This window comes from Micropterus salmoides, unplaced genomic scaffold (assembly GCF_014851395.1).
Source record: "Micropterus salmoides isolate LMB-PRFRI ecotype aquatic unplaced genomic scaffold, ASM1485139v1 Ms_hic_scaffold_11, whole genome shotgun sequence".
In the NCBI taxonomy this organism is placed as follows: domain Eukaryota; kingdom Metazoa; phylum Chordata; class Actinopteri; order Centrarchiformes; family Centrarchidae; genus Micropterus; species Micropterus salmoides.
Window position 1 is genome coordinate 930,259 of NW_024040152.1, and position 124,995 is coordinate 1,055,253.

At 40.2% G+C, this 124,995-nt stretch overlaps 4 protein-coding genes and 1 long non-coding RNA gene across 11 annotated transcripts; 3 read left to right on the forward strand and 2 right to left on the reverse strand.

The window, feature by feature from the left end:
• The first annotated feature begins 4,943 nt into the window (after positions 1-4,943).
• tcaim (T cell activation inhibitor, mitochondrial) lies at positions 4,944-37,340 on the forward strand. Of its 4 annotated transcripts, XR_005443315.1 has the most exons (13): positions 4,944-5,041; positions 6,005-6,105; positions 8,232-8,364; positions 11,020-11,170; positions 11,262-11,517; positions 21,219-21,341; positions 25,948-26,045; positions 34,321-34,412; positions 34,498-34,730; positions 34,830-34,961; positions 35,974-36,274; positions 36,501-36,567; positions 36,923-37,340. XR_005443315.1 is itself a non-coding variant. In XM_038710327.1 (11 exons), exons 2-11 carry the CDS (start codon positions 6,041-6,043, stop codon positions 36,197-36,199), a joined length of 1,509 nt encoding a protein of 502 aa, XP_038566255.1. In that variant the 5' UTR covers positions 4,944-5,041; positions 6,005-6,040; the 3' UTR covers positions 36,200-37,340. The 4 variants fall into 4 exon arrangements, 1 of the variants encoding a protein (XP_038566255.1); XR_005443314.1 differs by having other exon boundaries at positions 35,974-36,567; XR_005443313.1 differs by having other exon boundaries at positions 36,501-37,340.
• Positions 11,524-18,591, forward strand: LOC119896905. Of its 2 annotated transcripts, none has more exons than XR_005443317.1 (4): positions 11,524-15,567; positions 17,439-17,545; positions 17,658-17,830; positions 17,978-18,591. It is a non-coding gene; the product is annotated as an uncharacterized LOC119896905 (long non-coding RNA). The 2 variants fall into 2 exon arrangements; XR_005443316.1 differs by having other exon boundaries at positions 11,524-15,076.
• Positions 37,341-46,263: 8,923 nt separating the features above from the next.
• On the reverse strand, positions 46,264-84,217 carry LOC119896906 (aldehyde dehydrogenase, mitochondrial-like). Its single transcript, XM_038710328.1, has 13 exons — positions 84,001-84,217; positions 81,934-82,038; positions 70,389-70,529; positions 69,574-69,653; positions 69,260-69,371; positions 65,978-66,106; positions 64,144-64,257; positions 61,735-61,837; positions 58,781-58,965; positions 58,403-58,567; positions 55,042-55,199; positions 47,399-47,513; positions 46,264-46,572 (listed from the first exon to the last, which is right to left on the reverse strand). Exons 1-13 carry the CDS (start codon positions 84,118-84,120, stop codon positions 46,540-46,542), a joined length of 1,560 nt encoding a protein of 519 aa, XP_038566256.1. The 5' UTR covers positions 84,121-84,217; the 3' UTR covers positions 46,264-46,539.
• Positions 84,218-88,391: 4,174 nt separating this feature from the next.
• rbm42 (RNA binding motif protein 42) lies at positions 88,392-101,249 on the forward strand. Its single transcript, XM_038710332.1, has 12 exons — positions 88,392-88,535; positions 89,034-89,090; positions 90,475-90,610; positions 90,783-90,852; positions 92,523-92,585; positions 94,141-94,295; positions 94,493-94,663; positions 95,073-95,204; positions 97,468-97,585; positions 97,913-98,010; positions 100,228-100,324; positions 101,046-101,249. Exons 1-12 carry the CDS (start codon positions 88,411-88,413, stop codon positions 101,156-101,158), a joined length of 1,335 nt encoding a protein of 444 aa, XP_038566260.1. The 5' UTR covers positions 88,392-88,410; the 3' UTR covers positions 101,159-101,249.
• Positions 101,250-101,625: 376 nt separating this feature from the next.
• On the reverse strand, positions 101,626-114,474 carry ppox (protoporphyrinogen oxidase). 3 transcript variants are annotated; one of them, XM_038710330.1, is made up of 13 exons: positions 114,318-114,474; positions 113,232-113,318; positions 110,617-110,751; positions 109,902-110,017; positions 108,452-108,584; positions 108,185-108,329; positions 105,112-105,305; positions 104,319-104,379; positions 103,890-104,008; positions 103,352-103,465; positions 102,388-102,537; positions 102,201-102,243; positions 101,626-102,113 (listed from the first exon to the last, which is right to left on the reverse strand). In XM_038710330.1, the coding sequence occupies exons 2-13, from the start codon at positions 113,313-113,315 to the stop codon at positions 101,977-101,979; spliced, it is 1,431 nt and encodes a 476-aa protein (XP_038566258.1). In that variant the 5' UTR covers positions 113,316-113,318; positions 114,318-114,474; the 3' UTR covers positions 101,626-101,976. The 3 variants fall into 3 exon arrangements, with proteins under 3 accessions (XP_038566258.1, XP_038566259.1, XP_038566257.1); XM_038710331.1 differs by lacking the exon at positions 114,318-114,474 and adding an exon at positions 114,076-114,094; XM_038710329.1 differs by lacking the exon at positions 114,318-114,474 and having other exon boundaries at positions 113,232-113,450.
• Positions 114,475-124,995: the final 10,521 nt, after the last annotated feature.

The following is a 124,995-nucleotide window of genomic DNA, read 5'->3' on the forward strand; positions in this document are numbered from 1 at the left end:
TCTTTAATCTGCAATAACAGCGCCACCTATGGGCATATTTGGGTCAACTTTGGTCCCTGTAGTGAGGAGACCATGCTGAACAATTCAATGTGTGTAGTGGTTCAACTTAATTTTTATGTAGCGCCAAATCACAACAACAGTTTTTTCATAAAAGAGCAGGTCTAGACCATACTCTGCAATGTTATAGTGGAACAAATTTTTCGCGTTAAATAGCGGCACCTAGGGGCTAGTATGCACCAAATTTGCACAGGCCCTGAGGGGGGCATGCCACATTAGCACTCCAAGTTTCATGTCAATCGGTCATTCCAAACCTAAGATATGACATCACTTCCTGTTTTTAGCAAACATTTGTTAGCTTATATTTTGGACATTTTTTGTCAGATCAAAATTTCCTCTACAAACTTTTATGAGCTTGATCCAGAGATGGTCCATGTCAAGTTTGGTGCCGATCGGACTTGCGGTTTCAGTGGAGTTAATTAAAGTAGGTTTTACAGTTTTTGCAGTTTTGCGGGGAAAAATTAAAGACGGAAATGGGCATGGCCTATACCAAGACCTGACCTTTGAACTACGTTCTTACTTAGGTGTTTGACCAAAAGACAATTACATGACCTGTCCTGACACATCTTGGGGGGAAACTACATGCCTGGTGCTTTGTTGTCCTGTTGCTTATTTTATACTATAGTGGCTTATTGCCAGGTAGACATTAGGAAACCTGCATATTAGTGTAACGTTTATAAAATTCAAACATAGTAGTGAAGTTCATGATTTCTGTAACACTCCATATTTAGACAGACAAAAAACTGTGTACATGTACATTTGCGCCTGGAAACTTTGGCCTGAAGTGAACCTTAGTTGTTTGGATAACAAGAATCCGAGTCTAATGATTTAGAACCATTTGTGACAAACAACAGTTTTGCAAAAGGAACAAAACAATAGAGCTGTTGCCAAGGACAGGATACGAGTGAGGTTAGCCAGAGTTGACAGAAAGGTTATAGATTTAACTTAAACTTTTCAATAAAACAAGAATGTTTCTATATTAAGTTTAGATTATGTGTATATAGTAAGTTAAATGTAAGGATTAAATCCATGTTCATGTTTTTAGGAGTGTGGTTTTTGTGTTCATGTTTCCTGTTTAAGTCCGTTTTGGTTCTGTGTTTCCCTGTGTAGTCTTGTGTGTTAGTTCTTCGTCCTGTACATTAGTTTATGTCTTAAGTGTTTACTCTTGGTCTGTGTTCTTCTGTTGGTTGTTATTTTGCCCCAAGTGTTCCGTCTGTTCCCCCAGTTATCTCTCTGCCTGCCTGTGTCTCGTCAGCCTCATGTCCCTCACCTGTGTGTCTCCTCCCAGCTCGTTAACCCTGTGTGTGTGTATACAGGTGCTGGTCATATAATTAGAATATCATCAAAAAGTTGATTTATTTCAGTAATTCCATTCAAAAAGTGAAACTTGGATATTATATTAATTCATTACACACAGACTGATATATTTCAAATGTTTATTTATTTATTTATTGTGATGATTAAAACTGACAACTAATGAAAATCCCAAATTCAGTATCTCTGAAAATTAGAATATTACTTAAGACCAATACAAAAAAAAGGATTTTTAGAAATGTTGGCCAACTGAAAAGTATGAACATGTACAGCACTCAATACTTAGTTGGAATGCAGCGTGGCATGGAGTCCATCAGTCTGTGGCACTGCTCAGGTGTTATGAGAGCCCAGGTTGCTCTGATAGTGGCCTCCAGCTCTTCTGCATTGTTGGGTCTGGCGTATTGCATCTTCCTCTTCACCCAATACCCATAGATTTTCTATAGGTTTAAGGTCAGGCGAGTTTGCTGGCCAATTAAGAACAGGGATACCATGGTCCTTAAACCAGGTGCCGGTAGCTTTGGCACTGTGTGCAGGTGTCAAGTCCTGTTGGAAAATGAAATCTGCATCTCCATAAAGTTTGTCAGCAGCAGGAAGCATGAAGTGCTCTAAAACTTCCTGGTAGATGGCTGCGTTGACCTTGGACCTCAGAAAACACAGTGGACCAACACCAGCAGATGACATGGCACCCCAAACCATCACTGACTGTGGAAGCTTTACACTGGACATCAAGCAACGGGGATTCTGTGCCTCTCCTCTCTTCCTCCAGACTCTGGGACCTTGATTTCCAAAGGAAATGCAAAATTTACTTTCATATGAGAACATAACTTTGGACCACTCAGCAGCAGTCCAGTCCTTTTTGTCTTCAGCCCAGTCGAGACGCTTCTGACGCTGTGTCTTGTTCAGGAGTGGCTTGACACAAGGAATGCGACAGCTGAAACCCATGTCTTGCATACGTCTGCGCGTGGTGGTTCTTGAAGCACTGACTCCAGCTGCAGTCCACTCTTTGTGAATCTCCCCCACATTTTTGAATGGGTTTTGTTTCACAATCCTCTCCAGGGTGCGGTTATCACTATTGCTTGGACACTTTTTTCTACCACATCTTTTCCTTCCCTTTGCCTCTCTATTAATGTGCTTGGACACAGAGCTCTGTGAACAGCCAGCCTCTTTAGCAATGACCTTTTGTGTCTTGCCCTCCTTGTGCAAGGTGTCAATGGTCATCTTTTGGACAGCTGTCAAGTCAGCAGTCTTCCCCGTGATTGTGTAGCCTACAGAACTAGACTGGAGAGACCATTTAAAGGCCTTTGCAGGTGTTTTGAGTTAATTAGCTGATTAGAGTGTGGCACCAGGTGTCTTCAATATTGAACCTTTTCACAATATTCTAATTTTCTGAGATTCTGATTTTGGGGTTTTCATTAGTTGTCAGTTATAATCATCAAAATTAAAAGGAATGAACACTTGAAATATATCAGTCTGTGTGGAATGAATGTATACATTATACAAGTTTCACTTTTTGAATGGAATTACTGAAATAAATCAACTTTTTGATGATATTCTAATTATATGACCAGCACCTGTATATCCTGCCTGCCTGCCTGCCTGCCTGCCTTCCTTATTAATCGTGTGTCCCTGGATTTAGATTTCTGTTGGAATTAAACCTTTTTTGAACTGTACCTCCTCTGCTCTGCGTCCTGCATTTGGGTCCCACCTGCTCAACCACCACAACACCCTGACACATGTATCCAAGCCTGCAGTTTGCAATCTTACTGTGAACTCCAGCTGCAGGTTTTGGTTGACCAGATGTCAGTCAGGAATGTCTGGGTGTATAGCCAGTTTTAAAAGCAATTATGTAAGGTCATGATTTATCATAGTGTTTTGACAATCGTTGGGAAACTCCAATTTGAGCCAAAAAGTGACACTGGTAAATTTGAGTTCTTCATGTGTGTGCGTTCACTTGAGGTGTAAAAATGGAGACAGGTGAGAAAGAGTTAGACTTCTCTTGTAGCTAATCAGGAAGGTACCATTGTGGTTCCCAGTGGGGTTCCAAATGAATTCAAGGCTAGAAATCAGATTACAGCTGGGTTTGAATCAAGTCTCTGTTGAAGTTGTTGTACAATTAACAAGAATGTGGAGAAACTGGACGCTTTTATTACGATTAACAGTCAAAGCTAGTGACAGTTAAATAGAGATATTAACATATGATTGTCAGAAAATCTAATTGACATCATTTTAGGGAATTAATTTACAAATAAAGACCAAACTCTCTATTATAAATTTCTTTTCTTTTCTTTTCTTTTCTTTTCACTTCACTTGACGCTTCAGAAGAAAGTAAGCTACATCTCTAGAAACATTTTTCATCGTTTCTTCTCTCCTCGCGTCTCTCTGTGGAAGCGAGGGAGGAACCTCTCCTATATATCTGGCCAAATTCAAGCTGCACTGGAGAAAATAACTGAATAGGCTAATGATTGGGGCTTTAAAATATCTACAACGAAATCCATGATATTTGGACATAGGAAAATGCCAACACAGCTGTTAAAAACATATACTAGGACTATTGAAAAAGTGATAAACTACCTTTTTAGGAATGTGGTTAGATGAAAGAATGACATGGGGAAAGCACATTGAGATGTTTCTTTGACGTGTGGGGAAATAATTGTGGCTGGGTCTGATTGGGGGGCTGATAGTGAGACTATGATGATGATATACAGAGCTATGATAAGATCAACTATTGATTATAGCTGTAGTGATTAGTCAACTTACTATAATATAGTCCAAGCAAAAGGCCTTAGTGTGTAGTGGGGCATTTCGTACAACCAATACCGACTGGTAGGCTACTTTTTTTAGGTTTTTTTTTCCTTTATTGAAAAGTACAAAATATACAAACAAGTTAGTGAATGGGTATACAACTAGTAGAAAATGAGAAAATCTACAATGGTGGAAATTATACCACAGCACACTCGAACATAGCAGCAGACAATGTAAGTTATAAATTGAAAAACAAGGATCAGGATAATTGAAGTAAATGGATAATTTAAGTAAGATATTTCATAAAAATAAATAAATAAAATCTAATCTATGGCAGATGAAATTGGTATTGAGAATTTGAATGTATGTCCACCAATATGTCGTTCAGATATACCTACATTGTTAATCCCAGATCTTGTTGTTGACCTATATTTTATGAAAACAAGCAAAAGAAAGATGTCATAAAACATGCAGTAGTTTTATCCAGATTGAGGTTTGGGCATTGTGGGCTGAGGAGTGGGCTGGCTCTGATTGGTAAACATCCTGACAGAAAATGTGAATGTGGAGACAAGGAAACGGTGAAGCATTTCATTGCAGAAGTACTCTCGTCAAAGGAGGACATTGTTCAGGTACCTGGGAGGAACTGGAGAAATTGTTTTTAACTTACGCACTCCACTTAATTTGGACAGTTGGAAATGAAGAAAATTATCGAGTACATACATAAAACTGGATTATACAAAAGGATATAGGCAATTACCATTAAGTAAGATGTGAATAGCGAATCACGAACAGTGGAGGGCAGCAATACGCCATAGACGTGTCTAGTCTGCCGGTCCAGCTGGTGGCGGAATAGTAACCTACTGCTTGTGTTAAAAAAGGAACAGGTGAAGGGAAATCAAAGCAGATCAGCCAACCTAGCAGTCCTACGGTAAGGGCAGAGTTACCTCGCTGTTTGTTGTCAGTGGTCAATTTAACGACCACCCTTACTTGTTACTAATAGCTAGCTTAGCTGTTAGTAGGTAACAACTGATAACGATGCTAACGCTGTTTATGCTAGCTAAAATAGTTTACTGGAACCATGACGTTGAGTAGAAGTCACATAGCAAACAAGGCTGAAGCACTAACTTTGATTTAGCCACTAATTTACACCAACATGTGTACGGAGATGATAGTACTGCTATTGTTATTTTGTCCTAATTTGATATTTGTGTTGATGAGCTGGGGCCCGGAGTCTGTTCTCCGAAGCAGGGTTTGATGTTAGCGAGGTCACTTCGGGGTTAATCCTGGGTTTTCAGTCCTGTGACGGTGGTTCAATTCTTACCGGTGTTGTAGGCCTACTGTGTTGTGGGCAGACTATTTCCACTTCTAATGTTACTCTTCCTCTGGCTCAGTGTGGTCAAAAATTTCATGTTTTGAAACTATTGGAGATAGATCATTAATGGATTATTTGTTTTGTTGCTTTATTAAGTTAAGTTAAGTTTGGAACATTTCTGAATGTTTTAAATAAATTAATTTGATGTTTGAAATGATGCGAAGTTCTTAAAGTTAGTTGAATGACCACCTTTTCAGTGCCCCAGGAGTTTAATGTGAAAATGCCGACATACAGCGGCTGAAAGAATAAGGCTCAGACACGTCTTAGTGGAACGCACAGACGTGATTACAGTCAGATCTACTCGTGCCCTATGTCAGAGGTCATACGTGTCTGGAGCAACTAGGTTAAGTCTTGCTCAGATTGGTGGATGCTTCACGATGGGGAATTGAACCCGGGTCTCTCACACCAAAGGCGTCTTATCCACTATTTCAACACCATCCCACCCAATACTGCTGAAAGCTGTTCTTCGATGACAGATGCTGGGTGACACTTTAGTAAAATTATGTACTTTGATACTAGGACTACTGATGGACTGGATGCAGAAGCCATGATTCAATGCTCATCTGGTGGCAAGCAGCATCAGCTATGTCTGTCACCTCCTTCCTGCGATATGCCATCAGGTAACACTGCTTTGCTAACACTGTGTGCATGGTTTTGGCTGGAGGTGCATCATCTTCAGTTTTAAGCTCAAGAATAGTTGAGGCTGAAATTATTTCAATCATCTCAGAGGGATGATGCTAGACGAAAAACATTAAAGTCTGTACCAGATTTCATGGCAATCCATCAGATATTTGTGGTAAGGTGTTGGAAAGACATACTAACTATGCCAATTTGTCCATTCTTTGACTAAATATCCAATCTGATAACTCTGACATTTCACCATACATGTAAGAGAGGCACAATAAATGTGAGTAATCTTATAGAAAATAGAATACTTAATACATTGTGAACTCTTCTATATACAATACAAAGCTGAATATCTGCAGTGTACTTGGTACCTACAAAGTGTATTGAAAATTGAACTTGTATGAATATAATTTGGAAAGGGTAAAGCGACTAACGTCTGCAGAAATAGTTTTTGTTGGAGCAGACAGACTCCAAAGGACGTCACTCTCCTCAGCAGTCCACTCTGTCCATGTTTGTTGGGCATCTGTGTTGTCAGTCCAGTCCCTGTTTGCTGCAAACACACTGATACCTGTATGCCCGAACTACCTCTGTGTCCACATCCTGGATGTTCACTGGTGTGATCAAGGGATGTCTTATCCTGAGAAACTAACCCTAACCCAGCACCAATATCCCCTGTCTTGTTTGCATTGAGCTGGAGACGTTTCTGCTGTATCAGGCCCATGTATTCACCTTCATCTCCAATAATAAAATATGGTTGATGGATTTTACATTAAAGGCAAGGCAAGTTTATTTGTATAGCACATTTTAACAGCAAGGTAATTCAAAGTGCTTTACATAAAACATAAAAGCAACAGGGAAATATAAAAAAGTTTAAAAGCAACATAAAATATAATAAAAGTTACAGTGTTACAATCAGGGTTGAAAGAGTTAAATGGAAAATAAAAACAGGCTGAGGGGTTGAGCAAATAATTGAGCTACAGTTATTCTGAAAAAAGAATAAACAGAGAAGTACACTTAATCTACTCTCTCTAGCTAGTCTGTACTCGGGTCCATAGCAATCTTTGGGTCCACTGAAACTCCAAAAACCCTCGGACACTACAGAGAAACCAGGACATGTCTGTCCGCAGGCCGCTTTGATCCAGTTATACTCTGGACCCACCTGCGCGTTTACAGGTGGACACAGGTTCCTGCAAATCAATCAGGCGTGAGATTTAAGACCACTTCCTTCACTCTGTTCAGTCTCACTCTCATTATCTTTTCACTCAACTACCTACTCATTTCTCACCGTGTAAATATTTAATTAAAAGCAATGATAAAAAGCTAAAAACAAAGAAAAAGAAAACAGGACAGTAAAAGTTACAGTGCAGTGTAAGTTATCAATAAAAAGAAAAGTCTTCAGTCTTAATTTAAAAGAACTGACTGTTTCAGCAGACCTGCAGTTATCTGGGAGTTTGTTCCAAATATACGGAGCATAATAACTGAACGCTGCTTCTCCTTGTTTAGTTTTGACTCTGGGGACAGAAAGCAGACCTGCCCCAGATGACCTGAGAGGTCTGGATGATTCATAACGAAGCAGAATAACAGAAATGTATTTTGGCCCTAAACCATTTAGTGCTTTATAAACTAACAGCAGGATTTTGAAATCAATTCTTTGACATACAGGAAGCCAATGTAAAGACCTCAGAACTGGAGTGATGTGATCCACCTTTTTGGTCTTAGTGAGGACTCGAGCAGCAGCGTTCTGAATCAGCTGCAGCTGTCTGATGGATTTCTTAGGGAGCCCTGTAAGGACGCTGTTACAGTAGTCGAGTCGACTGAAGATAAATGCATGGATAAGTTTTTCCAGGTCCTGCTGAGACATAAGTCCTTTAATCCTTGATATATTCTTCGGGTGATAGTAGGCTGACTTTGTAATTGTCTTAATGTGGCTCCTCAAATTCAGTTCTGAGTCCATGACTACACCAAGATTTCTGGCTTGATTTGTGGTTGAATTGATTAGTTGATTGACAGTAAAGTAACTCACAACAACGTGTTATAGTGTGAAGATCTGTGTGTCTGTTCTACACAAGATGGAATACAACTACAACAATAGTTAACTTCCATATCTTTTTCTCTGTAGGCTGGAGAGGAAACATGTGGCCACACATTTAGTTCAGCAGAGAGCTCTATCAGGGGCAGATGCTGTCAATGCACTCAGACCGTTTTATTTTGCAGTCCATCCTGACTTCTTTGGTCAATATCCCAGGGAACGGGTAGGTCTGTTATATATGATGAATTGTTAAGAAATTCATGAATCCAAATCAATATATGGGTGTATACTGTATATCAGTACAGTATCTCACAAAATTGAGTACATCCCTCACATTTTTGTAAATATTTGATTCTATCTTTTCATATGACAACACTGAAGAAATGACACTTTGCTACAATGTAAAGTAGTGAGTGTACAGCTTGTATAACAGTGTAAATTAGCTGTCCGATAAATTGTTCATGAGAATTTTACTTTTTGATACTATAATAATAATATCAATTGCTTTTTCAGTCCACGAGAAAAAGAGTTTTCCTTTTGGGGACACAATTTGAAGTTGAGGAAACAAGTAATGAATTGCAATATATCGCAAGATGCATAATATCATATTGTGACTTAAGTATCGTGATAATATTGTATCGTGGGGCCTCTGGTGATTCCCACAGTCTTTAACTGCACTCCCTGGAGAAATATTGTCTAATTTTTGGAAAAGGCGATCTCAGAAAGAAGCAGACAGTTTTGCAGTTGCATTGTGCATTTGAAGGTTGTATTCAGGCGGTCAGACAGACTCAAACTGACATGAAAAAAATAAAGACAGAAGCTAAAGCCTACCGACTCACAACTCGCCATTACTACAGCTGTATGAACCCAAAGTAAACACTTTTCTGTGATTTAAATAGCAATAAACGGATCAAACTGATGTTGAAATAACTACAATATGATGCAGATTTGTTAAACATATGAATTCATGCTTTGTCAGGTCTGTCAGAAGGACAACAACTTCTAAAATGTTTGTTTTCTGAATGGAGTTCGGATCGATCAGGACAATGCTATGCTAACTTGTTCACAGTAAAGTACAATAATAGGTGGAATAAAGTTACAGACATATTTTCCACCAGGTAGTTCAACCTCCTCGCTTTCTTTTCTCCAAGTAATGTCCAGTTTTGTCCAGTCTTTATATAAATATGAAGTCGTAGTCCAACAGAGCTGTGGGTGGAACCGGATGTGCACAGAAGCTTGCTGTTAAGAAGCTTCATGATTCGAAGATAAATAAACGTTGTAATCTAAATTAAAAAGCTAATTTAATATAAGCAGTTTACTCCGAGCGTATGGCGTAGTTGTCAGAGCACAATCCAGACCGACTACTGGTATTTATTGGTCCATCCTCTGGATATGACGCTGAACATACGTGCACTCAACTTCTTTGGTCAACTATGGCAAGGCCTGTTCTGAGTGGAACCTGTCCTTTTGAACCGCTGTATGGTCTTGGCTAGGGTTGGCTGATGTCTACAAAATTTCCTTCAGACGATGTCTACAATGAAACATCGGGATGGACGATGTCATCAAGGGCGCGCGCACGCACACAGGGTGGCAGCAGTAGTCTTATGTGCGTGTTCTTGCACAGACTTCACTTGGTAAAAAAAATTGGTAGACCATTAACTAACGTTACAAGTCGCAGTGGATATTTTAGGCACGGACCAGGTAAAGCAACAGTGAACACACTACGTCATTAATAAGCCGATGTGTGGCTCACCTGCTGCCGTGATAACGGATCGTGGGTGGAAATATACGGAATAAGTTCGTATAGTTCTCAGTCTTTAGGTAACTTTATGAAACATACTGCTGATGGAGAAAATGGAGCAGACAGCCTCTCTGTCTCTGAGTGAGACAGAGAGGCGGGGCAAGCCGGGGTGTTTACCTGAGGTGTAGGTGTGTGTGAGTGTGTCAGAGTGTGGGGAGAAGAGAACTCCGAGATAGGTGCAAAGCATACTTAAAAACAATAATAAGAATGTTCGTGGTCATTAAAACCTGCTTTCACAGGGTGGTATAATGTGGAAATTAGACTCTTTTTTTGCTGGGGTTTTACAATCATGATGCAGGCTCAACGTTGTGAAGTCTGTGAGCCATCGCCGATGGACGATGCCTTCGTCTACCGGCCCAACCCTAGTCTTGGCCACCGTACTGCTGCTCAGTTTCAGGGTCTTATAGCCTCGGCCATCTTTATGTAGAGCAACAATTCTTTTTTTCAGATCCTCAGAGAGTTCTTTGCCATGAGGTGCCATGTTGAACTTCCAGTGACCAGTATGAGGGAGTGTGATAGCGATAACACCAAATTTAACACTCCTGCTCCCCATTCACACCTGAGACCTTGTAACACTAATGAGTCACATGACATTGAGGAGGGAAAATGGCTAATTTGGCCCAGTTTGGACATTTTAACTTAGGGGTGTCCTCACTTTTGTTGCCAGCGGTTTAGACATTAATGGCTGTGTGATGTGTTATTTTGAGGGGACAGCAAATTTACACTGTTATACAAGCTGTACACTCACTACTTTACATTGTAGCAAAGTGTAATTTTTTTCAGTGTTGTTACATGAAAAGATATAATACACTAATCAATTCAGCACTAACTTCAAAAATGTGAGGGGTTTACTTACTTTTGTGAGATACTGTAGTTACCTGAGGCATTCTAACGTTGTGTTCAGACTATCAGTAGTGCTGCGTGTGTAGCAACAGGATCACACCAACACAGACAAATTAAGCTTTTTGCTGAAGGACTACTGTTGGTCAGAACACAGCCCTAGTTATCATCATGCAAAGAGTTTGTGGAAGAGGTGGCTTCACCACAGCATGCAACATTTAATCTTGTGTTCTACAGGAAGTGAATGAGAATTCATTAAAGAGGCTAAATGGCTATCTGGATAACCTGCAGAAGCCTGGCTCCTGCTCAGTTCAGCCACTGAAGCTTACCTTTTATGTCAGGGACACAAAGGACAGCAGTGATGTGCAACCAGACCTCCTCACCTCCGGTACAGTTTCCATGAAAATTTGTCATAATATTATAGTGAGTAATAGTGAGTTCTGTCTTTATAAATCTAAAATCTCCTGCTTGGTTTTCAGGGTTCCGGTCAGTGAGTTTCACCCTGCACACAAATGATATCTACAGCACAGTGATGAACGTCCTGAAGTCCTGCAGCCTGCCCATGGAGCACATGAAGGGACTGGAAGCAAGTGCAGAGCGATCTAAAAGTCCACTCGAGGCAGGGGTGCCTTTCTACAGACCTATCAAATGGGATAAGAGCTACTACACCTTCACTGGCTTCAGAGACCCTGAGCAGGAGCTGCAGCAGGCGAGGAGAGTGGAGCCTACACTCAGGTTGGTAACAATGGTCTGCACAAACCCCTGCGCGGACATCTGTGTGCATCTCAAAATGTATGTTAGAGAGGCCTGTCACGATAATTACAGTATCAACGCACGATATATGGACATGACCTTGGTATTGCCTATTTATTTGTTTACATGCATTTTTGTTTACATGAGAATCAACGTCACAATATTTCAGCCAGTCACGCTGCTTCTGCGGCTGTCGGAGCTGATCGCGGCCATTCTAGACAATGCTCCGCTCTGTGGAGAATTCACGGTGAATACACTATTTTTTACGGAAGCTGCGTCAAGCTGCGCAGAGCAGATGATCCGGGCAAGAATTCTGACACAGAAACGGCACTGAGAATCCGATCAATTTTCAAAATACAACACCCTGCATTGAACGGTGCTTATCAACAATAAACTCCATTAAAACAGACAAAAACAAACCATTTAACATAAAGGACAAATGACTAAATCAACAAAATCTGAGCAAGTCAGCAAAATCAGAAAAGCATATCCCAATAAAGATACACATCCTAATATAGAACATTTTTTGTAAATTCATTGAAATATGGCATTTCCAACTGTAACTTGGGATATTTCTCTGGATTATAAAGGTGGGATAAGTGATTCTTAGATAAATCCAACACCATAACAAATACCATAATTGAGTGAACAATGACACAGCAAGTAATGTAACTAATGTTAGGTAGGTTGTGGATTAGCAAACTGAAGCTACTTGCTGCTGCAAAGCTAACGTGAGAAGATTAGACGGCCTCAAAGCAGCACAGCAGCTCCAGACAGCGACACTCACAACTCTCCTGCTGCTATAACTAACATCAGCATGTCTAGGCGAACTATAGAGTAAGCTGTCTGTGGCCAAGTCATTTAACACTGACACACATATGCACTACTGGATAATGTTGTGTGGCTCGTCCATTATTCTTAATGCAGATTTCTTCCCTGCAACACCGGCTCGTGTGGAAGAACTGACCTCGGTGAAGTTAGTTTCAAGCTGGATATTACTTTTGTTGGACATTTCATAGATATTGAATTCCAGTGTAAAACTTCACCACGGTGCAAAGCGCTGTTCCCTCACCGAAATGTTACGCTAAAGTGTGGAATTTGCGACACAACAAAATAAACAATAGAGCATAAAGGTAAATGATAGATGTTTCCTCAAATGATAGGCCTAGATATCATCATATTGCACAGCCCTACAGGGAAGTGCAGTTTGAACAGAGGTAACCACACAGGGTTGAATTGATGGGGTTTTTTTCTCTCAGCGGTCCATTCAAGTGCCCAAACTGTTGCGGCACCAGTGCGTTCCATTTTCTCGGAAGTCGGAGCACTGAGCAGGGAATGACGTTACATCCGAGTTGACGGCATTTCAGTTAAAAGTCAGAAAACCTTGCCTGGCCAGCTGTTGTTTACAACTAGCCAGGTTTTCCATTGTTACGCCGGTTGATTAAAAAAACAAAACAAAAAAACGCATTGTGCTGTATTTACGCATAATAAACACAGTAGCAACACTTCCACAGACCGCAGTTGGACAGCACTTTGTGTACAAAAGTTTCTATGAGACACAAGTACACAGAAGTGCTAATAAACAAAACACAGCTTTCACCAACTGTTGATACTCGGAGCAGCCATCTTGGATCACAAAGTTTGGTAGTGTGGTTCTCCCGACTTTCCAAGTCCCTTAAAGGGGACTTAAAGGGGCGTTCTCTTTGACTTAAAGGGGCGTTCTCTTTGAAATGTCCGACTTTGAACTTGGAAATTCCCACTTCCCATGTCAAATGGAATGAACCACTACACGCTCTACAGCCTCCCGAGGAAGGGTTTTCACCGGAAGACAGTGGTGCCTAGGCAGAAATGGCTGATCAGTCTTTTCAACCTGTCTCCTAACAGTTTTTGTTCACCGGCTTTGGTCCTTCGGTATGAGGAACCAAAAATGACATATCTATAAATGAATAAATAAATGCAGAAATAAATTTTATTTTATTTAAATTAATTTTATTAATTTTTTGTAATAACATTTTTGTATTTATTTATGCATTTCTACATTAATTTTATATTTATTTATTTCTACATTTTTCTACATTGTTTTTGTGTGTTTTAGTTGTTGTTGTTGTTGTTGTTATTATTATTTGTCTGCCGCGCAAATTCCCATGAGCCGGAATGAGCTAGAAACATGAAACTTGGGGGAATAACTGGAAATGGTGTGCATCAGCTTCCAGAGAAATATGAACCCAATCAGCCACATGGTGGCGCTATAATTAAGGCTTAAAAATTTTAACTTTGAAAGGCCATGCCCCTTACACCGTAAGGCCGATTGACTTAAGATTTTTCACACAGGTGCAGCTCAGTGTGCTCTACAAAAAAGCCTCTAGGACTATTGAGGTCCGCCTAGAGTTTTTTTCCGCCATTTTGAATTTTTTGAAAATCACATTTTTCATCACATCTCCTAGACCGTAGCTCCGATTGCCACCAAATTTTCAGTGAATCATTGTATCATTCCTATTAAAAGTTGTATAAAGCATGTCAATATCTCAATTACTTTTCAAGAAATGGACCAATGAACTTTGAAAGGGACGTGTCTCTGGACATGAATGACCACAAATCAGCAACCGTAGGGCCAATCATCACAAAACTCTGTTCAGATAGTTGCCTCAGATATACCTGGACAGTTTGATGTACATATGTTACTAGGGGGCACTATAAGAAGAAGAAAGGTGCTTAGCATTACACAAATTACACTATAAATGACATATTCATTCTCCAATCATCACAAATCTCTCAGGATATGTCCTCATAAGTTTCATTCACATCGAACACCCGGGGGCGCTATAAAGGCAAACAAACTGCAGGGGATAAAACGCAAAACAGGCTACAAAATGCATATTGTTTGTCCAATCAACACAAAACTTGCAGGATATGTTTAGATAAGCACCTCACACATACACTGCAAGTCTCATTCAAATGGACCACTAGGAGGCGCTATAAATGCATAATAATTGGATGTGGAATGAAACAAATCAAGCTATAGAACAGAAAATACATGTCCAATTGTTACAAAACTTGCAGAATGTGTTTCGTAACAATATTCAACCGTATGTGTGAAATCTTTTTGATGGCAATATTGCGAAAAAAGGTATGAACGCGAATTGCCGCTTGCGGCTATATTTTATTTCTGTATTTCCACATTTATTTTTCCCTGCGCCTGTATGCTAATAGAGTGGGTGGTGCCAACATCAGTCTGAAACAGGAATGGTTAGCTGGGGCCGCATCACAAACCAGAAGAAGCAAGTGAGTCATCTACATGACACAAGCCAGCTACACAGTAGATTCCTTTAGTCAAACATATTCAGTGTCAAAGTACATGGATTCTTCCATGGTTATTACAACAACAGCTAGAGTAAGATTCTTCCACTGTTGGTGTAGTTTTTCGTATTTAAAAGACGTGAAAGAATTACTCCGGAAAGCCCCGTCCAACTCCTTCTCTGGGATTTCAACCTTCAACCAACAGGAATTTTTACAGCGCCATTTTCCTTGTCGAAAATCTGTGGTAAGTGTCTGTCTCTAAATTACTTAAATCATTGTTTTGCATTTCAAGAGAAGCCGCATTGTACAACAACTTAATATTTATGTCCACCTACACTGCAGCTGGCTGTATGTTTTAAAACAGAATTCTGAGGGGCGAACGTGACAGAGTTGATGGCTAACGTTAGCTCCAATGTGCCATTAAATACATGAGCAAAGCCCTTATAAGCAAAGGTTAGGTGAAGTCCAGTTGGTAAATGCTCATTACTATAAGTGCACCAAAACCTTTACACATAAAAAGCTTTAACTTAATCCAACCAAGCCCGCTTCATCTGCGTGCCTTGCAGGCTAGAATTGCGAAACATTATTGGATAATTCTTATAGTTGACATTTCTCTGGGCCAATCGGAATCTTAGCACACAGTGTCAACTGAGCTCGCCATTGGATGAGACTCCTGGCTACCACGCGAGTCTGATGGAAACTTATAACGTGAAGGAATCTTATGTGAAATTCGAGGTAAGTCAAGCTTTTTGGAGCAACAACAGCTATTTGTTTGCTTGATTCAGTTAACGTTAGCTACCGCTTTTTTATGTGATATAATTTACAATAATATTGTATTGTCGTCATACCTATTACGTTATTATAATTACGTTAAGCTATGCTTAAAGTGGTACCGCCAGACCCGGAGATCGGCTGAATGGTTTCCAAAACGGTAAAAAAGTGTTTTACTCGAGGGGAGGTGGAAAATGAGCTTAATTCCCCAAATGGTGCAATATCCCTGTAACGTTAGCTAGGCTTATCGTTAGCCGAGTGCTCTGCCCTGAGTTCCGAGACATAACGTTACGGCTACTACTCGAATTCTGAGCTACCATGAATATTAGGTTGTTGTGATGTGGGTAAGTTAAATGTGAGTGTTTACACAACAGCTGATTATTGTTTTACGATAAGGAGTCTCCACAGGGTGTCTTATTTAGAAAATTGACCGGATCCTCTATGCCGTTCTGTGTGTGACTTCCTGCCTCGTTTGATCTGCTCTGTGCTGCTTGACGCGGCTAGAGGCGAAAATAGACTTGCTGCCTATTCTCTGTGGAGCAAAGCGTAGACGCTTCTGTGACGCGCTGCGGCCGCAGCTGGTGGACTCACGAGCATTACTATAATGGCCGCGATTAGCTCCGGCAACCGCGCCGCAGCCATAACGCGCCGTAGACAGAGTCAATGGATTTTAGGGGTCAGTGTAACATAAAGCAGTTTTCAGTTTGGCAACCGGGTTAATCTCTTGTTGCATGGGATGCGCCGCATACCTGGTAAACGGTAATCTCTAACAACATAGGGCTATTTAGATAAACAATTTTGCTGCTCTGTAAACAACATTTAGTTGTATTTAGAATATTTAATAGAAACCCTATGTTGAATTTAAAAACAATCAGGCAGCCAATATGCGCACTTCAATATTTTTTGGCAAGTGATCATCTCAATATATAACAATGTTATCGCAGATCTCATCGTGCAGGCCTACCTCACTCCTTCATTCGCTTCATGTCTTATTTGGTCTGTTGGTTGTTTGCTAGGATGGGTGAACACGCAAAATGGTCAAAGGCTTGGATAGATTTTATTTAAAGCCAGAGATGGTGCTCGCAGTTAATATTTACAGACTAATGAAGTGTTGCAGGTTGCGGTTGCTAATGCTGGTTTGAAGTCAGTACATCAGAGCAGTAACTGTCTGTTGTGGTAATGCTAATAAGTTAAATATTATACACACACACACACACACACACACACACACACACACACACACACAATAAAGTCATGTTTCAAAACAACTACTCCTACTTTCTGCCGTAATGTAAATATTCAAGCTGTGTGTGCAAGCGCTGTGCATTTAATTAGACATTCTCATTGGTGTACTTACAGTATAATATTAATGCACAATTATTCGAAATATGGCCGAATGCAATAAGTGAATTGGAGAAGCTAGTTTTTCGATAAAGGTAAAATGTGTCAAAACTGCATCATGATGAATTGCTGTATTTCTGAAAAGATGCCCTGGCCTACAAATCTTGTTCTCTAGATTTAAGAAGTCATGATTGTTTTGTTTTCTTTCACATAGTGATATATTTAATAGTTTCTTAAGTGAAGTTTAAATTTGAAGTTCTAATATAATAATTCTGACACTAATTATGATATATATGGCAATATCATGTATATATCATACCACTAATTTGTCGTGACCAGATACAATATCATGTATATATCATACCACTAATTTGTCGTGACCAGTGATGAGTATCATGGTCAAAAGGTATCACTGAGTGTGTTTTGGGGTATACCCTTTCTTTATCTTGACCATTTCATGTGGGATGACTCATTTTGTGTTTTTTCCATCCCAGCTGGCAACGGAGGCATCAGAGTTTATGATAAGTAGGGGATGCAGACGTCTTTGAAGATGTAGCACAGCAACCCAATGCTGGTGTATTTACTATCACATCTGACAACGGTAAACTTGATTCCCATTTCTTTCAGAAGACCCAGTTATACTTTGGTTGTGAAAAACCAACAAATGGTGTTTATTTGTTCTCTCCTCCCTCTCTCTCCTGAACTACACTTAGATTCCAAGGGGACAACCTTTTCCAGCTCTTCTCAGTCCACCATGCCACTGCTTGATGTCTTAACCAACTCAGCACTGTACGTTTCAGCTTCTGGCTCAGATGATACAGTCCTCCTGGATGAGGAATGAAGCGCTTCCAGAAAACAAGAGAATGCTGATAATGATGTCAAACATGTAAGTTGATGTGTAAAATGTATTTATTGTGAGAGCCTCCTTCGCACAGTTTTTTGATTGGTAGCTCTTTCTGTAGGTGTATTTACTGTCAGTTGCTCATGATTATTTATTGTTAGTGAATATTGGCTTGTCTTCTACTCCTCACAGTTAATTGAGTCTGCACTGACCATGAAACCTGGTGGAGGTCGTATCATCAAGGCGAAGAAAGCTCTGACTGACTCCTCACAGCAACATATGGTTAAAGGATGATCTCAGGATTTTTAAACCTGGGCCCCATTTTCACATATTTTGGTATTGAAATGACTCGTAGGTACATAAAGTTTTAAATCAGTGCAGTAGATGGCTTCCAGAAGACATTCTGTTTTTAACGGGAAGCTGAAATCTCAAAGACAATTCTCACTCTAAAATCTCGTGAGACACATTCAACACAAACACACAGCAGGCACACGCCGGCTTCACAACTCTCTCAGGGCTTATTTGGTAGATTCTGGCTGGAGTTGATTGGTAGATTCCAAATGATGGCATGATAATGACGTTTGTTATGGGCTACAATTCTCCCCTGGAATGCACTTTAAACAAACATTTTCAGTATTAAGAGAGATTTTACATGTACCATGTCTTTTAACAACAATTTCAGTATTTAAAATGAATTTGCAGTTTAATAGTGAGTGCTAAATGAGCCGTCACACTCAAGAAGAACTACAAACTAAACCTTGAGGTTAAATGTTTTTATTTTTAATAAATTGTATGGATTACATGGATGTATGGTGGTTGTTTTTCGTCCCTGCAAACATTAAAAGTTTTACTTGTTTTAAGTGTAAGCTGGACATGGTGAAGTAGAAAACTGTAAAACTCTAGAAAGTAGTTGTTTAGATTTTTATTTCAACAAAGTGTTTGGCAAGAATAACCCTTAAGGTGAGTAAATGTTAGTGACTTTTACCACTTACAGGAGTCAATGAAAAGGTTTAACAGAGTAAATTTTGAATAACAGTGGGTGTTATTTCTTTCTTAGTGTAGATCTTGAATTGCATTTCTTAGTGTGGTATAGTGTACAATATTAACTTACACTCTAAATGTTCAGGCTTACTGCTGACTTCACTGTGCTAACCTTGTAGTATAATAGAGACAGTAATTCACATAATGGCCTCAAGAGGGAGGCTGCTGGCAGATGCTGTGGGATGTGGCTGACCAGCTTGAAACCAGGAAGTTTCAACTGTTACATCCAGTGCTTAAATTGAAAGAGTAGTTGCCAGTACTCTCCATTCACATGTTGGTGTGTGTGTTGGTTGGTACACAACAAGGAGGAGGCTGGCTTGAAGCTTGAAGGAGAACATTAGCACAGTGGCATCCTAACGCTACACTGCAGAGGCACAAGCTGAAGGAGTAACTAGTTAGTTAGTATAATGTTATATACCATTAAATAAAAGGTATACTGGTAATATATGTAATAATGCATTACTGTGATAATACATTTTGACCAGTGGCTGTGTAGCCCCGACCACTACCAGAGAATTACAGCTACAACCCACTCTCCAGTGAAGTCAAGGCAGTAGTAGTAGATCTGATCACATCGCTATAACCAATCCTGCTTCGGACTGATGTTGGCACCACCCACTCAATTAGCATACGGGCATAAATAAATGTGGAACTGTGGAAATACAGGCATAAATAAATGTGGAAATTCAGAAATAAATACAGAAATAGCCTTTTTTATTACAAAAATATTTAATTTTAATTTATTTCTGCATTTAATTATTTATTTATTCATTTATAGATATACCATTTTTGGTCCCTCATATTTCGGTGTATGACTCAGAGTGGGCAACTCTACTGGATTGTTACTTGTTTGATAGATTTGGATAACAGCCGAGACAGCCGGAATACAAAAAAAAGATTTCAAAATAAGATACTCAAAACATAAGCAATAAAGGTGAGGAAACTTTAAAGGTTCAGTGTGTAAGATCTAGTGGCATCTAGTGGTGAGAGTTGTGAATTGCAACACTATCCAGCCTACCACTTCCCCCTAACCTTACAAAGAGGGTAAGACAGCTACAGTGTCTGACACAAGATGTCACTTCTGAGAGAGCAAAGAGTGGCCAGTCAAGAAATGAGGTTTCTTTAGGTATATTTATTAAGAAATGATATTTACTTAATTATTCAGTAAAACCATATGTTATTGTGATAACATGGAAAATGTTAGCCAAGAGTGTGAAACGCTGTTACTCTTTCTGCACCACAGTCCATTATAAACCACACATTAAATAAAGTTTATACAAACATTGACAAGGGAAACACGTTCATTCTTTCTGTGATTATGGACCCTCGCCCAAACTGCCCGCCAACAATAAGATCTGGCTCGCGGCCAGATTATGGTGCTTTGATAGCAGCAAAAAATAAATAAATACCTTGATAGCTTTGCTTAAAAATAGATCTCAGTCATGACAGCAGTTACTCACATAATCACTTCCTCTTTAGTGGTTTTGCCTACAAAATAAATGTGAGAAAGCTTGTTTATTATTATAATTTCTGAAAGAGCCATCAGAAAACATCCATCCATTGTCAACCGCTTATCCTGCATACAGGGTACACGCTGGAGCCAATCCCAGCTGACATCGGGACAGGTCGCCAGTCCATCGCAGGGCCACACATAGACGAACAACCACTCACACCTAAGGACAATTTAGGGTCGGCAATTAACCTAGACTGCATGTCTTTGGATGGTGGGAGGAAGCCATGCAGACACGGGGAGAACATGCAAACTCCACACAGAAAGGCCGGGGCAACCAGGGTTTGAACCCACAACCTTCTTGCACCACCGTGCCGCCCCCGTCAGAAAACATGATTCCCCTAAATGTCCTCTGCCTGAATGAAAAAGTGTCCGTAGGTTGATGGATGTGGATCAAACACCGAAAACAGAAACAGTGCCGCACATGCCGTGATCTCAGAAACACAGAGTCCTGACCTCAACCCAATAGAACACCTTTGGGATGAATTAGAGCGGAGACTGTGAGCCAGGCCTGACCTCGAACCTGAGACCTTGAAAACTCTACTCTCCATTGGAATGGAGAAGCATAAGATAACAATTTCACAGATGTTCAGATGTTCATACACACAAACACAACCCTGGCATGTCCTAGTGGACAGTTTAATGCCAGAGAAGATGACTATAAGTAAACAATGGTAGACATATAATTATCACCATTGCTATAAGACGGATCAATTTTCTGCCACCACAGTTGGCTATAAAACCAAAACAGTGAGCTACATAGAGATTAGGTGAACTGCAGTTTGTGTTAATTCTGTGTGGTTTACAATTTGTAAGATACTGATTATAGTAGTTTTATGTATTCTCTAATCTTAGAGTTTCATGTTGCTTTTTCTTTGTCAGCTTGTGGCTGAGAAACAACGAGCCTGAAGCAACAAAGAAGCACAGTGATAGCCTTCATCGGAGAGAAGAACTGAAGAGACTGAAGAAAGAATTGTGTCATAAATTTAATCTTGCTAACATCAGGTACACGTAACGCTATTGTTTCCCCTAACACACAGTAAGTGCTGTGGGAGCTGCTAACAACTGTTCACAACACTGTAGTCTAGCTGAATATTTCCACTTATCTCTCTGATGAATCTGATGAACCTTATTTTTGGCAAAATAATCAGCAGCTACCCAGATCCAACACCCTGGTCAGATATTAACTCTGAAACTTGTTCCTCTGCATCGTAAGTCACAGAAGAGCATGATTTAAATTATGATATAGTAAAGGTAATAGCAAAAGTATACTCAATTGTTCTATTGTGGACTGTGACTGTGCTGTAAAGGTTCAGTGTGTAAGATTTTGTGGCATCTAGCGGTGAGGTTGCGAATTGCAACCAAGTGTCCAGTCTACCAATTCAATTCAATTCAGTTTTATTTATATAGCGCCAAATCACAACAACAGTTATCTCACAGCGCTTTTCATAAAAGAGCAGGTCTAGACCGTACTCTATGATGCTACCACTGCCCCCTAACCTTTCAAAGAGAGTAGGTCAGCTACGGTGGCTGACGCAGCACAAAAGGTGTCTCTTCTGAGACAGCAGAAAGGCCAGTCAAGAAATGAGGTTTCTTTAGGTAGACATATTAAGAAATTATATTTACTTAATTATTCAGTAAAACCATATGTTATTGTGATAACATGGAAATGTAAGCCAAGAGTGTGAAACACTGTCACTGTTTCTGCACCACAGTCCATTATAAACCACACAGTTTATATAAACATTGACAAGGGAAACACGTTATTCCCTTTGTGATTATTGACCCTCGCCAAAACTGCCCGCCAACAATGATATCTGACCAGCGGTCAGATTACGGTGCTTTGATAGTGGCAAAATAAAAATATTTTGATAGCGGTGCTGAAATAGATCTCAGGCATGACAGCAACAGTACTCACATAATCACTTCCTCTTTAGTGGTTTTGCCTACAGCATAAAACCGCGAGAAGCTTGTTTACTGTAATGCTTATTTGGAGTTGAACTAAGAGCTTTTACTTTGAGTCTGTGATTCCCCTAAATCTTTTCTGCCTGGAGATACTGGAGAAAAGAAAGGCTAAGTTCGGACTGCACGCCTTAATGCTCAATTCCCAGATCTGACAGTTGACATTATTGCTTAAATGTGGCCTATATCAGACTACAGTGTGAATTGTCCGCGACCTGAAAGTGACCCGCATGCGCAGAATAGCGACACGTCACACACAGCAGCACGCTGTCATACAGAAGTAAACAGAGTCACACCGTTTAGCTCCTACTTGCCAACCCTCCCGATTTTCACCGGAGACTCCTGTTTTTCATTGTCTTTTCACGGGTCACATTTCTCCCAAATTATGAAAAGGGCTCACAACTTTGAAGAAGTGAAGATGTTAACAAATAAAAAGCGACAGACATCACAGATGCAACAAGTCTTTGAGCTGGAGTCCAAGTTAAGTCTCAAGTCTTTGAGCTGGAGTCCAAGTCAAGTCTCAAGTCTTTGAGCTGGAGTCCAAGTCAAGTCTCTCGTGGTTATTAACCTGCTGCGTTCAATCCAGGTTGCTAATAAAACTGCATAGCTATAAGGAATACAGTAACTGTAACCTGTTTTGCATTTACAGAGCACAAACATGTAATGTGAAATGCAATTATTGATGGCTCATTAAATACTGTAAGTCAAAACACTCCCCAGACTCTTAGACCCAGTGTAACGTTAACTAAATAAAACTGTGACGTTGCATAATCAACAATAAACCTGTAACCTGTTTTTAACTTACAGAGCACAACCATGTAATGTGCAATGCAATCAATGACAGTTTAAACTACTATAAGTCAACACATCCTCCTGACTCTCAAACCAGTGTAACATAATAACAAAATAAAACTGTAAGGTTACATGATCAACAATAAACCTGTTACCTCTTTCCAGCCAACGGTAATTATTAACGTGATGGCAGCCAGCGGGACGTAATGATTACGTTAATTGACCACCACAAGTTTGGCAAGTAAACAAACGCTTGTTCATCATTTCATTATGAACGACAGTTGTAAACCTCTTGTAGGTCGTAGCTGAAGCAAGAAGCAAGCTCCCCCCAGAAAATTTTGAGCATTAAACACTTTTCTGCATTATGGTGAATTTTTCTGCACCAATTTCGGTCTTTCCTGCATCAGATTTTAGTGGAATCTCCCGTAGATCAACTTTCTCATGTAATATCATCCCTGCTGAGTCATCACACATGCAGATGAAAAAAACAATAATTTTGTTCAGTCCATTTTTGAATCAGATTTGGCACTGGTACCACAGCTAGCTTATCTCATTGACCAGGATTCAAAGAGCTGCTAAATCTGGTTGATTAATGTTAACATTACTGTAGCTAGCTAGCCTAGCAAAGTGTCAGATAACTCTGTTATAAGTATTAAAACAACATAGTGTAAGTATAACTGTAATTCAGTGCTGTAACAACGACTACATGATGCCTTTAAAAGCATCAGGTAAACAAATGAGGAACATTCATTTAAAAAGTGGCTTTTTAAGTGACTTATGTATGTGAGCACAAACCACACCTGAACAGCAGGTATGCTAAAATGCTTTCTTTACCTCGCTGAGTCGCTGCAGTGCAGCAGGCGCGAGCAGTGAAACTTATATGGATACTAAAATAGCCGAGTGGAATGGATTTGAAGGCAACATCTACATATTTATTTAATTTTTACAGCCAATGAATGCTGAAAGCTAAGTTGGTCAGAATATAGAAAATATTATAAATGTCATAAAATAATTTAGTTTAGGCTTTGCCATAGTGAGTAGACCTGCCAACAACTGAAGAAAACACAACAGCCCACATTTCCTTAGACCTGTAGACCACTACTGACCTCAGAATCAGCTGCCTTGCCATTCTCCTGCTTCTCTTTCTCTCTCCTAAAATATCTTCAGTATGCATCTAGTCAATGAATGGAAGGATATCCAACAGCATTAACAGGGACACTATGAACTTTAGTTTTCACTGACAACAATGTGGGGACTGATTAAAATAGGCTAGTAGAGATAGACAATATTAATGGCGTTTTACATTATCACATTATCAACACTAGTGTTTTCCATAGCCAACTAAAATATCCCCTCTCCTTTACTTCAAGTAAACGTAGCTAAAGTTCAGCAATTAACAGTCACTAACAACAACTTAAAGTTTCACTCTTTATCACTCACTACGCTGAACCAATCTTCACCATGTCCGCGTGTCTCTGTGTGTTGGAACGTCGCTCGTCAGCGATGAAAGGCTGCCTCCCTCAGGGTCCTAGTGCCCGACCACAGGAGGGATTTCAATTATGGAGCAGAGGGATTATTTTAAACCAATAAATACAAATTATATTTGTATTATTCTATAGTATTTATCAATATTCTTACTTCTATTTGTTGAGTACACGTCTGCACTGTAAAAAAAAAAAAAAAAAAAATCTAAATCTAATAATTCTTTTTCTTATTATTTGGGGTGGCTTAGTTAGGGTAACCCCCTGAAATAGTCTCTCCCCTATGTCGGCACGGACACAAGTAGCATGCACGTAACTCAGAAGAGAGAGAGCTTGCGGTCCAGTGGATTTCATTTGTAAGAAAGGGGATTTGTGAACAGATGATAGTAACATAGAGAAGAAAGATAGCCACATGTTTATAATAGCTTTTGTGGAGCTTTTTCGTTCATAGCTGCTCGATTTACAGCAGAACTGTGACAACAGCTGCTCTAGAGTGAAGAGTGAAGTTGCAACAATTGCATTTAAAAAGATCCGATCTGTATCGGATTTGGACCACATATGAAAGTGCCTCAAATCTGAACTGGAAAAGATCAGATTCCATGTGACTTGGCCTGTTCACACTGTTATAAGAAGATCAGATCTGAGTCACATATGATTTGGGTCACTTTGGCCTGCAGTCTGAACATAGCTAAAAAGCATCTGTAGGTTGATGAATGCAGATCAAACACCGAAACACAAACACTGCAGTGAGCATGCCTTCCCTGAAAAACAGTCACTGCAGAATCCATTTGTTGAAGAAATAAAAAAATAAATTTGTCCGTGTGTGGGAACAAACACACATCCTCTGAGATACGAGTCCTGCGCTTTACCGACTGAGCCAACCAAACACCGTGTCAACAATCTCCAATATTAGATCTTATTTTCTCACCCACCATCTAATGGTTTAAAAAATTGTTTATTTGCTGACCCCTGCTGTATATTATTACTACTTCTTCTGCGAGTGTACATATTCAACATAGTGATGAGCGTCTGCACTGCCTGAATTCTACAAGAAGTAGGACAAGAAGATAGTAGTGACGAAACGTGCTCTGTACCGCTGTCTGTTTTCAGCTACTGTAGAGACATGGCGATGTCCATGGAAGGGGGGACCCGCGGTTATGTAAATTGAAATGGCTCATTCTAAGGGAAGAAAAACAAAACGGTTTATTATACAAGGTCTTTATTCACCACTGAAAACATAGTTATGGATCTTATATTGCATTTCTGTCAATAGATCCTCAAAAAATATTACACACTGAAACTTTTATTCAATGCTATGCATGAACCAGTAGCATTGTACATATTACCATGATGATGATGTAAGTTGTGTGGTGCAGGTGGCAGCGCAGCTGGGGAGTGGCCCACAGGTGCTGTCAGCTTCAGAGTCTGAGCCGACTGTCTCAGCAGAACCCTGAGGCTCTGATCAACTTGCAAGGTAAAGAGTTTCACTGAGTACAGGAAAGCCGTCTATATTCTAGGGGATTCTCCAAATCCACGGTTTAGTTCAGACCTCAAATTTTGAGCTTCGGTTCTGTTCATACTTTGTTTTGTTTTTGTTTTTTTCTGGGTTTATTTTCGGGGGGGGTATTAATATTATTATCCGTCTTGGATTAATTAAACTAATCTAACTTGCAGGCATGATCACTCAATCATGATGGGACTAAAATATTCATGTGACACACAGTTGGAAGACTGTAGGTGAAAAAATATTGGCCTACAGCTGCACAAAATTTAAATACATTTCCCACATATACTTTACTTGGGCGCGCCGCCAAAGTAAATTTGGCGACCCATTTTAGCATTTTGCAGAGAGAAAAAAAGAATGTGATAAGACATGGATATGGTGAAAATTTCCCAAGTATGGAGCATCAGTGAATACACCAGTGCAGATATCATTCAGTTCACCATGTTGTTATCAATCCACATGCGGCGCACTTGCTGCTATTAAAACGGAAACGCGGGTTTATTAAAGACTTTATGAAACATACTGCTGATGGGGAAAGCCAGCAGAGACACATGGAGGAGAGATCGGCAAGCCAGTGTGTTTGCAGTGAGAGACCAGAGGTGTAATGTCTGCCTGTGTGTGTGAGTGTGAGGAGAAGTGAAGAGAAAGGGAGCAGGTTCAAGTAGTAGAATAAACACTAAAAGTAGGTGGAATATTTGCTGGCATGGATGACTCACGTTACATTTGACAGCACATATTGGAGTATGTTCAGAGAGGCCGTCACCCAGGAGAGCCACATCAACCTTGAAGAATATCCATCATCAGTGACATCATACATCAGCAAATGTGTTGATGATGTGGTGATCACTAAGACGATCAAATCATTCCCCAATCTGAAGGCCTGGATGAATGGAGAGGTGAGGGCTCTATCCAGAGCCAAAAAAGCTGCTATCTGGTCAGGTGATAAAGAAGCTTACAGCACTGCCAGAGCAAGACTGAAAGCGGGCATCAAGGAGGCAAAGCGGAGACATCAGCAGAGACTGGAGAGAGACCTCAACACCAGCGACACCAGAGATATGTGGCAGGCCAGAGGAATGGCCCCTGTCAGTATCCACAGCAGATGTGAGGAGAATCCCGCTGAGAGTGAATATGAGTAAATCAGTTGGGCCTGATAACATCCCTGGCCGTGTACTAAAAAATGTGCCAGTCAGCTAGTTGATGTTATTACTGACATTTTTAACATCTCACTGTCTGAGGAGAGGGTTCCCACCTGCTTCAAGACAGCCACCTTCGTTCCTGTCCCTAAAAGGTCTGCAGTGTCTAGTCTGAACAACCACCGCCCTGTTTCTCTCACCCCCATTCTGATGAAGTGCTTTGAGAAACTGGTTCTTCAGCACATAAAGAACAACATCCCAGCCAGCCTGGACCCTCACCAGTTTGCTTTCAGAACCAACAGATCCACAGAGGATGCCATCTCCACTGCCCTCCACTCAGCCCTCACACACCTTGAGAAAAACAGAATGCTGTTTGTGGATTTCAGCTCAGTATTCAACACAATCTCCTCATGAAGCTGATCAGCAAACTGTTGGACGTTGGATGTTGGACTTCCTCAGAAATCTCAGAAAAAGTCTTTGATGGGATCATTTTAAGTTGAAAGAAGAAAATGCACACATTGTAATTCTGCCTTCAAATACACAACACCAATGCTCTACCACTTGAACAATGTTCATTTGAGTGTGTTGGCTGTATCCTCCTCGTACCAGCAGCACCAACCCACCATCACTACAATGTTTGCACGGAAGTCGCTTTGAATAAAATCGTCAGCTAAATGAATAAATTTAAATTGGAGCTGAAAATGTCTCCACAATGCAGGAAGAACTGCAACGCACAGGAGGCAGAAAAAATAACCCTGATGCCAATCAGTATGGTTGATGGCCAAGGATTTCAGGGAATTATGCATCTGCTTGAACCAGCGTATCATATCCTATCTCGAGGCACCATCACCTCACGCATTGAGAACAGGTACAACAATGCTAAGTCAGAGATGCTAGCGCAGCCAATTAGGGGGTGGAACGCGAGGAACATCACAGCAGGAAACGACCCCATCAGAGTGACCTGGTACTCGGTGGATTGATTTGCACATACACTTCAGCTTGCCATCAACAACAGATTTGCCGTCTATCTCAAAAAGGTAATCTCTGCAGCTGGCAGGCTTGTGAGCCACTTTAAACATAGCACTGTCGCCACAAAGGCCCTACAGCCAGTGGAACTGCCACTGCCACTCCACCGACTCATCCAGTCCACCGATTTTGTGACATGTTCGGCCACCTAGTGGAGCAGAGATGGGCTGTGGTTTCTGTCCTATGCAATGGGACTGTCACCACGCTAGATACTCCTAAGACCCTGGAGCTAAAAGAAGATTACTGAAGGCTCATGGAGGACGCAGTGCCAGTTTTAGCCACACAGCAGGTAGGGCAGGGGCGATTTTAGACCATTTTTAGGGGTGCTTCAGCAATGATACAGTTTATTCATTTATTTATTTATTTATTTTGTCCTCCACTGACCTTAAGATCAGTGGAGGACAAAAAAAATTTATTATTGAAGGTGATGGAGATAGACAGGGTGATGATGACCACAGTCATGTTGATGAGGAGGGAGAGAAGGAAGAGGGGGAGCTGCAGGAGGTGCAGCAGGAGTCGCAGGAGGAGGAGGAGAAAGACAATGCAACCAGAAAAAACAGGGACAGGGGCACTTCTCATGCATATGTAGCTGTAAGAGGGTCCAGCACAGGGGAAGCTGAACCAGATATAGGCCTACTCAGAGCTGAAGAAGAGGGATTTGATTTGTATACACACACACACACACACACACACACACACACACACAGCTTGATTTTATGGTTCTGTATTATAGTTTTTGATTATATTATATATATTCATAATAGGCCCCACGACCCTGTATGCAGGATAAGCAGTTGATGATGGATGGATGGATGGAAGAATATTCATAATAGGCCTAAGCTAGCGGTAAACTATGTAGTATAAAATATAGAGAAAATGTCCTGAATATGCTGAGATTATGTAAGTAATATAGTTACATTAAAATAACAGCTGACTTTAATAACATAAGTTCTAGTGCAGCTGACCTGCCGCACTGCTAACAGTGGGCCTACCTATGAAATTAGATTTAATTTAATGTTAGAATATTATACTAATAGAAATTATTTACATTCCACAGAGTCTGTGCTACCAAAATAAAGATTTTTATTAACATTTAAATAATAATGACACCCTCCCTCCTCTGAGGGAGTAAACACTAGCCTACAGCTCCACACTGCTGTCTGACCCTAACTGGTCCACTGACCCCATAAGGGTTATTTACACTGGGGACACCAGGGACATTTCCCCACTACATTTTGAAAGCATTTGTTAAAAATGTTCTGAAAAATAGCTTCCACCAAGAAATGTTAACTAACAAATGAAACTGCTTTGAGAAAGGTTTATTTGCACAATACGAAAACCTGCAATGCAATATAGTTTTCTCTCTTATAAAAACAGACCACCGTAAATTGGTGCAGAAATGTCTCCAGAATGCAGGAAATTACCAGTTTTATGCTCAAAATCTTCTGGGGGAGTACCACCAGACCCCCACACGTATATTTTCACATCAAATATTTCAACTAAATAGTGCTAAAAATATTCTTGTCTTGTTCTCATTCATCGTCACATCTCATGACCCAAATGTACCATCACGCCCATAATTTGAACCCTTATGTCCCCACCACTTTTCAACACAAAATGACGCCCTTGACTGACCCACTCTGCTCTGCACCAGCTCCTCTCGTAGGCCTACCTAAACTCTCCACCGTTTAGTAAACACTTGGTGGAGTGGTGGAATTCAAGAAAAAAAGTCTGCTCCTCCCTCATTAGCTAATGACCGTACACTCAACCAAACAGTTGATTAAGTCATTACGCAAGCTATGGCTGATTTAAACCGAACCCACAGGGGCTCAGAGACGCTCAGTCAATAGCGCAGGGAGCTGCAGGTGTAAGTGAGGCCTCCGCGATGGCTCTTCTTTTGGAGGAGCAGTACTCAACAACTCCTGAAACTGGCAGCATGGACACGGCAGTTGAGAACTTATCACAGGACATTCCCCCATCCTTGGATACAAAGCCAACAGACTGGTGGAAAGTTAACGCGGGGAGATTCCTCAGACTGGCCCGCAACCGCATCAGTACCATCTGAGCTGTGTTTACAGCCGCGGGAATGATTGTGACCAGGCTGTGATCCTGTCTGACACCTAACCATGTTGACATGGTCATTTTCCAGAACAAGAAAAAGTAGGCACAAATGAGAACTCAACGGGTCTGAAATACAGTGGGTACGGAAAGTATTCAGACCCCTTTAAATTTTTCACTCTTTGTTTCATTGCAGCCATTTTCCAAAAATCAAAAAAGTTCATTTTATTTCTCAGTAATGTACACTCAGCACCCCATCTTGACAGAAAAAAAACAGAAATGTACAAATTTTTGCAAATTTATTAAAAAAGAAAAACTGAAATATCACATGGTCATAAGTATTCAGACCCTTTGCCGTGACACTCATATTTAACTCAGGTGCTGTCTATTTCTTCTGATCATCCTTGAGATGGTTCTACACCTTCATTTGAGTCCAGCTGTGTTTGATTATACTGATTGGACTTGATTAGGAAAGCCACACACCTGTCTATATAAGACCTTACAGCTCACAGTGCATGTCAGAGCAAATGAGAATCATGAGGTCAAAGGAACTGCCTGAAGAGCTCAGAGACAGAATTGTGGCAAGGCACAGATCTGGCCAAGGTTACAAAAAGATTTCTGCTGCACTTAAGGTTCCTAAGAGCACAGTGGCCTCCATAATCCTCAAATGGAAGATGTTTGGGACGACCAGAACCCTTCCTAGAGCTGGCCGTCCGGCCAAACTGAGCTATCGGGGGAGAAGAGCCTTGGTGAGAGAGGTAAAGAAGAACCCAAAGGTCACTGTGGCTGAGCTCCAGAGATGCAGTCGGGAGATGGGAGAAAGTTGTAGTAAGTCAACCATCACTGCAGCAATCCACCAGTCGGGGCTTTATGGCAGAGTGGCCCGACGGAAGCCTCTCCTCAGTGCAAGACACATGAAAGCTCGCATGGAGTTTGCTAAAAAACACCTGAAGGACTCCAAGATGGTGATAAATAAGATCCTCTGGTCTGATGAGACCAAGATAGAACTTTTTGGCCTTAATTCTAAGCGGTATGTGTGGAGAAAACCAGGCACTGCTCATCACCTGTCCAATACAGTCTCAACAGTGAAGCATGGTGGTGGCAGCATCATGCTGTGGGGGTGTTTTTCAGCTGCAGGGACAGGACGACTGGTTGCAATCGAGGGAAGGATGAATGCGGCCAAGTACAGGGATATCCTGGACAAAAACCTTTTCCAGAGTGCTCTGGACCTCAGACTGGGCCGAAGGTTTACCTTCCAACAAGACAATGACCCTAAGCACACCGCTAAAATAACGAAGGAGTGGCTTCACAACAACTCCGTGGCTGTTCTTGAATGGCCCGGCCAGAGCCCTGACTTAAACCCAATTGAGCATCTCTGGAGAGACCTGAAAATGGCTGTCCACCAACGTTTACCATCCAACCTGACAGAACTGGAGAGGATCTGCAAGGAGGAACGGCAGAGGATACCCAAATCCAGATGTGAAAAACTTGTTGCATCTTTCCCAAAACGACTCATGGCTGTATTAGATCAAAAGGGTGCTTCTACTAAATACTGAGCAAAGGGTCTTAATACTTATGACCATGTGATATTTCAGTTTTTCTTTTTAATAAATTTGCAAAAATTTGTACATTTCTGTTTTTTTCTGTCAAGATGGGGTGCTGAGTGTACATTACTGAGAAATAAAATGAACTTTTTTGATTTTTGGAAAATGGCTGCAATGAAACAAAGAGTGAAAAATTTAAAGGCGTCTGAATACTTTCCGTACCCACTGTATTTGTTAGGTTATATTCGTTCGTTACATTTGGTCAGTTTTGAGAGCCTTTCTTATAAGACCATATGTTGGATTGTTTTTATAAGAGCGCTCTGCATGTAATGTGATGTTCAATAAGCATGAGGTGTTTTGAAGCGCAGGTTGCTTTGATAGCGGCCTTCAGCTCAGCTGTATGGTTGGGGCTGGTGTCTCTCGTCGTACTCTTAACAATACCCCATAGATTCTCTATAATGGTCAGGTGAGTTGACTGGCCGAGTAACACCGTGGTCTGCAAACCAGTTCCTAGTGGTTTTGGTACTGTGGGCAGGTGCCAAGTCCTGCTGGAAAAGGAAATCAGCATCTCCATGGAAGCATGAAGTGGTCTAAAATCTCCTGGGGGATGCTGCATTGACTCTGGACCTGATAAAACCCAGCAGATGACATGGCACCCCATATCATCACTGACTGTGGAAACGTCACACTGGACTTCAGGCTACTTGGACTCTGTGCCTCTCCACTCGTCCTCCAGACTCTGGGAGCTTGATTTACAAATGAAATGCAAAATTTACTTTCATCTGAAAAGAGGACTTTTCAAGTCTGCGGTCAGTGACCTTCTGTGAGTTACCCTTCGTGTGGAGGTTGTCAATGAGTGTCTTCTGGACAACTGTCAAGTCAGATGTCTTCCCCTGTGGTTGTGTGTACTGAACCAGACTTGGAGATTAAAGGCTCTTAACAGGTTGACATTTCTGTTTTAAACATTTGTTATTCTAGTATTTTGAGATGTGGATTTTTGATTTCCATGAGCTGTAAGCCGTAATCATCAAGATTCAAACAAAAAAGGCAAAAGGCCTGGAATATTTAACTTTTGGGGTAATGATTCTAGAATATATGAAAGTTTCACTTTTTGACTTAAATTATGGAAACAAATTAACTTCTCCACGATATTCAAATTTTCTGAGATGCACCTGTATAAATGCACTATATATGCTCGGGCGGCTGTGGCTCAGGAGGTAGAGTGCATGTCAAAGTGTCCTTGGGCAAGATACTGAACCCCGAATTGCCCCTGGCGGCTATTCCGCCAGTGTATGAATGTGTGTGAATGTTAGATTCTGTTTGGGCACTTAGGCTCAGTGTGTGAATGCAGATGTAGTGTAAAACCGCTTTGAGTCGTCAAAAAGACTAGAAAGGCACTATACAAATGTTAATGTTTTACTGTACAGTTACAAGCTTTTTGCTTTCTCAGATGTTCACAAAACAGACTGCAAAACATGCTATTTCTATTGTTTGAAAATTTAACTTCACAATACAATAGTTTCTTTTAGCAACAATATTTCACATCTCAATCTCACATATCACACATTCCACAGAACTGAATTTCTGTCACACACAATACATTTATCCAACTGTATTATTTTGCATTCACGTCATGAAATGAGCATGAGCTAACATTGTTTTAAGCTAGCACAGAAAGAGAAAACACACTCACAGGAGAATGGTCATTAATAACACATCTAATACTGGTCTTCTGCTAAACAACAGTATCCCAGAGCAAAATAACTTCAACTTAACTTTAACACTGAACTTCCAACCCATATAATCAACTTTCACTTTGCTGACTACAGACTCCTACAGGTGCCTGGCACCCGCTTTTGGACAGCATCATTAATTCATTTAATTTAACTGATTAACGGTAACATATGTCACAGCCATTTCACTATTAGTTAGGAAGAATCTCACCTGGGGCAGAACTTCAGATCCCAGCAATTGAGCAGTCTCTAAAGTTTTTGTACTGCACACAAATCTCCTTTTTCTTGGTGACTTGCAATAAAGCTATAGATAAAGGGCTGTGGCTCATAAAGCAGGTCGTCCACTTATCAGAAGGTCGGTGGTTCCTGGCTTCTCCAGTCTTCATGTTATTGTGTCTTTGGGACAGATACTGTACCCTAAATTGCTCCCGATGGTTATGTGGTGCCTGATTCTGTTTCTGGTGAGCAGACATTGTCAATGACAATGGAACACATCAATTTGCATGCCACCTGAGAAGACATGAAATAAGGCAAGTGTCCCTGTCAAGTCAAGCAGCTTTGCCTTAACCGAAACAGTGATGCCATTATTTTAGTGCCATCATTTTACATTATGCATGATCGCTTTGTTTAATATGTAACATTTACCCACATTGTACCTGATGTCACATGAGAAATTTTCCCAGCTCCCTTTGACCCATGGACCACTTTCTACAACTGTCCCATTTAATCTGCTCCTCCACCTTCCCTCCAGGACACACAGTTGTGTTTGCTGACCAGTCAGGGATGAGCGCCTCTGGACACGTCATGCTGGGAACCATGGATGTTCATCATCAGTGGACCAAAGTAATGCAGCCGCAGTGCTCCTGCTGTCACAGTTGTCTGTGTTGTTCTTTGTTTTCTGACGCCTCCTCTGCCTGTGTGTCTCCAGCTGCTAGAGCAGCTGCCCAGCTACCGGAGCCTGCAGCAGCAGACAGACTGGTTAAAGGAGAGGATCAGCCTCCTCCTGGGTGGGACTCAAGTGGTCCATGTTGAGAGGCTGGGACCAGTCCAATCCATCACTGAGCACTACAGCACCCTCAGCACCTTCCACAAGAGCCTGATGTCCCGACGCCTTTGCTTGCACCCCAGGAGCCTGCAGGGGCTCACCATGTTGTTGGAGAAGTATGTTGTCACATTACCATCTGAACGCCTCAAACACATGACACACTGCTGTGTACTTCAGTTAAGTAAGACATCATTTGTGGTTTGTGTCCATCATAGTGACCGCTCAAACCCCAGTCTTCATAAGATGGGGCACTTCATTATCCCGACCAACTGTGACCCTCCCAAGCTGCAGGTCTTTCTCCAGAGCCACGCCACTGAGGCCAGACAGCGCACAAAACGCAAAAACCAGTGAGTCAAACATAACACTTCATTCTAAGGCTTTCCCTTTCTGAACTATAACCACTTTAACTTTCTCTGTGTGGAAATCGGATGTTTTCACGCCACAGATGATGAACAAAGACAATAAAATGTGGGTCTAATATATAAATCATGAGCCTAATGTAGGCTGCTATAGGAGTGTGGGCCAGCTGCTCTGTAGGTGTGCTGAACTGACACTAACTGGGCAGGGGGGTAAATAATATTCGTAGATGTACGGTGTAACAAAGACTAGACATCAGTAATAATGTTGAGCATTTATTAAAACAAAAAATATCTATAGATAAGAAAAAACATGACATTAGGAAACCATTTGCAGAAGCAGAAAAGACGGATTTGGTGTGTTCTTTTCTAGCATGTATGTGTGGAATGCATCTGCATACGCAGAAACCCGATGTATAGAAGCGTGTGTGCATCTGTATTTAAGTATGAACAAAGCTTGTACATTAACTTAGGGAGAACAGTGCTCAGTGCTGTCACTGGTAACTGGAAGATGAGTACTGGGCAGCACTTCAGTAAGTGAGTGAAAAATAAATTTTGAACCCCTTCTGATTTCACATGCTTCGACCTTTCTTATCATAGTAATATAATAGTTATATTTCATTGGTTATCACACTCCTCCTCCTTTTTTCTGACATAAGAAGGTTGCCAAACATGTGGTGAGTTTGTGTTTTAAACATTCTTCCCGTAACAAATTTTATGAGCCACTGAGTGAATGACTTGTTCTGGCCATTCACCTTGACACCATTTAGTACCATTCAGTGCTTTCACTCAGAGGGTTTGACAATTATATAGTCCATGGCAGAGCTTTAAAACTATATTAATGTTGACAGAAATAAATGCAATAAGAGGTCTTCTTGTGAGCCCCCTAAAATACTGTTTGATGATCACTGTTCCTTATCACAAGTTGTCCTTTCAGCTGTTATTTTTGTTCCATACTGGTTAACCAGCTTTGCTATTGACTAATACCTCTTTGTGTGTCCAGGCTGCAGGCAGAGGAAGAGGCTATAGTGAAGCTGTGTCTCCAGAATCTGTCTCTGAGGAGTCTGTCCAAGGAGCCCAGTGTCAGCTCCAGCCAGATGATCATGTGCTGTAAAAGACTAGTGGAGCAACACTCGCCTCTCATGCAGGGCCTCCACATCTGTGTTTCTCACTTTTACTCAGTCATGCAGGATGGGGACCTGTGTGTCCCCTGGGACTGGAAGAGCTGAGCTGGAGTGACACAGTCCCAAGCTGCAGGACTGAGTCAGTCTAAGTCAGTTTTATGACGTTCAGGCAGCAAATAGGTATGTTTCACAGCATCATTTGTTCGATGTAAGGTGGTCACAACAGATTTCATATGTTCTGTCAGTTCTCAATCAGGCTGACCAATGGCCTCATTAATTAAGAAGCACTTTATCCTCTTGCTGAAAATGCCTAATAGAAGAAGAATTAGATGGACAGCAGAGGTCCATAGTTCCTAACCTGAGGGTGATGACCATTTCTGCCACAGTGTTTTTATTTTTTCTCCAGGGTTTGCTTTTCTTCTAAAGCAGTTTGATGCTGAGAACCAAAGAGTCTTCAGTTGAACTGTGATAAGGTGGGCATTGTTTGGCTATTAAGGGTCACAAGCCAAAAAGGTTTGTAACCAGTGGCAGGGGTGCAATATGACTGAAGCTTGTTTTCCAGACAAGGGTTGAGGCTTTGACATACACACACTTTGAACAAGTCAGTATTTTTTGTTGCTGCGTGGAGTTCACTGAAACATTATTAAATAATGGTTCTGTAAAGGCATAATGTGTGACCTAAATTCAATACACAAGGTAGAACCTGTTATCACTTTTTGACAGACTTGACACTTGACAGGCAATGCCACTCAGCATGCTTGAAATGAACTTGTTCGTACAAAGTGAAGTCCGACTGTGTTTAAAGGCTACTTTTTTTTTTCTGTTCAGAACGGTCAGACCGGAAGGCGGGGTGAAAAGTCTGCTGTCATAGAGAGGGGTGAGGCACAATGAACTGTAAATAGATTTAGATTTTGAATTTAGATTTTCACAGCTAATGCAACACAGAAACATAGAGTGTCTGCAAGGCAGTTTGTTCAGGGCTGCTATGGCAGAAGGGACAAACTTCTGCTGAAGCATGCAAACTGTCCTTGATAATGTCATTTTTAATCTATATGTTGATTTTTTTCAAGGAAAGCAGAGTGTTGAAATGCTTCTGTTTAATATGGTTTGTAGTTTGGATATTTCTTGAATGTTCTTGTAGGTATATCTAGGGCATATTGTGGAATCTGCCCAGATGAAGATTGGGATTTTCCCTAGCATTATGAGTGTTTTTTCACCAAACAAACAGAATAAACTATCAAACTGCTCTCTGTGTTGGTGTTTTTTATTTTTTTTATTTAACCTTTATTTTAACCGGGAAGACGTCCACTGAGATATCAACTCTAGCCAGCAAAACAGCATTTAAAAGTTGCATTGACACACATACAATACAGTCCATTAAAACATCTTTCAAGACACTTGAAACAAACAAGCACTCATTGTGAACTGCCCCTTATCCCCCAAAGTATTATAGCATTTTTAATATACTACATTATAGTATAGATTCTACTAGACTTGACCCCATAAATAATTGCACATACATATAAATTGAACAGAATTCAGAAAAATTTGAATGGAGAACAAGGAATTTGGGAGAAAATGTAATGGATTTCATATGACAGTGGTGGTAATGTGGAGCTTGATGTGGTAACTGCCTGCCTTGGTCAGATTTTTGGATAGGATTGGATAACTGCTGGCTTCATGTTGCAGAGAATAGAAAACCATCCAGGCTGTAGGTCAATGGTCTGTAGCTGCTAACCTTAGGTTGTAGTGCTGAGCTGGTGATCCATAGGATTTTGAATAATATAACAGCACACTTGCAGGCAGTATCTGAAGACATGTATGGAAATGCGGTAGAACTATTTATTTAATAGTGGTGCGAGGTCTGAGCAGTGACCGTCAGTAATTCAGCTGTTTGTGCACATACAGTACAATACAAAGTCCTCCTCCTTTGCTCTCACCAGATTTTTTGCTTCGGTCCAGCCAGTGGATTGTGTGGCCTGCTAGCTGCACCACAGCGTCGGTGCCTTGCACACTTGGATCTGTGTGCAGAATTGGGTCCAGCATTAGACATACCAACCCAACAGAGCCGCACCATCCTGGAACAGATACTAGTAGTCTAGGCTATGGGGTTTCTGTCAGCAGCATCACAAGCACCTCAATTTCTGTGTCAGAAACTCTTTTCTGTTGTTGCTGTGATTTACAGTAAGCAGCTCTTTCACATGCATCAATATTTATGAGGTGTGACCATTTATGGCTGAATGTGGGCGTGAAGAGGTCTGGATATGAGGCTGATCCACATGAGCACATTTCCAGGTGGAGTGTGATTTATAAAGGGAAAGATACCTGAAGTTGTGCTAATGCACGGTTTTATAAAAAGCTCGAACTTGTGCTCCGAGGAGTGAGGATCGATCTCTGAGGAGCTATGAGCAAGGATACATCAGTGCATCCTTTGCAGAAATCTTACTGACTGACACGCCCCCTTATTTGGTGGCCGTTATATTGATTGGACGCTGCAGACTGATCGGGTACATCAGGACAGATAACATTAAACTCAAGTGCATCAGTGCAAAGTCTTAAATTTGAGTTGATTTATGATTCACTGTCTAGTTAAAATCTGAGTTCATTGTAGGTCTGAACAACAAAAGCCCTACACACAACTTAATTTGTTTATTAGAAAGATCTTTCTTTCTTTTATTTCTCCCATCAACTTTTATAATGGAGACAATTAAAGTCAGAGAGAGTCGGAGAGCCTGTCAGCAAGAAACACGTTTTACATAATTTATCCTCATTTCTATTCAGTCACATGTGAGGTTGGTCATCCCTGTGTTTAGTCCAATAGACAACATCCCTGCTCTAATGAAGCAAGCAAAGGAAAATGAAGCCTGCACATCCAGCCATCTCACCTTCTGCATCTGATGAAAGCAGCTGGCAGCTCAATGAGTAAAATCAGCTGATGAAAGTATGAAAGAAAGCAGCTGTGCTAGAAAAATCGTTTGATTGATATGATGGAATATAGTGATGATCGGTGATGAGTGATGTGACTTGCAAATAAAATGTATGCATTAGTGTTAAAGGATATCAGGAGAGGAAATACACGGGAAGCCAAAAACTGAGCGTCAAATTCCATTTGAAAGTTCCATCATTTCAATTTCCCTTAAACGTTTAGGCTAATAAATCTCAGACACCATGATCATATTCTGGCTTATTCAATATCCAATTTACAATCAGAATCAGTAAATCTAAATGCAGATAATATCAGCACGGTGCCAGTAGAAATGATCCTCTGAGCAGGACGTACAGTAACCTATAATCTTTCATGTGCAGGTGTTTGTTAAACAGATAACAGAGAATCCTGCTGCTCTGCACTGATAACTGGGAAACTTGATTAGTACCAACAGTGTAAATGTGTGCAGAAACAAACTCCATCAAAAGTCTCTACAGCTGTTAGAGCCGACTGACAGCTGTGATCAGCTGTGATCAGCTGCCTCAGTCATCAGAAACGGACGTCGCTTCACGTGACGCTTTGGAGGAAAGGACCTCTCATGTCTCTAAAACATTTTTTTTGTTGTTTCTAAAACATATTTCCTCGTTCCTTCTCTCCTCGCTTGGTTTCCTTGCGTCTCTTCATGTCTCTTCGTCCCCGGTGGGCGGGACGCTTGGAAAAGAGGCAAGTGAGGGAAACGTAGATGCAGATTACTAGACTTCAGAAACACCCTGTGCCTTTCACATTTCCCAAATTTCTGCCTCCTCGACTCCTCGCGGCGCATCTTAGTCCCTCCCACCCGAGATGCGAGTTCGAGGAGTCAAGGAGGAGACACAAGGGTCGAGGAGGTAGAAATTTGGGAAATGAGAAAGGCCCCCTGTGTCAGTTTAGTCTGTCATCTCCTGTCTGTGTGTGTTTGTGGGCGTGTCTGTCTCCGGCTCCTGGCTCCTCACCACCAGCAGCGTCTCCCACCTGTGCTGGACCAATCTCATCTCTTATCTTCAGACCGATGTGTGTGCCACCGGGCACAGACACTTGAAGGAGTAAAAGAGCTGTGGTGGCCCCTGCCAGGCAGAGGAGGAGCTGTGAGTTAGCGAAACAGAGGGGCAGAGTGACAGGGCCAAGTGAGAGAGGGAGCAGGAGGAGAGTGGAGGTGAAGCGGTAAGCATGGAGTAGCTCAGCCCTATTCAAGTGGCTGCCCGCGGGCCACATCCGGCCCCATCTTGAAGGACATCTCAATTCTAAAAATGCACATCGAGTAGCGAGGAGGCTTGCTGTAGGAACTATAAGCGAGGATACATATACTGGGTAATATATATAGGTATAATAACAATAACCAAAACAAAAATTTTATTTCGGAAATGACAATTGCTGCTAAAGATCTAGGCCAAAGATATCAAACTGAAAATTTCATATTTGGAGGAGATTTTAATATGGTGATGGATGAGTGGCTTGACAGAAATCCTTCAAGATATCAGGGGCACCATTGAAACCCTATTTTATTTGAGTTTTGTAATATATTTCAATGATAGCCAAACCTTTACTTGGTTCAAATCAGATGGTTCAGTTAAATCTAGATTAGATTTCTGGCTTCTGTCAGATACTGGGTCTAACTTGGAGACCAATTCCACAATTTCCACTGCACCTTTAACAGATCACTCCTTGATTAAACTTATTCTTACTCCTACAAATGCACGTAAAAGGAATAAAGGCTATTGGAAGTCTTCTTAAATATGAACCATTCTGTCAAGAAATTATATCAGTAATATCAGTGATATTAATAACGACTGCAACTTAACAAATTATAGGGAGAAATGGGAATTCTTAAAATACAAGGCATGTGAAATCTCCATATCAAACAGAAAAAAAATTAAGCAGAGCTAGTAAAAAAAGGGAAATGGCAATTGTAAAGTAAATCAACAAAATTTGTAATAAACCTATATTAACTATAGATGACAAACAAAAACTGATCCTTCTGCAGTCTTCACTGGACAGCATTTACATTAATAAGGCCAAAGGAGCATATATCAGGTCGAGAGCGAAGTGGATAGAGGAGGGTGAAAGGAGCTCAGCCTATTTCTGTAGACTATAAAAACTCTAATAAAAAAAAAAAAATTGAGAACCAAGAATGTATAGATTCTTATAAGATCTATACATTCAGTTTTACAGTAAATTGTGCTCTTCCTCTTATTCATGTACAGCTGCTGATGCTTTCTTTGAGCTCACTAAAGAATGAGTGTTTTAAAGATGTATGTGATGCTGGAATCAGAATGGACGAAGTTGAAAATGACTTGAAATGTTTATCCTTCGACGATGATGGTTTTATCCTTTTTCTTGACTTTTTCAAAGCGTTTGATATGATTGAACACCAATTTATGTTTCGTACCCTAGAACAATTTGGTTTTGGTGAAAATTTTCAAAATATAGTGAAATTACTCTTTAAATTGTTACCACAAGGTGTATCTCCAAGGTTTTCTATTGACAAAGGCATTAAACAAGACTGCCCCATCTCTCCTCTGCTCTTCATCGCTGCAGCAGAAATGCTTTCCATTCTGGTTAAACATTCAGATTTAAAAAAATAACAGTGCTAGACAAACAACTAACTATCAGCCAACTGGCTGATGACACAACTATATTTATGAAAGACAGTGACCAAATTCCGAAGGTTCTTCATACAGTTCATTTCTTCTCAAAAGCATCTGGCTTAAAATTAAACCTTAATAAATGTGAGGTTTTTCCGGTTCACAATTCCACCCTTACATCAATTCATAATATCCCTGTAAAATCAGCTGTTAAATACCTAGGGATAAACATTACTAAGGATAAGAACTCGCTTGATAATGTTAATATTTGGAATAATCTGGATAAATGCAAATCTTATTTAAACTCCTCTCAAAGAGATATTTCTATTATAGGCAGAATTTTTCTTACAAAAATGGAGTGCAATTCTCGATTCATCTACCCAGCCTATTCCTTATCGCTTCCTAAAAATGCAATAAAAGCCATAGACCAAGCTATTTTCACTTATATCTGGAAAAAGAAAACCCACTATATTAAGAAAGGCACAATAGTTAAAGAATATTAAGAAGGTGGACTTAAGGGTATTGATATTGAGTGCATTAACGGTACTATTAAAACAAACGGGTTAGGTCTTTTTTAATTCATGAAAAACAATTTTGGTTTCATATTCCCAGTAAAATCTTTATGAAGGTAGGAGGCATTGATTTCCTTCTTCGATGTGACTTTGACCTAAAAAAGCTCCCTGTCAATTTATCCTCGTTTCATCAACAAGTTTTACTGTTCAATTCAATTTATTTTTACTGCATTGGAGAATGATATACAAACATAATTTTACTCCTCACAACACCCCACTATATGGAATTGCAAGTATGTATTACTTAAAAATAAATCCATATTTTTCCCACTTTGGCTAGAAAAAGGAATATGGTCTGTGATGGACTTATTGGACAGTACAGGTAACATTCTGTCATTTGAGGACTTAAATTTAAGCTTTTCGACACAGGTCAGTATGCCAAGGTTGTCAAGGCAATTCCTCAAGCAGTAATTGTGTCGGTATATGATTTATCTCAAAATACTGTGAAACCTAATCTCCCTCCCAGGACACCTGCGATCCCGCCGGTAAGACGGGTTTGCATCAATGTGCTTGTTGTGGGTCGTTGGATGTATTTTACAAGAAAGACGCAAAGAGAGCAGCACAGTAGTTTTATATTGCTGTGTGTCGCCTGTAGAAGTAACTTTAGCTGCCAACACTGTGCCGACAGCTAACTTTACTTCTACGCAGATAAACTAAGGTGCTCTGTTCACTTCCTTCTTGCTGTTTCAGGGAGAAAAGTTTCACGGGCGTCGCGAGGTATTGTATTTTTTATGTAATTTGACTAAAAACCTTTCACTTGAACTAGGATTATTACAGTAACTTAATAAAAAAACGTAGTGTACCTTAAAATAATTAGAACAACATTGGTAAAAAAGGTTATTACTTATTCCTCCAAATTATAGCCTACTTATCAGCCCTTTTTAAAACGATCATTTAAATCAGAACCGTGATCAAACAGTATTTGAACAGATTTAATAGCAAACCTATTATATGATCTAAATAACTGGAAATAATGTCAGTGTCAGTATAAAATAAATAATATTCCTGACATCAAGGTAAAGAATGAAGAAGAAATGGCCCTATATAGATTTCAGACAAAGGTATGAAATGTCAATGTGAAAGGTAAATGCTGCTCTGTCATGGTTATTATGGGCCAACAGAATCAACACACACACACACACACACACACACATCTTTTTAGATTTACGATTAGACATACAGTCAATCAAAATCCAAATGTCTCAGATTCAATATAGCAATATAGAAAATCATCACAATATTGTCTATACATACATATATCTCCTATGTTTGTGATATCTGTAGTCACAGATCACCTCCAGAAGTATCAACAGCAACAAAAGCAGCAGCAGCACCAGCAACCCTTCAACAGCAACTGTTCCCTGTAAGTTATGTCAGCCCACAGTGTTTTAAAGCTAGATCTGGGTATTCACTGTGTTTCTTTTTCAAAACTGTGTCGCAGCATTTGTTGATGTATCGATACAGAAGCATTTGTATACGCATATAATCAAGGAATACATAACAATATATTTCTGTATCGATATTTTGAGAACAGCCCTATTTAAATCCTGTGCCCCTTTTATACTTTGAGCACCTGCCTTTCCAAAGGTCTCTGCACGGCCCTGAGGCAAACATTTGTTAGAACTTTGAGTCTCAGCCTCTTTTTTAGAGAAAATTATAAAAATGGAATTTCTGTGGAAAGAAGGTGGATATAATTCTAAGATTTTTAAATTTCCTATTGCACAGAAAGTGAAGGAGGTTCATTTTAAGGTTCTGAATGGAATATACCCCTCAGCTGAATTTCTGAGAAGTTGTTTTGGTTTGGATCACAATAACTGCACATTCTGTGATAGTCACATTGAAACTACAGAGCATTTATTTTATGAATGTATTTTTGCGAATGCTTTCTGGGAAGATGTGCATTATTGGCTGTTCCCTAAAGTTTTACATTTTTCTAGTCTAACAAAGGAAAATGTTATATTTGGATCAAATTTGAAAGACCCCTTACATGACCTGGCTATCAATTCAATTATCATTCTTGGAAAGTTTTTTTATACATAAAAACAAATTCATGAAATCGAGGCCAAATTTCTATATTTTTCATAAGGAGCTGTGTCTTTACTTTTTAACCCTTAAACAGATTAAGAAAGAGAATGCTGTTAAGCTCTCTAAATTAGTTGGTGACCTTAACCTTACAGAAAATCCCTAGCTTTACTTCAAAACTTTGTTACTTTACTCCTTATTCTCCCCCCTCTTTTTAATTTATTTTATTTACTTTTTGGGTTGTTCTTTAATTTATTTTTAGTGTACATCACCTTCCGATCTCGTCTGTTCCCTTGTTAATTATACACTGGTTTGTACTATGCCACTTTGTATGTAAATGTCAGTAAAAACAAAACAAAACAAAAATTAAGCGAGGATACAGTGCGGAAGTCTTTTCAGCCGCTGTGATGTTTACAAGAGGCATGACAAGCAGCTGGACCAATCCACAGCCGGAGCAGGACGCTGCAGTGTTCCAGTTGTATTCAGAAGTTGTATCAGTTAAGCCTATTAAAAAGAATCAAATGCGCTGTTCTAACCGCATTCCTTAATGTCATTGCACTTTGATATCACTGATGTTGTTATTGTTGAATGTGATGCAGGATTGTAAAAATGAACAGTAAATAGCGGCTGGATGAAGCGTCTCCCCAGTGACACTGTGCGCAATTACGCACGAGCCACAGCAACATAAATTAATAATAATAAATCTCCCGACACACCGACAGCATCGGTCAGGATCTGGTGTTAATTCATGTTCTGTGTTCTTCTTCACATCCAAAAGGTCTCACACAGAGTCCAGTTTCATACAGTAAAAGTGTTTGGAGTAAAGCAGCTGTCCTCCTGATCAACCCTGAGCTCCATCAGAGTCTAAACGTGGATTATAGAAGCTGAAAGTTTAATTCTGTTTCCTCTGTCTGTCCTGTCAAGTTTATTACTGCAGGGTTTTTCTGTTTTGTCCCATGATATATGCTGTGACATTACTGCACCGATGGAAATGTTTAAATGACTGACAGCAACCGTTCTAATCATCAAAGTAAATCGTTAAAGAAAACACTCATACATCAATATAACACACAAGAAAGAAATCACCTGGAAAGCTACAGGGACCGGTGGAGGTGGGGGTAAAACGTCCATGCAGATGCTGGTCTCTGATATCTGATAAAATAATTAGTCTGACTGTTTTCAACAGATAATGTTTGTTGGAACCTCAAGATGTTTCTACATATTATAATGTTGACAGACATGTTTCTGGATGGTGAAGAAATGATCTGTAGACTTTAGTGCCAAAAGCTGCTCTGCTGCTCTGACAGGTCACTTTAGGTCTACTCTGGAACCATAGACTGTATAAAAACTTGAAACTGACCTTTTTTAATACAGCCACAGTTTGTGTGACAAGGAACAGAAAGGAGCCTTCCCTTAGAGACTGTGGCAGCGACCAGTGGTCGGTGGGGCAGCGACCAGACCACAGAATTGGCTACAACCCCCTCTCCGTTTCCTCGACTCCTCTCTCCTCGCGTCTCCTCCTCGACTCCTCGAGCTCGCATCTCGGGTGGGAGGGACTAAAATGCACCTCGAGGAGTCGAGGAGGTGGAAATTTGGGAGCATCAGGTATCTTTTATCAGGGAGCGGCAGAAACAGTCTGTTCAGATGTTGGTTTGGGCTGTTTGTCTTGTTTGATAGGCTGCGTCACTAACAAGCGAGCGGCTCACCTGCTGCCATGATAAATATGGAAACAAGATGACAGCGTAGTCTGCTGAAGCCTCCCTCCACTGCTTGTTTGGGTGGCTGATCAACATCCCGCCCCTCCTGTGACCCAGGGTTTGACTGGATGTGTATTCAGAGCCAGTGAGCAACGGACTTTCAAACTAATAATAATAAAATAAAAACTGCGTTAACGTGCAATAAAATAATTGTTGGCGTTAATTAATGCGTTAACGTGCCCAGCTCTATTCATTTCATAAAACAAGAAGCTGTAATGCAAACTACAATAACAAACACACAAATATGACAGTACTAGCTGAGTGCCTTAAATGCATTTATTATGAAAAATTTGAAATCTCAAGCCCACAGATTAGAAATAGAATGTGTGAGTTTATGGTTTTATGATTACGTTGACTCAGATGGAAAATCTAAGGTATGGAGAAATCATCAGTTGTGTTGTCAAATATAATGCTTTGCATGTTTGAGAGACAGACAAAGTTACTCAGTACAGAAAAACAGATCACAGGAGCAGTATATCAGTCAACTTCTCCTCTCAGCTGATTCTTGGTTGACAGCAATCAGCTGTTGACTGGGTTAACTGCACCTCTACGAATTCTTTTGTGGTACCTTGATGGTCACCTAACAACACAAACAAGACTAAATATCAGGATTCCAAGATGTAAAGAAAATTGTATTAGCTGTTATCTAGATCAGTGTATAATAATTTATACAAATAAACACAACCCACTGCATGCAGTATTTTTAACTTAAAATCTGTGGGTTAGGAAGAGTAGTGTTAAACTATCAGTTATTACAATTATTATCAGATCCTCATGTTATTATCTCTATTCAAGCAATAAATCTATATCTTTAAATTTGGTGTCATAGCTCCCCGAAGATTGCAACGGTTCTCATAGCTTTTATCCAAATCTCGATGATTCTATATTAATTCCACTTATAAAACCAAAATCCATTTGAAAATATTGCTATTCTGTTGCATGCAATCTGCAACCTTAAAGCTAGATGCCATTAAATCCTACACACTGGACCTATAAATTGGATTTTCTTCTTTTATTATCTTTGTTTTTGTTAGTCAGTGGTGTAATCTTTGCTGCTGCCACAAGATAGTAACGCACCAACGTTGCCTTATTTTAAGGCCAACACTCCCATGGGCGTACAGATGGGTGCAAGTACATTTGCTACTCACTCAACATGGGCGCTGGGCTTGAAAATGGAAACCAATTTAGCTCCCAGACTTGATTGTACATTAGTGGTAATCTGAAGATACTTCAGTTCAAAAATAACCATCCCAATATTCTTAAGGATTGCACCTATACTGTATGTATTGATAATAATAGGGACATATTGTTGGCAGCTCATGTCCGAGTATGTAAAATGTAAAGATGACTGATTAACAAAATTGATAATTCTACATTTTAGCAAGTTAGTTCGTATCAATACTTACCGTTTTAACTTCTGTATAGTTATCCAGACCATACTCTCCCAGCTCTCTACCATTACCTGAAGCCTTGTAACCTCCAAATGGAGCCTGAGCCCCAAACACATCATAACAGTTAATCCTGCAGAGGAACACACAAACATACACAGATGACATTAATAATAATTAAACTCCAATGATGTAAAACATAAATGCAGTAAACATGTACTTGTAAAGCTTTTGGCAACCTGAACACTCTGTTAAACCTCAAACACCTGAACACAGACTTCAACAAAGTTTCTTGGAACATTTAATGAGGACAGATTCAAACATACAAACATACAGGGCTTTATTATTAATTATTATTATTAGGTATCCACATATCAGGCCTCCCTCTAAAGCCACTCCCCCAAAACACATGTTCATGAGCAGTGAGCGCACAGGCAGACTGTGCACAAGTAGGCAGGCAGACAGGCAGGTAGGCCAGCTCGGCGAATAAAATGACTGTAATGCTTATTACAGTCCTGGGACAGGCACAGATACAGATTTTATTCCTTTTGGTGTCAGTGGCATTTGATTTGGTTGAAGGATTTGGAGTTCAACATAGAAGAGGTTAGCGATATATTCACTGTTCTACAACATTAAAGAAAGCAGTATGCATCTCCACAAGCATTTATTTAACAGGTAAACAAAAGCAAAACAAACAAGATGAAATCCAAATTAAATGCACTGTACTAGAGAACAAAGAGTGTGTGTGTGAGCGCTTCTTTGTTCAGCCTTGTATGTCTTGCACTTGTACACACTTGGTCAGAACAAAGAAAGTGAAGCTTTAAAGTTCCTCTCTGCTGTGTGTGGCTGTGTTTAAGGCCAAATTACAGGTGTATGTGTGCATTCTGTGCAACGGTGCCAAGTTAATCTCCCCGATGAAACTAATCGGCAAACTCAACACTCTGCAACTTGATATTGGACTTAAGTCTTTTACGATTTATTTGGCACTAGACACATACTGGCTAGTTTACCAGTATGTGAAGTGTGGACCACGCAGTTAATGCCATGTATATTAAATGATTTTGATCAGAAAGGGCTTACTTCCATTTGCCAGTGGGTGGTACTATGACATTGAGTGAATATTTGCATGTAGTTGTGTACAGGGCAGGACTCTTATCAAGCATGTAAAGTTTGCTTCATATCTGAGCATGTAAACTGGAGTTATGAGAACTTCATGGCGGATCGTCGGTTTTTGACAGCACGCCACGGACGAAAACTCAGATAGCACCACTTTTTATCGTCAATGCCTCTAGATTGCACAGCATAAATTTGAAGTCGATCCGAGATATTCTGTTGGAGGAGTTTGTTAAAGTATGGACCCTGTGAAAGGCCATAAATGGGCTGAAATTGCACATCAAAATGGCTGACTTCCTGTTGGCTATTGGGTATGACTCCAAAAGGCTTTTTGTGCATCTTGGGATGTTATTCGTGCAACAAAAGTTTTGTGCATCTTGGTGAAACAAAGCTGCATCGTTGAAGGTTCTCATCCTGCTGCCAGCAGGTGGCGCTGTGAGTATGAGTAAATTTTGACCTTTAGATGTGTTCAGGGCGTGACCCTTGTGGTGTAACGCTACTTGAAAAATCCAAGTGTCTGACAGCTCTTTAAGGAGGTCAAGAACAAATACACTCAGGCAGTTGGGGAGACAAAGGTATTTCAAGCAAAAATTTGCAGCCTGTAGCACTAATTCCAAAAAGTTCTGGGACACCGTAAAATCAATGGAGAACAAGCTGCCTACTGTTTTGAGGTTTGGCAATAATATCACTACTGACAAAACTGCGATAATAGAGAATCTTAATAAACATTTTGCTAAGGCTGGCCATGCCTTCCATCTGGCTACTCCTCCTCTGGACAATTATTATTCAGCTTTACCAGCCTTATGCACAAGCAGTCTCCCACCCCCTCATTTTGCTTTTATCCCAATTCAGACTGGAAAACTGCCATGGTCGGTCTTTTGACACAAATTGCTACAGACCTATTCATCTTGTCCTGTCTCTCTAAAATAATCAACAGACTAGTAAATTAACAATTAACAATAATTAACAAATTACCAATATATCTGGACTCCTATAATACTAGGGATGGGGATCATTAATTTTTATTGATATTGATACCATTATTGAGACTGCTTTACGATACAAGTCTTTATCGATACTTTACTATTATCTGGTGATGGTTATTTGGTAAAAAACAAGACCCAACGGGCATGACGTAGGCTTGCATGGTAAATATGGAAAATATTCATTGTGCGATAACATTGTTATATTAACTTCCTGGTTGTTTTTAAATTTATAATAGGATTAGAATTGAATATTTTAAATAAAACTAAATGTTGTTTCTAGAGCAGCAACATTAATGTTTACAACAGCAAAGTCACAATATAAAGTCAATATGTGACATCACAATAGTGAGTGACGTTTAGAAAGTATGAAGGACTCAGAAATCAGTTAGCACTTTCTCACTGCATGCAAGTAACGTTAACTGGTAGAAGGAGGAGCGGCTGGTTTGTCTCAGCCAGCAGCTGAGTTTACAACAATGTACCAGATTTAAGACTACAGAACAGTTTATACTCCAGACAGACAGCTTTCTATTTAGCTTGATTTGTGGAGAGTGCTGCTGAGAGTGAATATGAGTAAAGCTGCTGGGCCTGATAACATTCCTGGCCATGTACAAAAAAAATGTGCCAGTCAGCTAGTTAACGTTATTACTGACATTTTCAACATCTCACCGTCTCAGGAGAGGGTTCCCACCTGCTTCAAGACAGCCACCTTCGTTCCTGTACCTAAAAAGTATCCAGTGTCTAGTCTGAACGACTACTGCCCTGTGGCTCTCACCCCCATTCTGATTAAGTGCTTTGAGAAACTGGTTCTTCAGCACATAAAGAACATCATCCCAGACAGTCTGGACCCTCCCCAGTGGAGGCCATCTCCACAGCCCTCCACTCAGCCCTCACACAACCTGAGAAAAACAGAATGCCATTTGTGGATTTCAGCTCAGCATTCAATACAATCTCCCCATGAAACTGATCAGCGAACTAATCACTCTGGGTTTAAATACAACTTTCTGCAACTGGATATTGGACTTTCTCACAAATAGACCCCAGTCAGTTCGGATTGGCGGACTCTCCTCCACTCAACACCGGAGCCCCCCAGGGCTGTGTGCTCAGCCCCCTCCTGTTCACGCTGTACACCCACGACTGCACCCCCCCCCGACATGAAGAGAACTCTGTTATGAAGTTTGCGGACGACACCACCATCGTCGGCAGGATCTTAAACAACTTCATATCGGGAGGAAACTGATAATCTTGCAGAGCGGTGCTCAGAGAACAACCTACCGCTCAACGTCAGAAAAACTAAGGAGCTGATCGTTGATTTCAGGAAAAAAGGAGATCGACACACACTCCTGTTTACATCAGTGGAGCTGAGGTAGAGCAGGTGAACAGTTTCAAGAATCAGCATGACAGAGAACCTGATATGGACATCTCACATCTCCACGCTGGTGAAGAAAGCTCAGAAACAACGTTTTTTCTTGAGGAAGTTTAAGAAGGCCAAATTCCCGCGGTTCTTGTCAGCTTTTACAGAGGAGCAATAGAAATCATCCTGACTGGAAACATCACTAACATGGGATGTGCACGGCCCAGAACCGGAGGGCTCTGCAGCGGGTGATTCAAACTGCTCAGAAGATCATTGGTACCCATCTGCTGAGCATCAGTGATATCGGTGAGGTGAGGCATCTACAGAGCCCAAAGGATACTAAAGGACAGTACCCAACCAGCCACAGCCTGTTCACCCTGCTGCCTTCTGGGAAGAGAGATAAAAGTTTCTGCTGCCGCACCACCAGACCACAGAGCAGCTTTTTCCCCCCAAGCTATCAGACTCTAATTCATCCTCAGCACTGCTCCAGTGATGATAATTTATTTCTGTTACCATTTTTCATAATTGCTTCTGTATTAATGTATATTGTCTGCTATGTAGCAGAAGGGAGTTACTAACTCAATTTCATTATGTAACCTCTATATTGTGACAATAAATGTACCTAACTACCTACTTTAAAAGGTGTTGTTACGACGATTAACACTATAGCTTTTCTTTTTCTTTCTAGAAATTAATAACTGTGCAACTGTTTATGACATTTAAAGAAAGGCGTTTGATTTTGTGGAAAGAGATATATGATAAAACGCGCACAAATAAACTTTGGATTTAAGTTAAAAGCTCAAGGGACAAAAAGACCCACCGTGGGACACACCCCAAGAAAGTGACAAACAAAAACACAGCGGAGCCGTGACCTCGCTCTCTTCCTCTCTTCCAGCTGTCCCTCTTCTCGGCTCCTCGCAACATCCAGCATCCTGTTCCCAAAGATCAGAACCGGAGAAACTCAGAGACTCCAAATTCTCCAGCATCTTTTGTCTTAGCGGGAGGTTTGGCCTGACTATTTTTTGAGCTTCCACTGGGATGAAATTTGTTTAATCTCAGCAACGTTAACTATACTCACGAGGGCTTTTGAACCTTCAGTGAATTTACCTTTCCGTTTTGTTTAAAGTTATTTAGTCGTTTAACTTACATTGGCTACCTTTGATTGAGAAAACAATCAAGTTTCTTTTTAAAACCTTAAAAAAAGTTTAAATTAACTCCCACTAACTGACGACCCACAGAGTTGGTGGCTATAGTCAAAATATGTCTGGAGTGTCCAGCAGCCACAAGTCGATTCCGACGAACCCCCGAGACATCTCGCTGGCAAAAAGACCCGATTCGAGCCACGGTCACACAGCGGACAAAGCCCCCCCAAGAGGCCGTGAACGCAACGAACCGAGCAGCCAGTTGTGGGCCTTTGGAGCACAGAACAGCTGAAGAAAAAACAAGCAGTAAGGCAAACAATCTCCAAATTTTGTGGTCAAGTTGGTGTCCTTTAGACCTGAAACCAATGGCCTCAATTTAAACTCAGTTATCACCATATAACTTGCGTCCATACGTCTTCCTTACTACCGTCATATTCTTTCCACAATAGCCAGTCTAAATTTATCTTGAACCCTATAACTTCTCCTGTTGATTGGTGGTTGTTTTAATCATTGTTGTTTTATTTCCTTAATATATCTACCCTCACGTGTGTTATTTTATATAGTTAATAAATATTCACCTTGATCACAGGAACGTGTGTGTGTGTGTGTGTACTATTTAGTGATCCGAGTCATTGTACGTAGAACTCACCCTCAGATTTCAGACTGATTGATTGATTAAACGAACTGATTAACAATAATTGAGCAATTAATAACTAACTGGTCACTAGTGATAATTGTTGTAATTATTAAGCTATACCCCAAGGAGTCCTAAAAGCCTTGGGCGGACAGATAATTTTTAGGTGGTGCCCCCTTTTGAACGAGTGCTTATGATATTAATATTTCCCAATATTATTATTAATAAGTGTAGGTTTACTAGGTGCCATTGATCAAAGACATTCTGGTGGAGCGGTTTATATTGACCTTTCCAAGGCATCTGTCTCTACTGGGGTGCCACAGGGCTCGATACTAGTGCCAACTCTATTCTCCTTGTACATCAACGATATTGCTATATAGCTGCTGGTGACTCTTTCATTCACCTTTATGCAGACGAGACAATTCTGTATACATCCAGCCCCTCGTTGGACAACGTTTTACCAAACCTGCAGAAAAGTTTTAATGACATATAGCACTCCTTCCGTGACATGAAATCATTACTGAAGTTGGATTGCTCTCGTAACAAACACTTCAGCTTATTTATAAGTCCTTATTAGGTAAATCCCTGAGTTACTTAAATTCATAAGTCTCTGTCTCATTACTCACCCACAACCTGCGCTCAAACAGGTTTATTTCTTTGGTTAACTCAAAAACTTACACCTCTTCTGGCTGCTACGCAGTTCAATTTTCAGCAGCCAATGACTAGAATTAACAAAAAACTCAAAACTCTTGTTTCCCTCTCAGCTTCTGTCTATGATATTAACTCATCATTGCACATGTCATTTTTAAACATTCTTTATTTTACTGTATTGTTTATAACTTTTGCCCTTTAAATGTTTGTTTTGCCAATTTGGCATAGTAGAATTTATTTTGCATAAGCCTACTTATCTTATCACAGCTCATTTAACTGTTATTAATCTGTGCATTATTGCGCAAGCCAATTTTCTTTTGAAGTTATTCAAAAGAAAAGTTACTTGCTAAAGAACTAAGCTAAAATTACTTTACTTCTAACTAGTTACATTACTATATTACTTTCACTAAACAATAATGGTGATACTTAGGGCCACTAGCATTTTTTTCCTGACACCAGCGGTTTATTTTGACTGCGTTTGAGCATCAAGCATTATTGATGTAAATACACAGTCCTCTAATCTTAGCAGACTTTCTATCAGCACAGAACACACCACGCCAGTGTTGTGGAGCCAGGTCTCAGTAATTATCAGGGCACAGTAGACTTCCTGTTGCTGAGTTAGTGAGTCTTATTTTATCCATTTTATTTTCCTGTGACTGAATATTAGCCAGGAGCAGGCTGGGAAGTGAAAAAGTTCCAACCTGGTTTAGCTTAACGCTTATCCCAGCTCACTTTCTACTCTTCTTGGTTTGACATGTTGTGGCTAGTTATCGTCTTCAGGTCTGCTGTTAACAATCCAAACCCAGCACTTTTCCGATGCTTGTGGCATGAGATCTCGCGATATCGTTGACTCGCAGAGCAATTCAACTCTGCCCAGCGTACGCCGTGATAATAATCAAGTGAACCTGCTTCTGAGCTGTAAGTCCAGACAGTTGTAAGTGCTGACATTTCCAATACAAACATCTAAAAACTGAAGAACAGCTTTGCTCTGTTTGGGACTGTTAGCTGCACTTTATTGGAGGTGCTGAAGATAATGTGTGTGGATTTGTGGTGAGATTTCTGCCTGATAAGAGTCTCGTGATCTCGTGAACCCAATTTCATGTCACGTCTCGTGAGCTAATTGTCTCGTCAAACCTCTAGTCATAAGTGATCATAATTAAACATAAAAAGGTGGAGAAAAATCACATTAAAAAGCAAAAATGTAGCAAACAAGGGAGCTACTGGTCGCTATGTCTACACACTCTGTCATGCAAATACACCAGGTTTGTGAGGGCATAGCAACGGCAAAGTTTTACTAATACGTGCACCTAAGGCTTACACAACCCATTGGATATCACTGACATTTTAGGCTATTCCCTATGCACATAAGCCAGGACATATGGCCAATTTGCCAATCACTCTTGCTAACTCAAGTGTAATTATTGTATTACTGTTACCATTTCAGTAACATTACATATCGCAGTAAGTATTGCTTGCAAAACATTTCCCGGCGAGAAAAACAACTGCCTATTTTACCAACCTTAGTTGTTTTGGACATTTTACTCTACTGAACTTGTTTGTAAAACTCTGCCTACTTGTGTCACATACTGTCAGACCTGAGCATTGACAATGGTTAGTAAAATCTAAGATCTGGCTGATAGAAAAACTGCACAAGCAAACCCAAGCTATAAAATGACAACATTTTCCTGTGAATATTGGGGAGAGAGCCTTAGGGTTAGCCATAAATATCTACAGTTTACAGACAATTGTTTGCACAGTGATGATTTTGGCAAAAACACTCTTACCAGACTGTGCCGGCACGGAGCCCATTGGAGACATAGTTTGCCTTATCAATATCCTTAGTAAACACAGCGGCTGCAAGACCATATTTAGTATCGTTGGCTCTCGTCACTACTTCCTCCAGTGTTTTAAACTTCAAGATCTGCATCACTGGACCAAATATCTGCAAAAGAAAACATGACAGAAAATAAAAAGATTAATCACTTAAATGAATTATATAAATAACTAATATTAGACAAACAAGTGAACAAGTTAACAAACGACCACACAGCCACAGGAATGAACAAAGCAGCAATTTGACAGAAAACATATAGGCCTGCACGATTAATCTAATCGCACTTGCAATCATGATGTCATCATGTGCAATTACATAACTGCAAAAAGAACCTGTGAAACTTTTGCTATTAAAGAGTAAATAGAGATGCAATAAAGGAAAAAATTATATTTTCATCCTCGCTTGGTATAAAATCTATTTTAATAGCAATATCATAATCAAAACCATCATCTCGTAGATTATGATGAATATCTTCTAATACACCTGGAATACAACTGGATACATAACTGGAGAACAGATCTTACAGGTCTATAGCTCTTCGTCTTGAGCAGACAAATCGTTTGATATATTGGATGTCTGTGTAGCTACTATGGGTAGGCCAGCAGACGATGATGAAGACCGTCTGTTCCAAAGCAAAACCTTTTTCTTCTGCTGCAGTTTTGGCAAAAAATCCAAGATGGCGCTCGGAACTATTTTTACACACAACCTAGACAGTTGGTTGCATTTTGCCACAGTGGAAACATGGCTGCACAACATGGCGACGTCCATGTAATGAGGGACTTGCAGTGTATGTAGATAGAAATGGCTTATTCTAAGGTAATAAAACCATAAAAGTTCATTATAGAAGGTCTTTATACACAACTTAAAATGTAGTTATGGATCTTATACTGCATTTCTGTCACTAGATCATTAGAAATATTATATTCTAAACCTTTAAGACCTGCAAATTCTATTAAAGGGATACAATGCGATTCTGCAGAGAGTTTGTTGATAAACTCATGAACACGCATTGCTATGGTAACCAGTCCTACTCTGCTGAAATATAGCAGAATCCACAACGTCTGCTGTCGGAGAGCATGTTAGTCTCAATAAGATGTCATGTTTTAGCAGTACTGTAGAAGGTGTGACAACAAGCCTGTCAATATTTAAATATGTATTGAAGCAAAATACTTTTATAAGCCTAAAGCTAGGCTTTCGAGTGGCCTTTTATTGTGGCCAGCCTAAAGCACACCTGTGCAATACCCATGCTGTCTGATCAGCATCTTCATATGCCACACCTGTGAGGTGGATGGATTATCTCGCCAAAGGAAAAGTGCTCACTAATTTTTACAGAATAGGCCTTTTGTGTACAAAGAGAAAGTCATAGATCTTTAAGTTCTGCTCATGATGAATGGGGGCAAAAACAAAAGTGTTGCATTTATAATTTTGTTCAGTGTAGCAAGGTGAACCTAATTAAGTCAGTGAGTGTATATCACCATTTAGTTGTTGTTTATAGTCCTCTCCTGTGGAACCAGGTTCCAGTTTGGGTTCAGGAGGCAGACACCATCTCCACATTTAAGAGTAGGCTTAAGACTTTCCTCTTTCATAAAGCTTATAGTTAGGGCTGGCTCAGGTGAGTCCTGAACCATCCCTTAGTTATGCTGCTATAGGCCTAGACTGCCGGGGGATTTCCCATGATGCACTGAGCTCCTCTCTCCTCTACTTTCTCTCCCTCTGTATGCAACCTCATCCCATTATTGCATGTTACTAACACAACTTCTCCCCTTTCCGGTAGTCTTGTGCTTTCTCGTCCCTCTCCTCTCTCCTCCTATCACTTCTGGATCTGTGGCTGCGGGTCACCTGCTGCCCCCGTGTTCCTGCTCGACACCCTCTGCTGCAACGACTATTGTTACTAGTCCTATTGTTATTATAATCATTAACACTACGATTGTTACCATTAACACTACTATAAATATCTGTACCATTTTTCATTTAGTCTATAGCAACATCACCTTTACTGTCTGTACCTCTGTGTGTGTATATTGTGTAGGCTGCCTCCCTCCCCCCCCCGCCCGCCCTCTGTGGTTCAATCCTCCAGGCTGGATGTCGAAGTGTCCATGGCAGCTGTTCCAGTGTGCCAGAATGTTAGTTTCTGTTTGAGCACTTAGGCTCAGTGTGTGAATGGTGAATGTAATGTAGTGTAAAAGCACTTTGAGTGGTCGAAAAGACTAGAAAGGCGCTATAAAAATATGGAGAATTTACATCATCATTTTCCATGGTAAAGGTCACTGAGGAAGTCAAACAACTCCACAGTGGCAAAGCCCCAGGGATTGATGAGATCCGTCCAGATGTGGATGTCTTGGAGGGGATGTCTTGGATGACACACCTCTTCAACATCGCTTAGAAGTCAGGACAGTGCCCAGAGGAGTGGCAAACCGGGGTGGCAGTTCCCCTGTTCAAAAAGGGGGACCAGAGAGTGTGTGCCAATTACTGGGGTATCACACTTCTCAGCCTCCCTGGTACAGTGTACTTCAAGGTGCTGGAGAGGAGGGTCCAGCTGAGTCAGACCTCGGATTGAAGAGAAACAATGCGGATTCTATCCTGGTCATGGAACAATAGACCAGCTCTTTACTCTCGCAAGGTGCCTGCCCATCCAGTCTACATGTGTTTTGTGGATCTGGAAAAGGCATCTGACCGGGGGATATTGTGGGAGTGGTGCAGGAGTATGAGGTGAGGGGATCCCATTTTAGGGCTATTCTATCCTTGTACGTCTAAAGCGAGAGCTGTGTACGGATACTTGGCAGTAAGTCAGACTCGTTCCAGGTGGGGGTTGGCCTCCACCGAGGCTGCGCTTTGTCACTAATCCTGTTTGTGATATTCATGGAATGGATATCGAGGCATAGTTCGGGTGGGGAGGGGTTGTGGTTCGGCTGGCGGTTGATCTCATTGCTACTTTTTGCAGATGATGTGGTCCTGTTGGCATCATCGATTCATGACCTTCAGCAATAACTGGATCGGTTCGCAGACAATTGTGAAGCAGCTTGGATGAGGGTCAGCACCTCTAAATCTGAGGCCAGGGTTCTCAGCAGGAAACCAATGGAGTGCTCACTCTGGGAAGGGAATGAATCGTTACCCCAAGTGAGGGGGTCTTGTTTGCAAGTTAGGGGACAATGGAGCGGGAGATTGGAGTAGTAGGGGCAGTAATTGCATTTGCTCTACCACACTATTGTGATGAGATAGACAATTACAAACAATTCACAAAATCGTTCACAAAATCGTTCCTGTATTTCACTTTTTTTGAGGGGCATTTTAAATCTTCCATACTATCCTACCTCCTCCCTAGCAATGGTCATGTTGTCCTGGACATCTCCAAACACAGTAGGTTGGATGAAGTATCCTCTGTCCGCAGCCACTCCTCCTCCACACATTAGCTTGGCTCCCTCTCTCTTCCCACTGCTGATGTAGCCCAGAATCTTGTTGAACTGCTCCTGATCTACCTGGACAGGTCATCACAAAAGGAACAGCATTGAGCATGTGAATGTGCTCCTGAACACCTAATAATGTTTTAAAGCTGCACTGATCAATATTTTACTGCTCTAAAAAAAGAGATACTTGAGGGTTCGGTTAGGGAGGGTGTGGAGTTGTGATATTGTTGAAAATAATTTCACTGTGAGCAACAGAGTACCAGTGAGTGTCTGTGCGCGCGTTACCTGAGGTCCTTGCTCAGTCTTCATGTCAAAAGGGTTTCCCACCACTCGTCTCTTAGCTCGCTCAACACTTCGCTCCACAAACTCATCATAGATGTCTGCTTGCACATAGGTTCGAGAGCCAGCACAGCAACACTGGCCTTGGTTGAAAAACAGAGCAAAGTGGGACTGCTCCACTGCATCTTCCACTGAATGAGGAAATGACAAAGACAACCTTAACTTTCACAGAGAAAATATTCTTAAAATAAATAATACTAATAAACACTTCACTATCATCAATCAATCTGTGACTAACAACGCATGTCAGGACTTGTCTTCCCTTTAAAAAGCAATTGATAGCAGGTATAAATCTTTTTGCTGACCTCTAGTGGTTTAATGTGTGACCTTACTATAGTGATGTATAAGTGTGATCACTGTTGATGTGCTTATATTATAGGCAGTGTGCAAACTATAACATTGCTTTCGGGGGACTGACTGATTCTTGGTGCGGAACCATTCATAGCTGCAAGCATGTAGGCCTGGGGCTGAATCTGAAAATATCAGGCAATGTTTGTCTATTATTATTATTAGTAGTAGTAGTAGTAGTAGTAGTAATTTTACATTAGGCTTCACTCAACAGCTGTGGCTCAACACTCCTGATTTTACGCATGATCCATGATGATATAGAAAAATAGAAATTAATGGCAAAAAAAGCATATTGTCCATATTTTAGAAACCCCCCAAAATTTCACAAATCATATTTTTAGGGGTGCTTCAAAAGGGCATGGCTGTCTGACTGCATGTATTCTGATGCAACAACAATCAATAATTGTTCAGCCATAAACTGCTATTTATTTAGTTATGAGGCCAATAGCCCTTGACATTGCATAAAACTCGAGTCAAGATTTGAGGAGTTGACAGTACATTTAAAAAAAAATTATTTTATTTCATTTATTTGGTCAGGACATAATCATATGGAGCACAAATCAAGACCTAACAAATAACAAAAAGACAAAATATTGACAATATTTGCATAACGTACGTCGGTGCTGTGCCAGGTTAACGCAGGGATTCCACCGGAGAACAAGCTACAGCGAAAACAACCTGCCTATGGACCATCCAATAACGTGGTAACATTGCTCTTTTGAAGACGACAGCAAGACAGCACTGTGTATCCCGTTTCCTTTTTGTCCCCACACAACTTGGATATATAGGATGATCAAAACGAGGAATTTGTTTCTGTTAGTAGGCCTAGTAGTCACTTAAAATTGATTTTCTAAATGTTTCTTTGTGCTAAAAGTACGTGGAACTAATTTTAAAATGTGAAAAAATTATCATTATTCTATTGAGCCTTATGTGTCTCTTTTTCAGGATGATTGAATAATGAATTATTAATGAGACATTCTTGATATTTATTTTGGATAAATCAATTGTTATATTAATCGAGTATTTACATTTTTTTCTTTAGAATGACTGATAAATTTGTTGTTAGATTAATTGATTTTAAAAATAATTTTTTTTCAACTTTCTATCATCACAGAGTACGGTCTAGACCTGCTCTTTTATGAAAAGCGCTGTGAGATAACTGTTGTTGTGATTTGGCGCTATATAAATAAAATTGAATTGAAAATTGAATTGAACTTACTTTAGTAATTTAACACGTCTTTCAGAAAATTAAATCTGCTCTTTCAGCTTTTGTTATACTTTATGGCCAGATGAAATGGTTTGCAGGACCCTGGGGTAAAAATTAGCTGCTGGGCCCCCATTAAGCCCAATTTCCTCCCCCTCCCCTGAAGGCCTGCATTATATCAGTGGATATTGTGCTTTAGCTTATATATGCAAAGTTATACACAATTTCCACAAACCAAATGATCCACAGTGAACCTGTTGCTTTAGGGGCAAGCAGGAAGCTTCCGGTCAGAGAACTGAGGCGAACATGGAAGTCCCTTAAACCTGCATTCTAACTAACAGCCCGCAGGGGGCGACTCTTCTGGTAGCAAAAACAAGTCCGGTTCCATGAGAAATAAGGGTAAAATTATCCTATTTCTCAGCTGAATAGTAACCTCAGTTAACGCTTTCCTAATTAGTTTATGGTCTCAATGGTTAGTTTCAAGTCTTCTTCAATACAACATGATGTTCATTTAGTAAATTATGCTCCCATTTAGAGGAAAATAGACCAGAAAGCAGAGTATGCTTCAGGGCAGGATTATCTGTGACAAGTCACTACGGCATTGTTTAAATTTAACCGGCGCCGTTGGCTGTTCACTTTCCCTAGTGAGTACGTTTTAAGTGTGTTGTTCGACAAAGTTATCATCCCAATTAAAATGACAGTTAACAAGAATTAAAGAAGCACCTAGCTAAGCAAGCTAGCTAGCTAGCTCCACCATCTCGTCCAAATATGGTCATATCCGGTGCCACTGGTTGCAAAAAAATCAACATGTGGTCCCCATATCGGCTAAACTCGAGGCTTCAAAACGGCAGTCCACAAACCAATGGGTGATGTCACGATGACCAGTGTTGGTTTACTAGTTACTGGAAAAATATTACTTTTCCCAGTTTTTTATTTTAGCCGGTGGTGTTAAGAAACATTAGGCCTAGGCTATATGCTTTGTAAAAACCATACTCCTTGCTGCTGAATATAATAATATTAGTTAAAAAGTCGAGTTTTTTTTTATTTTTTTTACAAGGTGTTGATTGAGGAGCATATATTCACTGGCTCAGTTAGAATAACCCCCCACCCCCACCCCCCCATCCTTCTGTGGGAAACACTGGTAATAAGGAGTAATAAGTAACTAGTAATATATATTACAATTTCTGAGTAACTTACCCAACACTGACGATGACTACATCCACGTCTTATATACAGTCTATATTTAGGGGCCTTGTTTAGAATGAGACAGCCTCAGTTACATTTGTAAAGCATTAAAATACAGTAGTATAAAGCATCTTACAGCTTTGGAAACAGACAAAATACATACTGTTTGCATCAGACAGGATGATATTAGGACTCTTTCCTCCCAGCTCCAGAGTGACTTTCTTCAGGTTACTGCTGCCTGAAGCTTGTTGGATTAGGTGACCCACCTGATTGGCACAGACAGAGTGCGACACCTCAGCTTATTAAAAGGTAGCACTGCAAGTTACAAGTGACCACTAGCCAAATTGACAGATTGGAAAGAAGTTTGTTAACCGCTGTAGTGTAGAAAGTCTTTATAGTGTACACTATTCTGTATATTCAAGTACATGGATGGCTGTAGTAACACGCCTTACAACACCGACTGCTTTCACGCATTCTGTGATAATTCCCTCTTCCTGCTTCACTTTTTGAATATGTCCATTCAACGAGAATGAGAAGAGGAGCACTTTCTCCGATTTCTCTTTTGTGGATCCACTTAGCTATGACCATGTCATACGCACAGTCCCTATGGTAATGGTGAATGGACTCTATTTGTATAGTACTTTTCTAATCATCTGAACACTCACATCACTTTACAATACAGGTCACATTCACCCCATTCACACACTGGATCGAACAATCGACCTTCTGAGTGGTGGACCGCAGCTCTAACTTCTGAGCCACAATCCCCAAGAAAACAGTAATCAAATCTGATAAAACTCGGGTTGGGTTTTCTCCCAATAAGTTAATATAAAGCCTATGATGATAGAAATATTAACATATAATGCTTTAAATAAAAATGTGAAAAGAAAGAAGCTTTTAATAAATCTTTTTAAAGTGTGTGAATATGCATCGACTAGACACAGCAGACCTTTTAGGTACAGGATCGATGGTCTGACAGGTGGGAACCCTCTCCTGAGGCAGTGAGATGTTGAAAATGTCAGTAATAACATCAATTAGTTTATTTTAGTACACGGCCAGGGATATGGGATATCCAAGATGGCGCTGCGTATAGCTGCCTTGGCATTAGGTGCGCTTTGTTTTGTAAACTCTGTTTTCAGCTGTGATTTCCGGAGCTCTTTCACCAGAGAAGAGATTGTGAGCATCAGTCGAACAACAACAGCAGATTTATTCCCCACTTTTCCCGCATCATTAGTGGAATTATTGGACATTTTGGTTAAGGGCACGCTCACTGTTGTTTAGGCTGTGAAACACCAGAGGAGAGTTAAATGAGCCGGGTCACTCATGCAGACTTCGCACAGCGCTACCAGCAATATTTCTTTCCAACGTGCACTCACTTTGCCACAAACTGGATTAACTTCAGCTACTGGTGGGGGAAAACAGAAACTTTTATTCATCTTCTGTTCTTTGCAGAGACGTTGTTGTGTAGATTGATAACAGACTCTGCGCTGCAGCTGGCTGGTTTCCACTATACAGAGTGGACTGCGACACAGATCTCTCCAGCAAAACAAAAGGCGGAGGTGTTTTTACATCAACAGAGGCTGGTGTAACGACGTGACTGTGATTCAACAGCTCTGTTCTCCTGATCTGGAATATTTACTCATTAACTGTAAACCGTTTTACTCTGCCCAGGAGTTTTGCTTTATTTCTTTTCTGCTCAGTTTGTACATTCCACCGCAGGCCAACGTTCAGAACGCATAGCAAATGCTTGCAGACCAGATACTGTGTGTGGATCAGACAAACCGGGGCTCCCTTGTTATTGTCCTTGGTGACTTTAACAAGGAAAACCTAAGTCAAGAATTCCCCAGATAGACAGTTTATCAAATGTCTGACCAGAGAGAAGAACATTCTGGATCATTGTTACACTACATTAAGCAGTGCCTATCACGCACTGGACTGGGACATTCTCATCAGATGATGATCCACCTGATTCCTGCATATAAGCAGAAATTAAAGCTCTGTAAACATGTTGTGAGGATATTAAAGCAGTGGACCAATAGAGGACCAGAGAGAAGAACCTTCTGGCGTGTTTGGACTGTACTGACTGGGATGTTTTAAGGACTGCCACCAACAGTCTGGATGAATTTGTAGATGCTGTGACGTCCACTTCTACACCGCCATCATTGAGTCCATCCTCAACTCCTCCATCACCATCTGGTACGCTGCTGCCAGGGACAAGGGCAGGCTGCATCATTCGCTCTGCAGAGAAGGTGATTGGCTGCAATCTTCCATCACTTCAGGACCTGCACGCCTCCAGGACTCTGAGGCAGTGAAATACTATTTGGCAATAGAGCTCTTTCTTTCTTTCTGATTTCTTTCTGATTATCAGGCCCTGCAGCTTTACTCATATTCACTCTTAGCAAGAACTCTTCTCACATCTGCTGTGGATCCTGACAGTGGCCGGTCCTCTGGAGGTGGAGTAGACCTTACAGCTGCAGTCTTTCTGCCCCCATGTGATCATAAACATATTTCCTTTAATATGTATATAACATGTTATTGTCCTGCCAACAAAAACCAAATAAACAAATCCTACCTCGGTGGAGCCAGTGAAGGCCACCTTGTCAACATCCATGTGCCTTGCAATGGCAGCGCCAGCTGATGGTCCCATGCCAGGCAAGATATTCACAACACCTTCAGGAAAACCCACCTGTAAACAGAAGAAGAAGTGTAGTTATTGTACATATTTTAACATAATGTGCAAGTGATTTTAATGAAATGACATACATCACAATCCTCTACAGCTGAATGACCACCTCTCTGACATAATCTCAAAATATGAACATTGTCAACTTCACAGAAAAATTCAAAGATATTTTTTGAATTTTATTGTCTGTCAATTCATTCATGATATTATGTCCATTCAAAAATAAAGAAATTGAAGGTAATGAAGTGCAAAAAGGAGCATTTTGGGTATACTAATTAGGGGTCCAAGCCCGAAGTGGGCCGGGAACCCCAGTACCGCGATGCGGCTGGGAACCCTATTGTATTCGTTCTCGTTTCTATTGATATTCTTCCGTGCAGATTAAAGGCGTGGAAATAAAATCACATCGATTTAAATACATTTTATATCTCCAGTACCACAAGTCCGATTGACACCATATTTGGGTCAATGCTTCCCCATGGGCCCCTGAAGACACCTAAAGGTGGCGCTATAATCGAAGCTCAAATACCATCAGAAAATCCCATTCATTTGAATGTCATTTGAACCAACGAACATTTTGCCTCATAACTACATCGCACATTCAAAAATGTTTCCATGTTTGCGGGATACTGCCAATTTATATGGTATAGGACATTCCTATGTGCTATGACATTTTCATTTAGCTAAATCGTGAAAACTGAAAAACCTATTTTGATTAACTCCTCCGAAGCCGCAAGTCCGATCGGCACCAAACTTGGCACGGACCATCTCTGGATGAAGGTGATACAGGCTTGTGCTCCCCAGATCGATATGTGAAAAACTGTCTGTCTATCTTAGGTTTGGAATGGCCGATTGACACCAAACTTGGAGCACTTATGTGGTATGCCCCCCTGATGAGCTGTGCAAAATTTGGTGTCAATCAGCCTCTAGTTGGGCTATTGATCATATATCAAATAACGCTCCCATAGACATCAATTCATTTTTAATCTCCGTAACCGTAAGTCCCTTTCATTTCAAACTCTGGTCATGTATTCTCAGTGGGCCCCCCCCCCCCAACTGCAGCGGGCCGCCCAGGTCAACTCGTGCGCTCCTCCGCAGGGCAAGGGGGAGCAGCTGGCACCTGGGGGCTTGGACTTATACAACTGCTTGCAGTTATATTTAAAATGAACATTGGCGTACATTTGATCTGATGGCAGAGTATTCCAGCAGCTCAGACTATAAAAATTAAAACCTTTTAAATTTGCACCAACACCAAGCAAACTAGCTACACAGGACTGTGTACTAAAGTGACGTTAAATTAGTAGTTCTTAAATGAACAGGAAGCTCAAGTTAATTTATGCTGATGTAATGTGGCCATATATTTCTTGGTAAAACTCTACTTTCAGCATGTTGAAGTAACTGCAGTTGACCAACACTTAAATAGTGGATAGGGACAGTTGGGTTTTTTGAAGTTGGGCATTATAAGGTACTTGTCCATAGTCAGTTTATTACCTGCAGTCAGTACGTCTCCAGTTTGGAGAAGCAGAGAGTTGTAATGTACTGCTATAATTTACTGCAGGTAAATACACTGCCTGTGGATAAGTACCTTATAACGCCCCATTTAAAAAAAAATGAAATATCCCTTCAACAGTAAGAAGGCAATAGTAAATTGTTCAACAATCTGGAGATGGAGAGGACAGATTTTGACTTGTTCCTTCATGCAAAGAAGAAAAAATAAACTAAGTACCTCTTTAATCAGGCTGGCTACAAACAGTGCTGTGAGTGGTGTCTGCTCTGCAACTTTCATCACCACAGTGTTACCAGTCGCAAGGGCAGGTCCAAGTTTCCAGGCCTGCATCAACAGAGGGAAGTTCCACTGCGAAGAACAGAGTGAGAGGAGAAAGATCAGAAGAAAAGGTATGGTCACATTTGTAGCGAATAGCCTACGAATGACTGACTTCTATGTCAAAATGTACTGCATGGGTATCACAGCAGCAGCAATTTAATTAGTCTCGGCCATTAACATGTAGTTAACATTTAACTAACACTAAGCTGTGTGTCTTGCTCAGTCAAGCGACAACGCACAAATTATCTTTGTGAGGGAACACACACATGCAGCCATGAATGTTATGAATACAGAGACCTGCTGCATCAACATCCCGGGTCAAGCACTCGGGGGGGTCCGTGTTCCGAGCAGTCAGCGCAAGACTCCAGCATGATGAGGTGGACTCAATGTTTTACATCAATGATGCTTGGTGCTCCAAAATGTCAGACTTTTTTTTATGTGATGAAACCATATTATAATCTTGTTGCTGCCGTTTACATTCACCCTAGACACAAATTCTAAAAAAATATATATAACAAAATTCATGTCTGTATCCATGTATATAAATAACTATATATAGTTTTGATTTATTTCATATGTTACCATATTTTAAGATGCACTTAATGATGTGTTACGTTTTGTGTGTGTAGCATGAAGGGACTACAGCCCTTTCATTATACAACCTTGTGTTATATAATGACAAATAAACAACCTTGTACCTTGATAAATATATGATAAATGATTGTGGACCAGTGCAAGTTATTAACAAGTTTCCAGTAAGTGTTTATAAGGATGCTATAAGAAATAAATGTGTTTAATTAATATTGACAAATACTTGCATAGTCTTATTAATGTCAATAAACATCTTATTTAATAAGCTGTCTATAAACATTAAGAATTTCTTAATAAAAAGGTCTTACAAGTGTCTTACAAGCAAATAATAAATGTGTCAATTACTCTAATTAACATTCATAAAGTCTAATAAATGATTATTAATGTTTATGACAGGTATATAAAAATTATAAAGGTTCTAATAAGCGATAATAAATGTGTTAATTGTGCTTTAATTAAGACTTATATGGATTCATTTATGCTCCAACACATCTTATAAGGCCTTATAAGTGTCTTATTAACTTTGTTGTTTTATTTTATTTAAATGTTACCATATTTTAATACTCATTTAATTATCTATTAAGTTCTGTGTCTGTAAGATGAAGGGACTACAAAGCTTTGTTTCGTTATACAACCTTCTGTTGTAAAATGACAAATAAATAACCTTTTACCATGTAACTTGTATTGTATGCAGGCGGCAACCTCTGAAGCCACCCAGAAGTGCTAAAAACTGCAATTCATTGAATGGCCATTTGAGGTTTGCTCCAAAAGGGAGTCAATCTCTATAGACTACCATGTTAAAATACCCAATATTACAGCAGAAAAAACATGTTTACAGCCTGGTTCTTGAAAAATGGTTTTAGTGTATAAAGGTAATTTAGCTCTTCATGACAGATATGAGGGGGGTGATTTTGGGTGAACTTACCCATTTAAATTATATTAAGCCTTAAAGTTCTGCATAATTAGGGGCGTGGCTGCTTTGAGTGACAGGTGGGTTGCCGGCGCTGTCACTACTAGCCTTTATGCTACTAGCGGTCTGTGAGTTGTATCCCAGAATGCATTTCATCCTAACAAAAGGGCAATGGCTGAAGACAAGATACACAACTTTAAGTTGTAATACTACGGTTCCTGCAGAATGCAGTTTTAATAGTTTAAGGTGGGAATATAGTTGTTTGAACCTAAAATCTGTGGTGGATTTCTAAAGATAAAGCAGAGTTAAAAATTTGCTCCAACGTTTTTGGACATGTGAGGTGCCGGGTCCCGCTATCTGACAGCAGAACAATACTACAGTATTGCCTATAATCACGTAAATATCATGCCTGATTATGCATAAAAACACTTCTTTGGATATTAATGTGATTATTTGGTTAAAAGAAACATTTAAGTTTCACAAAGACATACCTTTTCTATTACCACCAACATAAAGTTATATGTATTTACAAGTTATGACTTTGATCCAGATACATCTTTAAACTTATATTGGGTGACAATAATTTTATGGCAGACCATCAGTATTTGGAAAGATACCGGCTGGCAACGCAGAGTGGTATATAGCTTTCTTAGCCTCTTTTGCCTCTTAGAATTAGCTAAGCTTGGTAATGCCGAGCGAGGTGGACGTGGTTTCAGCATCCAGGCTCCACCCATGCCCCACCTCACTGACCATTGTTGATTATCTGGGAGTGACGTGTGGTGACACACTACCAAGATGGCGACAGACTTTGAGCTTCAAAACAGCTCTTCAGAGACATATGTGTGACATCACGAACACTACGACGATTTTTTTGTATACAGTCTGTGATTGTACATCGCATATTCAAAAACCTTATATGTACGTGAATTGAACTGAGCTGCATAGGCCACGCCCATTTCTGTCTATAATTTTATTTCACAAAATCACGAAATGTGCAAAACCTACTTTTTTAAACTCCTCCAAGGTGGTGAGTCTGATCTGGACGAAAGATTTTTGATAATCCAAAAATGCAAAAGTTATAGAGGAAAAACTGTAGCTTGCACGTAAACAGGAAGTGATGTTATATCTCCACATAGGTCTGTCCTATTAACTCATAACTTAAGCCAGTACCTCTCATACCCCACCGAGGCTCTATTCAAAATGTGCCGTTAATCTGCCACTAGGTGGAGCTACATATGCAGTGATGTCATATCTCCACATCATTGTCAGATTAACACAAAACACAGGCACACGGAGGCTCTGTGAAAAATTTCACACAAATCAGCCACTATGTGGCATTCTTGTTGAAAAATCGTGAAATATGCAAAAAAATAAATAAATAAAAAAACTGTCCAAAGCACTGTTAAATTTAGAAGGGTGGTACAGACTTGTGCACACATGGAAGACGCCAGAAATTACATATGTCCACAAGCAGGTGCTACAACAATGGTAAGTGCGTTTTGCCAGTGACTCCCACATAGTATGTATTCAAAAACTCTGTATTCACATGTTCCCTGAATTGAGCTGCATCTTGTGATATAGACCACTTTGCATGTAGAATCTATGGACCCATCTTTCTTATTTAGTTTAACAGGATGTACAATATTGAAATTTTTTTCCCCTCCCTCCCCCACCTCCCTCACCGGAATGATCTGTCCGCAGACTCCAATGGGTTCATGTCTGGTGTAGCAGAAATAATCTCCATCGATAGGGATGGTCTTTCCCTCCCATTTGTCAGCCCAGCCTGCGTAGTACCTAAACACAAGTGGTTTAGACATGCGTTAGTAAAATGTCTGTACTTACCAAAAATGTTTTTCCCCCCAAAAGTTTAAAGCAAAGCTAATTCGTCTTTCTTATGTCTTACCTATGATATTACACTAAAGAACTAAACAAATTGTCCACTCTGAGGCAGTTGAATGAAGCTTTAAAATGTCATGAAACCCTGTGCTGTGTGTACCTGAAACATTTCACCACATTAGGCAGATCCACGGTGTAGGATACAGCATATGGCTTCCCATTGTCAATGGTCTCCAGTTCCTGCGACAACAAAACAATATCATTTTTATGCACAGCAACTGTACATGCTATATACAACACTGGAACAATCTAAGCTATGCAATCTTATGTGATGCATCACAGAAATAATGGAAAAATGACCCTACTTCTCACCTGATTTATTACCTCAGTAAACACTTTCCTTATGAGTTTATGGTCTCAATCGCTAGTTTCAAGTCTTACAATACAATACGATGTTCATTTAGTCGATTATGGTCCCATTTAGGCGTAAATAGACCATAACCATCTGCAACACAGCCGCCTCACACCTCGACACGCTACACCTGTGAGGGCCCGCCCGCCACTGCTTGCAGCTTTAATTTTTAATTGTGTGCACACCATTTCCAGTTATTCACAGGAGCAACCAGGTTGTTTCATTTTCTGTTCTGAATGTCTAAATTTAACATAGAGCTATAGCTATGCCTTCTCCAGTGTGCAATGGTAATTAAATGACATTGCATCTTCCCAGAAGTTCATTCTATCATACAATATTTATTCAAGTAATGTTTTTTACTTATGTAATTGTTCATATTCAATGAAAGCATTGACTTATTCTCTAAATAATGTGTTAGTATTATCTGAACATGGATGTAATGTAAATATGTGTGCGCTCATGTGAATATACCTGGTGGGGCAACAACTTAGTACAAATAAAAGCATCCCTGCTTTCTCCCCAAGTGCTGTTCACCAGTGTTTTGACATTTAATGATGACTCACAGCGAGGTAGGCAGCATTCCTCTCAATGGCATCGGCCAATCGATTGAGTAACAGGCCGCGATGAGAGGCGTCCATCCGTCGCCATGGAGACCCCAACCGAAAGGCATTACGTGCTGCCTTCACTGCCTTGTCAACATCTGCCTGGAAGTTGAACACAACAACATGATGAAGTGGCAATACTATTGTTAAAAATATCTTTGGAGAATCAAATACATTAAAGTAAAATGAAATTTACCAATGATTTCAATGGTAAATGTAAATGCTCCGTACTTGTATAGCGCCTTTCTAGTCTTTTCGACCACTCAAAGCACCAGTCACACACATTCATACACTGGCAGAACAGCCGCCAGGGGCAAATCGGGGTTCAGTATCTTGCCCAAGGACACTTCGACACGCAACCAGGGGGAGCCAGGGATTGAACCGCCGACCTTCCGATTAACAGCCAACCCGCTCTACCTCCTGAGCCACAGCCGCCCCGCAGTGACCAAGAATCAAAACGTTAAATTGTATCAAAAGAATAATTCAATTCTCCTCTTTTGATTAATGTATCAATTTTCATAACATAGCTAAAAGCACAATGTGCGTCATGCTATCAACACCTCTGACTCTAGTGCGTTTGGAACATACAGATGAATGGCAGATCAAGAAATGTTTTTCTTGGAACGGCAATACCCTAAACCCCAACTCTAACTCTACCCGTAACCCCATTTTCTTAGCGAGGCATTTTTCCCCAGTGGGTGTTTGAGCTCATTAAACATACTAAGTAGGGCTGCAACGATTAGTCGACGTAATTGGCGACGTCGACTATAAAAAGTTGTCAATGTGAAATTTCATTGTCGATGCATCGTTACATAGATGCCGTTTAAGGGAGCAATCTTCATATTAGGAACATTTCTGGTTGTTTATTTCTAACTGCAATGCACTACAGGAAGTGCTGGGGGCATTATTGCTTCCACTGTCTGCCATGACTGCTTGACTGAGAGACTACTCCCGAAGAAGAAACAGTCATGCAAGAAGTTAAAGTCAAGTTATTTAAATCACTTAATACACTTTTGAGCGGTTTTGAGGTGAGAAATCAATTTAGTAGAATTTGAATATTGGCAGTTTTACCAAAATTGATGGCGAATCTAAAATGTGTGTTTTTGGGGTAGGCGCGAGGTTAGCGGTGCCAACCAGCCGGCCGGTCACGCCCACAGAGCCCTCTGGTCCCAGTTACTCAGACCTCTGGTCCCAGTTACTCAGACCACTGCAGCAGCAACAACAGAAGAAAGGCAGTGTTTCCTATTCGTTCATTTATTTGTGGCGGCCCTCCACAAAATCAACCTCTGACCGCCACATACTGATTTTCGGGGGGTTTTTGTTTGTTTTACTAGGCCTATTTAAAACCTTATTTGATTGCAGATCAGCGCTGTAGTGGATTCGTGCAGTACATCCTCTCACTCGTCTCTCTCTCTATCTGTCCAACAAAAATGCTGGCAATGTCGGAGACCCAGCTTTAAAAAAGTTATTAGTAACGAGTAATGGTTTAAAGTACATCAAGGAACATCTGGCTCCTGATGCGTTATTGCCTAAAACCTAGAAGCACTTTTGAAAAATAAACTACAGCAGTAGTTCCTTTATTGCTCTAAATAGACATTACATTGTTAGTGTACAGTTGTGGTTATAGTACTTGCTTTTATTTTATATAGTTCCAAAGCAAAAATCTAAATCTACAGCTAAAAGTTTTAAAGTTTGTATAAATCACTGAATTATAGGAGGAGCCTACGCTGTCTTGTCTTCTTCCCTGGTTTCCCCCTGGCGTTGATACTGGGGTTCTTTCTGAATAGTAAACCTTGTTCACTTAATGGTAACGTTAGCTAGTTAGGCTGTGTGTTGGAGATCAGTAATTCACTTGAAAGATATTTAATTAGTTAAATGGTTTAATTAGGGTTAGGGGGTGACAAAAATAATTGTGACAAGTCGACTAGTTGAATAAATAATTACCAAAATTAGTCGACTATGAAAATAGTCATTAGTTGCAGCCCTACTGCCAAGAGCTGAGACACAGAGTCCCCTCATAGCCTGTCATTGACTATATACAATCAGAGTATAGGCAGAGCAGTAAAAGCTGCATACCCATTGTATTAGCTAGGTTGTCAAACAACATTCAGGAAGGGGGAAGCAGGTGCCACCAGTGTTTGTCTTCCTGGGTGTTTATCATCTCAGCTCTTTCCCCTGTTCGAGCGTTTAAGCCCCCAGAGATCAAAACATTTCCCATAGTTTTATAAATGGTTAACTTCCTCCTCAAGAATTAAAAAAAAAAAATGTCTGGGTTGTAGTAGGGGGATTCTGATGTACTGTATGTACACTGCTCAAAAAATAAAATAAAGGGAACACTTAAACAACACAATGTACAGTAAGGAAAATAAGTATTGGAACACACTGCTATTTTGCAAGTTCTCCCACTTAGAAATCATGGAGGGGTCTGAAATTGTCATCGTAGGTGCATGTCCACTGTGAGAGACATAATCTAAAAAAAAAAAAAAAAATCCAGAAATCACAATGTATGATTTTTTAACTATTTATTTGTATGATACAGCTGCAAATAAGTATTTGAACACCTGAGAAAATCAATGTTAATATTTGGTACAGTAGCCTTTGTTTGCAATTACAGAGGTCAAACGTTTCCTGTAGTTTTTCACTGCACACACTGCAGGAGGGATTTTGGCCCACTCCTCCACACAGATCTTCTCTAGATCAGTCAGGTTTCTGGGCTGTCGCTGAGAAACACGGAGTTTGAGCTCCCTCCAAAGATTCTCTATTGGGTTTAGGTCTGGAGACTGTCTAGGCCACGCCAGAACCTTGATATGCTTCTTACAGAGCCACTCCTGGGTTATCCTGGCTGTGTGCTTCGGGTCATTGTCACGTTGGAAGACCCGGCCTCGACCCATCTTCAATGCTCTAACTGAGGGAAGGAGGTTGTTCCCCAAAATCTCGCAATACATGGCCCCGGTCATCCTCTCCTTAATACAGTGCAGTCGCCCTGTCCCATGTGCAGAAAAACACCCCCAAAGCATGATGTTACCCCCCCATGCTTCACAGTAGGGATGGTGTTCTTGGGATGGTACTCATCATTCTTCTTCCTCCAAACACGGTTAGTGGAATTATGACCAAAAAGTTCTATTTTGGTCTCATCTGACCACATGACTTTCTCCCATGACTCCTCTGGATCATCCAAATGGTCATTGGCAAACTGAAGACGGGCCTTGACATGTGCTGGTTTAAGCAGGGGAACCTTCCGTGCCATGCATGATTTCAAACCATGACGTCTTAGTGTATTACCAACAGTAACCTTGGAAACGGTGGTCTCAGCTCTTTTCAGGTCATTGACCAGCTCCTCACGAGTAGTTCTGGGCTGATTTCTCACCTTTCTTAGGATCATTGAGACCCCACAGATCTTGCATGGAGTCCCAGTCCGAGGGAGATTGACAGTCATGTTTAGCTTCTTCCATTTTCTAATGATTGCTCCAACAGTGGACCTTTTTTCACCAAGCTGCTTGGCAATTTCCCCGTAGCCCTTTCCAGCCTTGTGGAGGTGTACAATTTTGTCTCTAGTGTCTTTGGACAGCTCTTTGGTCTTGGCCATGTTAGTAGTTGGATTCTTACTGATTGTATGGGGTGGACAGGTATCTTTATGCAGCTAACGACCTCAAACAGGTGCATCTAATTTAGGATAATAAATGGAGTGGAGGTGGACATTTTGAAGGCAGACTAACAGGTCTTTGAGAGTCAGAATTCTAGCTGATAGACAGGTGTTCAAATACTTATTTGCAGCTGTATCATACAATAGTTAAAAAATCATACATTGTGATTTCTGGATTTTCTTTTTTAGATTATGTCTCTCACAGTGGACATGCACCTACGATGACAATTTCAGTGGGAGAACTTGCAAAATAGCAGGGTGTTCAAATACTTATTTTCCTCACTGTAACTCCAAGTCAATCACACTCCTGTGAAATCAAACTGTCCACTTAGGAAGCAACACTGATTGACAATCAGTTTCACATGCTGTTGTGCAAATGGAATAGACAACAGGTGGAAATTATAGGCAATTAGCAAGACACCCCCAATAAAGGAGTGGTTCTGCAGGTGGTGACCACAGACCACTTCTCAGTTCCTATGCTTCCTGGCTGATGTTTTGGTCACTTTTGAATGCTGGCGGTGCTTTCACTCTAGTGGTAGCATGAGACAGAGTCTACAACCCACACAAGTGGCTCAGGTAGTGCAGCTCATCCAGGATGGCACATCAATGCGAGCTGTGGCAAGAAGGTTTGCTGTGTCTGTCAGCGTAGCGTCCAGAGCACGGAGGCGCTACCAGGAGACAGGCCAGTACATCAGGAGACGTGGAGGAGGCCGTAGGAGGGCAACAACCCAGCAGCAGGACCGCTACCTCCGCCTTTGTGCAAGGAGGAGCAGGAGGAGCACTGCCAGAGCCCTGCAAAATGACCTCCAGCAGGCCACAAACGTGCATGTGTCTGCTCAAACGGTCAGAAACAGACTCCATGAGGGTGGTATGAGCGCCCGATGTCCACAGGTGGGGGTTGTGCTTACAGCCCAACACCGTGCAGGACGTTTGGCATTTGCCAGAGAACACCAAGATTGGCAAATTCGCCACTGGCGCCCTGTGCTGTTGACAGATGAAAGCAGGTTCACACTGAGCACATGTGACAGACGTGACAGAGTCTGGAGACGATGTTCTGCTGCCTGCAACATCCTCCAGCATGACCGGTTTGGCGGTGGGTCAGTATTGGTGTGGGGTGGCATTTCTTTGGGGGGCCGCACAGCCCTCCATGTGCTCGCCAGAGGTAGCCTGACTGCCATTAGGTACCGAGATGAGATCCTCAGACCCCTTGTGAGACCATATGCTGGTGCGGCTGGCCCTGGGTTCCTCCTAATGCGACAATGCTAGACCTCATGTGGCTGGAGTGTGTCAGCAGTTCCTGCAAGAGGAAGGCATTGATGCTATGGACTGGCCCGCCCGTTCCCCAGACCTGAATCCAATTGAGCACATCTGGGACATCATGTCTCGCTCCATCCACCAACGCCACGTGGGTTGGCGGATGCTTTAGTCCAGGTCTGGGAGGAGATCCCTCAGGAGACCATCCGCAACCTCATCAGGAGCATGCCCAGGCGTTGTAGGGAGGTCATACAGGCACGTGGAGGCCACACACACTACTGAGCCTCATTTTGACTTGTTTTGAGGACATTACATCAAAGTTGGATCGGCCTGTAGTGTGGTTTTCCACTTTGATTTTGAGTGTGACTCCAAATCCAGACCTCCATGGGTTGATAAATTTGATTTCCATTGATAATTTGTGAGTGAGTCTGTTGTCAGCACATTCAACTATATAAAGAAAGGAGTATTTAATGAGAGTATTTCATTCATTCAGATCTAGGATGTGTTATTTTAGTGTTCCCTTTATTTTTTTGAGCAGTGTAGTTTGTACACATAGGGACATGTTACTCAGCACAAAGCATCTTTTTGTTAATTGAGCCATATCTAATATGTCTTTTTTAATAACTGATAGACTGGCTCAGTTCTGATTTATACCATATAATCATGCCTCCTGAATCTCTGTCTTGATTGTGGGATTTTTTGTTGATGGAATAATCATCTCAGATTAACTGTGAGGACAACCAGTGACAACATGTGAATTTCTACTTTTTTTAAACCAAACACTGATGATCTCAGACCTTGAATGTTCTAACATGTTATTATAAACCTTTTTACCTCCAAGTGTGATCTGTTCAAAAATAAGACACCAAAAATAATAAAATAATTTTTTTTTTTTAAATGTAAAAAGAGGAAAAGAACATAAAGTGAATTAATAAAATATTAAACTTTGACTGAATCCATGTAAATCTGTGTAGCATTTGTGAGAAAAATATTTTAGAGATTGTTAGATTATTTGGAAATAAGTTTGTATTTAACTTTGGAAATAGGTTTTGAGAGACAGCAGCAGTGATAAAATCAGTAGCCATTCTCTTACAATAGACATCTGTAGAGTTGAGATTTTAACAGACAAATGGGTGACACTACAGGGACCATAGGAAACATCCTTTGCTATTTACATAAATTTGCACGTCTCTTCATGTCATCTCAGGAAGATCCAAGAAGTGTATGCTAAAACTCCAGATGTGACTACCATTTGTTGTTGTTGTCTTTGTACCTGAGGGTATTTAAATGAGAAAAAATGTCTTATGTGAGGAGAGTATCTTGTAGACTCTCTGTAGCCATGTATAAAGAATTGATTCATCACATCTTTGACTCCGTATTTCTTCTTTGGGAAGAAATTTTCTTTCACACATTCGTTATTTGTTTTTTTTGTTTCAAAACCAGAACTGAAAAATATTGATTTTGATATTTAATGTATCCAATTTGTGTAGCTTTGCGTCTTGCACTTGATAAATGTGCAGCAAATACACATGGACAATGGCGGTGCCTTATTTAATGTACTGAAGATTAGCTTGCATCAGTGGGTTTTTAGTTAGAAAAACACAAAGCTCAAAGATGTTGTACAGTGTTTTTTTGTTTTTTCCGATTTGGTTTTGAAACCAAATAATCAAGACCTTCCATCTTTGGAGTGGTCAAGGAATAGGATTTCTGGTCTGTCTCAAAATACTGTTTGTTTTCCTTTTGCAGTTTTGCTGGTGATAGCTGGGGGATATTTAATTGTTTCATAATGTGTAGACCTCATGATACAGCTGTTGGCATTCAAGGAAGGTTAATTTTTTGGATACCCAAAGTAATCCAAGCTACGGATTTTACTTTCTTTTAGCGGGGATGGAGATCAGTTGAGTCACTTCTCAGTATCCAAGAAGAGCATGTGCGTTTTTTTTTTTACAAAACCAGTAATTAGCAAATGTTTATGGTATGATAAATATCGCTGCAACTCCATTGAATATTCAAAATTGTACTATTAAAGCAAATACACCACAGACTCTTTCACCCGTTTGCAGCCAGGACTTCTTGTGTTGTCCTCTCTCTATTCCTAGACCGTGGTCACAGAGTCTGGATTTGGTCTTGGATTAGATCTGCATCTGCTTTGTCTCAGTGAAGAGCTATCTCCCAATTATATTCATGGTTTAGGGCGAGATATCAATTGGATTCAATAGGTCCAGTGTTCCAGAATGGAATGTTTTGTTAATCATTTTATCTCAGGCCCTATCCCCACACTTGACTCCTTTACCTCCACGGCTGGCTGTAGTCTGCCTGTAAAACTTATTGCCTTGGTTTCATAGACAATTTTAATTTGTTCTGGAACCGCTCATCCCTCTTTAGATCTGACGGAGTTCATCCAAACAGAGTAGGCAGCCACATGTTGGCTGTTAACATTCAGCACACTGCATAGTGCGCTCCACGTGACTGACTGTTTATTCCACACACACCATCTCCATGGATGGTCATTCTCACTCACTCGACAGCTGCACAATTAAGCCCCGCTTCCCAACGCTAGCTCCCCCTACCGGCCGCTCTTGTCTCTCACCCCGACAAACTGTTGTAGTTCTAATCACCATGATGTTCGCAATATTCAGGCTATTATCTCCAGTAGGGAGTGCAGGGCAAATAATGTTTGTCAGAGAAAGTCTCACCTGGTTCCTGTCCCTCTTAAATGCCAACACCATATTGATGAGCTTGGCCATGAAGAAAAAGAAAAAAAAAGGATGGCTCTGTTAAACATCAGGGCACTTACTAATAAGACTTTCTCTATTAATGACCTTATTTGTGAGGAAAACTTTATTTTCTTAACAGAAACCTGGCTTGGCCCCGATGGCGCTTCCCGTTTATCCAAGGCATCTCCTCCTAATTACAACTTTATTCATACCATAAGTGATGGGAAGAAGGGAGGAGGGCTGGCAGCAGTTTTTTCCAGATACCTTCAAATGTAAGCATTTGTAAAACTTGGCAGTTTCTCATCTTTTGAATATCAGGCAATCTTACTCAATAACGATTCTTCCATCTTACTAATCACTATCAGAACTAATGTCTATATGTTTTATTAATTATGATAGAATTCTCATCTCTGGGGACCTAAATTTGCATGTTGACAATGTCTCTGGTAGCGAGGCTAAGGACCTTTTACAGCTTTTACTCTCCTTTGATTTTATTCAGCATGTCGTTGAGCCAACACACAAATGTGGCCACACCCTAGATTTGGTAATGTCTGAACAATACCATTGATAGAATTGTTGATACTGGTTTATCAGATCACTACTGTTTGTTTAACATGACTGTTTCTTACCCTGCTAAAATCAGAGAATAACATGATTATTAAAAGATGCATCTTTATCAGCCTTTGAATGTGCAAAACACCTGCACTCCCTACCCTTCTCTGCTGTTAGCTCAGTGCATGATAAAGTGAAGCATTTCAATCTCAAACTACACTCGGCCCTCAAAATTGCTGCCCCTCTGAAAACCAAGAAGAAATGCTAGTCCATTGTTATTCCTTGGAAGAATGAACATACACAATGCTGAAGAGGGAGTGCCATAGAGCAGAGGTAGTGGGGAGAAAGAGCAGTCTCACAGTCCATGGAGACGCTTCAAAAGCTCTGTAGCTGTTTATAACAAAGCTCCGTAAATGTAAATGCTCCGTATTTGTATAGCGCCTTTCTAGTCTTTTCGACCACTCAAAGCGCTTTTACACTACATGTGCATTTACTCACATTTATACACTGAGCCTAAGTGCTCAAACAGAAACTATCATTCACACACATTCATTCACTGCTGGAACAGCCACCAGGGGCACTTCGGGGTTCAGTATCTTGCCCAAGGACACTTCGACATGCAGCCTGGAGGAGTCGGGGATTGAACCGCCGACCTTCCGATTAACATGCAACAGCCCCTGCGTTGTGCAAGACAAGCCTATTTGTCTGGCCTCATCAACAAAAACAGGAACAACCCAAAAGTTCAAGCTAATCGTCGCATAAATCCCCCCAGTCTCTTGCCCAGCTATGTCCAATGTTAGTTAAAATGTGATGAGTTTGCATAATTTTTTAATAATAATCAACATCCAAACTGGAATTATTAATAATACTATTACCTCAAGTAGCCAAACCCTCAACACCTCTCGGGTTAACTTTGATTCTTGCAGAATCAGTGGAGCAGAGCTCCATAAAATCCATCATGCAGATGAAATCATCTACCTGCCCCTTAAATACAGTCAATATCCTCAATGTGAGCTCTGATTGAAAATCTACAAGGATTTCCACTTTTATGCAGACGACACACAGCTTTATTATAAACCCTGACAGAATTGTCAAGTCTTACCTATAGTTGATTGATAGTCAAACACATGGTAGCTCCACTTTAATTTTTAGAAGCTGCAGAGGTGCAGTTTCTCTTCACTCTATTCACATACATGCATACATGTACTCATGTACACAGTGCGATGAAGTATAGTGCAAAGGATGCTGGAATAAATAAGTATAAGTAAGTATTTTGTGCAGGGGTTATGACTTGAGGTAGGTGGATTGGTATACAGTATATACAATATGACAATATAACAGTATGAACAGCTCTGAAATAGAGAATGGTTAATAAATAATAAGTGGTAACCAGTAAACAAGTGGCTGATTAGAGAGAATTACTGGGTTATTGCACAGGAATTGTATATGTTTGTGACATGGATTTATTTCAATATTGAGTAATGCAGTATGATAATCAAATGTATTTCGGCATCAGTGTGGGGCAAGGAAAACAACTGAGACGATTCACAGACTGTGCAGACAGTCACAGCTTGTCTGTAATGTTAGATTCAGCTGTTTTCTCACTCATACGTGGCTGTTAAATAAACAGAAAATATGAAACGGCCGAACATTAGATGACGGTGTAACGTGACATTACCATGACAGCAGCTGGGCAGAAAATACATTTTAACGGACTACGTGTACTCGTGCTGATAATGTCCTGTGCTTGTGTTCATGCTGCTTCACGTATTCGTGGACAGCAGTTGTGCTGCAGTGAAGCTATTTCCAGTTCACAGAGCACCACGTTGTTGAGTGTCTGTCTGAAATACTCCCAAACTTTAGACGGTCGAAGGCACGGTCTTGTAGCTGGAGGTTTCCGCGGGAATCCCACTAACACCAGATGCAGCGACGCTTCGACGCATGTATTGCGAGTCGACGTATTTAAGTAATCGACGTCTCACCCCAGCCCTAGAGGCATCGAATCTGCAGAGAAGGTGATTGGCTGCAATCTTTCATCACTTCAGGCAATCAGAAAGATTGCAGCTGACTCCTCCCACCCCAGCCACAAACGGTTTCAGACTCTCCCCTCTTGCAAGAGGCTGCGGTCCATCAGGACGAAAAACCTCTCGCCACAAAAACAGCTTCTACTCGTCTGCAGCTAGACTCATCAAAAAGGCCCGGGCCCCCCACTGACACTCCCTCCCCTTTCAAATAATAAAATCGTCTCTGCACGTGTAAATATCACATCATGTCATGTCATGCACGAAACTGGCACAACTAAGCCAAAACTTTCTAAAACTAAATGGAGGACAAGACCAAGTCTGTACGGGAAAAGAGTGTTCTCAAAAACCTGGGTGTTCTTATTGACTCTGAGTTAAAATGTGATTTAAAATTCAACAGTGATCCTTTTTTTTTTTTTTTATTAGTTACAGCCTACCTTGCCTTGGAAGATGCCAAAAAGTTGTTACATGCTTTTGTTTTTAATGCACTAATTCAAATGCAGCAGCAAGAGTTTCAACCAGAATGAGAGAACACATCACTCCAGTTTTAGCTGCTCTCCACTGGCACTCCTGCAGCATTTAGAATTGATTTTAAAGCTATTTTATTTGATTTAGTTTTCATGGTTTAGCACTTTATCATCTATCTGACCTTTTATCTGATTATATTCCAACTCGCTCTCTCAGGTCCTCTGATGCTTGTCTGCTTAATGTTCCAAGAATGAACAGTAAAAAATCTCTGGTGCATTCTGTTATTATGCACCAGTGGCTTGGAACAAACTCCCAATACAAACAAGAGAAGCTTGATTCCACACATTTTTATTTATGTATTCATTTCATATTATAGTCCTCTCTGCTACCCTTTCAGTTTTAATACTTGTGTTTTGTGCTTGTGGCTTATGTACATGTTGCTGTATTGTATTATTTATTTATTTATTTACTTATTTTTTGCTTGAGCTTCATTTTATGTATGAAAGATGCGGTACAATAATAATAATAATAATAATGATAATAATAATACACCTTTTATACTTTGATATACTCCTCCTAGCGGCGTTAACCAGATCCACCTCGAATTTGGGGAGAAAAGTCTTAAGACAATACATTATTCGCCATGAACCAGGAAGTTGTTGTAACTTCAGTGTATATTGTCCAATCTACTTGCAGCTTTTCATGTGGAATTTCAACTGGACCTATCCAGTTCCATCTCAACTTAATGTTACTTTCCAATTCCAGTAAATGTTACCCCCAAATGCCCCGCACCTTCACTGGAAGATATTGATTGTGAATGAAATTCTATATGTATCGGAGAGTTTGTTTACCTCATCAGCCTCAGCAACTTGACAGATGACTTCACCGGTTGCTGGATTGATCGTAGGGAAAGTTTTTCCACTCACTGCATCCTGCCACTGGTTGTTGACAAACAGCTGGAAAATAAAAATGTATGGAATTAGGTATGTGTCAATAAAACAAAACTTCTAAAATACTTAGGGGTGTACTCACTTTTGTCAAATTTACACTGTTATACAAGCTGTACACTCACTACTTTACATTGTAGCAAAGTGTCATTTCTTTAGTGTTGTCACATGAAAAGATAGAATCAAATATTTACAAAAATGTGAGGGGTGTACTCACTTTTGTGAAATACTGTATGTACTACTCCTAGCAGGTTGGTCACATCCACCTCAAAACTTGTGTGTTTTTGTGTAACGGCTTGTTGTAACTTGACTGTACATGATCAAATCTGTACCAAACTTTACATGTTTGATCAGAATCCCACCCTGAACACATCTACATGCTAATGTTCCCCCACCATCATAGCACCACCTGCTGGCAACAGGAAGTGACCTTCAACGAAGTCCTCCTTTATTGGAAAATGATTTATAAACACAACTTTATTCCACATAGTAGTCCCATGTGGAATAATGGGTGTATCTTGGTTAAAGGAAAATCTTTATGTCATTGTGATTGGGTAGAGAGAGGTGTCTGGTCTATTTTACATTTGATGGATTCAAGGAGGAATTTTTTGTAGTACAATGTATTCATTAAAACATTTAATGTGAAGTGTAGAAAGAAACAATTCTCTCTGGTAATTAAGACAACCCCACAGGCAATGGTGAACTTGGTTAGAGGCATGTTGCCTTATGAGGTATTTGTAGGTAGTTGAACTGGAATTTAAGAAGAGAATATATGCAAACAACATTTTAAGGGGCGTCCTCTGAACCTTTCCCCTTAACAATTAAAAAGAAAAAAATATCCTAAAGAAATTATAAGGACATTAAGAACAAGATACCTCATTCTTCCTATCTCACCAAAAGCTAAAGAATTATATTCATCCTTGTAATGTGTTTCTGAAACAAAGATTTAACATTGATAAGAATAATTGTACTTTTTGTGATGCGGATATGGAAACTTTGAAGCATTTGGTTTTTTTTGCTTGTAATTATATTTTGGGTTTCAGTTCAAAAGTAGATATCAGAAAAAGACTCAAGTAACAACGTTAGAGTACTGCTATATTTAATTTGGAGGATAAAAATTTGAAACTTGATGTATAATAACTTAATTAGTATGGCTAAACAATTTATCCACAAGTGTAGATCAAGACCTCCGGTTTTGGTTTTTATGAAGGAGTTAATTCTGTATAAGAAAGTTTTGAAATGTATAAAAACAAAACAAGCCTTGAATGTTCTCAAAATCATACACATACTGATTACCGACTCTGTGTGTGTTATTTATTTATTATTTGTATTCGCTTAAGTGGGATTGATACTGTGTGTACTTGTTCCCAATATAAATTTGTAATGGCTTGATTCTGATTATTAAATAAAGGTTTAAAAAAAAAAAAAAAATCGGCAGCTGCGAAGTGGAAGCTAACTTCGGGGGCGTCTTGATCTATAATATTTAAGGATAGGTTTGCTGACGCAGCAGAGCACAGTCTGTAAACACTGAAATGGCCAATCCATCACGTTATATTATTAAAATGACATGAACGCACTGGTAATAATTAACATTAAACCTCACAGTGTAAACTTCTCGTCCTCTTAGGATTTCGCAATAGGTGTCTGGACTGCTTACAAACGGAGTCCTTCCTGACTTTCTTGTCTCCTCAGTGCTTTTTAACAAACCATGCAGCAGCACTCCGTAACATTATCAGGAAGTGGCGAAACAAAGTTGGTGCGTCTGGATTCTGGACCTCAGCTCTTACGTTGCACGTTTTCACTGTGGTCTTAGCAGCAGCACGGGTGGTCGTATATTACCTGTGGCGCAGTGACAGACCTGTACCTCTGGTAGGCTACTTTCCATTGTTGAAACAGGTCGTTGTGTTTTGCAGCGCTATAACACTTTTGTTGGATAATCGGACATTACGTAAGCACATGTGATAACGTTACCTTGTTATAGTGGATCTCGGGCTGGGGGTTGGGTGCTGGGATGGTGGCTGCAGAGTAATGGCACCCTGAGAGTCGGCCCAGTCTAGGAAAGGCCCTGTGAGAAAACACGGTCCGGAGCATGATGCTGCTTCTTGCACGGCAAACGCGACAGAAACAACTTGTGGCAGCGCAGCCTACGTTTATGCAGCCTGGGCAGAGCGTGACCTGTGGACCTACAGTTATTGTACGTCAGCTGGTCACGTGACTCGCAACTGCAGCCTGTAGACCAAGGTGCGCCAGGGGGCGTAATGTGAGTCTCCAGTTAAACCCTTAAAACCACAATAGGTCAATGGAGGGCCATGACGTTGCTATTGGATCTAGGTTAAAGTTCATTCGAAAACGTCATTTGGAGATTTTCATTTGTGGCAAATCCGGAACTTGGAAGGGGATTTTAGGGAAAAGCAGGGGCGTTTCCAGGCTCTTGAAACACTGGGGGGCTTAGCCTAGCCCAGAAATCTTTCATGTTTTCATGTTCTCAACTCTTCATTTGCTGCTTTATGGTGGATTTTTCTGCGCCAATTTATTGAGGAAATGTCTTTATTTACATAAAAGGAAACAGAAAATTCAGGTGACAAACATTTTGTATTGCTGTCAGATATGTTTCTCCTGTATCAACTTTTCCCACTTAATTTCATCCCTGCTGAGTCAACACACATGCAGGCATGACTGAAGTAACCCCTTTAAATGTCCATGTGGCACCTGTTCACCTTAATGATAGATTAATTGATTTTAATTCATTTAGAAACTCCTGGACTTTAACAGCAGGTTTTCTGCTCATGTTTCAAACTTTCTGCATATTCTAAATCTCTCCCACATACTGTATATGTTTCTACATGTGACATTTGCAGAATTATATTTTGAGACAAAAGTGTAATATTATGAGAATAAAATTGCAATCTAATGAGAATGAAGTCATAGTATTTTGACAAAATCTACCTGCCCCTCTGCTGTGTATTACCCTGCCTTATTGCTCTACTGATATGGTAGTAGGGTGCTACCCCCTTTAGACCGTCTCGTCTAACAGACACAGAGCCCATCTGGGACCCATCTGGATGAGATGAGTGCACTGATCTTCATCAGAGGTGGAACACCTGCGATCTGGCAGAAATCTCACCACAAATCCACACAGATGTTAACTTCAGCACCTATGATAAAGTGCAGCTCACGGCCGCTTCAGATGGAAGTTGGAGCAGAGAGACAGTCCAAACAAAGCAAAGCTGTCTCAGACCGAGGGGACAGGTACAGCAGAGAGAGCGACAGGTGTCTGTGTCACAGTCAGGTGTGTCCTGTTATTCTCTCACTACTTTCCGGCAGACTGTTAACCCTTTGTGTAGCAAATACACTGAACTAGAAACTGACCGACAACATTTATGCCTAAATGTTTTGATTACAATTTTGCTAGGGACAATTCACTAGTTACTGACAAGCCCTGAAGCTGTGAGCAGCTCTCACTCTAAATGCAGGCATGCTGAGTAATGATTGGGAGGGTCACGTTACATGAACTTCAAACAAATGTAGCAATATTATTGCGAGTAGCCTCCGTTCTTTGAAACCTGCAAGACAGGCTCCGTCATAAAGATTATTACATATTCATACGGAAAATATATTTGATCTTATTTTGAGTTACATCCGGGGCTGTGGCAAAATTACCTGGCAATGCCAATGGGGATTAGTACCCCAAGGGTGCTTCTCAGTTCTCTCAAATGCATCCACGTTTCCCTCACTTGCTTCTTTGAAATGATCCTGTGCTGCTCATGACACAGTAAACAGTAGGCTATAACAACATGTTCTCATCTCAGGGCATCAAATATGCTTTCAGAAAGCCTAGGCTGATTAAACAGTGACGATCCAAGTCGTTGCTCTGCATGAAGTGTTAGAAACTAATGATGGAACATCCCAGTTTAGTGAGTCATTTCATCATGGGTTTCCTTATCTTTCAATGGAATACCAGAAGCCTTATTACAAATGGAATTTAAGAGATACAGTATCTCACAAAAGTGAGTCCTCCCCTCACATTTTTGTAAACATTTGATTCCATCTTTTCATGTGACAACACTGTACAAATGACACTTTGCTACATTGTAAAGTAGTGAGCGTACAGCTTGTATAACAGTGTAAATTTGCTGTCCCCTCAAAATAACACATCACACAGCCATTAATGTCTAAACCGCTGGCAACAACAGTGACACTGTGAAAAGTGAAAATGTCCACAAGTAATAAATAAAATAAAGATGGGGTAGTAGCTGTTTTCTTCGATACAGAGATATATATACATATGATATGATTTAATAAAGCTAGATAAAATGGGTATCAGTAGTAAAAATGTATAACTGGATTAAAGATTTCTTAATTGGCAGGTACATTCAGGTTAGTGTGGGGAACTCTATGTCAGATACATTTTTAGTTGATGATGTAAACCCTTAAGGAAGTGTCATTAGTCGGTATTGTTTTGAATTATAATAAATGATGTTTAAAAGAATGTTAACCCAGATATTGGGAAATCGCTTTTTGCTGATGATGGGGCAATTTGGAAACAAGGGAGGAATGTTGTAAAGAAGGTCCAGAAAGAAAATTGGTCTTTGATGTGGGGATTTAAGTTATCTGTCGAGAAATCTCAATCCATCTTTTTTACAAGAAAGAAAATCAAATAAGATATTTGTTTGAAATTGTACAATCAAAGCTTAGACAGAGTGAAAACTTTTAGTTAAGTATTGAACATTATTTAGTTGCTATAAGGAATATTTATATTACATTAGTTAGATCAGTTCTAGAATATGGATGTATTATTTTTGGATCAGCTGCTAGAACATCTTTAAAAAGGTTCAAAGCCCAAGCATTGAAAAAGGAAGTATTTTGCAATGCAATATTGGATATAACAAAGGAATTAGGAGTCAATGATTGGGTCACTAGTCCAACTGTTTTAATGCCAGCTGTTCCACAATGGTTACTACCTCAGCCTATAGTTGATTTTTCTTTTCTGAAACAGGTTCGTTCAAGTTCAAGAACGTTTTGATATGCAAGCTTATGTGAACACTATGCTGCATGAGAGATGTCCATTTATTTACAATCCAGAGAATGGAAAATCAATAATGGCAATCTCGTTTGGCATTACAGTGGCTAGAGGAAGTCAATGGCAATGCTAATATGTTCAGACTCAAGTGCAGCTTTGGCTAGTCTCAAGAATACTACATCAAATTGCAGAAAGGATTTTATTATATTTATAAAGGGTAAGTAGACTGGGGATTGATATTCAGTTTTGGGTCCCAGCACATTGGCATCCAAGGGAACGGGATGGCACACACTAGCTAAAAATGGGTTGAAAGTAAATTGGGTAGAGGTGGCAGTACCAGTAAGCAAAGTAGAGATCAAAGCATATGTACGGAACAAAATTAAGAATTAAGATTAAGAAGATGCAGTGGCTATGGGAAAATGATAATAAAGGAAGACATTTATACAAAATTCAGCTAAACGTGGGGGAGGAAAAGTCATTGGGGAAGAGCAGGAGAGAACGGCGTCAATTTAGCAGAATTAGACTGGGTCACACAAAGTTAAATGCATCACTGCACCTTATTGGAATACATCCCACTGGAACTAGTGAGGCATGCAGTCAACTGAAACGATGTGGTGTTGTGTGCACTAAATACCCAAACAAAAGACTGGCTTTAAGGGATGGACTGGAACGTGAAGGAATTAAACAAAGGGACATTAAAACTATTTTTGCAGATAACTCTGGAAATATGGTGTTAAAACGCATCCTCACATATTTACAACAAACTGGACACAGCACAGTAATTTAAGGCATATTTAACTAGCATTCAGTAGGTGGCAATAATGCTCCATCTGATTGCAAGTCGCCATTAAAGAGCAAATGCAAAAAATGTGGCAGGAATACTGGGAATTAAATGAAACTGGAAGACATCTTTACGGTATACAGAGTCATGTTGATCTGGGAAGAAAACTGGGTGGGTGCCGGAAGACAGAGACAGTCGTTACCCGTCTAAGGATAGGACACAGAGGGCTTAACCACTCACTTAAAATAGATAAACACCCAACTGGACACTGTGTAAAATGGAATATTTTAGAGACAATTCAACATGTGCTGGTTGAGTGTAGAGGCTATGTGGAGTCGAGTAGAAAATAGTAGCAGTTGTAGTTCACTGTCAAGAACCTCCTTGGGGAGAAAATATGGGGAATATCTAAACACCTCATTAAATTTCTGAAAGATATGGGATTAATGGAGAGGATATAGGACTTTCAATTTTTATTTTATTTATTTTAACTGGTTTTGTTTGTTCATTTGATTTCCAGTATGCTAGTCTGCAAATCATTTGTTCCACACTCCAGTCCGGTAGGTGGCGTTAATGCTCCTAAATGCTGGTTGCCAAACAAATCAAAAGGAGAAGAAGGAGAAGCAGCAGCAGGAGGAGAAGAAGAAGAAGAAGAAAACAAAAACTACAACTACAACTTGGATTCTTCAAGAAGAACGCATCGCTAAAGTAATAATGTTAACTTATATCCGCAGTTCATACAGTAGCTACTTAATAATTATTTACAATTTAAACCTGTTTTTTGTAGTAGGGAACTAAGTTAACTGGTACTGGGGTGAATTTCACAGCGGTAACGGTAGTGGTTAGCTTGTTGATACAGTCGAGCTAGGTTAATGGCTAGCTCAGCTAGCTTCTGGTGTGCTAGCTAATGCTAAATTGACAACGTTCTTATTGTGATTATGCAAAACGTTAACGTTAGATTAAGAAATGTTATGATTTACATTGCTTTAGAAAACTTTGTGCATATTACTTGCATCTAAATAACTTAATGAAATGAAAAGATATAATGTTACTTAAAGGCTTATATTTTTTTAGGTGGGCCCTTTTGCAGTGAAGTTATTTTAACGTTATCCGGTGTGTCCAAGTATTCAGTTGTCACATTGTTCAGTCACTTAGCTAGATTGAGACATGTTTGGCTGGTCTTTGATCAGTCTGTTTGTCTTACAGCATGGCGCTCAAGTCAGGAGAGGAGCGGCTGAAGGAGATGGAGGCAGAGATGGCTCTGTGAGTACACCTGCGTCCAGGGGCCAAAAAGCAACATTTGTAAATTCTAACTTAGTGTAGCTTGAAATTATATTGTAGGTGGGCATAGAGAAAATCAGGTGGGCCTACCTCCAAGAGGTGCAGTATTTTGGAAAAATAGGCAACTATTACCATAATCCATTAAACCACACAGACAACTAGATATTGAACATCTCGTAGATGCTCTGCTGCTCACACCACAAGCCATTTTTGTTTTTTCCAGACTGTTGACATTTATGTTGGGCTGCACAATTTACACAACTGATCTCAGATGAGGTGTAGATTATTCCACTCTTAAGAATCCAAGGCAGGAAAAAAATATTGTGGTATTGCAGGAAAATCAGAGAGCGGTCACTGGGGAGCAGACGTGACAGTTTTTAGGTGCAAATGGGTGATGTATTCTTTACTTTACCAGACAAGTGGTTTATTTTGCAAACAAATGAGCAATTGTACAAATAGGAATGGATATACACATATATATAGCTACGAGGAAGGTTGTGATTGAGGAACAAAACACAAATCAACTTTCTACAGGAATATCAATAACGTGAAGTGAAACTTAAAAAAAATTTCTTGGATAGAAATTATGGGAAATATTTCTAATAAATCATATTAAATGTCCTCAGCAAACATGTCAGGTTGTTGCTGCGTTATCGCAGTGTTCTACTGAGACACCAAACATCATCAACACCATCTCCCCTCTAGCTTCTGCAGTAAGAGCTGCAGCACCTCCTGCTCTGTTAACACCAGTTAGGATAGTTTGTGAATATTTGCTTGTCTTTGAAGCATTACAGTGTTTCCCCTAGGTTTTTTTTTTTCTGTTTCCATTTTTCAGAATTCTGGGTTTCACAATTTAAGCACATTTTGTCATCAGAAAGAGTATGTAATCATGCGGTGGATTACTTAAATTTCAACAATTCAATTAGAAAATATTACAAATTAAATCAATCTGTGTGTGTCTCTGTGTGTGCGGAGGAACCGCTAAGCTCCGCCCTCGCCAAAACAACTGCACAGAGAGGACAGGAGCAGCGCCTGGTAAACAATAGTACAACATTGTGTCATTAAAGTTCAAAATAACTGAACTTTTGAGGCAAGGAGCAGGAAGCGAGTTACCTGTGTGTGAAAACGGTGTATGTTTTTTCTTTTTATGGTTGTTGGAATACGTCTGCGACTTGTAACGTAATGCCAAGTTTTTTACCGAGTGTAGTCTGTGTGAAACACGTGACTTTATAAGACACACCCTGACCCCCCCACCCTACCCGATATCATCGTCCAACCCTATTAAATGTATTCATTTAAAAATATGTTGGCTCTAGCTTTGGTAAAACAGTCCAGTCAGTCTGTCTCTGTATCTGTCTTCTTGTAGTTTTGAGCAGGAGGTCCTTGGTGGTCCAGTACCAGTGTCAGGAAGCCCACCTATAATGGAGGCAGTACCTGTAGCTCTTTCTGTCCCGGCAGTTCCAGTAGTGCGACCCATTATAGGCACCAACACCTACAGACAGGTTTGTACTATTGTTGTAGTATATGGATATTAATGTACTCCAAACAGCTGTGTGTCCTAAAGGCAGATACTGCTACTGACAGAGGAAATGGCTTTGTGCACACCATTCACCCTGTCTTCTCTCTCTCTTTGTGCCATCTCTCTTTCTTCCACTCCGTCTTCCTGTTTCGTAGGTCCAACAGACATTAGAAGCCAGAGCTGCTAGTTTTGTTGGTTCTCCACCACCAGCCTTTGTGGGACCAGGTGAACATAAACTTTGACATGCATGCACTCACTAGGGTTTGGCAATAATATACTATGTAGTAAATACTCTGTTGGTCATCATTCAGTCATTTAAAGTCATGAGTGTAATGATACTGTAATCTCATGTTTCGGCACACAGCAGGTTCATGGCTCACAGTAATATCAACAAAGCTGGAAACAAACTGTTGTACAAAAGTTTTTCTTATATGTAGTTTATAGTGTAGCAAGCTTATATCTAGTTTATCTAATAGTTTTTATTTGTTATTTTGTAAAGTTGTGCAATATGTACCCATATACAGGTGTATCTCATAAGATTAGCACATTGTGGAAAAGTTATTTCTGTGAAATAATTCAAAAAGTGAAACTTTAGCGTATTCTAGATTCAATTCACATGAAGTGAAATATTTTAGGCCTTTGTTTTGTTTTAATCTTGATAATTAAGACTTACAGCTCATGTAAATCAAAAATCCAGAACTCAAAATATTAGAATAAATAATTTACAATACAGAAATGTTGCAGAAAAGTGAAAAAGTTCTGAAAAGGGTTCATTTATGCACTCAGTACTTGTTCGGGGTTCCTTTTTACATGAATTACTGCATCATAGTGGTGTGGCATGGAGGCTATCAGCCTGTGGCTGCTGAGGTCTTATAAAGCCCAGTTAGCGGCCTTCAGCTCGTCTGTATTGTTGGGTCTCGTTTCTCTCATCATACTCTTGGCAATACCCCATCAGTGTTTCCCACAGAATGGCAATGTAACTGTGGCGTGCCTGTGCAGGGGCGAATATATGTGCTGTGTGCAGCACTGCAGTCAAATATGATTTTACCCATTTAAAATGGTAAAAAAAAATCAATATGTGACGGTCAGCATTAATATTTTGGTGGGCTGCCACAAATAAATCCATGTATGGGAAACACTCTCGATAGATTCAATCACAGTAACACCGTGGTCTGCAAACCAGTTCCTAGTGGTTTTGGTACTGTGGGCAGGTGCCAAGTCCTGCTGGAAAAGGAAATCAGCATCTCCATGGAAGCATGAAGTGGTCTAAAATCTCCTGGTGGACCTCGGTCCACTCGTTGTGAAGCTCCCCCAAGTTCTTGAATTGGCTTTGCTTGACAGTACTCTTTTCCTACCACACTTAAATCTTCCAGTCAACTTTCCATACATATATATTTTGATACAGCACTCTGCGAACAGAGAGCCCTTTCAGCAGTGACCTTCTGTGAGTTACCCTTCGTGTGGAGGGTGTCAGTGAGTGTCTTCTGGACAACTGTCAAGTCAGACGTCTTCCCCTGTGGTTGTGTGTACTGAACCAGACTTGGAGATTAAAGGCTCTTCCCAGGTTGACATTTCTGTTTGATACATTATTTATTCTAATATTTTTAGATATGGATTTCTGATTTCCATGAGCTGTAAGCCGTAATCATCAAGATTCAAACAAAAAGGAAATATTTCACTCGATTGTAATGAATGTAAGATACATGAAAGTTTCACTTTTTGAATAAAATTACAGAAAAAAAATTAACTTTTCTACAATATAGTAATATTCTGAGATGCACCCGTGTTCACACATTAAGGATTTAAACTTTTTAAAAGACTGTTGTCTTTTTTCAATGAGGGGATGGTTGAAGATGTTTTATTTACGCTCACTGTGTGACTTGTGTCTGTCCCAGTCCCTCCAGTACGTCCTCCCATGTTGAGACCAGCCTTTGTCCCACATATCCTGCAGAGACCCGGTAAGACTACTACTAGAGTGCTACTACTAGACTGCAGAGAAGCCTTTTCCCCCAAGCTATCAGACTCTTAAGTTAAAATTCATCCTCAGCATTGCTCCATTGAATATAATTTATTTCTCTTTACCATTTTTATAATTGCATCTGTATTATTTGTATATTTTCTGCTGCGTAGCAGAAGGGTGTTACAAACTTGTTTTCACTATATAACCTGTTATATTGTGAGAAATAAATCTACCCTACATACTACTAGAGTGCTAGTTTACTGGTATATTCACTTATTAGCAGTGTCTCCTCTTTAAAATAGTATCAGCAGAAATGTTATTGTTAGGTTAACATGCAGTTCAGTGATTCACCTAGGATGGATTTGTAGCTGCGCAGGTGAAGCAAAAAATGTTTGTGCCCTACTCTATATCTGAATATAGAACCCAAATACAACATGTCTCTGAAATTCTTCCAGAAGCAGTGCTGTGTGTCTATGAGCATGCAATGCGCATTAGATAGCTTAACATGTTTCAGTGTTTTCCCTAGGTTTGTGTAAATCTGAGGTGCATCCATTTGGTGCTGGTGGTGGGGGGGGGTTTAGGTGTCCTACCCCAAGTACATTTTATGGTTTCTAGCAAAAAAATATGCACTTTCAAATAATTTGATTATTATTATATATATATATATATATATACACACACACACCAGAATAGGTTACATAAGGGGGAATACATCAAGACCGCAATTTCTGCTTTGTACAAAAAAATAAAAGCCCAAATAGAGAAGCAGTGATCCAAAGTCCCCGCTGTTGCTCTGACCACAGATGACTGGAGGTCAAAGCTACCTGACTGTAGCGGCACATACCGCTGAACGGCAGATTAGTTTTTATAAGGCGCTGTTTTGTTTTTATATGCTGCTGAGAAGACACCCCAGAAGACGGGTCAGTTATAGCTCCATCATTGTTCCAAGTCAAAAAATATCATCCTTTTATGAAGGTAGATTTAATAAATAAAAATGTAAAAAATCATGTACATTTCTTTCTTTTTACTGTATCGAAAACTTACCGAACCATGGATTTTGTGAACTGCTGCACCCTTAGCGATATTGTAACCTGAAGCTTCATTTGTGGGATTTTCTGTGGGACATAAAGACCGCTGCGTCTTGTTTATTGATGTGTCTGAGCCTTTACTTGTTTTGTTCCTTGTTGTGTGTTAACGCAGAATTAGGAGCTGTGTTTTGCTTGTTAGTTTCTGCTACTGCGTGCAGAGACTTGATGGGAGATTTCGGTATATACTATATATTTTTAATGTATTTATATGGTATATTTAGTTAAAAAACGTTTTTTATTCCATGTCCAAGATTTTGTGGCATTATAACCTATTTATGATCAATAAATCTATAGTTGGTCCCGAGCCCTACATGAAATGATACTATTCTGAGACTGGCTTTCTCACTTTTTGTGTTTGTGATATGACTGAATTTAGACTTTGAATTTCCAGCATACCTGCTAGTCTCTGCCTTTGCTCACAAAATGGAGGTCATATATGTTATTATCCTATCGCTGTGTTGATAGGTGGTCAGAGGCTTCAGATGATGCGTGGTCCTCCGATAGCACCTCCTCTTCCCCGGCCTCCTCCACCTCCTCCCATGATGCTCCCTCCTCCCCTGCAGGGCCAGACACCTCAGGGTGCTTCTCAGCCCATTCAGAACATGGCTGCTGCACCTCAGGTCAGACCTCATTGAAGCATGTCGGTCTGTGTGCACATATTGCTTTACGTCTTGCTGTGATTTTGCTAGCAGTTAATGTTTCTGTAAACAGAAATAATACAGGGGGAAACCTAATTTCTCGTGTCATAACCATTGTAATTTTTCACACAATAGTTATCTTGTGACCTGCCTTATGTTTGTTGGTTTGGCTCACTCAGGTCAGTGATATGGTTTCAATGGTGTCAGCACCAACGACAAGACAGGGAGCCCTGCCTCCCGTCAAACCGACACCGTCAATCATCCAGGCAGCACCTACCGTGTACTCTGCACCTCCGGCCCACGTTGGACATAAAAGAAATGATATTAGAGCTCAGCGACAAGCCAGAATGGTATTTGCCTTTTAATTGATATTTTCAAAATGTTTATTTGTTCTGCTGCAGGTGTTGTTTTCTGAGAGCGTTTTGTGTGTTTGTCTGTCTCTTGTTTATATTTTGCTTGTGTTGCCTGGACACGTGTGTTTGAACACTAGTGACAGGATAACTACATGAATAGACAGGGGTCCTTTTTATGCGTTTGTGTATTTTTAAAATAATGTACTTAAGAGGTAAAAATGTTAGATGAATAAAGGTAAAATACTTTTATGATAACTCTAGTATGTTTTAGTAATGGGGAAGTTGGGGGCAGTGAGTATTGCTAAATCTGAAACGGGGTGGGGCACATATGAAGGTATGCTGCTGTTGTACCATCAGATTGCATGTTCATGAGCCAGTCTGAGTGTGTCTGATATGGATCTTTCAGGAAGAACTGGCAGCACGGGTTGCAGAGCAGCAGGCAGCAGTGAAGGCAGCAGGTCTACTGGACAAGAAGGAGAGAGAAGAAAACAACGTCATTGGACCAAGCATGCCTGAGCCTGAGCCCCCCCACACTGAGGTACATTAAAAAGCAGCAGTTTGCTTTCTATTGTTAATTTTGAAGCTCTCATGATTTCCTTTATACTTAGGCTTCAGGAAGAATTCAGTATGGATGCAAAGTGCACTATATTGCCAAAAGTATTCAGACACACAGTTGTGGTCAAAAGTTTACATATACTTTCCAATAATTCCTACAACTCTTTATTTTGCTATAATGGAATCACTGGAGCACATAATTCTTTGTAAGAAAAAACATGCATGAATTTTGGCTCTCTTATGAATCTGTGATGGGTCACCGCTGTAGTCATCACATTACTGTGGTTTTGTGGTAATGTGATTATCGTCACAGCCCTAGTCTGAAATCGTATTTCAAGATTCTTGAGGCATGAAGATGGGAAATGTATTGTAATATTTACAATTAAAAGTAAGAAAGATCCCCGTGAACTGTTTTTGCCTCTTTTTAATGGGGTCCAAGTCTTAATTAGAGAGTCAGACCCCTCCCATTGCCCCCATAATTCGAACCATTAGTTCGGTGCAGGTCAGTCAACCACACCAAACTGGGAAAGCTATTTTATTTTATTTTTTTATGGACCTGGCTTTGTGAAATGGTCAACTGTCACATTGAAATAGGAAAAGGAAAATATTTTGCCATAGGCTACATTATAAATAACTTAAAATGCATAGCTGGAAATTGGAATTTCCCAGAAAAATCCACAGTTTATTTAAGGTGTTTACCCTTATCAGTTATTCTGTGATAGACAAAGGATTGAAACGTTTGAACTTCTGTAAAGCAGAAATCATCAGGAAACCTGATACCCACTCAAACCCACGGAGACCAAGGGAGGCAACATGTCCAACTTAGCAAAGCATTTCACCATAGACATGCAGACTTGTTCAAAGAATTTAAAGAGCAGCAGGTTAGCGAATGAGATAACATCATTACATATTACATGGCGATTTTTCCAAAGAAATTAAGTTTAATGCGAGTGTTATAAATTTTAGTTATTAGTCATTTTTACTGGAGTCACAAACCACCCAAAAAAACATGGGTGGCAATGATGTGAATGATTGCTGTGTTTCTTAACAAAGTAAGATACAAATCACATCTTGCCTAAACAAATCATAAATCTAGCCTTTAAATCATGTGAAGTATTTGCACATTAAGGTACCATGAATATGTCAAATAATTAACCAAAAGCATAGTCAATTTCATTTATAAAGCACCAATTCATAACAGAAGTTATTTCTTTGCACTTTTCTTATATAGCAGGTTTAGACCTTAGTCTTTGTACTTCATCATAATATTATTTAACAAATTAGACCATAGATCCATTTAATTTTTATCAATTCTTACGCACACCATAATCCCAATCAATAGAAATGAACTGCTACTTACATTTAAAGAGGTGGTATTCTGCTCATTTCCAGGTTCAAAATCCTATTTAGTGGTTGTACCAGAACAGGTTTACATGGTTTAATTTTCAAAAAACACCATATTTGTGTCATACTGCACATTGCTGCAGCTCCTCTTTTCACCCTGTGTTGAAGGCTTCGTTTTAGCTATGGAGTGATGCATCTTGTGTCTAAATGATCTTTGTTGGGAGTTGCACATGCGCAGTTCCTAGTTAAGGACTACTAGCCAATCAGAAGCAGAGAAGGGCGGGTCGTGAGAAGACGGTAAACACGGCTTCCTTTCAGCTGCACATGTTGCCGACCAGCTTGGCAACATGTGTGTTGGAGTGTCGTAGTAGCCGCTTGGCGAGCGTTATGGCACATATTTTCATTGTGACTTCACAAGAAAGGGAAGTAACGGCTGGACTACAAACGAGCTGTTTTCAGTCAGTTCAGAGCAGTGCTTTCTGTGGGAGATGGGAACTCCCTTTGGGCTGGACTTTTGGCTTTTTCACTTTGCAAACCTGTTACATGCACAAAAAAGAGAGATAACTATATAAAGGAGAGGGAAAAAGCCAAAAAGCAGAATACCACAAAGACGCCAACACCTACAAACACTCAATCAAGGTAAAGGTGCAAGAAGTCTTTATCCAAGCCTCTATTTATAAAGTGTGAGGTACTACCACAAGTATACGGAACGACCACTTGGTGTCTCCTTGTAGAGATGAGGGGGGAAAAAAACATAAGTTATTGCGAGGGAAGGCAAAACTTATTCTGAGAACACACACTCTTTCCTATCAGCAAACTAAAAATATTGCGATATGTTCAACCTTAAACAACATATATCAAGGACATGATGTGACATAGGTGCCTGTGTGTGTTTGTTTCAGCCTGTGGAGAGTCCTGCAGAGGACAAAAAGAAAGCAAAGGCGGAGAAGGTGAAGAAATGTATCCGCACTGCAGCAGGGACCAGCTGGGAGGACCCCAGTCTGTTGGAGTGGGATCCAGGTACAAACAGCTGCAGGGACCGGAGGACAAAGTCTTCAGCTAAAACAGCCAGAGACTTTATGATATAGATAAATATTATGTAATATAAATTAGGAAATGCTGCTTAAACAAGAATTACAAATAATGACATTTGTCCCCTAGCAAAGGTAACATTAAACGCTGACCTCTGCTGTTCTGACGGTTTCTTACTGGGCCTGTGGTCAAAATGTTATTTGTAATCACTCACTCATTTATCAGCACTGAGTACCTGCTGCAGGATAAAGGTAATGTGGTCTGTCTGTGTTCTTCTTGTGTTTGTGTCAATCCTGTTTCTTCTCCTTGTTGCAGATGATTTCCGTATATTCTGCGGTGATCTTGGTAATGAGGTCAACGATGACATTCTGGCCAGAGCCTTCAGTAGATACCCGTCTTTCCTCAAAGCTAAGGTTGGGTTATTTTTCTGTTTATTTGCCTTGTTTACCTTGGGTGATCACTAAGATACTGAAGAAAAGTGTACAACCTAGCTCTCTATGGTTTTTGTCATCAGTTCCTAGAACATTTTACTATCAGTCACATGAATTATGCCAAATACAACATCTACGGACCTGAAAACCTCAAGAAAAGAGTGGAGAAACGTCAATTACAAATATCTCCGTGCAGCAAGGCTCCCTGAACAGTTTGAGCATGATGTGAATAAAATGCTGCAGCCTTTTACAGTCACCACATCTCAACCCAGTTCCACACATCTGGAATATTTTAGATAGAATCAAATACATAGGTAAATGATAAAAATACAAATGTAATAAATGCATCATTTAATAAAAATAAATTCAATAATATAATTTATATTAAAATTAAGTTGTAAATACATGTTTCAACGACATAAAGGAGTTCCAAATATAAATACACTCTTTCTGCTTACATTTAAGAATGTACAGCCAAAGACATCAAAGGCAACAACCCTCCTCTGTAACTTTGTCGTGAAAACTGAAAGGGATGTATATTAAACCTCTTATATTCATAAATCTACGCAAATCAAACTTAAGTAACATGAAACGAACATACTTCACTAATCCGTGTGTTACACAATTTTAGATCCCTGGGTACAGCATAGACAAATTTAAGTGCGACACAAAACAAACGGGTACGCCAGTCTGCTTTTAGTTATCGTATATATTATATGGCCGTATCATGAATACGTTTACCCACCAATGTGGCAGGTAGCCTTCCAACATTTAGCCGCCAAATGGAAAATCTACCCGCAGTAGGCACTTGGCGAATATTCATTTCCAGCCCTGGTGCATGCTTGTGTGCAGAGGTGGCAAGTAACAAATTACAATTACTCACCTTACTGTAATTGAGTAGCTTTTTTGTGTACTTTGAGCACTGGGATCTCAATCTATTTGACAACTTGTACTTTTTGAAGTAGTTTTTTAAACGTGTAATTTTACTTTTAGTTAAGTATGTTTTGTTTAAAGTATTGTACTTCGCTGCATTTTCAATCACATCCCTTACTGGGTAAAAAAAAGTGCAAGGAAAAACTTGAAACCGCTTCAAGAGCAACAGAACAGCTTTATCATGCAGTGTTAACTGTGAAAAAATGCTCTATTAAGTTACTGCTAATGCAAACTGAACACTTCCTGCTGCTGCAGCTTCACATTAAAAGCATTTATCTGGCAGAACACAAGTTGACCATTATTTTGAAGTAGTCACAGGAAATGCAATCTTTTTGTAAGTGAGATCAGCGCTGACCGCTGTAATGCAGACCGCTACAATAAGGCTACACAACAAGACAATCATCATTTTCAACAGTTTCTTAGACAGCGGACCAGTTTGACATATTGCAGTGAGTAATGCAACAGTCAGGAGCAGCAGACACAGTGAGCTGTTAGATAAAGAGCTGCAGGCGACAGACTCATGTAGTGTGCAGCATAAAGTACATAATTATGGAAAATAACTATAACTGCCTGACAGTAGTTTGTTTAGCTACCCAGACTTCTGTGCCCTGTGGTATTAAAAGGTATCCGTTACCACCAGTAGCCTAACTAATGTTACAGGTGTCTCATGCACAATAACGGGCAATAATGTTTTCATAGTTTGGTAAGATGCTTTGCTCCAAATAGCCAAATGACAGTGCTGGTTGGCATCCCATTAAAATAACCACCTGTTTGAATGTAAATAGGATATGACTTCATATACAGTCCAGTGTTTCCTGTTTTCCCAGTCCAGTGCAGCCCGCCAGAGTCTAATCTGTTCCGCCAGTTTCCTAATGAAGCGAAACATTCTCATAACAGAAAATCTCATTTTTTACCATTGATTTGCCCAAGTTTCTGTCAAACTAAAATTCAAAGCGCCATATGGCTTTGTTCCCTTATCAAATCGCAAGAGTGCAATTTAATTAACAAGTATAAATAATATTAAATCAATATAAATAAATTATTTAAGGAGGTCCAAAAAGTAACTAACTTTTAAGTAAATTTTAAATGAGTTGCTTTTGCTTGAGTAGATTTTTATAACAGTAACTTTACTTGTACCGAAAGTAAAAGTTCATCAAAGTAATCGGACTTTTACGTAAGTAGAATATTTTTGTACTCTTTCCACCTCTGCTTGTGTGCGTCTGTGTGCTGAACAAAGGAAATGACCACTATCATTTCTGTCATCAGGTGGTGAGAGACAAACGTACTGGAAAAACCAAAGGCTATGGCTTCGTCAGCTTCAAGGACCCAAACGACTACGTCAGAGCCATGAGAGAGATGAACGGTCAGTCTCCTGACAGACACGCTAAGCCTCTTTTACCTACCTGCTTTTTCAACATTTGTTGCATTTTACACAGAGATGTCCTTGACGTAGAAACTAAACAGGTTGATGTCCAACTTGAACTGATTCTTCCATCCATGTTTTGTCCTTGCATTTGTTTTTCTTTGCCAGGGTGTAAATTTAGCTTTGACACTGGTTAGTAAGTGCTGCATCTGTGTAGGTACAGCACAGAATATAAGGCCCTGTACAAACGCAGCACCCCATCTCTACATTTTTCAGGCTGGTACCATGAAAAAATAGTTGATACCCCCAGTAACATCACCCATCTTTAACTTTGTGACAGCTCGAGAGAATTGATGAGTTTGACTTGATGCACATCAGGTCTGTCGCACATACCTGCTTCTCCACTCCCTGTTTACGTTTTTGACTTGTAGCTGATTCATCAACAAGCCATATTAAGATATCTATCAAACACGTTTCAAATATTTCCCTTTGCTTTCCAGCTAATATTTTCTCAGCTGGGAAAACGCTACAGTCTGTTCCAGCTAAATGGGTCATAGGAACACCTGGAAAAGGCTGTATTTTTTTCATTTACAGAAAGCTTAGTCTTGCAGAATGTTTATTCAGCTGTTACTATTTGTAGAAGCCCTATTTGATGTGGTGTGATAATGATTTTAAAAGGACTTATTACAAGCAATATTTATGTCACTCTTTGTTTGTCCAGGTAAATATGTAGGCAGCCGCCCCATCAAACTGAGGAAGAGCATGTGGAAGGACCGCAACATCGAGGTGGTTCGCAAAAAACACAAAGAGAAGAAGAAGCTGGGCCTCAGATAGTTTATGCAAGTGGACAGATAACAGTAGTAAGAGCATGATCTGTCCAATCAGGAGTTGCACTGACAGATGTTTTTTTTTTTTTTTTTTTCTTCCTCAAATAAAACAATTTCTAAGTCGTTCACATGGACACTGTTTAATTTTACTGGATGCATTGACCTGAATATGGTTGTCACACTGCAGTACTGCTCCTCACTGTATCAGTACTGATTCTGATTCCAATCAGTCCTTATTGGATCTGGGACACTGTTGCTTCAGCTGTAGTGTCTTCCTCAGGGTTTCCTCAGCGTTAAGTCTTTTTTATTTATATTTTGGCTTGTGACCCCTTACAGGTTGGACATGAGGCCTGTTCCTTCTGAGATTGTTATTTGAAAGATATTTTCATGCTGGTAGATGTTTAAGTATCCAGTATTTCACAAGTAAAGAGGGCCAAGTAGGTTACCTTGAAATACAAAAAATAACTCTGGAACATGAGGCTGCACATGATGGTGAGAAACTGGTGCACAACAGGAGCAGCTTGGCCATGACGCATTCCGACACTGCACACATTAACACAACTGATCATACTATTTACATACTCATTCATTATATACAGCGTTACAGCTGAAGAAAAAAGGACTTCACCATTTATTCATATTGACCAGTCTTCACATTTCCAGTTAAGCTGTTCAAAGCACTACAGCTGACCTCTGCAGAGTTATGTTAGTGACTGCACTGTTCCCCACAAGCTCGTACAATAAGCTAAGACTGTCTTGTCCACACACACAGATATAGCAACAACTGATCCACTTGGTGTAATGTTCCAGTGTTGACCAGCTCCATCAAACTGCAGGTCCCAGCAACTCCTCCACAGCTGTCCGTCCACTAAAGATAACGTCGTTCACTGACACGCCATCGTAGGAGGAACCAATCAGAGATAGCGAGAGGTGATTCTTCTTTATAAAGCTACGCATGGACTCTGGAAAGGCAGACAGACGCAACATAAAGTGATGTTTCACTTTGTAAATGCGTAATTGTTCGATGTAATGTAGAAGTCAAAACTTACCTACTCTCCGGAAGTGTCCCTGATAATACTGAGGTATACAGTCCTGACAGAGGAAACAAGGCTGTCACTAATGCAACATACCAACAATGTAGCTGACAGTATGACAAATATATGAAGTTCATTTTAATTTGACATGAATTAACAATTTGAGTTAACATTTATTTACGCAGACACAGTCCTGCCATACCCTCTGTAGAGCCACCCAACTCCAGCTGGGTGCTGTGGTGACTCCCAGGTGGCTGTGCACAGCCTCAGTGGCTCTTGCTAAAAGACACTCCTTTGTTACTGCTTCTGGGGACCCAAACACTTCCTGGAACCAGGCCCCACCCATCATCACCTAGAAGACAGTGATGACCTTAGGTCAGAAGTGCAGACCCACTTCACTCACTTTGTGACGGGAGAAAAACAGGGTTCTTCCCTGTAAAGCACTGCATGCCTGCCCAAGCAGCGGTACTTCTGTGTATGAACAATGTAATCATGTCATCCTCTTTTAGCTCATTGTTTGGGGTTTTCTGGTTCCCGCATCAATTTGTTTCACTGTATGCTAACCCAACCCCTCATCTCTGCATGACCGCTCAGCGATCACGTTACACAGATTATTTAGACGTCTATTGAAGAGCAGGCTGTGACTTCACGAGCTATGTAGCCCCTGGATCAATGACATCAACATTGGGGAGGGCAGCAGGATATGCCACCCTCCCTAATGTCCATCAGACCATCGGCACCTAGGACCTCTACGATTGACTATATGGTGGGGGTAATGTCTGCAGAGACACCCCCCCCCCCAAAACACGCACACACTTTTCAGGACACAGTATTTTAAAGATAATTCTCTAAACATCAAAATAATATCTTTATTGTAAAGGCTGTAAACAACAACCATAAACAATCAATGAGCATGCACCTGGGGAAGGCTCGTTGAGATACTATCATACAGACGGTACGCAAATAAGGTCAGTAATTTTGATTTTGAACTCCCCTTTGTTCAGGGACACATTTTTCCATTTCTGTTTCACATGTCTGTGAAACTTTGTTCAGTTTATGTCTTAGTTGTTAAATCTTTTTATGTTCATACACATAGTAAGATAAAAGCAGTTGTAAGTGAGAGGATGTATTTTTATTTTTTTTGCTGTGTGTGTGTGTGTGTGTACCGTCAGTCTAGTAGTCTGTCCATTCGGTCTGTTGTGTTGAGGGAAGGGAACAGAGTCATAGACCACCCCTAGTATACCCCGATCCTCTGATGATGGAAGCAAGTGACCAAAACCCTGACAACGCACAGGGATGGTGTATTAGTTTTGTCACTTTACTGGGAAAGTAAAGCAACTGATGCTGAAAATATTGTGATTTATTATCAGATCCACAGAATTATGTAGAATTGTTTGCCTTGATGTTGGCACCTGAGGAGGGGGCACTGGGTCATCAGAATGTGCTTGGTGCTACTTCACAGGGATTGTTTATGCCATGTTTTGATTAGCACATTTTTACACACAAGAATGAGCTTGTTAATCAGGAAATGCACAAATTTATAATCTTCAGTCATTTTCTAATCAGTATGTGAACAAAGAAAATTGCTAATTTGTTGTTTGTTTTCAAATACATCTACCACTTTCACTTCCAGCCATCTAATGGCCCCTGCAAAGCATTTGGAATTTATAAAGAAAGTTGTGCATGTCCTGCTGTAATCCTCACCATTACAGGCAGGATGTCACCCTCATACTCCAGATTAACCACAGCGACTGTTACTGTGGAGATGTCCTGCAGCTGCTGGATGAGAGGTTGACAGGAGGAAGGCAGGGCTGAGGAGAGGGCTGGAGGGGGGGCACAGAGAGGTGGAAGAAATAACTAATCTATTGTGTTACAATGACTTTAAAGAAGTTTGGTATTTCAGAAACCTGTGTACACAAAACAGTTTTATTTATTATTTTATAACTACATACTGAGTTAACCCTTTTAATTTTCTAAAGTCAAATTATACTTAATAGGCACGTTGCAGTTCCTGCTGCTTATCAGATGAAATTAGGAGAGCTGAAGTCCATGACTGATCTGAATGGATTCTTTCTGTTTCTGTCATGTAAGACAAAACATTCCTACAGTCATATTGTGTTAGCCACCACTTGCCTTTAGCAGGCAATGCAGAGATGATGTGGTCAGCCGATATGACACCATCCTCCAAATGGATCTGCAGACACACATGAATTACGAAAGCAGCCAAATAACACAAGCATGGTATTTTTTCAGGCTGGAAGCTCCGCTAAGACATGCTATAGCAGGTATATGGTATATCACATTGCAACCAATCGATCGAACAGATAACAGACATTTAAAAAGGCAGGTCTTATCTAATATGAACCTGTCAGAGGGCTAACGCCAAAGAGAGGAGGAGAGAGTGATAGCTGGAAGAAAACACTGACTCAGGCCCTCAGGCTTGAGGTTCATTCCTCTAGACCTAACAAATCCTTTCCCCAGTACTACCTTGTCACACTGGGTAAGTGAAAAGTTTGACCTGCTGGTGGTGCTAGTGGAAAGGCATGCTGGCTAAAAAATTGAGTCAGCCACAGTCATCTGGAACACACCTTAAGATTCATAGTCTGTGGACCACAAATGTCTGTAGAAAAGTTCATGGCAATCCATTCCATAGTTTAGATATTTCACTAATGGCACTAGGTGACAAGCCAGGGAATCAAAGATGTCCTCAGAGCATCCTTTGGGACTCATGAATCTTGGAACAGTTTCATGGCAATCAAATAAATAGTGGTATTGATATTTCAGTCTGGAAAGTGGCAGGCCAAACGACCAATGCTAGCATGGCTAAACATGGTGCACAAACACTAAAGTTGAGTTATTAAAATTTAGAGTATAACCTTGTTCTGCAGACAGGGAACACACCACGCTCACAGTCATGTTCACTAACCTTCCAACCAGAGGCTGAAGGACTGATCTGTTTAACAGCGGCCTCTTGGTGAAGCTGCACTCTCTTGCTCTGTTGAAGGTACTCAGTGATGGATTCTGGGATGGACTGCACTCCCCTGCTCAGGGACCACTGGGCCCAAGACTCTTTCATAGATCTCTGAGCCAGAGGGCCAGGGGGGACCACAGGAGTGGGACCTGCAGGTTTCCACACAAACAACTTCAGTGCTAAGAGGAATGGTTCTTTCACGTTGTCTGTTATCTGTGTGCCATTATGAGACTAATGTCAATGAGACTGAAAAACACAGGAATAATCCTCCTTTAGGTTTAAGTTAGAGTGCATTCAAAATCTAATGTGCTCATTTTCTCCTGACCCTGCCTAATAAAGTGCTTTACATAAGACAAACAAATGCATTCCAACTACATTTAAAATAATGAAGAGGAAACTAAAGTAAAGCTGAATCAAACAAAAAAGTTAATAAAATAGAGTGAACAAGGAATGCAGTTTCAGAGCAGATACAGTGCAGTAATATGTAGCGCTAAGATTAATAAGGGAAAGTACAGAAACTTAATCAGAGGTTGAAAGTTTGTAATTAAGATTTGGCTACAGTGAAGTAACATTTTAGATCATCTGGAAGTTATGTGCAGCATCACAGCTGAACACAGCTTCACTGTTGGGTTTTAAGTCCAGGTTCTACAAGCTGACTTAGATCTTCACTTCATAAGTGAAGATCTAAGTCCAACAGATTACAAGGATTTGGCCATTAGATGTAACCTTTGGCCTTTCCTTATTGATGCCAAATACAATGACTTCAGTCTTGTTGATTTAATTGCTCATATAATACAATATAATGGAATATAATACAGTACTCATATATGCCACTTTTATGAAGCTCACAATGTTACATTTTTGTGAGACTTGATAGAGGTGGGCATCTGCTACAGATGTAACCAAATACTGCCATCTGCACGTTGCCTAGTGGATCATATCAAACCAAAAAATTGCAAAAAATCTTGGCATCTGGTTTGACAGTAATTTAAGTTTTGAGCAGCACACCACAAAGCTTGTGCAATCGTGTTTTTACCGTCTTAGAAATATCAAAAATATGATCAATGTTAAAGGTCCAGTATGGAATATTTCTGAGGATGGAAATGGAATACAAGATCCATAACTATGTTTTCTGTGGTGTCTAAAGAACTGTGATAACTATGTTTATTACCTGGTTCCTGGTTCCTGTGGAACCAGGTTCCAGTTTGGGTTCAGGAGGCAGACACCATCTCCACATTTAAGAGTAGGCTTAAGACTTTCCTCTTTGATAAAGCTTATAGTTAGGGCTGGCTCAGGTGAGTCCTGAACCATCCCTTAGTTATGCTGCTATAGGCCTAGACTGCCAGGGGATTTCCCATGATGCACTGAGCTCCTCTCTCCTCTACTTTCTCTCCCTCTGTATGCAACCTCATCCCATTATTGCATGTTACTAACACAACTTCTCCCCTTTCCGGTAGTCTTGTGCTTTCTCGTCCCTCGCCTCTCTCCTCCTATCACTTCCTGCAGGTGTTTCTGGCTCTGGAGCTGTGGAGTCTGGATCTGTGGTTGCGGGTCACCTGCTGCCCCCGTGTTCCTGCTCAACACCCTCTGCTGCAACGACTATTGTTGCTAGTCTTATTGTTATTATTGTTATTATAATCATTAACATTACGATTGTTACCATTAACACTACTATAAATATCTGTACCATTTTTCATTCAGTCTATAGCAACATCACCTTTACTGTGTGTACCTCTGTGTGTATATGTGTGTAGGCTTTTTCTCTGTCTCTCTGTCTCTCTCTCTGTCTCTCTCTCTGTCTCTCTCTCTGTCTCTCTCTCTGTCTCTCTCTCTGTCTCTCTCTCTGTCTCTCTCTCTGTCTCTCTGTCTGTCTCTCTCTCTCTCTCTCTCTCTCTCTCTCTCTCTCTCTCTCTCTCTCTCTCTCTCTCTCTCTCTCTCTCATTTAGATGGTGGGTGAGAATATAAAACATAATACTGAAAGTCACTTACACGATGTTCGGTTAGCTCAGTCGGTAAAGCGCAGGACTCTCACCTAGAAGGTTGTGTTTGATCCCATGTTAGAACAAATCAATTTTTTTCTCTCTTCGATAAGTTGATTCTGCAGCGACTGTTTCTCAGGCTCACAACAAAATATGTGCTGCAGTGTGTGTGTTCTGGTGTTTGATCTGGAGTAGTTTGGTCCTACGCTCAGGGGGCAGTGGTAGACTGGACAGATTTGCAATTCACAACCCTCGCCACTAGATGCTTGAATTACTGCAACAGCACTTGCTTGACCCAAAAATCTATTGATCAGCACCAGACTGTCCAGAACTCAGCTGCCAGGCTTTTGACCAGAACAAAGAAGTATGATCACATCATCCCTGTTTTAGCTTCACTACACTGGCCCCCAATATGTTTAAGAATAGACTCTCTTCCTGTTATATCTCTAACGTTTAGCAGAGGTCTGCTGTCTGTTGTCTCGACTGAAAACTAAAGGGGACAAAGCATTTGCAGTCACGGCCCCGAGGCTCTGGAACAGCCTGCCCAAAGAAATCAGGGCAGCTGAGTCAGTGAACATTGAGAGCATACTTTATTTTCCTTTTATTCCTGTATTTTATTTTAATGAAGTGTTTTCTTGCTTTTACTGTGTATCTTATCTGTTTTGTCTTTGCACTTGTGAAAGCACTTTGTAACGAGCTGTAGAAAGATTATTATTATTATTCTTAATTATTATTTCATGTTTGAAACTTTAATAATGATAATAAGTTGATAATTCTTTCAGTTCATTTCCATTTTATTTTTTTTACTTACTCTCTTTTCTGCAGTCAAGGGGTATAATAGGGCATAAGGGGTAGGTGTTCTTATCTGGATATTGTAAAGACTGAGATGTTGATAACGTCTTGTCTTTGTTTTTGATGAGCTTGTATGTGGATATTTAATTATGGTGTCTATATTACTTGTATGAATGCACTCAGTCTCTTTTGTGTTATGTTCCTATATCCTCACAAAAAGAAAATGAAACTAAATGCCCACACAGTAGTAGTAGTACCTGAGCCCAGCAGCATGCCCAGAGTCAGGGAGCCTCTACGCTGCTCTGCGTGGTAGAAAAGAGGAAAACAAGAACGCACACTCAACTTCCTGCAGTCCCCTGCAAACACACCACGACACAAACTGTCCACAGCTATGTCTGCCAGCTACACGCAGGGAGAAAGGAAAACAGAATTATGGTCACAGAAGACTACTGGTGACATGAATACATGTGAATTTCATTTAATCAATGTTAAAAGTCTCTCTGTCTGTCTGAGCTTCTCCCCACCTCCTTTCCCAGCCTCCTAGAAACAAATGAATGGATGGACTCATCCTCTTCCTTGCTTTTCTTTCTCAGGATCTCCATGGCAACACTCAACAGGAGGGGACGAGAGAAGGGGGGTACAGTCCGCAAAAGTCCACTGAATACAGAGAAGGAAATTGATACAGCAGTATTTAGTAAAAAAAAACAATAAAATGATGATATGAAATGAAACATTCATCATTATAAACCACCATCTTATGGTTAGAAAATACACATTCCTTCATAAATGAAAATACACTACTGGCCACTGTATTAGGAACACCTGTACAATCTAAACACGACAGCAATCTTTACAAAGCTATAATGCTTTGTATTCATTTGACGTTGTTTGAAACATGTAAATTCAATGACATGTCTATCACAGGTAAATGCAGTGTTGTACTGGACTACTTTGTATTGAGGTGTTCCTAGGGCTGGACTGGGACAAAAAAATAAATTTGCATTTTTGGCCCAGGCAGCCCACCAGAATAGGTCGGACACCCTTCACCAATACAGCACCCTTGCAGTCCTCTTAAAGATGTGTACCTAGGGCTGGGCAATAAAACAATAATGATAATTATCACAATATAATTTTCCTCAATAACAATATAATGTTTAATATATCGTCAATAAAGATTTGGTTTAATTCATTTGAATCACAAACAAATTAGCACTTAATTTTTCTATTAAAAAATATTTATTTTGTTGAGGAAAAGAGGCCTGAAAAAAGATTAACTAATCATATTTGTTGAAAATGGATTTTATCATAATAGTTTTGAATGTTCCACCTCAGATTTGTGAAGTGATTCACTGTTTGGCATCAAGTGTTTGTCACATTCTGACCATAAAGAAAAGTTTAACCACATAGTTAACCATCTGGTTTCTAAAATTTTCACTCAGAAGCAAAATCTGCCTTTAAAATGGAAAGAAATAAAGAATTTGACATTTATCGTGATAATTATCGATATCGAATGCTATGAAATGTTTTTATTGTGATAACATTTTTGGCCATATCGCCCAGCCCTATGTGTACATACCTTAATATTCCCCAAACCACTATAAAGCTGAGTAGTAAGTGCTGTGGATAACTTTACCACTGCAAGTGGATCAGAGTACTATTCACATTTACTGACTCCCTGGTGATCAAATGTGGCCATGGAGTAAACAAGCCATACTTATGTAATTGTCAAAAAAAGTAAATAAATATAGAGCTGTTTATTTATGCATGTAGCGGATGAAAAGAAACACAGGACAAGTGTGTTGCCTTTAAATTAAAATATTTTACTTAATACATAAGCATCCATTCATTTTAGCACAGTGCACTACAGGAGTTGTATAACAGGCTGTTATACAGTCCATCTTTATCAAGGGAACCCTTAGCCTAATAATCTTATGACGGTACCATGATACATATGATTCTTAAAACCTGCCTCACCTTACTCCTGAAGGCATCTTGTGGAGCTGTCTGTTGACGTATAAATATCTGTTCTTGGAGGCGACATGACTGTAAGTGACAGGCAGAATCTCCCCCCCAAGACCCAGGTCGTCCACCTACACACACATTACAGGTTTTATGGGTACAGTAGAGACAGACAGGAAAGGCAGGAAGGAGAGAAGGGTACAACATGCAGCAAAGGGCCCAGGCCGGACTCGAACCTGGTAAGGACTCCTAGATATGCAGTATGCATTCCACTACCACGTGAGCTTCCGCAGCGCCCCACCATTACACTTTTTAATAATGAAACTGTTTTCAATGTTCCCAAAAAGACAGAAGCTCACTTTTGAACCTTAAGGGTCTTATTTAGGCTGAAACTTACATGTGTAGCAGTTTCAGTGCAGCCTGTTTATTATGTAGATATTTAGACATTGGCACAGTTTTCCCAAACAAAGGTCCTGTATGTCAGATCAGACTTCAGCCTGCCATCCTCAGACAGTTTGATTTCCTCTATTTGAGATGCTGCTTCATCTGCCATTAACAGCTTTTAAACAGGCCAAGTGAAACTAAGCACATATGTCAAAGTCTCCATTTTCATCTGTAATAATGAACATGTGATGATAAACAGTCTTTGAAGTGATTCATTGATGTTTTATGCAGAAATCCTCAGTAAACGCACCACTGACTGTTGTCTCACTACTATGGTAGAACTCACCATATTGAGTGTGTTGCGTCCCACTGCCCCAGCAGGTCGAATCCCTCTGGGTCCATGTTCAAACACTGCCCCATCTGACCTCCTGGTTGACCACAGCCAACCTCCAAAACGACAGCTGGACTCCAATAAAATGACCTGAAAAAAAAAACAAAAAACCGAACAAAAAAAATGCACAGAAGCTCAGAAATGAACGGCAAATTTAGTAGAATGTAGTACTGTAGTGTAGTTCATTCCATACAGACATACATTAATGGAAACTACTGCATGCCTACAACGGTAGATAAAATAAATCAAAATTTCACACATTCTTGACCTTGGTAACACATATAAGAGGTCAAAAAGGCTCAACTTTTCCTGACCTTTCTTCCTTAAAAAGGCCATGGAATATGTAAATGTAAATGCTCTGTACTTGTATAGCGCCTTTCTAGTCTTTTCGACCACTCAAAGCGCTTTTACACTACATCTGCATTCACCAATCACACACATTCATACACTGAGCCTAAGTGCTCAAACGGAAACTAACATTCACACTCACTCATACACTGGCGGAACAGCCGCCAGGGGCAATTCGGGGTTCAGTATCTTGCCCAAGGACACTTCGACATGCAACCAGGGGGAGCCAGGATTGAACCGCCGACCTTCCGATTAACGGCCAACCCGCTCTACCTCCTGAGCCACAGCCGCCCCCAATAGAATAGAAATAGAATAGAATATTTTATTTCAGAATATTTTATGATTTTTCTGAAACACAGTAGCATGATTTGCAAAATGGTTAGCTGTGATGCAATGTCCTTGTGATTTGTAATAAATTGGCTTAAATATGTTATCTAATACTTCTTTACATGACTGGGTGTGCCAATTGACACTGAGCTCATTCCAGGAAATTTCATTTCCACACCAGGAAATGAGAGCTGAAATTCTGAACTCTTGTCTCAGACTCCTCTTTTGATCTTAAACCCAAATGTCTTCAGTGAACAACAGAAACAAAGGAATTTACTTTTTGGAGGGGACTGTATGTATATATAAATAAATATATAAGAACAGATAAGGCATCAGGATTAACTAAGCCTGGCTGTTAGCCTGGTCTGGAGCAGGCTAGCTGCACAAAATAAATCGCCATGGTAACTTTTGTGTTACTGCTTTTGTGAAACCGAGTCACAGCTTAATTCAGCCAGGATATCTGGAAAATCCCGGCTTAATCCGCTATCTTGGTGTTGTGAAACAGCCCTCAGGTAAATCAATAACATACTTAATAATTTTGTTTGGAAAAACACACACCATCACCTGAAGAAAGAAATACTGTCTCAGTCCAGAAAGGAAGGTGGTTTTGAATTATTAAATTTAATTGACTTAAAAAACACATTTAAAGTGAAATGGATTAAGGAATGTCTTAAAGCCCCAAATTCGTTCTGGTATTTTATTCCAAATAATATCTTAGGTGGGATTTATTTTCTACTTGTAATTTTAACATTTCCAAATTGCCTATTAAATTATCCAGTCACTTCTTGCCTGGAAGTTGTGTTACACACACAATGTTTTGTCACACAAAACTGTCATATGGAATAATGGAGATAGTACTTTTGGGAAAAACATCTATCCTTAAGCCACAATGGGTGGATAAAGGCATTATTTATGTGAGTGAGCTCTTTGATGTCAATGGTGTTAAGTTTTGATTCAGATTCCTGTATATCTTGTAATGAAAGCTACTGCCAATGGTCTATCACAGTTAATGAAATGTCATCTTCAATATCAGCAAGCACTGAGGTTAGATCCCCCTTTGACGATAAATAGTATTGATATTATGAATGCTAAATGCAACAATAAGCATGTGCTAATACACACAATAATATATGGAAAATTATTCCCAAAGGTAAATTCATCTGGGAAACGATACTCACAGGTATCGATTTGACGAAGGCATGGTTACTCCCATCCAAATTTTGTATGAACAATAAGATTAAAGAAGTGCAAATCAAAATTTTACACAATATATACCCAAAAAATGTACATTGCTCTAAATTTTTAGATAATGAAAACAAATGTGTTTTTTGCAATGCGGACCACAATCATTACAGCATCTATTTTTTTCCACTGTGTACATTCCCTTACCTTTTTGGACTCGTATGAAAGACTATATTATGGGTGAAACTAAAAACAATGTTAAAATTGACTGTATACATGACATTACAATGAAAAATGTAATGTTAAAGAAATTGTAAACTATCTGATCATACATGGCAATTCCATATACAAAAGTGCAAAAATCACAAAGACTCTCCACAACTTTGCTGGATTTCTGTGCAAATTTAAAGAGTACATTAAAACCTTTAAACTTATTGACTTTGAAAAATGTCTATCAAATTGTACAACGAAACCTTTATAGAGAATAAATCTTTTTTGTTTGTTGATTTTTTTTCTTATGTCATATGCTGTTCCTCTACAGCTTTATGTTGACTAATTCATCTGTACACTTTAATGCTGAGCACGTCTGCTGTATCTGTACATGTGTTGTTGTCAATAAAGAAGAAAAAAAGTGCGTTAGCTAACAGTAGCCTCAAAAGAGCTACTGCGGGTTTTTGTACCAACACCAGTGTGGGTGTGTGTGGGTGGGTTACCTTGGTAACCTGAGGGCTCTTGCAGAGGTAGTAAGATGCTGCCAAACCCCCAATCCCCCCTCCAAGGACTGCAATCGTTCTCATCGCCTGGTTGCAAACAAACAACATCCAATTAACAACAAAGCTTTCACAGGGGGAGAGGACAGGACAGAACAGTGGAGGACAGGAGAGGACAGGAGTGGAGAGGACAGAACAGTGGAGGACAGGAGAGGACAGGAGTGGAGAGGACAGAACAGTGGAGGACAGGAGAGGACAGGAGTGGAGAGGACAGAACAGTGGAGAGGACAGGAGTGGAGAGGACAGAACAGTGGAGGACAGGAGAGGACAGGGGTGGAGAGGACAGAACAGTGGAGGACAGGAGAGCTGAACACAGGATCTGGCTGATGTGCTGTGACAGGGCGTGTCTGGTAAATGGTGCCTGCTGATAATGATATGGTAAACGCCTAATCTGTCCCCCAGCAGTGTGTCCAACTGTCCACCTTTTTTGGTGTTTAGCCCTATAAAATGTTGATGCTTATAAAAATATAAGTGATGCCAACGTCGGAATTTCAAATGAAAATCGAATTATCTGAAGGAAAGTGAGTCAGGCAGGCAACAAAGTGACGCTGTCAGAGCAGCGGTGTAGCAGGGGCTTTGAATGCACCTCCTGCACCTCCAAGTACTGTTAATGATATAAAATGATATACTATTCTTTGTGAAGTCATCGGTGTTGATAAATGACTCTTTGTATATGTTTTATGGAAGTTTAGAGTCATCAATATTTTTATCACACTCGGTAGAAGTAGCATTCCTTGGGATTCAGCAGAAATCAGTGGTGATAACGACAGAAGTGTCTGAAAAATACCTGAGCAGGTGGATGCTTTATTCAGCAGATCAGGTGACGTAGGCTACTTGTCGAGATTTACATCCACCTCTTTTCTCAGCATACATGAGTGTTAACACCGGCCAATAACTAAGATAATGTGCTTCCTATGGAGTAAAACCTGAATCACACAGACAGCCAGAACTGAGGCTCTGACTGTGGTGTGACGTTTCAGAACTATCGAAGAGACTGGAAACGAATATAAAAAATATATATAACGTTACCTCCACACACACCGACACTGCCTTCACTGCGGTTTGCTCAAACACAACGACAGGAGACTGTCCGCTATCAGCGTCATACAATACAGGAGAGCAACGTCTCTGAGATGTCTCTGATAACGTCCACCTTCCGTATGCACTGTTCCGACACCGGCTACTTCTCTTCTTCTTCTTCTTCTGGTCACTGGCGGATTGCAATCAACTTTTAGGTGCATACCGCCACCTACTGTATTGGAATGCGTAACATCACACCACAACGAAACGTTTTAAAGTGCTCTCATATTCTGCTCGGGGTTGGTTTCTACTTTCTGGCAAGTACAATAACGCATTTTATGTTGTTTTGGCCATTTAGTTTTGGAATGAAGTCAAGTCATTTTGAGGCAGAATCTACCTTTCAGTCAACATGTAGAAGCTGCAGTCACTTTCTGGCAAGTGGAATACTGCATTACATGGGGTGTATTGGACATTAAAAGGTATTTAACAGGTAAAAAGGACTGTATTGGTTGGTACACAGCAAGTTAAATAATGTAGAGTCATAAGGATAATTGCAAAAGAGAACATGTCTTTATTTTATATATATATATATATATATATATATATATATATATATATAACTCAGCAGTGAGTCATGTTAATTATAGGCTACATTCCATTTTCCAAATATAAACAAAGATATTGGACATGTATGCCTACCAAAGAAATAGTCCATCAGCAACAACAGGCTTCTATTATTGCCTGTAATCACATAAATGTCATGCCTGGTTATGCTGTAAACTGCAAACACTTATTTGGCCACAATTGTGATTATTCTGTTAAAAGAAAAGTTAAAGTATCACAAATACATACCTTGTCTGCACTCTCATTCCAATTTACTCCCAACAAAACATATCGCAAATGCTTTTTATAACTGCTAAGGAGTCCGTGCATAATATCACCATATCAGGTCTGACCTCTTCAACCCACTTTAATGCAATGATGACTGCAACTATTTCTGCTGTATATACAGATGGCTTGTCTGAAAATCGTTTTGGGATATTTATTTTGAATTCTTGACCATTAGCTATAAGATTTCTAGCATCCCACTGTAGTATGTGAAGAACCATAAAAAGAGTCCCATTTTTTTTCCATTTTCAGTTATGGTCAACAATGCATGTATTTGATCTGCTTTAATATCTTTCATATCAAGGAGTTTTCCTGCTGCCTACACAACAGCCTTAATTCTGTCACTTTTCTTTTGGAACTGGGATGCAACATTGATGGTGTGACAAATGAAACCCACAAAGTTCACTTTCTTCACTACCAAAGTATCATCGTCAGCTTTACATTTATGCTCACAACCATTCTGTGTGTGAGCTGGAATCTGGATTTGTGGCTGATTTACTGGTGTTATTTTTCTTTGGACCATTCCACCAGAGTTTTTGTTATTTGATCCTGTTTCTCTTACTTTCTTTAGAGCTTCTGCATATGGTACTTTGTTCAAACTCTTTGCACTTCACAACCACCAAATGCAGCACTATGCTCTCCTCCACAGTTACAACATTTAACCTTTGCACCCTTTTCACATTTCCCATACTCATGGTGACCTCCACCTTAGCTTTCCTTTGCACTGCTGAGCTCTGTGCCCCATTGTTTGACATTTATAGCATCTGAGAGGGGAAGGGATATATTCTCTCGAGCTGTAATTTGTGTATCCCATTTGCTCTGACGTGAGGGTTCTCTCAGATTACACTACCACAGATAATGTATCTTTTAATGATCCATTTCATTTATTTTAACCTTGTAAACTACTTTGCCTCCCTGAATCAAAACTGCTGAGATATCTCCTCTAAACTTTGCCATTGCTCCTTAGATGTGAGCCTTCATCCTTTCCCCTTGAAGTGAGGACATATTGTGAATCGTTTCTTGTTGTTGTTTGCTGCTTGCATGTATCACTATTCATTTGTTGTTCAAAAACCTTGCAAATTTAAAGAGGTGGTATTCTGCTCATTTTCAGGTTCAAAATCTTATTTAGTGGTTGTACCAGAACAGGTTTACATGGTTTAATTTACAAAAAACACAATATTCTTTTTGTCGTACTGCACATTGCTGCAGCTCCTCTTTTCCCCCTGTGTGGAAGACTTCGTTTTAGCTACGGAGTGATACATCTTGTCTCTACATGATCTTTGTTGGGAGTTGCACATGTGCAGTTCCTAGTTAAGGACTACTAGCCAATCAGAAGCAGAGAAAGGTGGGTCAGTGAAAAGATGTTAAACAGCTGATTCAGCTGTAGGCTAGTGATGGGAAAAATGAGTCTTTTGAAAGTCTCGAATCTTTTATATCTCGTCCCTTAAAATGAACAAATTTTTTCGAGTCAGTTTTATTATTTTTGTTCATTTGAACTAGGCTGGTTATTGCGGTGCTGCAGCCCTCTAGTGGGTGATGTCTAAAACAGTGCAGTTCTCAAACACAGAAGACTGCCTGGTTTTCTGTATTTGACCAATAATGCACAAATTCACCTCTTGATCGTCTATCATCCTCCTATAAAGCCCCATGGGGTCACAACCTAATTCAAACCATGTAAAAACCACAGAAATATGTTGTCAATATTAAATCGCCACTACTCCGGCTAAATCATTCCAGTTACACAATCTTTCCTGAGCATACATACAGACCAGTATATTGGTAAAGGACATTATATATATATTTATATATATATAATTATAATTACTACTTATCATTATATGTGCTCTTTCATACAGTAGCCTAACGTCCCTATCTATTAAAATCTATATATTAACATCAGATTTGCGGGGAATATATTGAAGTAATAAGCTTGACACACTATATGAATAAACACACTCTTATTAAAATTTAACCAATTTAATAATAATCTGGATAAAGCCATGATGTTCTTAAGAACTCCAGCACAGAGAGACGAACAAAGAAATATTAATACATTATATAAACGCAGTAGTTTGACAGTTTGGATGCAGAATGGGCCACATCAGGTCCGGATTCTGCAGATGGACAGAAACAAACGTGAGCACATTGCTCTCAAACACTGCCAGGTTGTTTACGAATTACTCCCTCAGACTACTCGTTCCTCCTGAGTCATATACAAGATTAGGTTAAATGAACGAAACGTTCTTTGAACGACGCAGCACTACTGTAGGCTACATGTTGCCGACCAGGTAGGCAATTTGGAGTTATTGATCTGTAACAAAAGTATCAATTCAATTCAATGAATAGCTTTATTGGCATGAATGTGTAACAACAATATTGCTTCCCCAGAAAGTCTGCCAATGATCAACAAAGCCCACATCGTTTGCTGGACACCACCTCAACAACCAGCGGCGGAATGACGACATGCGGCTATACATGTCATCACTGGTCAGATTTGGCAGGGGTCCAGAGAAAACTACGGTGTCCGACATTGTTTTTGCACATGTACACACCGACTCAACATTAATCTTAGTGACCTCCGATTGGCGTAAACGGGAGTCATTACCGCCGACGTGAATAACATTCTTACTGTATTTACATTTATCCTTAGCCAGCAGTTTCAAATAAGACTCAGTGTCGCACGCTCTGGCCCCAGGGATGCACTTAACTATGGCCGCTGGCTTCGCTAACTTCACGTTTCTCAAAATAGAGCTGCCAGTGATCAGAGTTGGTTTCTCAGCGGGTGTGTCGCTGAGTGGGGAAAATCTGTTCGAAACGTGAACAGGTTGATGGTGCCCCGTGGACTTTGAATGCTTACGACTATTCCTCCTTCGGACAGTCACCCAGCCCCCCCCCCCTTTCCTGGCTGCACAGGAGATGCCGGGGGACGGCTACCAGAGGCTAACTCAGGCCGTTCTACACCGACTACCGGGGACTGGCTAGCTACAGTAGCTAAAGACTGATCTACCAAGGTGCGGAGCCGGACTTCTAAATCACTGAGCCTCGCCTCCATGTCTATAAATAAAGTACACTTGTTACACGTACCATTACCGCTAAAGGAGGCAGAGGAGTAACTGAACATCTGACACACCGAGCAGGAGAAAGTAGGAGAGAGAGAGGGAGAAGGAGAAGCCATCGCTAGCTGCTAAGCTAAAGTCGCTAACGGCTAAGCTAAAGTACTGTTGCGTCAGCTACCAAAACTTTAGAACAACTATGAGATTGAACAGCAGTCACTAAAAGATGGAAAGAACTGTGAGTGCTTAGGCAAAATTACTGTAAAGAATAAGTGTTTAGCGGACAGTTGGCCGCTGTAATCTAACAAATGTAACTGTTATTTAGCGAGAGCAGCACAACACGGTACCAACACACAAGCACCGGAAACGGAAATGAGTCGACACGCTTACCGCAATACGTCAGCAGCAGTTCAATCAGATCACCACTGGGGAAGCTGGCAACCAACTGGAATGTCCCACCCTGTGAACCATCAAAGCATCATACAAACTACATCAATCAACCCCATACATTTCATTAAAGAAGTAATTAAAGAGTAAAGTAATCAAAGAGTATGTGAAGCGTATCAAAGCCGGCTTTACAAGAGTCACGGCCCTGTCCTTGCAAAGCTGGCTTTACTAGACCAGTCATGGAACACTCCTTGTAAAGCCAGCTTTGCTAGATGAGCTTGCGAAGCTGGCTTTACAAGGAAGCCCATTTTCACACTTTGAATCTAGCTGTTGGATTCTGTCCGAAATGCAGCACATACGGTGCGAGAGGGATAGCATCCAACAGCTCATTTCAGTGTCACCTCGGCTTTCCTTGCGAAGCCAGGAGACAAAACACAAGTTACTCAACACTAAACATCAGAGTAACATAAATAAACTAATACAAGCAGACAGATCACATATAAACTAACACCAACAAGGAACACAGACAGAAGCTAAGGTAAAACAGAACTCAGATAGACATGGGCAAAACACAAAAGTACAAAGACCAAAAACACTAAATGTTGGTGAACGAAGGTACAGCACAAAGAACTAAGATACGAGACAAGACGGATACTAAGTAAGATGTGGATGAATGAAATAATAAACAAGGATACGCGGAAACTAAAGCAGAAAGATCAAGGTCAAAATGACTAAATGGATCATAACCCCACAACCAGACAGGAACACAGAGTAATTGGACACAAGAAATAACTGAAACTCAAAACACAGGCTAACTATATAACAGATAATGGACACCTGGCAATAGACAGGACAGAACCCAAAACTCAACATACTATAAGACAGATACTAACAAGACTACAAATAACATGACTGAGAACCAAAACAGAGCAGACACGCCCACAGTGTGACAGCTGGGAGCAGAGTCTCTCCTCTTGTGGTAGCCAGCTCTGTCTGTGGCGACCCTTTTCTATGGCCAGGCTGTGTTCACTCAGTCTGTATGTTGTCAACATTTTTCTTAGTTTATGACATTTTATTGTGCTCAGGTAATTTGCCAGTGTGAATTCTCTTTTTATGGTCAGATAACATTGTAATTTACTTTGTGTTTTGGTTGTTTCTTTCCAGTATTCAATATATTTTTCTTTCTGCTTGTTGATAATTTGGTTTGGTCTGCTTGAGTTGGTGTTGCTGTCCTGAGGCTGTTGGGGACTTGTTACTACAGAGAGCCTCAGGACCTGTTGGCTGAGGGGACTCTTCTCTGGTTTCAGCTCCTGGTATGTTAGGGCTTTGTGATGATATGTCTGGGGGTTAACTGATTTTAAGTGATTGTAAAATGTAAGTGATCTTTTCTGTATTTATAGTAAGAGGGGCTATTGGCCGAGCTCTGCTCTGCACAGGTTATTTGGTGTTTTTCTTTGCACCTGCAGGATGCTCTTACAGAACTCGGTATGGAAAGATTCTATGATTGTTTTGTCCCATTTGTCAAATTTATTATTAAGTTTTGGCACCCAAATTTCTCTACCATATAGACTTATTGGTTCTAGTACAAATTGGAAAATCTCTTTGCTTTGTCCCTCAGATCTTTCACAGCCATGTTGAAGTTCCCTGTGTATGTAATGTTGAGGCCAAGGTAAGTGTAGTTTTTTGTGTGTTGTAATTTAGTGGTGTCTAAATAGAAATTGTGAGTAACCTGATTTCTGTATTGTTTCTGAAAGATCATTATCTTAGTCTTTGCTGTGTTTACTGTCAGGGCCCAGGTCTGACAGAATCTCTGCAGGAGATTACGGTGCTGCTGCAAACCTTCTTTAGTAGGTGAGAGCAACACTAAGTTTAAGTCTCACATTAAGCAAATTTCAAGGACCGCCTTTTTTCACCTACGTAATATTGCGAAAATCAGGAACATCCTGTCTAAAAATGATGCAGAAAAACTAGTCCATGCATTTGTTACTTCTAGGCTGGACTACTGCAATTCTTTATTATCAGGCTGCTCGAAAATGTCCATTAAGACTCTTCAGCTGGTCCAGAATGCTGCAGCACGTGTTCTGACAGGAACCAGGAAAAGAGATCACATTTCTCCTGTCTTAGCTTCTCTGCATTGGCTTCCAGTAAAATCCAGAATAGAATTTAAATTTCATTCTTCTTACCTACAAAGCTCTCAATGGTCAGGCACCATCTTATCTTAAAGAGCTCATAGTACCTTACTACCCCACCAGAGCACTGCGCTCCCAGAATGCAGGGTTATTTGTGGTTCCTCAGGTGAGTCCTGAACCATCCCTTAGTTATGCTGCTATAGGCCTAGACTGCCGGGGGATTTCCTATGATGCACTGAGCTCCTCTCTCCTCTACTTTCTCTCCCTCTGTATGCAACCTCATCCCATTATTGCATGTTACTAACACAACTTCTCCCCTTTCTGGTAGTCTTGTGCTTTCTCGTCCCTCTCCTCTCTCCTCCTATCACTTCCTGCAGGTGTTTCTGGCTCTGGAGCTGTGGAGTCTGGATCTGTGGTTGCGGGTCACCTGCTGCCCCCGTGTTCCTGCTCGACACCCTCTGCTACAACAACTATTGTTACTAGTCCTATTGTTATTATTGTTATTATAATCATTAACATTACGATTGTTACCATTAACACTGCTATAAATAGCTGTACCATTTTTCATTTAGTCTATAGCAACATCACCTTTACTGTCTGTACCTCTGTGGATATATTGTGTAGGCTGCCTCCCTCCCCTCTCTCCTTCCATCCCTCTCTTTTTTTCTCTGTTCCTCTCTTGCCCTCTCTCTCTCTCTCTCTCTCTCTCTCTCGTCGTCTCTCTCTTTCTCTCTCCTTCTCTCTCTCTCTCTCCTTCACCCCCAACCGGTCGAGGCAGATGGCCGCCCACCCTGAGCCATGGTTCTGCTCGAGGTTTCTGCCTCTTAAAGGAAGTTTTTCCTTGCCTCTGTCGCCTAGTGCTGCTCTTGGTGGGAATTGTTGGGCTTCTGTAAATAACATCATAGAGTATGGTCTAGACCTGCTCTTTTTAACTGTTGTTGTGATTTGGCACTATATAAATAAAGTTGAATTGAATTGAATTGAATTGAAAGAAAGGGAAGTAAAGGCTGGACTAGAAACGAGCTGTTTTCAGTTCAGAGCAGTGCTTTCTGTGGGAGATGGGAACTCCCTTTGGGCTGGACTTTGGGCTTTTTCACTCTGCAAACCTATTACATGCACAAAAATGATATATAACTCAATAAAGGAGAGGGAAAAGGCCAAAAACCATAATACCACCTCTTTAATTTTGCCAATCTCCTTCTCAATCGCCCTGGTAAGTTTGATTTGTTGATAGTGCCCGCATCCTGGTTTAACTCAATTATAACTTTCCAGTCGTTTCCTTGTGCTTTCTCCGTATTCTCAGGTTTCTGTTTCTCATACTGATTAGCTCTCAGTTTCTTGCTATTATATTTCCCTCGACGGTCTTGCTATGTTCCGACCAACTTTTCCTTCTATCTCTTTCTCTCAAATCCCTTTTCACCCATCTCCATCCCCATATGAACTATTTGACATGATGTTACATTCACAGTACAGTTTATGCAGATCCGCCAAACAAAAACTTCGATCCTACTATGTTTCCCGACCTGCCGGTGTTATGTTTACCTATTTTGAATAAAGTGATGATAATCCAGTGTTTCCGAATCTAAGTCTTGATATAATTGTCTCTTCTCTCCTGTTCCTTCCTGCATATCTCATTTCTCTCACTATCCTCTGAATTTTGTAAATCACTGTCCTTTCCTCTCTTCCTCACATTGCTTTTGCCATCTCTTCTTCACTCTCTATTTCATAATGCTCTTTATTTCTCTCTTACTGCCACATCGATATATTCTCTTTTTGTGGCCTCCTTTGCAGTCATATCTACCATTTTGTTTCCTTTGCAGCCAATATGTGCTGGTACCCACAAAAATGACTGAAATGCCCAACTTTTAACTGAATTTCTGCTGTATTTCTATCAAAAGATCTGCTGTCTGAGTGACTGCTCTGTTAACTTATTAGTGATGAACTTGAATCTGAACAAATGATCACTCTCTATGATCTTATTTCTTCTACCCACTGCACTGCTAACAAAATTGCTAGCATTTCTCTGTGTATACTGATTCTTCATCACTAATCCGCATCAAGCACATCCCTCAAGATAAAACAATAAAAGCCTATTTTATTAACTAAACTCTTGGATGCAACTGTGGTAACTATTAATATATGTGAATTTAAAATAAACCCCTTGTCCTTGTTCTTCTTTTCTAATAGTGTAAGATCTGCTGTGGCTTCAGTACCCAGGGTGGTACTGCTGGCAATGTACTGTTGGACTGAAGTTTAATTCAGTTAATTCTACCTCTGTTGCTTTCTGTATGACTGTCCACCCAAAGCTTTTTGTCTCCCTCCTCTCCTTTTCCCAACAAGGTTTTAAAGTGCCTTGTACTGGATGATTTTCACTATGGCCCTCTAAATTAACCCAGTTATTCAGAGATAGCCGTATTCTTCTCAACTTGGCATTTCTCCCATTTCCACCTGTAGTGCTGCCGTTTTTTAGAGATGTGCTTGATGCAGATCCATACACCACACAACCATAATCTAATACTGATCTAATTAATCCTCAATGAATTGCCTTCAAAGCTGCTCTGTCAGCCCCCCAATCACTTCCCACCAAACACCTCGTAACATTTCCTACATTTGTCCAGTACTTTCTGGATATGTACACCCCCTCTAATTCCCTCATCATAACCCCAAAAACGTAAAGTGCTTCACTCTTTCTAATTTTTGTTGATATAACTTTGTTGCCTCAGTACCAATTCTTTTCTTTGTAAAAAATAGGGCTGACCCCGAATAGTCGAAGATTTGAAGCTTCGATGGGCGGAGCCTGATATGACTGTCAATCTCACAGTGAAGCTTCACAGCGAAACAAGGATCACGCCCTTTTGGTGATATGGGGGTGCTCAACGTCTGATTTTACATGGAACTACCAGTTTTCTCCCAATAAGTTAATATACAGCCTATTACAATATACATTTCAACGTTTCCTGCTGTAAATAAATGTTTCAATAAATGTTTTTGAAGTGCGTGAATAAATCCAAAATTGGTACCCTAACCCTGGGTCATCAGTGCGCATGTATAGGTGTAGCGTGTGTGTGGTGGTGGAAGAGGAACACTTGCTGAAGAGACGGAGCTCCAGCTTCACTGGTGTTGTGCCGAGTTGTCCACTCCTCACGGGACTTTCGGATAATTTATTACTGTTGATGAACCACATAAAGAATATTATATCATTTTTAAAAAGCTGCTACTTGAAATAGACGCGTGGGGAACCACAGTTGTTGGCAGCACGGCATGCACACAAAACCCTCACAAGACTGGTGAATGGCAGGCGAGAGAGAGAGAGAAAAAAGGGTCTTCAAAAAGCCTCAGTTAAGCTGGAAACGTACAGTGTTGAATAATAGTGACTGCAGCTCTGCAGCTTCTCTAGATTAAAGCGGAGCTACCGTGTGTTATTCTTGCGTATCGCTGCGCACAAACACACATGATCGACTATAGGTAGGACTTGACGATTCTGATTTGACTATGTAAATCCTTAGTCGGGGACAGCCCTAGTAAAAAACATTATCTTTGTCTGAGAATTAAAACCCCATTTATATGACCACTCCTCTATTTCCGTAACAGCTTCCTGTAGCTTTTTTACAAGAAATTCCAGATTTCTTCCCCTCTCCCAAATTGCCCCGTCATCCGGAAAAAGTGAAAAACCCCTCCCATTCTCTATTCCCCTGAAAACATAATTTATTATTATGGAGAATAATAAAGGGCTTATTATAATTTCTTGAGGTGTTCCATTCTCAACAATATATTTTCTTGAGTAACTTTTCCCCATTCTGACTTTTATTAATCTTCCTCGTAAAAAGTCCTTAATCCATCTATATATTCGTCCTTTGATACCTAATTTACACAGTGTAATTAACAATCCTTCTCACCAACTCTATTGTCACTCTATTGTCAGAGAAAACAGCCACAACACTTTCTCTGTTTACTTGTGCTTTTCTAATTTCGTGTTCTAAACACACAGCTGGATCCATAGTATTTCTTCCATTCCTAAAGACACTTTGGTATTTGGTTATATATCCTTTATTTTCTCTGTAGTATGTTAACCTTTCATTTATCATTTTCTCCATTATTTTGCATATGTTGGAAGTTAAGTTAAGTCAAGTCAGCTTTATTTATAGCACATTTAAAAACAACAAGAGTTGAATACACACAAATACAAGTATAAACAAACAAAAGAACAACGAGTGTATCCAAATAAATACA

What these genes read in the sequence shown, in the direction of transcription:
- ppox (XM_038710329.1), bottom strand. Translation starts at nt 113,339, where the DNA reads ATGTTGTTTGTTTGCAACCAGGCGATGAGAACGATTGCAGTCCTTGGA. An exon ending in AAGATGCCTTCAGGAGTAAG is followed by an intron (nt 108,585 to 109,901) that starts GTGAGGCAGGTT and finishes CTCTGTATTCAG; the next exon opens with TGGACTTTTGCGGACTGTAC. An exon ending in GGGCATGCTGCTGGGCTCAG is followed by an intron (nt 105,306 to 108,184) that starts GTACTACTACTA and finishes GGAAACCTGCAG; the next exon opens with GTCCCACTCCTGTGGTCCCC.
- rbm42 (XM_038710332.1), top strand. Translation starts at nt 88,411, where the DNA reads ATGCTGGTTGCCAAACAAATCAAAAGGAGAAGAAGGAGAAGCAGCAGC. An exon ending in ATGGAGGCAGAGATGGCTCT is followed by an intron (nt 89,091 to 90,474) that starts GTGAGTACACCT and finishes GTCTTCTTGTAG; the next exon opens with TTTTGAGCAGGAGGTCCTTG. An exon ending in CTCAGCGACAAGCCAGAATG is followed by an intron (nt 94,664 to 95,072) that starts GTATTTGCCTTT and finishes TGGATCTTTCAG; the next exon opens with GAAGAACTGGCAGCACGGGT.
- LOC119896906 (XM_038710328.1), bottom strand. Translation starts at nt 84,120, where the DNA reads ATGCTCCGGACCGTGTTTTCTCACAGGGCCTTTCCTAGACTGGGCCGA. An exon ending in CATCCTGTCTGATGCAAACA is followed by an intron (nt 58,966 to 61,734) that starts GTATGTATTTTG and finishes TTCCTCATTCAG; the next exon opens with TGGAAGATGCAGTGGAGCAG. An exon ending in TGACCATTGCTAGGGAGGAG is followed by an intron (nt 55,200 to 58,402) that starts GTAGGATAGTAT and finishes TTTCTTTTGCAG; the next exon opens with ATATTTGGTCCAGTGATGCA.
- tcaim (XM_038710327.1), top strand. Translation starts at nt 6,041, where the DNA reads ATGCTCATCTGGTGGCAAGCAGCATCAGCTATGTCTGTCACCTCCTTC. An exon ending in AGAGTGGAGCCTACACTCAG is followed by an intron (nt 11,518 to 21,218) that starts GTTGGTAACAAT and finishes TTTCTTTGTCAG; the next exon opens with CTTGTGGCTGAGAAACAACG. An exon ending in CTCACCATGTTGTTGGAGAA is followed by an intron (nt 34,731 to 34,829) that starts GTATGTTGTCAC and finishes TGTCCATCATAG; the next exon opens with TGACCGCTCAAACCCCAGTC.